The sequence below is a fragment of the Lithobates pipiens genome, unplaced genomic scaffold, assembly GCF_037356315.1.
Source record: "Lithobates pipiens isolate NorthernLeopardFrog02 unplaced genomic scaffold, aLitPip1_a1.2 Scaffold_16, whole genome shotgun sequence".
Lineage (NCBI taxonomy): Eukaryota > Metazoa > Chordata > Amphibia > Anura > Ranidae > Lithobates > Lithobates pipiens.
The window spans coordinates 437,191,639-437,314,640 of record NW_027507748.1 but is presented as its reverse complement, the minus strand read 5'-3'; the positions used below and the strand labels follow the sequence as shown (position 1 = coordinate 437,314,640).

The following is a 123,002-nucleotide window of genomic DNA, read 5'->3' as shown; positions in this document are numbered from 1 at the left end:
TAAAGCTTTAGGTGCACACTGTGCAAAGGACACTAAAACAAAATACTGCAGCTCCATACCTGTATTTGTATGAGAATGCCAGGAATTGTATTCAGGTAAAGCTTTAGGTGCACACTGTGCAAAGGACATTAAAAGAAAATACTGCAGCTCCCGCCTGTATTTGTATGAGAATAACAGCAATTGTATTCAGGTAAAGCTTTAGGTGCATACTGTGCACAGGACACTTAAAGAAAATACTGCAGTTCCCTGCCTGTATTTGTATGAGAATGCCGGCAATTGTATTCAGGTAAAGCTTTAGGTGCACACTGTGCAAAGGACACTAAAAGAAAATACAGCAGCTCCCTGCCTATATTTGTATGAGAACACTGGCAATTGTATTCAGGTAAAGCTTTAGGTGCACACTGTGCAAAGGACACTAATACAAAATACTGCAGCTCCCTGCCTGTATTGTTAGGAGAACACCGACAATTGTATTCAGGTAAAGCTTTAGGTGCACACTGTGCAAAGGACACTAAAAGAAAATACTGCAGCTCCCTGCCTGTATTTGTATGAGAATGCCAGGAATTGTATTCAGGTAAAGCTTTAGGGGCACACTGTGCAAAGGACACTAAAACAAAATACTGCAGCTCCCTGCCTGTATTTGTACGAGAACGCCGGCAATTGTATTCAGGTAAAGCTTTAGGTGCACACTGTGCAAAGGACACTAAAACAAAATACTTCAGCTCCCTGCCTGTATTTGTACGAGAACGCTGGCAATTGTATTCAGGTAAAGCTTTAGGTGCACACTGTGCAAAGGACACTAAAAGAAAATACTGCAGCTCCCTGCCTGTATTTGTATGAAAATGCCAGGAATTGTATTCAGGTAAAGCTTTAGGTGCACACTGTGCAAAGGACATTAAAAGAAAATACTGCAGTTCCCTGTCTGTATTTGTATGAGAACGCCGGCAATTGTATTCAGGTAAAGCTTTAGGTGCACACTGTGCAAAGGACACTAAAATAAAATACAGCAGCTCCCTGTCTATATTTGTATGAGAACGCTGGCAATTGTATTCAGGTAAAGCTTTAGGTGCACACTGTGCAAAGGACATTAAAACAAAATACTGCAGCTCCCTGCTTGTATTTGTATGAGAATGCCAGGAATTGTATTCAGGTAAAGCTTTAGGTGCACACTGTGCAAAGGACACTAATACAAAATACTGCAGCTCCCTGCCTGCATTGTTAGGAGAACACTGGCAATTGTATTCAGGTAAAGCTTTAGGTGCACACTGTGGAAAGGACACTAAAAGAAAATACTGCAGCTCCCTGCTGTATTTGTATGAGAGCGCCAGCAATTGTATTCAGGTAAAGCTTTAGGTGCACACTGTGGGCAAAGGACACTAAAACAATATACTGCAGCTCCCTGCTTGTATTTGTATGAGAACACCAGCAATTGTATTCAGGTAAAGCTTTAAGTGCACACTGTGAAAAGGACACTAATACAAAATACTGCAGCTCCCTGCCTGTATTTGTATGAGAACGCCAGCAATTGTATTCAGGTAAAGCTTTAGGTGCACACTGTGCAAAGGACACTAATAGAAAATACTGTAGCTCCCTGCCTGTATTTGTATGAAAACGCTGGCAATTGTATTCAGGTAAAGCTTTAGGTGCACACTGTGCAAAGGACACTAAAACAAAATACTGCAGCTCCCTGCCTTTATTTGTATGAGAACGCCGGCAATTGTATTCAGGTAAAGCTTTAGGTGCACACTGTGCAAAGGACACTAAAACAAAATACTGCAGCTCCATACCTGTATTTGTATGAGAGCGCCGGCAATTGTATTCAGGTAAAGCTTTAGGTGCACACTGTGCAAAGGACACTAATAGAAAATACTGTAGCTCCCTGCCTGTATTTGTATGAAAACGCTGGCAATTGTATTCAGGTAAAGCTTTAGGTGCACACTGTGCAAAGGACACTAAAACAAAATACTGCAGCTCCCTGCCTTTATTTGTATGAGAACGCCAGCAATTGTATTCAGGTAAAGCTTTAAGTGCACACTGTGAAAAGGACACTAATACAAAATACTGCAGCTCCCTGCCTGTATTTGTATGAGAACGCCAGCAATTGTATTCAGGTAAAGCTTTAGGTGCACACTGTGCAAAGGACACTAATAGAAAATACTGTAGCTCCCTGCCTGTATTTGTATGAAAACGCTGGCAATTGTATTCAGGTAAAGCTTTAGGTGCACACTGTGCAAAGGACACTAAAACAAAATACTGCAGCTCCCTGCCTTTATTTGTATGAGAACGCCGGCAATTGTATTCAGGTAAAGCTTTAGGTGCACACTGTGCAAAGGACACTAAAACAAAATACTGCAGCTCCATACCTGTATTTGTATGAGAGCGCCGGCAATTGTATTCAGGTAAAGCTTTAGGTGCACACTGTGCAAAGGACACTAATAGAAAATACTGTAGCTCCCTGCCTGTATTTGTATGAAAACGCTGGCAATTGTATTCAGGTAAAGCTTTAGGTGCACACTGTGCAAAGGACACTAAAACTAAATACTGCAGCTCCCTGCCTTTATTTGTATGAGAACGCCGGCAATTGTATTCAGGTAAAGCTTTAGGTGCACACTGTGCAAAGGACACTAAAACAAAATACTGCAGCTCCATACCTGTATTTGTATGAGAGCGCCGGCAATTGTATTCAGGTAAAGCTTTAGGTGCACACTGTGCAAAGGACACTAATAGAAAATACTGTAGCTCCCTGCCTGTATTTGTATGAAAACGCTGGCAATTGTATTCAGGTAAAGCTTTAGGTGCACACTGTGCAAAGGACACTAAAACAAAATACTGCAGCTCCCTGCCTTTATTTGTATGAGAACGCCGGCAATTGTATTCAGGTAAAGCTTTAAGTGCACACTGTGAAAAGGACACTAATACAAAATACTGCAGCTCCCTGCCTGTATTTGTATGAGAACGCCAGCAATTGTATTCAGGTAAAGCTTTAGGTGCACACTGTGCAAAGGACACTAATAGAAAATACTGTAGCTCCCTGCCTGTATTTGTATGAAAACGCTGGCAATTGTATTCAGGTAAAGCTTTAGGTGCACACTGTGCAAAGGACACTAAAACAAAATACTGCAGCTCCCTGCCTTTATTTGTATGAGAACGCCGGCAATTGTATTCAGGTAAAGCTTTAGGTGCACACTGTGCAAAGGACACTAAAACAAAATACTGCAGCTCCATACCTGTATTTGTATGAGAGCGCCGGCAATTGTATTCAGGTAAAGCTTTAGGTGCACACTGTGCAAAGGACACTAATAGAAAATACTGTAGCTCCCTGCCTGTATTTGTATGAAAACGCTGGCAATTGTATTCAGGTAAAGCTTTAGGTGCACACTGTGCAAAGGACACAGTACACTAAGTGAAAATACTGCATTTCCCTGCCTGTCAGTATCTTATGAAGAGAATAACAGGAACGGATCTAGCTAAACTGAATACAGTGTATAAATATATATACAACACACCTGGGATGCATATATATCATTTACACACTGTAACTGAAGCTGACTGACTCGCCTGCCTACTCTATCTAACTCAAATTAAATGACACTGTCTCTCTCTCTCTATGTCTTTAACCAACGCTGCAACACACTACACAAGGCTGCCACGCAGGCGGCCTTATATAGTGTGGGGCGTGTACAAAACCCCCTGAGACATAATTGGCCAAAGCCACCCTGACTCTTTATTTTTTCTGCACTGTGACTGGCCAAAACATGCCGGTCATAGTGCATGCTTGGCCAATCAGAAGCCAGAAATGCACTGCGATGCCACAGTGAATTACGTGACACGCCACTCGAATTTGGCACGAACGGCCCATAACATTCGGAATACGGTGAACGGCCGAACAGACGATGTTCGAGTCGAACATGGGTTCGACTCAAACTCGAAATTCATCCCTACCAGCGCTCTGTGTATTATGCAGTTCTGAACCCAGCGCTGTGTATTATGCAGTCCTGTGCCCAGGGCTCTTTGCATTATGTAGTCCTGTGCCCAATGCTCTGTGTATTATGCAGTCCTGTGCCCAGCGTTTTGTGTATTATCCAGTGCTGTGCCATTTGCCAATAAAAAAAATATGTCCCTGGATTTAATTTTAAAAATCGGGTCACCTTATCTTAACAATCAGTTTTACTTTCACTAACTGCTATACTGGATGTTGTGTTGCACCAGAGGCGTCACTAGGGGGTGGCTATTGGGGCTACAACCCCGAGTCTGGGGCCCATAGCCCCGAGTCTCTTGTCCTGGTCCAGAATTCAGGGGACAGAGGCAGACTGAGCTGTGGTAGCGCTGGCTACTACTCTTGGTCACTGGTTGCTAGAGCTGCCTAGTGGCTAGCAATCAGTGACGTCACGGCAGCAACTTCCTTCCTGCCCACTGTGCCCACACTGCCCAGCATTCAAAGTGGAGGAGGATTACACTTCCTCCTCCTCTCTGCTAGTGGTCGTGGGGCCTGGCCTGCGACTCATGGACTACACTTCTGCTGCTGGTCTGGTGGCGGCGTGGAGTGCAGAGCAGCCGGATCAATCAGGGAGAGGGAGGCCTGGGCAGCCGGGAAGAGCCCAGGAAGGAGAGAGAGAAAACACCACCACCCTGAGCAGCAACCCCGGCACCTCCCAGAGCCTGCACTCCTCCAACCTCAGTCCTTTCCCAGCTTGTTGTGATGGGAACAGGAATAAGGCTCCAGAAGAAGGCTCCAGAACGTGGGAATTACAATGCGGTCGCCATGCCACATCAATCCCCGCTTGGCGCTCGGGCAGGCGGCTCTCCTCTGGCTGCCTCGCACACTACCACCACGGATGAGCTGCTGCTGCAGGACCTGGACATGTTAAGCCTGTTCAGGTAGGTCAGTCAGTGTGTGTATGTCAGGTAGGTAGGTCAGTGTATGTATGTCAGGTAGGTAAGTGTGTGTCAGGTAGGTCAGTGTATGTATGTCAGGTAGGTTAATGTATGTCAGGTAGGTCAGTATATTTCAGGTAGGTAGGTCAGTGTGTGTATGTCAGGTAGGTAGGTCAGTTTAGTGTTCAGCATTGATGGGCACTGGTAAGCCAGGCAGCAACCAGCAAGTGAGCTTACCCGCCCCACACAACCCCACCGCCCAGCCAAAAAACCCAATGCCACTAGAATAACCCGCCCAACCTGCCCAGGCCAGCCTTGGACTTCAGGCTGAAGCCCCCCATCTTTTTACCACCAAGCAATGCCCCTGTGTTGCACTATCCCCTCCTGTCTGCAGGGGAAGAGCTACAGCATAGCCAGGAAAGCCCATGGACATCTATACAGAATGCTGAGGATCATGGGGAATGAAGGCTGGGACAGCAGCCATAGAATGGGACTCATGGACCTATTACACTACAATTCTCATAGCATATTGAGGTAGAGGTAGCGTGGTGGAATAGTTTTTTAACAGATTGCACTAAGAACTTCTTTCTCTTGGTGCTGAGGGAACCACTGGGAGCACATCTGCTGAATACTGACCAGACTGCTGAGAGGCCAAACCAGCAGTGACACCTGAGGCAGTGCAGCACAGACCTCAGCGATTGTATCTGCAATATTGCCAGAAGAAGACCAGAGAATCCACTCACCTTTTACTTACCACCACTGAATCTCCAGAGGCATTCTAATGAGAGACTGAGGAAGACACCCCTTTCTACAGCAAGAGTTTACAGCCACACCTCACACCACTGGTGGTTCACACTGTACTGGAGGCAAGACATTTAGTATACCACACCTATATTGCACTTATACTGCATCTTTACTGCACCTATGCTGCACATATACTGCAACTTTAATGCACCTACACTGCATTCTGGGTTTTTAAAACTGTCATTAAGTGCACCAATGCTTCTTAAAGGGCCCTGACGATAGCCGGCAGAAGAAAAATATAAAGGACTGCGCCCTTAAAACCATCCTGCAAGTTCCCTTTATACTCACTCTCCCCTTTGCTTAATTTCTATGAACAGTGCATATTCAGTCAGTCTAGGCCTAGCACAGTCATCATTAATGCACTTCGGCAGTATAGTTCCCTTGTTCAATAAATTAAGCTTTACTACTGCTCACTGCTGCCCTTTGGGTGACCTTGCTACTGCTTACGCAGACACCAAAGTTATGATTTACTAAAACTGGAGAGTTTATATATAATATATGGTGCAGCTGTGTATGGCAGCCAATCAGCTTCTAACTTCAACTTGTTCAATTAAGCTGTGACAAAAAAACTGGAAACTACGTCTTTATCAAACAGATATAACAACATTATTTTGTTTCTTTTTAATAAACTAAATGGAAGCAAAGAGAAATTACATTTATTGTTAGAGTTTACATATACTTTTAATAAAGTAGGCTGAAACTTTTTTACCGGTGAAATAAATTACCCAAGCATACACAATACATTCACACATAAATATAAACTCATAAACTACACACTCCCAAAACCATGGTAATGCCAACAAAAAGTGTACAAAGGTGTTTTATGTGATAATGGTTAATTTATAAAATTGGTTTAAGCAAAAAAAATATACAGTATCTCACAAAAGTGAGTACACCCCCTCACATTTTTGTAAATATTTTACTATATATTTTCAAGCGACAACACTGAAGAAATTACACTATGCTACAATGTAAAGTTGTGAGGGTACAGCTTGTATGACAGTGTAAATCTTCTGTCCCCTCAAAATAACTCAACACACAGCCATTAAAGTCTAAACCACTGGCAACAAAAGTGAGTACACCCCTAAGTGAAAATGGGCCCAATTAGGCATTTTCCCTCCCAGTGTGATGTGACTTGTTAGTGTTACAAGTTCTCAGGTGTGAATGGGGAGCAGGTGTGTTAAATTTGGTGTTACCGCTCTCACTCCTTCATTCTGGTCACTGGAAGTTCAACATGGCACCTCATGACAAAGAACTCTCTGAGGATCTAAGAAAAAGAATTGTTGCTCTACATAAAGATGGCCTAGGCTATAAGAAGATTGCCAAGATCCTGAAACTGAGCTGCAGCTTGGTGGCCAAAATCTTACAGCAGTTTAACAGGACAGGTTTCACTCAAAACAGGCCTCGCCATGGTCACCCAAAGAGGTTGAGTGCATGTGCTCAGCATCATATCCAGAGGTTGTCTTTGGGAAATGGATGTATGAGTGCTGCCAGCATTGCTGCAGAGGTTGAAGGGGTGGGGGGTCAGCCTGTCAGTGCTCAGATCATACGCCGCACACTGCATCAAATTGGTCTGCATGACTGTCATATCAAAAGGAAGCCTCTTATAAAGATGATGCACAAGAAAGTCTGCAAACAGTTTGCTGAAGACAAGCAGACTAAGGACATGGATTACATGATTTAACCCTTTCATGACTAAGCCTCTTTTTGGAATTTGGTGTTTACAAGTTAAAATCCATATTTTTTGCTAGAAAATTACTTGGAACCCCCAAACATTATATATATATTTTTAGCAGAGACTCTAGAGAATAAAACAGCGATTGTTGCAATATTTTATGTCACACGGTATTTGCGCAGTGGGGTTTTAAACGCAACTTTTTGGGAAAAGGGACACTTTCATGAATAAAAAAAAATAAAAACAGTAAAATTAGCCCAATTTTTTTACGTAATGTGAAAGATAATGTTACGCCGAGTAAATAGATACCAAACATGTCACACTTTATAGTTGCGCGCACTTGTAGATTGACGACAAAGTACGGTACCTAAAAATCTCAATAGGCGACGCTTTAAAAATTTTTTATGGTTACCAGGTTAGCGTTACAGAGGAGGTCTAGTGCTAGAATTATTGCTCTCGCTCTGACGATCGCGGCGATACCTCACATGTGTGATTTGAACACCGTTTACATACGCAGGCGCGACTTCCGTATGCGTTTTCTTTGCTTCGCGAGCTCGCGGGGACGGCGGGCGCTTTAAAAATTTTTTAATTTTTTTTAAAATTATTTTATTTATTTTAAAATGACTAAATTGTTTAAAAAAATAAATAAAAAATTGATCACTTTTATTGCTGTCACAAGGAATGTAAACATCCCTTGTGACAGTAATAGGTGGTGACAGGTCCTCTTTATGGAGGGATCGGGGGTCTAAAAGACCCCCCACCCCTCCTTTACACTTCAATGTATTCAGATCGCCGAAAACGGCGATTCTGAATACCGGATATTTTTTTTAAATCGGCGCCATTGGCAGCCGAGTAAACGGGAAGTGACGTCATGACGTCGCTTCCGTGTTTACGATGAGGAGACTGGAACGAAGCCGATTACGGCTTCGTTTCAGTTCCTCCGCAGCAACCGGAGGCGTCTGATCACTGATCGGTGCTCCCGATCGAGCGGGAGCACCGGTAACAGCGGCGAGAGGCGGCGGGAGGGGGGACGTCCCCTCCCGCTCCTCCGGCATAACAGCCGAGCGGCTTTTCGCCGCATCGGTTGTTATGCCTGGATAGGCAATCGCCCGCTGCAAAAAACGGTACCGGGATGATGCCTGCAGGTGCGGGCATCATCCCGGTATAACCCCCGGAAGCCGAGTACGCATATCTGCGTACGCTCGGCGGGAAGGGGTTAAACAGCGCCAACAGTTTATGCAGTGCTTTACAATATATAAGGGATAAAATTCAGTTATAATACAATAAAATACAGAGGGATTAAGAGGGCCCTGCTCAGAAGAGCTTAGAATCTATTAAGGTGGGGCCGGTGGTAAGAAAGATTGTAACTGTGGAAAATGAGCTTATGGAAGTGGTAAAAGATTAGTTGGAGTTGTGATAGACTTCCCTGAAGAGAGGAGTTTTCAGGGATCGCCTGAAGGTAGCAAGAGTAGAGGATAGATGGACAGGATAGGGTAGTGAATTCCAGAGGATGGGAGAGGCTCTGGAGAAATCCTGAAGACGAGTATGGTAGGAGGAGATGAGGGAGCTTGACAGTAGGAGGTCTTGAGAAGAGCAGAGACGACGGTTTGGGTGATATTTGGAGACAAGATTGGTGATGTAGCTCGGGGCAGAGTTGTAAATGGCTTTGTGTGCTGCGGTTAGTATTTCGAATTTAATTCTCTGGGCAATTGGGAGCCAGTGTAGGGATTGGAGGAGAGGGTTGGCAGACACTGAGTGGTTAGTAAGGTTCATAAGTCTGGCAGTAGCATTCATGATAGACTGAAGAGGGGATAGCCTATGGAGAGGCAGGCCAATGAAAAGGGAGTTGCAATAGTCAAGGCGAGAGATAACAAGGAAGTGAATGAGGAGCTTGGTGGTTTAATTTGTTAAAAAGAGGGGGGGGGGGGATTTTGGAGATGTTATGGAGGTGAATTCTACAATCTTTTGACAACGATTGGATTTGAGGCTGAAAGGACAAGTCAGAGTCTAGGATTACACCTAGTACCCTGATGTGAGGGGAGGGACTGATGGTTGCATTGTTGATTTTGATGGCAAAGTCATGGAGGGGGGCATGGGCGTGGGGGGGGGGGGAATATTAATAGCTCAGTTTTAGAGAGATTTTGTTTAAGGAAGTAGTGCGACATCCATGCTGATATGTCAGTAAGTTAGGAGACGGAAGGAATGAGGTGAGGAGTAAACATATAGATTTGGGTGTCATCGGCATATAAGTGGTATTGGAAGCCATGGACAGTTATCAAGTGACCAAGGGAGGAGGTTTAGATAGAGAAGAGAAGGCTTCCAAGAACAGAGCCTTGGGGGACCCCCACACAAAGGGGCAATGGAGAGCAGGAGACAGATTTGTAGGTAACACTGAAGGAGCACTGTTATAGGTAGGCAGAGAACCAGGACACAGCAGAATCTTGGAGGCCAAGGGAATGGAGTTTATTGGGAAGGAGCTGGTGGTCAACAGTATCAGGATTAAGCCCAAGATTAATTTATTTGGTTAAGATGGTGTCAAGTGTGTGTGGCGGCAACCAGATGAGGAGTACAAAGACAAGTTTGTCTTGCCTACAGTCAAGCATGGTGGTGGGAGTGTCATGGTCTGGGGCTGCATGAGTGCTGCCGACACTGGGGAGCTACAGTTCATTGAAGGAACCATGAATGCCAACATGTACTGTGACATACTGAAGCAGAGCATGATCCCCTCCTTTGGAGATGGGGCCACAGGGCAGTATTTCAACATGGTAACGACCCCAAACACACCTCCAAGATGACCACTGCCTTTCTAAAGAAGTTGAGGGTAAAGGTGATGGACTGGTCAAGCATGTCTCCAGACCTAAACCCTATTAAGCATCTGTGGGGTACCCTCAAAAGAAAGGCGAAGGAGCACAAGGTCTCTAGCATCCACCAACTCCGTGATGTCATTGTGAAGGAGTGGAAGAGGACTCTAGTGGCAACCTGCGATCTGGTGCACTCCATGCCCAAGAGGGTTAAGGCAGTGCTGGAAAATAATGATGGCCACACAAAATATTGACACTTAGGTTTAGGCATTAAAGGCTGTGTGTTATTTTGAGGGGACAGCAAATTTAAACTGTTATACAAGCTGTACACCCACCTTTTGCAGCTATAACAGCTTCAACTCTTCTGGGAAGGCTACCCACAAAGTTTAGGAGTGTGTCTATGGGAATGTTTGACCATTCTTCCAGAAGCGCATTTTTAAGGCCAGGCAATGATGTGGATGAGAAGGCCTGGCTTGCAGTTTCCACTCTAATTCATCTCAAAGGTGTTCTATCAGGTTGAGGTCAGGACCAAACTTGCTCATCCATGTCTTTATAGACCTTACTTTGTGCACTGGTCCAAATCATTTGGTGGAGGCAGGATTAAGGTGTGGGGTTCTTTTTCAGGGGTTGGGCTTGGCCCCTTAGTTCCAGTGAAGGGAACTCTTAAGACGCCAGCATACCAAGACATTTTGGACAATTTCATGCTCCCAACTTTGTGGGAACACTTTGGGGATGGCCCCTTCATATTCAAACATGACTGCACACCAGTGCACAAAGCAGGATCCATATATATACACAGTGTCTTGAAAAAGTATTCATACCCCTTGAAATTTTCCACATTTTGTCATGTTACAACCAAAAAAGTAAATGTATTTTATTGATATTTTATGTGATAGACCAACACAAAGTGATACATAATTGTCAAGTGGAAGGAAAATGATAAATGGTTTTCAAAATGTTTTACAAATAAATATAGGAAAAGTGTGGCGTGCATTTGTATTCAGCCCCCTGTACTCTGATACCCTTAACTAAAATCTAGTGGAACCAATTGCCTTCAAAAGTCACCTAAATAGTAAACAGAGTCAACCAGGGTGTAATTTAATCTCAGTATAAATACAGCTGTTCTGTGAGGTTTGTTAGAAGACCTTAGTGAGCAAACAGCATCATGAAAGCCAAGGAACAAAACAGACAGATCAGGAATAACGTTGTGGAGAAGTTTAAAGCAGGGCTAGGTTATAAATTAATATCCCAAGCTTTGAACATCTCACAGAGCACTGTTCAATCCATCATCCGAAAATGGAAAGAGTATGGCACAACTGCAAACCTACCAAGACATGTCCTTCCACCTAAACTGACAGGCCGGGCAAGGAAAGCATTAATCAGAGTAGCAGCTAAAAAGTCCATGGTAACTCTGGAGGAGCTGCAGAGATCCACAGCTCAAGTGGGAGAATCTGTCTACAGGACACCTATTAGCCGTGCCCTCCACAAATCTGGCCTTTAGAGAAGAGTGGCAAGAAGAAAGTAACTGTTGAAAGAAAGCCATCAGAAGTCCAGTTTACTGTTTGGAAGAAGTCATGTAGGGGACACAGCAAACACGTGGAAGAAGGTGCTCTGGTCACATGAGACCAATATTTAACTTTTTGGCCAAAAAGCAAAATGCTATGTGTGGCGGAAAGCTGATATCACAAATCACCCTGAACACATCATCCCCACCGTGAAACATGGTGGTGGCAGCATCATGTTGTGGGGATGCGTTTCTTCAGCAAGGACAGGGAAGCTGGTCAGAGTTAATGGGAAGATGGATGGAGCCAAATAGAGAAAAATCTATGAAGAAAACCTGTTAGAATCTGCAAAGGACTTGAAAAAGGGGTGGATGTTCACCTTCCATTGGGACAACAACCCTAAATATACAGCCAGAGCTACAATGGAATGGTTTAGATCAAAGAACATTTATGTGTTAGAATGACCCAGTCAAAGTCCAAACCTAAATCCAATTGAGAATCTGATGCAAGACTTGAAAATTGCTGTTCACAGATGCTTGAGCTATTTTGCAAAGAAGAATTGGCAAAAATGTCACTCTCCAGATGGGCAAAGCTGGTAGAGACCTCCCCAAAATGACTTGCAAGTTTAATTTCAGCGAAAGGTGTTTCTTCAAAGTATTGACTAAGGGGGGTTGAATACAAATGCACGCCACACTTTTCACATATTTATTTGTAAAAAAGTTGGACGAGCACTTTATGTTGGTTTATCACATAAAATCCTAATAAAACACATTTACGTTTTTGGTTGTAACATGACAAAATGTGGAAAACTTCAAGGGGTATGAATACTTTTTCAAGTCACTGTATGTATATATATATATATATATATATATATATATATATATATTTTTTTTTAATATATATATATATATATATATATATATATATATATATATATATATATATATATATATATATATATATATATATATATATATATATATATATATATATATATATATATATATATATATATATATATATACAAACCAGTGTTTCTCAACCAAGGCTCAGTCTTGTTTCCCCTGGGGTGCTGGATCAGCATCAAGATTTTCCATTGTGCAGGTAGGTCAGATGCCAGCACAAAATGAACTATGGCTAGGATGTACAGTGCCAGTACACAAAGCTCCATAAAAGTTCCCTAATGGTTCCACCCCAAAGAAAAGTATATTACAATGTATATAATATATATAGTTTGTACAATCAAATATCAATATTTTTTTTTTGTTTGGTTATTTATGTTTGAAAAACATTTGCCACTGAAAGTGATCGTTTTTCACTTATCTGGACCTTTTTAACTGGCATGTAATACCTGATCCTATTCCAAAATTTTAAGTTCTGAGAAGATTTACTATCAAAATCCCCTTTCCAAGTCACCATTGGCAACGTGTTGAGGGCCTTCCTCACTACATTTGGTAAGAACTCTGGCTCTTTAAATGGCTTGAATTTAATAAGAATCAGTTTAAGAGCCTCCTGCTCCTCCAGCGAGCAAGTAATGGCTGCTTGTAACTCAAACACTTTGGGACTTCTAATATATTTCTCTGAGAGGATAAAAATAGCTCTTCTGCTTCTTTTAATGATCTTGGCAATGTCTTCCACGTAAGCTAAAATATAAAAGAAATAATATGAAGTGAGATATGGAATAATACAATTATATTTATTTGCTAATCCATCACTGAACATTATAAAAATAAAACAAAATTTAAACTATTTATAATAAATAAAATAAAACAAACTAGTACTATTGATGACAACTGAACAAAAGTGACTATAATTATGACAAATAAAGTATTACAGTATGGAAGGAATTTATTACCAAAACATGGCAGAACCTGGCACATATCTAACGCAAATCTGCCATTTTTCACTTAACAAAGTAACTTAAATAGGTATTATAATTATCTGTTGCCTCTGTTCCTGCAGTCTTTGCAGGGTTGCCAACCTCCTGCCACTTTTTTTTACTGATAAAACATGAAATATGTACTGACAGAGTGAATTTTTTTGTGACAAACTGTAATATAACATAAACTCATATTTGAAATAAGGAGAACTGATAGTTAAACAATATAAACAATAAGTAAGCATTAAGATGACATCAAAAGACACCAATACAAAGTCTTGTAGATGCATTTCACACACGTTCCTCCCCATTCGTGGTGGATGGAGGTGGTGGTTTGGGTTGATGCTTCCTACCTCATCGGCGCCACGTCACCGATCTGTGTGTGCGACACCTTTTGATGACGTACCACAAGAGCAGGTTTTTCTTTCCAGCTAGGCTGACACTGGGGAGGTACCTGCGCCTGTATGGATGGATTTTTTCGCTCTGGCATGGATGCCTCCCTTTTCTCTCCATGCTGACGTGACGCAGGTCGGAACACGTTGTATCAGCTGGGAGCATTTCAATTCGCCTCACTTGCATTAACCTGTTCTTGGGTGCCCATTTCCTTGTGAACCAACAAGGTAAATCACCATAGGTTTCACCTATACCTTCAGCACTTTGTTCTTCTTTCTCTTTGGTTCCTTCACTATATTACCCAGGATATAATTTTCTTCTCCTTTTCTACATCTTTTTTTTTCTCCTTCCCATTTGGTGGTTTTTAAATCAGTTTTTTCATCTATGCTAAGTTTTTCCCTTCATCTGACCTGGTGTATGGGCTTTTCACACTCCATCAATAAAATGCTATACATTCAATATATGTTACTGATCTCAATTCACAGAAGTTTTGGCTCACCATCACCCACAATAGCACATTTACCCTGGTGAATCGACAGTGCTCCCTGCTTGTCCGCGTGTCTCTACCTCAGCTCCCATGCCAGACCTGTTTAATAGCTCTGATCCCCTGTTCACATCTATGCAGCTGACGTGAGTATCTATAAGGATGTACATCCTGTCCCTTACACATTATTTATTCCTATTACTCAGTTACAATATTATACCATATGGTTATGTTTCTTTATAGATCACCATTGCATTAGCCCCTGAAGAGTTGATATACCCCAACGAAAGGTGTGGGGCTTACATAGATGCATGATTTCCATACAGATGATTTTATGGCTCTTATTTTGTTTTACTCTAGACTTTCTAACGTCATTCAGTCCTTCCAGTGGCCCATGTTGTGCAGGACTTGTTTTTACTTTATGATATGCCTATTTCCATGGTGTCAATATTTATATGCAGTTTTCAGCATGCCCTGCGTGTATGCGATTCTGTAAATGCATTTTTGTGTTATTCAGTATGTTATACATGATTTCACATAGTATAATAAAATGTTCTTTGCCAAGACTGCTTTTTGATATACATCTCTCATTCAAATTCCCCCTTTTTTTGTTGGAACCCATAAAAGCAACATTGTGTTTAATATCCCACATGTTTACTTTATACAGCGATTGGCCTCATTTAAAGTCCCAATGACCACTTTCCCCTTTCTTTGTCCAAAAATTTGGGATAGAGGCCAATTGCTTTTGGTGCCTTGGACCACATCGTTCTTTATCATGTATCTAAGAGGCAGACATTATTCACTGCTCAAGGAATCACCTAGCAACCTCTGGAGGAGCCCTGGTTGAGAAAGGTTTCTCTAGCAGCTCCAGAAAATACCTGCAACAGCCCCCCCAAAAGTTCCGTCATAACTCCATCTACTCCTTGTCTCACCTCCTCCTGGCAAAATGTCTCTTTCCAGGATACAGAGTTTGTAATTATATTTGTCTTCCAGTACATCTGGTAGCAATTGGATGGCAAATCTCTCTTCATCATATTTATCGGAATAACTTTCCAGAGTCTCCATGTCCAGCTCATAGCCTTGTGATGCATATGATATAAAAGCATCAAAGTCTTTATCATCTATAGAAAAATATGATACAAAACTATTTTGTTTAACTGTTTGTTATACTTTTGTAATTTGTATGAATCATTTGTGTGAATTTTTATACATCATGACCTACAATGTCTATCTACACCATAATTGTTACAACATTAGAGTAAGGTTGTTGTTTTTTTCTCTAGTTGTATCTCACTACTACTCCTTATTCTATAGCAGGGGTGTCCAAGCTTTTGACCTTCCTGGGCCACATTACAAAAAGAGGCATTTTCTTGGGCCACACATACAGTAAAATACACTAATGCCCCACACACACAATCATACTTTCTAACAACAAAACCGTGGATTTTTGTTCGAAGGGTGTTGGCTCCAACGGTCACACAAATGTTGGCCAACAATTACGAATGTAGTGCTGTACAAGAAGTACGTGATATCTCCATTACGAATGCTAGATCTTATTGTTTATTGCTGCCAATATCGTGGTGCACTAGACTCACTTCATAAATGTGAGCACCCAGTGTTAGGGTTTGTTTACTTGTGTTCATTAAATTGTTTTAACCTTACTACACTATCAAACACTTTCTTTGTTCTTTGTGTTTTTTAGTTATTATTAAGAACTTGCCAACTATTTGGTGCAGCACCGTTCATTTTGCATGCCATCTGAAGACACATATACCAAACATCGCAATGCAAAAGTGGATGTCCATCAAAAGATCAGTTACTGTATTTTAGGACCCTATTCAAAATTAACGGGCTGCCTACCACAACGCACGTTAAACTATTTGCAGCAGTGCACCATAAAGGTCTGCATCTGGCCATAAAAGTAAAAGTCCTGCCCAAAGGTAAATAGCACAAGATATCTGCTATTACCTTTCATGTCCAAAAAGCCTCTTCAGTGGGCCTCTCTGATTTAATTTTACATTGTTACTGGAGCTTACTTACCTGAAAAGCCAATCTAACCCTATCCTTGTCCAATGAGAGTGGACAAGGATAGGCCATTTGAATTCTCAAAAAAGGCAAGCTTCCATGTAAATTGCTTGACATATAAAACAAACAAATACATAATAAAAACTTTCTATTATTCACATTGCCTTAGTATTAAATCCTGTCCTCAGATTTAAAGCATAATTGTTCTTCTTGCCATTTAGGGCAGACTAGCATAAGGGGCTTTGCCCCAATTTTATTGATGTCCTCGGTCTTGATAAAGTAGTGTAGTACAATCTATTTATTAACATACAGTTATCTGTGCAGCGTGCTTTAGTATACAATTCAATAGGTTATATTGAATCTTACCTCCAATGGTCTCATCTTTTGATATGTAATTTCGGTAAAGCAAAACAATTTCTATCCAGTAAAAGTAAATCATTCCACTCCCTAATAGTAAGATTGCAAGAAGCAGTACCGCTCCACATAATATATATGTCAAGAATACAATGTCTGTTAAAATGAGATAAAAAACATATATAAGAATACAGCATGATCAGCTCACCAACTGACACAGTTAGCAGACATGATATAACCACTGGAAAAATCTCTCGAAAAACTGTTAATGATAATAATCATGCAATAATAGTGGTGTATGATAAAAATGAGGTTCAATAAACCCCAAACTGTGTAAAAAAAATAGGGAGTTGTTTTAAAGAAGGTGTTACTTTTTTTTCCCAAAATTTTATAATTCAGTGACCAAAACATAGGATTGAACATTTTAGAAAGTGGGCTATAATAAATCCCATGTAACATTCTTAGAAGTAGATTGTAAAATCCTAACAGTATCATGAGTTCCTTTGAGGCCGCTTAATCAGGGAAGGGGGTTATATAAATGTGGTTTAGCAAGTCTGCACGGCCTGGTTATAATCTGTTGTAAATTGCTAATGGCTATCATTAACAGTACTTAGCTAAACATGGCAAACAGAACATGGATAACCAGAGACTATTTATTTAACCTAATATAAAATTAGTCATTAAAACATTTCAATTGAGCAGGTGTGTGCAGGACTTTTAGTAGAATTATGACCATGGTTCTGGGCTCAACCACAGCAGCAGAGGAGGTCTCTGCCCAGGAGTCAGGAGGGCTCATCCTAGGAGTCAAGTGCCAGTTAGTACAGCAGGGAACTGCTGGGTACATGCACAGAGCTTGTAAAAGAACTGTCTGGAGGAGGCAGACAAGGACCAAAAAATGTAAGGTCAGAGCATCTGCACTGCTTGTGTAAGACAGGAGGCTGCTGAATGTGTATTTGTTGGGATGGAAGAGAAATACAGAAAACCCCTGTAAAAGAAAAGAATGCATTGTTTTGATCTTTCAAAAAAAAAGTTCTATAATTTGAAGCTAGTTCTCACAATATGTATTTGTGTAAATTGTCAGTGCTGTATAAATAACTGTAATAAACAAATAACCAATTAAAATTTTGCTACCTGACTCCAGATGACCACTATATTTTTACCCAGAAAGGATTTGGTATGTTTGTAACTCTACCAATTTTGCCATTGTAGTATATATTTTAGAAAGAGTATAGGCTTGAATATCTGACAACATAGTTGCCAATGGATTGATTCACCAACTGGCTTCTAATATTTCTTAGGGACTCTAGTCTCAAAATGTCCGCACTAGCGGAATGACCTTGCTTCCCACTATTCCTATAACTAAACCAAAATTGTAGGTTCTACAATATTTTTTTTGTTTTATCTCTTTGATAAGATGAAAAAAGTTAGAATTTTGATGGACCTGTAATTTCTATATCTTGGAGTACAGGACACAGAAATTGATTCTTAGACCATGGATTATATGCGTTACCTTCAGCCGATTGGACACTGGGAAAAGCTTTGCTGGGACTGCTCCTAGCATATCTAATGCAAACCCTGCATATTCAATGGGGTTCCAGTTTTGTAGCATGCAACAAGGAGACCATAGAAAAAAGAGGGGAGGCACGTCTCACCTGTACTGTACTCCAAGATATAGAATGTACAGGTACATCAAAATTCCTATTGTCTTAATCATACAGCAGAGGACACAGGAATTGTTTCTTAAACTCCAAGCAATAATTCAAGGGGTGGGCAACAAATTACCCAAAACAGCAGCTACAGGCTCACTGGAAAAATAAGAAGGGTCAACAGGCCCATGGCATGCATTTGCAGAGGCAGTGGCGTACCGGGGGGGGGGGGGGTCCATTCCAGGTGACATACATTGGAGGGGTTGTGAGGCACTGTCCAGGGACCACAGGAGCATATGGGGACCCTGCACTTTCCCTGTCATCCCAGCTTTGTAAATAGTTGATCAGATCAGCAGAGAGCCCAGCGGTGTGGGGGGGGGGGGGGGGCTGTCTGTAACTCCCCCCTGTCATCTCATCAAGTGAGGCTGTCCCTTGGGGATGTTCACTCCTGCTACAGACTCCTCCCCTCTGGGTGACCCTCTCCCGCAGCTAAAGAAGAAAGAGGAGGAGAGACCACAGCAGCCCAGGAATCTTAATCAGCTGACATGCTGTAAGTGACTGAGCAATGCACACTGTCACTACATGCAGACTTAGCCTGTCTCTATAAATCACCCTAAGCTGGTACTATATATAACCCTAACCTGGTACTATATACCACCCTGGCCTGGCACTATGTACTACCCTAATCTGGCTCTATATACCACCAAAACCTGACACGTATACCACCCTAACGTGGTACTATATACCCACCTAACCTGGCTCTATATATCACCTTAACCTTGCCCTATATACCACCCTGACCTGGCACTATATACCACACTAAACTGGCACTATATACCACCCTAACCTGGAACTATATACCACCCAAGCCTGGCTCTATATACCACCCTAACCTGGCACTATATACCACCCAAACTTGACACCATATACCACCCTGACATGGCTCTATATACTACCCTGAACTGGCTCTATATATGACCCTAACCTGGCACTATATACCACCCTAACCTGGCTCCATATATTACCCTAACCTGACACTATATACCACCCTGACCTGGCACTATATACCCACCTAAACTGGCTCTATATAGCACCCTAACCTGGCACTATATACCACCCTGACCTGACACTATATACCACCCTGATCTGGCACTATATACCACCCTGACCTGGCACTATATACAACTCTGACCTGGCACTAACCTGCCAGTATAATACCCTAATGTAACGTGACGTCGATGTGTGGTAAGTGTGTGTGAGAAAAACAGATGCTAGATGCTGCAAAAAGCCCAAGTACCTGGGAGAATGGACTCATTCACATGAGGGCAGAAACTCTGGAAAAGGAGGCAGGAAACTCATAGAGGGACTACCCTGTGAGGAAACGGAAGAGGGGACAATTGCCAAGAGAAGACAGGGAGCCAAAGATGATAGTTCCGACCCCACCCATAAAGTGAATCATAAATTGTTAGACATGGCTTCAAGCATTTGCAAGCTTTTTTAAACTCTATCCATGCATCCTCCTGTGCTGCTGCTTGGTTTGCCTTTTATCTTTCAAGCTCGATTGTAAATTAGGCTCCATTGAGGACACTAGTACAATCAGTATTGTACTCCCCTTATTTTTAGGGAGTGCTCTAATAAATATTCTTTGAATTTGTTTTCTAGTTTATATATCTCATATGGATGATATGTATTCCTGATGATGTGAAGCAACATCCACGAAACGCATCAAGTTTTAGAATGCATTTTTGGTTATGTTTTACTAATCTGTTTACTAATCTGGTTATGTGTAACATGTATATGAAATAAACTATATCAGTTTGCTGTACACTGTATATCAATGCATACTAGTTGGAACGTTCCAGCTTGGTATTTTTATAGCTATCAAATGTATACGATTTTCATTCATTGTTCAATAAATGGATATTTTTTTACCAATTCACTGTTCAACTAATGTATTTTTTTTCCATTATGTTATGCATTTAAAGTCCCATAGGCAATTTAATTGTTCTGTGTGTGAGTTGTTTCAGGATGGAGGCATAGCATCATGGGCAGATCACAATTTTAATCTTTATATTAAACAGTGTATATTTAATCACTTTTACGAAGATAGTCACTTCTGAACACGTTGCTATAACACTTCATTCTTTCTCATCACCCAATTATGAAACCATAAAGACAGAACACTTAGGAAAACCACTAACACTCTATCTATATTTATTCGATACCGAAAGTGACAAAACATGTGAAAAATCACAGTGATGAGATTTGTATATTTCTTGTATATTTCCTGTATACTAATAATACTATTATACTGATTATTATACTGATAAGTGTGATTTTGGATATGAAATAGACATGTGCAGAGTGAAATATTTTGTTTCAGAATTTCGTTTTCGTACGAAAAAATTATTTATTTAGTTACTCCCGAAATTAGTTTTTAATTATTTAATTTTTCTTTCAAAAATTGCATTCGTCCGAAAAGCCACATGAATTACGGTCAAAGCTGTCTTTGAAGGCTTATGGTGTCTGTCAAATGTATAAAGAAGATCCAGTACATAGCATACTTTGTGTGAACTTTAGAACCCTATTAAAGTCTATGGGACTCCAACGTTCAAAATCTAAAGTGCTAATTTTAAAGGCTAATATTCAAGTTACAGTCCTAAGAAGTGTTTGGGGACTTGGGTCCTGTTCCAGGGGACATGTATTAATGCAAAAAAACGTTTTAAAAACAGCCGTTTTTTCGGGAGCAGTGATTTTAATAATGATTAAAGTGAAACAATAAAAGTGTAATATTCCTTTAAATTTCGTACCTGGGGGTGTCTATAGTATGCCTGTGAAGGGGCGCATGTTTCCCATGCTTAGAACTGTCCCTGTTCAAAAATGTCATTTCTGCAGGGAAAAAAGTCCTTTAAAATCACTCGCGGCTATAATGAATTGTCGGCTCACGTAATGGGGAGAACTCACGCCAAATTCTTTTTGTTAATTGAATTGTAGACGTTTACTTAGTACTTCTTAGTATTTGCTGTAAATAATAATAAACCTGTAGTGAACTAACATTTTTCATATCGCATGAGATATTTGGGTTAAAGTGGTTCTAAAAAAAATTTTTGCAAGGCAATGTCATAATGTGCTAATATGCATCACATTCTAGCACATTATGAGAAACTTACCTTAGAACAAAGCCCACCACTGAGATCTTCTCCTGGTCTTGCTTTCAGGTTGGCAGCTTCCGGACCTTCAGAGCGCATGCACAAATGATGCCATTGGCTGCATGCACACTGAGTATCTCCTAAACTGGGCAAACTTTAGAAGATATTCACAGTACCTACAGGTAAGTCTTATTATATGCTTACCTGTAGGTACAAGTGGTTTACTACCACTTTGAATGTGTCACATGACTCTCATATGATATCCATTTGTGAATTGACACCAAAGTGTAGATTACCCATAACATGTGCCATTAAAATTGCTTGTGTGCTTAGCACAGCAGTGTATTTTGTAGGATAAGAGGATATAATGTATTGTGTACTAGAAATACAGTATGTAAAGGTACAAGGAAACACAATCTTCCCTTGAAAAAAAATGTCTTTGTTAGGTTTAAATACACTTTAAGTAGTTTAAACTTTGCTAGTTGCTACTTTATATCAGCCACTTAAAAAATACATTGTACTTCATATTATAGCCTATCATTTACCTATTGGCTTTAATGATAATGTGACCACTGTTGTTACATTGCCCACCGCGTTCTCAGCATAGCAGCAAAATGTTGCAATAATGTCATTCTCAGTTACTTTATCCAGAGTGATTGTTAAGAAGCACTCCTTTTCACCAATAACAGTGACATTTGAGCTAAAAGACAATAAAACAAAAAAATATTAGTATAACCAGTCAAGAAAAAAAGAGAGTATGTTTTTATGTTTAACCACAATGTAATAGACAGTGGGGTTGATTTACAATAGTACGGGCTGATACTTTGCAAACTCAACATTAGAAAATATTATGAAGTGAACCTGTGTTTGCTTAAAGGAGAAGTATGGCCTAAGCTTTTTTTGGGGAGGATCACAGGAGTGCAGTTCCTTCTTTAGCCCTGCGACCCATTTTCAGTGGGCTAAAGCCTTCTCTGTGATCCGAAGAGAGCATGAGTCAGCCCCACCTGCCCTCTTCACAGCCTGGTGCTCCAGTGAGTACTGGAGGGAAGAGCTCTCTAATAATCACTGACTGACAGTCACTGCTCTCTGCTCAGAGTGGAGAAGGGAGTGGGACTCTATTCATGTAGTAAATCAAATCCATTATGCACAATGTGCATACCTCCCAACTTTTTGAGGGGGGGCATTTTGGGGGTACACCCCTTCCCCAGAGCCTAGCTCTGAGGAAGGGGTGTGCCCCCGAAACACGTTAGCTGTACCCCATGTTCTGTGCATGTCCATGCACTGTGTTTATGACCTTTTGTCAGTTGCATTTTGTGAGTACCCACTTTTATACAAAAATGTCTTATTAATAAATTATCTCTGGTAATGCACTAGGTGTGCGCGCCTTCCATTTCTGTTTTTCTTGTAGTTCCTTTCGGATTACCCCATCTGAGGAAGGCAGCAGTTTTGGGATACCATATATACCTTTGACACCACCATTTTATCTGACATCTGTTACTACACACCTTGGAAGACCTATTAGCGCTGGAAGTGACTGTTTAAAAAAAAAATGTTTTACCTGAATGCATTCTAATTATTCAGGTAAAAAAAAACTTCTGTGCTAAAAGATCCCCCCCACCCCCCTTTATGAATACCTGAGCCTGATCTCGATCCAGTAATGTGCACGAGAGCAGCGGCTCTCACCTCTCTCTCCCTTCTGGTTGGGCAGATTGATAGCAGCAGGAGCCATTGGTTCTTACTGTTGTCAATCACATTTTGTGACAAGGGAGCTGTGGGAGGAGCCAAGCCTCCCTATCTGTGTCAATAGATGCAGTCAGGAAGGATCGGGAGAAAGCCCACATGAGTGTCCCTTAGAAAGTAGTTTTTTGTGTGGGCACTTGTTGAAGCGGAGGAGCAAGAATCGCTGGCAGTGGATCGGAGAGGAAGAGAATCGGGGCTGTGCTGTGCAATACCATTGCACAGAGCAGATAAGTATGACATGCTTATTATTTTAAAATAGATGGAGTCAGTGAGGACTGGGAGTAAGCCCACATGCGTAACCCCATAGGAAGTAGCTTTCTTTGGGGGCACTTGCCGAAGAGGAGGAGCCAGAAGCACCAGCAGCGAACCTAAGAAGAAGAGAATTGGGGCTGTGCGGTGCAATACCATTGCACAGAGCAGGTACGTATGAAATATTTATTATTTTAAAGCAAAAAAAGAAGGTTTAATATCACTTTAAATATCAGAGTAAGATTAAAAGCAAAGTATAATACTTTACTGTATATAATTATAATACCTATTGTAAGCGAACACTGTGTATGCTCTAATGGTACTCATAGGCCAGTCTTCAGCAAGCAGGGTTGAAGGAACAGCACCAAAATTTACACATTTTGATACATGTTTTTATTATTTTGTTTCCCTCATTTGTCAACCTGTCTGGATATCTGTGGATAAATTCACTCAATTGAGCTATAGGGGAAAGAGATGCAAAGGATGTTGAGACTAGTCTACAATAATCATCATACAAAAGTCAGAGACCATCAGGGCCGGCGCTATCACTAGGCAGACTAGGCAGCCGCCTAGGGCGCAGCCATGGCCTGTCACCTCCTCATCCCCGCTGGATGTAACCTATGGAGCCGCTGTCCCTATGTGGCGGGTCTGCAAGAGTGTGTACTGGAGGTCCGGAGGAGGTGAAGGAATGTCTGTTGCCAGGGATCGTGCAGGGGCGTGGAGAGGGAACTATCACATGCATTACACTGACAGATCCCTGCCCCGCTCCCCCAGCTGCAGAGCTGTTCGGTTGCTCAGGGCTCTGATTGATACCAAGGATCTGGCCCACCTCCTTCATTGTCACTGGTCGGGACTCGTGGGGGGGTGTAGCCAGCCAAGGGGTGATCCCACCTATCACTGAGGGACAGGGGGCGAAGTGGCTGGCCTCAGGGATGATCGCAGGATCATCTGGGCAGAGCAACATGGAGGTAAAAAAAAAGGCTCTAAAAAATAGGATTTTTATATACAGCTTACCTGTAAAATCCTTTTCTTGAGAGTACATCACGGGACACAGGAGCTTCATTACATAGTGGGTTATATAGGCACCTCTGGTGATTGGACACTGGTTAACCCCCAATTAAGGAGAATTCATCCCCTATATAACCCCTCCCATATGGGAGGCACCTCAGTTTTGTAGCAAAGCAATAGGAAACCAGGTAAAACCCAAAGAGGGGCGGGATCCCTGTGTCCCGTGATGTACGCTCAAGAAAAAGATTTTACAGGTAAGCTGTATATAAAAATCCTATTTTCTTGATCATACATCACGGGACACAGGAGCTTCATTACATAGTGGGATGTCCCAAAGCAATGCTCAGATTGAGGGGAGGGAGACACAGATCATAATTATAGACCGCCATGGACCGGAGGACCTAAACTGCAGCCTGCAGTACACTGCGCCCAAAGGCGATATCCTCTTGCCCACTGATATCCACCTGATAGAATCTGGTGAATGTGTGGACTGATGACCAAGTTGCAGCCTTACAGATCTGAGCCAGGGAGGCCTGGTGATGCACTGCCCAAGAAGCACTTACAGCCCTAGTTGAGTGCGCTTTCACTTGAAAAGGAGGGATCTTCCCTTTAACACTATAGGCCTGAGAAATAATCTGTCTAATCCACCTTGAGAGAGTGGATTTTGATGCCGCCTGGCCCTTCCTAGGGCCTTCCGGCAAAATAAATAAGCAATCAGTTTTCCTTATCTGAGCAGTTGCCTGAAGATAGATACTGATTGCCCTTACCACATCCAAAGTGTGCAAAGATTCCTCTTCTGCGGACTGTGGGTCCGGAAAAAAGGATGGTAGGATTACATCTTGATTCAAATGGAATCCTGAAACCACCTTAGGCAGAAAACCTGTTGGGACGCATTACCACCCGGTCCTTATGAATAATTAGATACGGCTCCTTGCTGGAGAGAGCTGCTAGTTCTGACACTCTTCTAGCCGTGGATATGGCTACCAAGAAAACCAATTTTTTAGTCAAAAGAACTAACGAAGCCAGATGCAAAGGTTCAACAGGTTGCCCCTGCAAAGCCGAGAGAACCAAATTCAGATCACATGGGCATACCGGAGGTTTGACTGGCGGCCTTATCCGCATAGCCCCCTGGAAGAAAGCCCACACCAGGGAATGCGATGCAAGTGGTTTCTGAAAAAACACTGACAAGGCCGAAATCTGCACCTTGACAGTGCTTACGGCCAAATTCATTTCTAGGCCCGACTGGAGGAAGGCCAAGATCCTGCTAATGACATATTTTCTAGGATGCCATTCCCTGAGTTCACACCAGGAAACATGCCCTCCAGATTTTGTAGTAAATAAGCCTGGAGGCCGACTTTCTGGCGTTGACCAGAGTAGAAAGGACTGGCCCCGAAAGCCCACGGTCTCTCAGAATGTGGGTCTCAGCAGCCAAACCGTCAAATTCAGACTGTGTAAAGCAGGATGGTAAATTGGACCCTGTGAGAGCAGATCTGGCCGGAGAGGGAGGATCCACGGCCTGCCTACTGCCAACTTCATGATCTCTGCATACCACGGTCGCCTGGGCCAAGCCGGGGCTACCAAAAGAACCGACTTTGTCTCCTTCTTGACTCTTCCCAGGAACCGCAACACAAAAGGGCACGAGGGGAAGGCATAAATCAAATTGTACTGATCCCAGGGAACTGTCAGAGCATCCCCTGAGCGAGTGTATCTCTTGTCCTTAACACGAATTTGTCCAGTTTTCTGTTGAACCTGGATGCAAACAGATCTACGTCTGGAGTACCCCACCTGCGACATATGTTCCAAAACACGTCGGGGTGCAGAGCCGATTCTCCTGGGCACAACTGTTGGTGGCTCAGAAAATCCACCTGCCAATTTTCCACTCCTGGAATGAAGACTGCAGAAAGGCATGGCACATGCCTTTCTGCCCAGACAAGTATGCGATTCACCTCTTTTTGCGCAACCAGACTCCTGGTACCACCCTGGTGATTGATATAGGCCACTGCTGTGGCATTGTCAGACTGAACCCGAACAGGGAGACCCCGTAGTCTGAAAGACCAGTTTATGAGAGCCATATAAACTGCCCGGATCTCCAAGACATTTATGGGCAATAGCTTCTCGATCGCAGACCATTTCCCCTGCGAGCACGTCTCCTCCAACATTGCTCCCCAGCCTGTCAGGCTGGCATCTGTCGTAATAATCTTCCATGGAAGAGGAAGAAAAGTTTTGCCTTTCAGCAAATTCTCAGTTTGTAACCACCAGACGAGACTCTTGCGTGTCCCTGGGGATAGACGCATAGGAAGATCCAAAGACTGGGGCTTCCTGTTCCAAGCCGCAAGGACGCATCTTTGCAGAGGCCTTGAGTGGAACTGGGCGAATGGAGCCACCATTTTCCCTAACAGTCTCATGCACAACCGAATGGGGGAAGATCTTCTGCCCAGAATTAGGCGCACCAGATCCCCAATGGCCAAGGCTTTTGGCCTTGGTAGAAACACCTTGCCCTGAGCGGTGTCGATAACCATACCCAGGTATTCCAACCTGGTAGCAGGCTGTAGGGACGACTTTTCTAGGTTTATAATCCAACCTAGGCGTTCCAGGTGTTCTAGCGTTCTGGTAACACTGTGGTTCAGGAGCGCTACTGTTTTCTCTATGAGAAGCCAATTGTCTAGATAAGCCATGACGGCAATACCCTGAGCTCTTAGGTTTGCCAAGAGAGGGTCCAGAATCTTTGTGAAGACTCGAGGGGCCGTAGCGAGCCCGAACGGCAAGGCCACAAATTGAAAATGGCGCCGCTCTACTGCGAAACCTTAGATACTTTTGGTGTGCGGGAAAAATTGGTACATGGAGATATATATCCTTGATGTCTATTGATGCCATAAACTCTCCCCCTTGTAGGGAGGAGACCACAGTGCGAATTGATAGCATTCGGAAGGACCGGATGCGTAAAAACCGGTTCAGATCCTTCAGATCCAGGATAGGTCTGACACTTCCATTTGGCTTTGGAACGGTGAAGAGATTCGAGTAAAACCCTGAACCCTGTTCCTTTGGTTCCACTTCTACTATCTCCCCCTAGGATAGTAAGTGATCTAAGGCCAGAAATAGCGGTCTTTGCTTTACTGGGTCCCTGGGGATCCTTGACCTTAGAAAGCGAGAAGGTGGAATCTCCTGAAACTCTAGCTTGTAGCCCAGAGATACCGAAGAGACCACCCACTTGTCCCGGATCTCTTCCCGCTAGGCTTCCGCAAACTGCAGGAGCCTTCCCCCCACTCGGCCAAGCGGGGGCGCCCCTTCACAAGGAAGCTTTTGGGCTCTGCTTGGCAGGCTTTCGCCCCCAGGATTTCTTCTGCCCCTGGGCCCGGCCTTGAGCCTTTCCTGTAGAGGAGGGTTGAGAAGGCCATCGCCACTGCTTAGAGCTTTATGCTCTGGGAGAGAGGGAACGCCTAAATGATGGGCGTTTGCTCCTTTTGACTGGCAGGAGAGTAGATTTACCCCCTGAAATTTTTTGGACGAATTTGTCTAATTCTTCTCCAAACAAACGTTCCCCTTTAAACGGAAACCCACTCAAATGCTTCTTGCATGATAGCTCAGCTGCCCAATTCTTTAGCCATAGGGCCCTTCGCATGTGTACCAACAGGAGAGACAAACGAGATGCTTGTTGGACAGAATCCAAAATCGCATCAATAATGAAACACAGAATTTGAGGTATTTCTGCATAATTCTCCACTTCCTCACTGGGAAGGAGGCCAAGCATCTGCTTAACCTGTTCCTTGAGGAACTGACACAACCCCACAGCTGCGACTGTAGGTTGCACTACAGCGCCAGTCAGGGAAAAGGAGGTTTTTAATAACGTTTCCAGATTCTTATCAGTTGGATCTTTAAATACCTGAGCATTATCCAAAGGACAGGTCAGGATTCTATTCACGCAAGAAACAGCCGCATCGACAGATGGGACCCCCCATTTCTTGGTGAAACTTTCCTCCAGAGAATAAAGCATAGAAAACCTTTTAGGAGGAGCAAACAGTTTATCGGGATGTCCCCAATCCTCATACAACAATTTATCCATTAAGGGATGAATTGGAAAGGAAAAGGCAGTCTGTGGGACTTTCCTGACTCCCAGGGAAGAAACAGAGGATGTGGCGACCTCAGCAGCAGGCATTCTGAATGTGGTACGCACCAATTCAGTATAATACTGCACCTGTTTTCTGAGCGCCTGGGAGGAGGGGACTCTCTCCTCTTCCTCTGATTCATCCGACTGCTCAAGATCCCTATCCCATGATAGGGATCTCTCCTCATTGTCAGAAGTGTCATCTGAAAGAGGAATCTCAGCAGAGGGAGGGGATCTACCCCTTTTCTTGCTATCTTTCAGGGAAGCTGAAATAAAATTCATGATTCTCCCTTCAAAACCCTCCAATGTATCCCTAAGGGAGTCCTCAGTGACGTATACCGGGGCTGAAACATTAGGAGAGGCTGCAAAACCTGACAGGGGCACTGACTCGTCCTGTGAGGCTGGCTCCAGTCTTGCAGGGGGGGATGGTAACTTACAGGCATTTTTAGAACCCCTGGACCTAGGCGGTGATTTACCAGTGCCCTTGTTACCTGTTACCTCCCCCTGAGACCCTCTTACGAGGAGACATAGTCCTAAGCTACAAAGCAGAGGTACTAGTACAAAGTGCAATCACTGTTGTGCTTAAAGTCTCACAATAAATATATATGCTTAAACTGCACAACCTGATGCTGAGTAGGTGTCTAAGGTTTGCCTGGATCCAATCCCTTGGGATGCTTACTGCCCACAGCTCCTGTGTCTCCACTTACAGCCCCCTAATGCTCTGGGCTTTTTAAAACTGCCGACTGGCGCCTGCGCAGTACAGCGCCGTGCACACCAACGTGCACAGCTCGCAACCACACTCTCCCCTCCTCCATTAGCCGGGAGCACGCCCGGCGCGCGTGCACAAGGACCGCCGTATCCGGGGGGGAGGGAATCGCCATCGGAGCTACGTGGGACCCCTGTATTACCTTTATTGTGGCAGGGATTGCAGTGGAGACGTGAGACATCTGGAGAACCAGGCTTCACTGAGCGTGTGTACTGAAAGGCATGTAAGTATGCATCAGGCTGCTCTTACTCCCTGGAAACCAGGTAAGACATACTACTACTCAATGAAGAAATCCATAATATAATTTATATAGGATTAACTTCCCTTACCTGTCCTCGCCGCAGGAATTGCTGAAAACAGACAGATTCCAGCCTTCACCCATCACGGCGGGCAGAGTTGTGCCAACCTTCAGGTATTTTTGGGGTTCTTTCTCAGAAGAACCTCCTACCTGGACCTTGTAAAAGACTCTGCCAGAAACTTTCGTGCCACTATGTAAATAGTATACCAAGTCTGGTTTTCCCAGAGCCCAGTCTTCCAATAGGAGAGGACTTACAGGCAAAACCTTGTTTCTTCGGATGACGAGGCCTGGGTACCATATCATCTTGGGAGTCAAAATATCGGCCCGAGATATGGATCCGGTTAGTTGTAGCCCTTAGGCCCCCGCAGGGACCTGCACAGAGATTTCTTCATAGCACATGTTTTACGTGACCAACCATCATAGACACTGGCAAAAAACTGAGGTGCTTCCCATATGGGAGGGGTTATATAGGGGAGGAATTCTCCTTAATTGGGGGTTAACCAGTGTCCAATCACCAGAGGTGCCTATATAACCCACTATGTAATGAAGCTCCTGTGTCCCGTTATGTATGATCAAGAAATGCTGTTTTGTTTTTTATGCAGCCACTGGACTGGGTGAAATTGGGTTGAAAACTGCTCTGCCCAATATCACACAGTCAGGACACTGCCCAGCTGTCACCCAGCCCTCTGCTGTCACCCAGTCCCCTGTTGTTGCCCAGTCCTCTGCAGATGCTCAGTCCCCTGTTGTCGCCCAGTCCTCTGCCTACTGTCACCCAGCCCTGCTATCACCCAGTCCTCCGCCCTGCCATCACCCAGTTCTCTGCCTAAGTTCACCCAGTCCTCTGTCCTGCTTTCACCCAACCCTCTGCAGACGCCCAGTCCTCTGCCCTGCGTTCACCCAGTCCTCTGCCTGCTGTCACCTAGTCCTCTGCCCTGCTGTCACCCAGCCCTCTGCTGTCACCCAGCCCTCTGCTGTCACCCAGTCCTCTGCCCAGCTGTCACTCAGCCCTCTGCTGTCACCCAGTCCCCTGTTGTCACCCAGTCCTCTGCAGATGCCCAGTCCCCTGTTGTCGCCCAGTCCTCTGCCTGCTGTCACCCAGCCCTCTGCAGACACCCAGTCCCTTGTTGTCACCCAGTCTTCTGCCCTGTGTTCACCCAGTCCTCTGCCCTGATTTCACCCATTCCTCTGCCCTCCTTTCACCCAGTCCTCTGCCCTGCGTTCAACCAGTCCTCTGCCCAATGTCACCCAGCCCTCTGCAGACACCCAGTCCTCTGCCTACTGTCACCCAGTCCTCTACCCTGCTATCACCCAGTGCTCTGCCCCGCTATCACCCAGTCCTCTGCCTTGCCATCACCCAGTTCTCTGCATGAGTTCACCTAGTCCTCTGTCCTGTGTTTACCCAGCCCTCTGCAAACACCCAGTCCTCTGTTGTCACCCAGTCCTCTGCCCTGCGTTCACCCAGTCCTCTGCCTGTTGTCAACCATTCCTCGGCCCAGCTATCACCCAGCCCTCTGCTGTCACCCAGTCCCTTGTTGTCACCCAGTCCTCTGCCTGCTATCACCCAGCCCTCTGCCCTGCTGTCACCCAGCCCTCTGCTTTCACCCAGTCCTCTTCCCTGCAGTCACCCAGCCCTCTGCTGCCACCCAGTCCTCTGCCCAGCTGTCACCCAGCCCTCTGCTATCACCCAGTCCTCTGCCCAGCTGTCACCCAGCCCTCTGCTGTCACCCAGTCCCCTGTTGTCGTCCAGTCCTCTGCAGATGCCCAGTCCCCTGTTGTTGCCCAGTCCTCTACCTGCTGTCACCCAGCCCTCTGCTTTCACCCAGTCCTCTTCCCTGCAGTCACCCAGCCCTCTGCTGTCACCCAGTCCTCTGCCCTGCTGTCACCCATCCCTCTGCAGACACCCAGTCCTCTGCCCTGCGTTCACCCAGTCCTCTGCCTGCTGTCACCCAGTCCTCTGCCCTGCTGTCACCCAGTCCTCTGCCCTGCTGTCACCCAGATCTCTGCTGTCACCCAGTCCCCTGTTGTCACCCAGCCCTCTGCAGGCACCAAGTCCCCTGTTGTCACCCAGTCCTCTGCCCTGCGTTCACCCAGTCCTCTGCCCTGCATTCACCCAGTCCTCTGCCCTGCGTTCAGCCAGTCCTCTGCCCTGCTGTCACCCAGTCCCCTGTTTTCGAGCAGTCCTCTGCCTACTGTCACCCAGTCCTCTGCTGTGTGTTCACCCAGTCCTCTGATCTGCGCCACCCAGTCCTCTGTCCTGCTGTCACTGAGCCCTCTGCTGTCATTTAGTCCCCTGTTGTTGCACAGTCCTCTGCCCTGCTGTCATCCAGCCCTCTGCTGTCACCCAGTCCCCTGTTGTCGCTCAGTCCTCTGCCTGTTGTCACCCAGTCCCCTGTTGTTGCCCAGTCCTCTGCCCTGCTGTCATCCAGCCCTCTGCTGTTACCCAGTCCTCTGCTGTCACCAAGCCCTCTGCTGTTACCCATTTCTCTAAAAAAAAAGAATTGTAAATGTTGTCAACTATGCTCGCTGTGTATGGCAGTTCAATGAGGGGGCAACAAACATCACAGGGGGTATAGACAGGGCCAGTGATAGACTTTTTTGTGCCTATTCTATATCGTTTAGAGGTATATAAATTATATTTTAGCTGGTCTCACCTAGGGCACAAAATAATCTAGCACCGGCCCTGAAGACCACCTTATTCATAGCTAGGTGTTTTAAGCATACGTTTAGTGCGACCAAACGTATATTGTAGTACCTGTGAGAAGAAAGCTTAGAATGTGGTAAAAGATAGGCCATTATATTGTTTGTCTTACCAAAGTACTTTTCCTCCACAAAGTTCTTTTTCATAGTTAGGATACATACTTTTCCATTTAATTACTGGATTAAAATAAATTTCAGGTCCAAATCGAATTCTACAAGTTAGGTTTAAGGGTTTGCCTGCACAGAAAAGGTGGGTTAAGAAAAACTCCTAAAATCCTCATAGAATCTGACAATATAGGCATAGGTTAATGATAAGCACGGGATTATAGTTAGTAATGAGTGGATAGGTTTACCAGGTATGGACTTTGCAGAATAACAAACCAATCAGCAACAAGCTTCTAGGTAAAATATTACATTTTACAAACCGGTAAGGAATAACTTTGTGAAATAGTAAGGATTCCAATTTATTCGTTCATTCACTTGGTCCTTTTACATTAGTCATATTTTTAATATCTGCTTGTCTGACTGAATATCACACTCCACTTGCCATTAATACTGATGATGCCATAAGCAGCATTCCTTTCATCAGAATTAACTATATTAAATGTGGGTACATATTCTATGTATAAAATACCTACAGTCCCGATACTAAAAGACTAAATTCTCTTTCTAACAGGAAACAACCAAATGGAAAAAGCACACTGGGGCAATTTATGACAAGTATTTTAAAAGAAAATGGGAAATGAAGATGCAGTGGGGAAAATTAAAAAAGTAATCATCGCAATTAACAACTTCCGTTTCCAGCACCATATGTGAGGGAGTGAGGAATGGCGGCTCCGGGACCTAACCGTATACAAATCCGGAAATACAGGCCCACAGACAGTGTGCAGCCCTCAGTCTCCCTCACATTGGTTCAGTGATAGCAGCGGATGGACAAATTCATAGTCCATGGCTCCCCCCCCCTTTGCAGTCCCGCGATCAGAGCTATTCCTGCCAGGTCCACACGCAGGGAAACGAATGCCTCAGGCACATCTAATGCAGCTGCTGACACTGTGCAACATACAGCCAAGGCGCCCCCCCACCTGGCGGTGACAGTGGATAGGTCTATAGTTGTGGGAATAACACAGCTTAGGAAAGAGCTGGTAGATCACACACTAAAGGGATCTGTGAGTTAGAACACTGCATGTCTGATATAGAAGGTGAAGTACAAAACTCTTTTACATCAGAACAAAAATAAAAACAGGCCCAGCAATACATACTTCATAAACTGGATGACCTGGAAAATCGCTCTAGGTGCAATAACCTGAGGGTTGTTGGTCTCTCAGAGTTCATCAATGCGGATTCATTACACGACATCTGCGCCACACGCATCCCAGGTGCCCTAGGTATGACTGCACACTGCACTGTCGAGAGGGCTCATCGGATGGGGGCACCGTCAAATGACAGGCGCACACTAAGACCCGTCATTGTGCGCTACCTGAATTACACAGATAGATTCAATATTCTGAGATCATTCCGGAACTCCAAATCTTTGCAGCTGGATGGCCACAAACTTCTACTGTGTGCAAACTACTCCAGACTACACAGACGCAAAGCTTTTCAACCCATTTGTGCTGCTCTTTATGAAAAGAAGATCAAATTCACCTTGGCCTACCCAGCAGTACTATACATTACAGACCCATCAGGTGATTCAAAGTCTTTTTTTCACCCAGAAGAAGCTATGCACTTTGTACAAGCATACCTCCATAATCCAATGGATACTTCAGCCCCTACTGCCCCTTTATGCTTGCCTGAACCGAGGAACCAACGCAGCCTGAGAAAGGAACCAGCCAAGAAACTCCGTCTTACTGACTCTTATGGCCACAATGGTAAGCGCAGAAAAAAATCCATAGAAACACCCCTTGATTCTCCCCTCTTACATGAAGTCATGTGGGTAATGCCATCCTAAGGGATACTGCTTAGAATGTTGTGCACCAAATTTGTTGTTATAGCTAACTATGGTTAACTTTTACCTGTTCAATGTTTACTTGATGGTTTGGGACAGGTGTTTGGGTCACCAGTGGTAAAGGGCAAAGCAGGAGTCCTTCTTTTATTACACAAAAATCTCCCCTGGGATGTGACCTAATTCCAAGCGGTTAGTGAGGGCTGAATACTCACGGCGACACTTAAAATGTCTGCCCAGGAATTGATAATAACCGATGTATATGTCCCAAACTCCCCATCCAAACCATTTTTCCAAAATCTCACATCCAACCTAGCTTCGCATCTACACCTCCCTTTATTGGTAGCCAGGGACTTCAACTCAGTCTTAGATACATGAGATGATAAAGCAGCCAGTAATCGCTATAGCCTGTCTACAGGCTCTCCAAACTCCCCCACACATTTAATGCAATTTGCCGATAGTCTTCATCTGACAGACCTCTGGAGATTAACGCATCCGAAGGGATAGATTATACCCTTCTGAACACCCTCCTTCTTACACACACTTCTGACCCCTGCATACATGACATAACCATTTCAGATCACGCACCGATCTCGGTCAATTTGTCAAACCTAGTCACCCAGAGCTCTGTAAGGATCTGGCGCTTCCCCATATGCATAGCACACAATAAGGAATTACAACAGATTATCGATGACACTTGGAATGAATATACATCTACCAACTCTGAACACTGCGAGAACCCCAATTTATTTGGGAAACTTGGAAGGCGGTATTACAGGGTAGGATTATTTCCTATGCCTCTGGCTATAAGAAAAAAATCTCTAGAGAATACTGTGCTGCAAGCAAAGGTCTACGCATAACACGAGCTAACCTGGCACAAAACAATTCACAGAAACATAGGGACACATGGCACGAAGCAAAAGAACATTTTGATCTCTGGGCAGAGGCACAGGAAAGTTTACATCAATCTATGCTCAACCTTCGCTTCCACAAATACAACAACAAACCAGGCAAACTCCTGGACAGTCTGTGTAAAGGCCCCCATGCTCCTACACACATAGCTACCCTGAAAGACAACCCCAGTCATCTTGCCACCATACCCAAGGACGTAAATCTCATCTTAGAAAAATTCTATGAATCTCTATACGACCCCAACCCCATCAATGAATCTACAGCCTTATCCTTTCTGGACAAAGTCCCACTTCCCATTATAGATGATAAACTCCTGACACATCTCAGTGCCCCAATATCTCTTGAGGAGATCACCCATGCAATTAAATCATTATCCCTGGGCAAAGTACCTGGCCCAGGTGGGTATACACCTGAATTTCATAAGTTTTCTATGGAAACCATAGCCCCTAGTTTGATGTTAGTCAACCAAAATATATTAGATGGGAATCAATATTTACCCTCAGGACTCCAAGCCCACATAAAACTCATCCCAAAAAGAAGTAAAGATCTCACTGAACCAGGCTCTTACTGCCCAATTTCCCTGCTCAAGCTTTTACCCAAAAGCTTAGCAAACAGGCTTGCACACATTATGCCATCTCTTATCCACCCTTCCCAAGCGGGTTTTACCCAGGGGTGGTCCGCCACGTCCAATATGTGAAAAGTCCTGACAGTGCTAGAAATGGCTAGAGCCAATCCATCTGATGAGAGTGCTGTAGTCACACTTGATGCTGAAAAGGCAATTGACGATGTCAGTTTACACTGGTTGAGCTTGGTCCTGTCGAAGTTTAGCTTCACGGGCCCATTCCTACATCTCATTAAATGCTATGTACTCTGCTCCAGCTGCCAATGTGATTGCTGCAGATCACTTCTCCAATAGCATACACTTGCACAAAGGCACTAGGCAAGGGTGCCCCCTAGCCCCCCTTCTGTTTAATTTAGCACTTGAACCCCTCTTAGGTTTCTTACGCTTCCACTCCAATCTTCATTACGTTAAAATTGGATTTTCACATCAAGACCCAAGGTAGACATAATACACATCCAAGAGATATTTACAACATTCAGGGCCATTTCAGGCCTGAGAATAATTTTTTCTAAAAGTGGGAGCCTACCCCTCTTCCAAAAGCCCCCCCCCCCCAGGCGGCTAACGGCTCGGTCTTCCCAATTGCCAAAAACCATATCATCTATTCAGGGATAAAAATAGGAAGATCACCTTTGCCGCTTTAACAACTCAATTTTCTTCCTGTTATACACAAAATTATCGCGGAACTAAAAAACTGGTCAGGCCTCCCTCTCTCGTTATTCGGCAGCCCACTCTGTCACTTCTACCTCTTGGAGCAAAGATCTACAATCCCCAGAGGTGCATATCATTATCCTAGCAGGCTACAAAACCACGTGCACTCATGTAAAAAATTTATTCTGGCGTGAACAACAGTTTAAAATCCTTCCCTGGGCTTACGTCCCTCACCTGAAATCCACAGCACTCCCTGACCGCTCTCACAGCCCACTGTGCAAAAGTCACAAACCTCCTCTATTATACAGGTTTTGGTCATGCTCCTCCATTGTGCGCTATTGAAACCAAATTGAATTCTTAGTGGCAACAATCACAGGAATCCACCCTCACAAGAACATTTTCCTCCTACTATGGGGATCATTCAATGCTCCCAACTAAGACTTACACAGGACTCAGGCTACTCTTTTACAATATCACAAGGCCTGTCTCTTTACCTGCTACATGGCAGCCAGAAAAACAATTCTCAATCAGTGGACTTCCTCCCATCCTCCTACCATCAAAGAATTCAAATTTGATCTATTAAACCTCTTCAAGTTAGAGAAACTGGACCTGATATCTTCTAACTATCAGAAGTCCCTACAATTTCACCATAGATGGGCTGCTTTTATGGGTAACAACAGTTGACCGACAGGCCATTATGGACTTAAAAATAAGAAATAGTATCAGTGGGCAATATTTCTTTGTTCTACGGTTTATTTTCTCCATGTTTCTGTGTTTGTGGGGGTTGGTATTGGTGAGCTCACTTATTTTACAGATATTACGTGGAAATATTTAATCAAATTATCACCAAAATTAGACATATAAATTTAAATATATAAATATGTGTATTTACCAATTTCTGCAGTTAATATTGTTCCATTGGATGGGCCCAAAATTTCTGGAGGCTTTTGTGTGTCTGGTGCTAAAATATAAAGAATATGAAATCAACAGAGTGTTTCATAATTAGTGCACATTTCAGTGAATCTTACATATCACCCTTCTATATTATTGTGGACCTTGCACTAAAAATAAAAAAACGTTTGTTGATTACATCAGGCCCTCATGCCCCCATGTCAAAATACTGGATCATACCAGTAAAAAAAAAGATAAATAAGATAATATTCTTACCTTAACACTGGATTGCATACTAGAAAAAGGTGACGTCGTGGTGAGATCACGGGAATGCTGAGAATTCCAAATGCTTCAACAATGTAGGCTCATATTGTAAGATGTGGGATTCTCATCATTCCCAGAATCTTTCCAGAAAGATAAGTACACACCCTCTCCTAAGTTCTGTGGGTGGAGACTGAGTGGAAGGTAAGTACTTTTTTTTTAAATAGTGCTAGGTTTGTTTTAAATACTATACATTATGTACAGTAAAAAGTCTTAGGCAGGTGTAAAACAATGCTGTAAATTAAGAACCCTTTCAGAATAGAAGTGTCACTATTTTTTTCTTATCGATTAATAAAATGGAAAGTAAATGAACAAAAGAGAAATCCAAATCAATCAATATTTGACATGACCACCCTTTACTTTCAATAGAGCATCAATTCTTCTAGATACACTTGCACACAGTTTTTGAAGGAACTTCGCAAGTAAGGTGTTCCAAACATCTTGGAGAACTAACAACAGATCTTCTGTGGATGTAGGCTGCCTCAAATCCTTCTGCCTCTTCATGTAATCCCATAAAGATTCAATGATTTTGAATCAGGTTTCTGTGAGGGCCAAACCATCACTTCTAGGACTCCTTCTTCTTCTTTACACTGAAAATAGCTCTTCATGACAATGGCTGTATGTTTGGGGTCGTTGTCCTGCTGCAGAATAGATTTGGAGCCAATCACACTCCTCCCTAATGGTATGGCATGATGGATAATTATATCCCTATATTTTTCAGCATTAAGGACACCATTGATCCTGACCAAATCTCCAACCCCATTTGCAGAAATGCAGGCCCAAACTTGTAAGGAAACTCCACCATGCTTCACTGTTTCCTGCAGACACTATTATTGTACCGCTCTCCAGCAAACAAACTACTACAGCCAAATATTTAAAATTTTGACTCATCAGTCCAGAACACCCACTGCCATTTTTCTTCACCCTGGTTCCTATGTTTTAATACATAGTCGCTTAGCCTTGCTTTCACATATGGTATGCCTTTTTGGCTGCAATTCTTCCAGGATGATCACTGGCCAGACTTCTCCAGATAGAAGATGGGAGTAACTGGGCCCCAACGGTTTCCACCAGTTCTGTGCTGATTGTACTGCTGGACATCTTCAGATATCAAAGGTAAGTAAGCATGATGTGTCTTTCAACTGCTGCATTAAGTGTCCTTGGCCGACCTCTGCATCTACGTTCCTCAATGATGCCTGTTTCTTTATGCTTCTTCAAAAGTGTTTGGACAGCACATACTTGAATCTCAGTCTGTTTTGACATTTTTTTGCCTTGGAGAGCCCTTACTTACTGCAGTATAACTGTGTCTTATTGCTGTTCTCAGATGGTGTATAACGTGTGACATGAAACTGTCTTCCACAACCTCATCTTAGTAGCAGAGTTTGACTGTTTCTCACCCAGTTTTAGGCCTCCTACACAGCTGTTTCCTTTTCAGTTAGAGACTATGTTCAACCTACATATGAAATTGATGTTCATTAGCATCTGCTTGGTATAATTGGTTAATCATACACCTGATGCTAATCCTACCAAATATCGACTTGATTTAGATATTTCTCACGTGCATATCTTGCTGACTTTGCATTTTGTGAATTGATAAAAAATAATTCAACTATATATTTTTGTACATCTTTTATAACAGTGTCAATTTTATGTCCCCTCAAAATAACTCAACACACAACCATTCATTTCTAAACCGCTGGCAACCTAAGTGAGTACCCCTCTAACTGAAAATGTTTAAATTGGGCCCAATTAGCCATTTTCCCTTCCTGGTGTCATGTGACTCGCTAGAGTTACAAAGTCACAGGTGTGAATGGGGAGCAGGTGTGTTACATTTGGTGTTATAGCTCTCACTCTTTCATAAAGGTCACTGGACTTTTAACATGGCACCTCATGGCAAAGAACTCTGTGAATTGTTGCTCCTCATAAAAATGGCCTAGGCTATAAGAAGATTGCCAAGACCCTGAAACTGAGCTGCAGCACAGTGGCCAAGACCACACAGCGGTTTAACAGGACAGGTTCCACTCAGAATAGGCCTCGCCATGGTCGACCAAAGAAGTGAACATGCTCAGCATTATATCCAGAGGTTGTTTTTGGGAAATAGACTCATGAGTGCTCAGAGCTTCAAGGTGTGGGAGGTCAGCCTGTCAGTGCTCAGACCATATGCCGCACACTGCATCAAATTGATCTGCATGTCGTCCCAGAAGGAAGCTTCTTCTAAAGATGATGCACAGGAAAGCCAGCCGACAGTTTGCTAAAGACAAGCAGACTAAGGACATGGATTGCTGGAACCATGTCCTGTGGTCTGATGAGACCAAGATAAATGTATTTGGTTCAGATGATGCCAAGCATGTGTGGCGGCAACAAGGTGAGGAGTACAAAGACAAGTGTGTCTTGCCTACAGTCAAGCATGGTGGTGGGAGTGTCATGGTCTGGGGCTGTATGAGTGTTGCCGGCACTGGGGAGCTATGGTTCATTGAGGGAACCATGAATGTCAACATGTACTATGACATACTGAAGTAGAGCATGATCCCCTCCCTTCGGAGACCGGTGGCAGGGCAGTATTCCAACATGATAACAGCCCCAAACACAACTCCAAGAGGACCACTGCCTTGCTAAAGAAGCTGAGGGTAAAAGTGATGGACTGGTCAAGCATGTCTCCAGACCTAAGCCCTATTGAGCATCTATGGGGCATCCTCAAACAGAAGGTGGAGGAGGGCAAGGTCTCTAACATCCACCAGCTCCGTGATGTCATCATGGAGGAGTGAAAGACGACTCCAGTGGCAACCTGTGAATCTCTGGTAAACTCCATGCCCAAGAGGGTTAAGGTAGTGCTGGAAAATAATTGTGGCCACAGAAAATATTGACACTTTGGGCCCAGTTTGGACATTTTCAATTAGGGGTGTACTCACTTTTATTGCCAGTGGTTTAGACAGTATTGGCTGTGTGTTGAATTATTTTCAGGTGAAAGCAAATTTATACTGTTATACAATCTGTACACTCACTACTTTACATTGTAGCAAAGTGTAATTTCTTCAGTGTTGTCACTTGAAAAGATATAATAAAAAAATTTCAAAAATGTGAGGGGTGGTCTTTTATTGTGGCCAGCCTAAGGCACACCTGTGCAGTAATCATGCTGTCCAATCAGCATCTTGATATGCCACACCTGTGAGGTGGATGATAGGGGCAAACACAAAAGGGTTGTGTTTATAATTTTGCTCAGTGTATATATATATATATATATATATATATATATATATATATATATACAGCTGTGCTCATAAGTTTACATACTCTGACAGAATTTGTATTTCTTGGCCATTTTTTCAGAGACTATAACACAGAAACTTTTCTTTCACTCATGGTTAGTGTTTGGCTGAAGCGATTCACTATCAATTAACTGTGTTTACTCTTTTTAAATCATAATGGCAACAGAAACCCAAATGACCCTAATCAAACGTTTATATACCCTGGTGATTTTGGCCTGATAACATGCGTACAAGTTGACACAAATCGGTTTGAATGGCTATTAAAGGTAACCATCCTCATCTGTGATATGTTTGCTTGTAATTAGTGTGTGTGTATAAAAGTTAAATGCGTTTCTGGACTCCTGACAGACCCTTGCATTTTCATCCAGTGCTATACTGACGTTTCTGGATACTGAGTTATGGGGAAAGCAAGAATTGTCAAAGGATCTGTGGAAAAAGGTAGCTGAACTGTATAAAACAGGAAAGTGATATAAAAAGATATACAAGGAATTGAGAATGACAATCAGCAGTGTTCAAACTCTAATCAAGAAGTGGAAATGAGGTGTTCTGTTGAAACCAAATGATGGTCAGATAGACCAACTAAAATTTCAGCCACAACTGCCAGGAAAATTGTTTGGGGTGCAAAGAAAAACCCACAAATAACTTCAAGTGAAATGCAGGACTCTCTGAAAACATGTGGTGTGGCTGTTTCAAGATGCACAATAAGGCGGCACTTAAAGAAAGATGGGCTGCATGGTCGAGTCGCCAGAAGAAAGCCATTACTATGCAATTACCACAAAGTATCCCACTTACAATATACAAGCCTTAAACCTTCTGGTACAAAGTAATTTGGAGTGATGAGGCCAAAATTTAGCTTTTTGGCCACAACCATAAACGCTACATTTGGAGAGGAGTCAACAAGGCCTATAATGAAAGGTACACCATTCCTACTGTGAAACTGAGACATGGAGGTGGATTGCTGATGTTTTAGGGGTGTGTGGGCTACAGGAAATTTGGTCAAAATTGATGGCAAGATGAATGCAGTATGTTATCAAAAAATACTGGAGGAACTTTTGCATTCATCAGCCAGGAAGCTGCGCATGGGACGTACTTGGACATTCCAACATGACAATGATCCAAAACACAAGGTAAAGTCAACCTGTCATTGGCTACAGCAGAATAAAGTGAAGGTCCTGGAGTGGCCACCTCAGCCTCCTGACCTCAATATCATTGAGCCACTCTGGGGAGATCTCAAATGTGCAGTTCATGCAAGACAGCCCAAGAATTTACAGGAACTGGCCTCATCCACAAATACCACAAAAGACTTCAAGCTGTCATTAATATTAAAGTGGGCAATACACGGTATTAAGAACTGGCACATGTAAACTTTTGATCAGGGCCATTTGGGTAGTTTCTGTTGTGATTATGATTTAAAAAGAGTAAACACAGTTGATTGATAATAAATGGCTTCAGCCAGACACTAACTATGAGTGAAAGAAAAGTTTTTGTGTTATCATTCATATTCTCTGAAAAATGCCCAAGAAATCATAAATTCTAAACTTATGAGCACAACTGTATATGCAATATATATATATATATATATATATATATATATTCCAAAGATAGCAATGTAGAAATGTTCAGTGATGATATTGTGAAAAGTGATATTATGCTAAGTAAAAACCCAATAGTGGTAATAAGGGATATGATATTACAGTAAATAAAATATTGCTATTCTTACAAACACTGGCAGATAGTCTCATAGAAGGCAAGAGCATGCACAGAAAATATATAATGACCACACAGCCAGAATGTGCATTCTGGCCATTTCAGACATAACATTATTAAACTAATGATATGAATATTTATGTTGAAAGATAAAAGGTTCTGCATTAGACAAAATTATTTCTTTACAGTGGTGTGAAAAAGTGTTTGCCCCCTTCCTCATTTCCTGTTCTTTTGCATGTTTGTCACACTTAAGTGTTTCGGAACATCAAACCAATTTAAACAATAGTCAAGGACAACACAAGTAAACACAAAATGCAATTTGTAAATGAAGGTGTTTATTATTAAAGGTGAAAAAAAATCCAAACCATCATGGCCCTGTGTGAAAAAGTGATTGCCCCCCTTGTTAAAACATACTATAACTGTGGTTGTCCACACCTGAGTTCAATTTCTCTAGCCACACCCAGGCCTGATTATTGCCACACCTGTTCACAATCAAGGCATCACTTAAATAGGAGCTGCTTGACACAGTAAGGTCCACCAGAAGATCCTTAAAAGCTACACATCATGCCGAGACCCAAAGAAATTCAGGAACAATTGAGAAAGAAAGTAATTGAGATCTATCAGTCTGGAAAGGGTTATAAAGCCATTTCCAAAGCTTTGGGAATCCAGCGAACCACAGTGAGAGCCATTATCCACAAATGGCGAAGACATGGAACAGTGGTGAACCTTCCCAGGAGTGGCCGGCTGGCCAAAATTACCCCAAGAGCGCAGCGACGACTCATCCAAGAGGTCACAAAAGACCCCACAACAACGTCCAAGGAACTGCAGGCCTCACTTGCCTCAGTTAAGGTCAGCGTTCATGCCTCCACCATCAGGAAAAGACTGGGCAAAAATGGCCTGCATGGCAGAGTTCCAAGGAGAAAACCACTGCTGAGCAAAAAGAACATCAAAGCTCGTCTCAATTTCTCCACAACACATCTTGATGATCCCCAAGACTTTTGGGACAACATTCTGTGGACCGATGAGACAAAAGTGGAACTCTTTGGAAGGTGTGTGTCCAAGTATATCTGGCGTAGAAGGAACACTGCATTTCATAAAAAGAACATTATACCAACCGTAAAATATGGTGGTGGTAGTGTGATGGTCTGGGGCTGTTTTGCTGCTTCAGGACCTGGAAGACTTGCCGTGCTAAAAGGAACTATGAATTCTGCTGTCTACCAAGAGATCCTGAAGGAGAATGTCCGACCATCTGTTCGTGTACTCAAGCTGAAATGAACTTGGGTTCTGCTGCAGGACAATGATCCTAAACACACCAGCAAGTCCACCACCGAATGGCTGAAGAAAAACAAAATGAAGACTTTGGAGTGGCCTAGCCAAAGTCCTGACCTGAATCCTATTGAGATGTTGTGGTATGACCTTAAAAAGGCCGTTCATGCTCGAAAACCCTCTAATGTAACTGAATTAGGACAATTCTGCAAAGATGAGTGGGCCAAAATTCCTCCAGGACGCTGTAAAAGCCTCATTGCAAGTTATCGCAAACGCTTGGTTGCAGTTGTTGCTGCTAAGGGTGGCCCAACCAGTTATTAGGTTTAGGGGGCAATCACTTTTTCACACAGGGCCATGATGGTTTGGATTTTTTTTCACCTTTAATAATAAACACCTTCATTTACAAATTGCATTTTGTGTTTACTTGTGTTGTCCTTGACTATTGTTTAAATTGGTTTGATGTTCCGAAACACTTAAGTGTGACAAACATGCAAAGGAACAGGAAATGAGGAAGGGGGCAAACACTTTTTCACACCACTGTATATTTGCAATCCCAGTCTTTGAAATAACTGTAATAAATAATATTTTATTAAAATAGAAAAAGTTCTGCATGTGCGACAATACTTACAACCAACTTCAATTTTAATGGTTGCTCTTACGATCCATTTGCTGCTATTAACATAAACATCAAAATCACAAGTGTAGACTCCGACATCATCCTTGTAGATCTTGTCTAGTTGGATAACATTATTAATAATTTTTAAAGAATATCTTTCTGGGGAGGTTACAGATGCAAATTTTTCACTCTGAGAATACAAAAAATATATTCTCAAACTCATGGCAAAAAGAATTCTAGAAATTCAACTATATTTACATTAGGAAGGTCTTGTTTTGTAGAACGAAATGTCCTTTCACAGAATGTTACCATGATTCATAGAGCATATACTGTATATAATTGTTTAAACATTATTTTAGAAATTTGATTAATACTTTAAAGGACAACATTTGTCTGAATAATACTCAATTATTATTATCTATGTGTCTGTGTATGCATATACTGTATTAAGGAAAATTGTTATCCATGCTTACCGTATTTTCCTTTCCTGGATCCTCCCCATGTCAGCCTACTATGTGTCAGCTCCGCCCTCCCTGACCCCTCCAGGACCACCTCTTTCTTAGCCCCGAAAAGGGTAGCTGTCTGCCCACACCAGTGTTCAAAATTACCCGCCTTGCGACAGATAAATGGGATGGGAATCCCTGGCTGACATGAAGAGGATCCAGGAAAGGAAAATTACGGTAAATATGGATAACAATTTTCCTTATTCCTGGACCTCTCCATGTCAGCCTACTATGGGATGTACCAAGCAATATTAAGAAGGGAGGGAAGATAAAAAATAAAAAATCAGCCAAACCCTCAATGCAATGCTACTCAAATTTTTTCATGGGCAACAGCCGCCGTAATAACCATAGAGCCAAATGTTTCCTCAGGCAGACAAGCCCCATTAAGCCTGTAATGCCTAAAGCCCCGTACACACTATCAGATTGTCTGCTGAGTTTTTCCTTCAGATTTACCAAAACCATATAATATGAGGTCAAACCTTAGGAGTTTCAATGTGTATGCAATCCATCAGGCCCTTCTACTACATGGTTTTGGTAAATCTGAAGGAAAAACCCAGCAGACAATCTGATAGTGTGTACGGGGCTTAATAAAAAGTGTTGGACGCACTCTAGCTTACTGCTCTGCAAATTACCTCAGGAGCGACCTTCGTGTATGCTGCCCAACATGCTGCCATACCCCTCAACAAATGTGCTTTGATCTCTGACAGAGGAGGAAGGCCCAGAGTCCTGTATGCAATATGCCTGGACTTGACAATCCAGGAAGACACAACTCTAGATGTTGGTGGCATACCCTTTTTAGGCCCCATTGGAAAAACCTACAGCTGATCTAGTTTTCAAGCCAGGCATCCCATAATTTGTCCACCCAAATCTCCCTGAATTGGGCTAGTCTTGCTCCTACTTAAGAGGGTTGAGCGGAAACACCTTCAGAAGGACTTATTTGAAGCCTAATGCCCCGTACACACGAGCGGACTTTTCAACATCCAAAGTCCGAAGGACCGAGTCCATCAGACTATCCGATCGTGTGTGGGCTGCAACGGACTTTTGATTCGCCAAAGTCTGACGGACTTTAGAAATGAAGCATGCTTCAAATTTTCCCGACGGAACTCCGCCGGACCCGGTCCCCTTCGAAAACTCCGCTCGTGTGTATGCTACTCCGACGGACTAAAACCGACGCTAGGGCAGCTATTGGCTACTGGCTATGAACTTCCTTATTCGAGTCCAGTCGTACGTCATCACGTTCGAATCCGTCGGAGTTTAGTGTGATCGTGTGTGGCCAAGTCCGTTCGGCCGAAAAGTCTGTCAGAACTCCGTCGGAACTCCGGCGGAACTCCTTTGGAAGTCTGTCGGACATAAGTCCTCTCGTGTGTACGGGGCATTAGGAATCTTGTTGGTCCTGGGTCCTTCTGGAACCAGCTCCCTTCCACTGACTGAAAAAAATTCCAGGTCTGTAAGCACTAGCCTCTCTGAATCCTTCTTTGGATCTTTTGTTAAACTGAAAAGGGCTGTCGTTGTCTTTTTCTCTTCTGCGGGATTTGGCCAGAGCTGCCACCGGAAACCCAATGAATTGCTGATTCTAAAGTCTTCCCGAAGAGTAGCTTCCGTCGCATGGAACCAAACACAGACTGTGCTTAGAAGCCTTACCGGCCGACCAATGCTTCAACCATAAGGCTCTGCAGGCTGTGACGGAATGAGCCATTATCTTTGCTGTCATCTTGATCTGGTCAACAGCCACTTCAGCCGTAAACTGTACAGCAGTCTTAACAAACTGCAAAGGAGAAGTGCCACTTCCCAGACTTTCATTCGAACATCCATCCACCAGCTCGGCTACCCACACTCCAAGGGCTGATGCCACAGAAGTGAATACTACCACCGGTCTGCAGGCTGCTCCGGCCAAACTATACAACCTTTTTAGGTCTGCGTTTATTCTGCGATCCAAAGGATCCCTAAAAGAGACCAAATCCTCCAGCGGAAGCTTAATGTGGTGGGCAAATCTCTGTAATGAAGCATACACCTTAGGTGTTGTGTCCCAAGGGGTACAGCTTTGATACTCTATTATGCACTTTGAGCTTCTTCTCAGGCCTCGCCCACTCATCGTCAATTACTTCTTTAAAATTCAGAAATGAATGGGAAAGAAGATAACGATTTCTTTAAATACGGGTAGTATCTCTGCTGTTTCTTTGGAGGCAATGATTCTTCTTGCCACTCCATTGCATCCTTAACAGTTTCCACCAAGAACCATAGTAAGGATCAAACGTATGCGATTCTGAGATCAATTCAATCAATACAAGTGGAAAACTGTGTTTAACCACTTCCCACCCGGCCAATGCATATATACGGCCGGGTGGGAGCCGTCTACTCCTGATAGGACGTTCCTGAACGTCATTCAGAAGTAGCGGGATCGCGCGCGCGCGTGCCCGCGCAGCGGCGCGATCCCGATGTGCTCGTGTCACCCGGACACGGCACATCTGAGATCGGCAGGAGGGCTCTGTGATTGGCCCTCCTGATCACATGACGGCCGTGTCCAATCACGGCCGTCATGTGATGTAAACAAACAGCCGGTTGCTAGGCAATCGGCTCTCCTCTCCTCACACGGAAGTCATCGCTGAGGAGAGGAGAGCAGAACGCTGCAGCCGGCTGATGATCAGTGAGTATGGGCTGCTTTTTACAGCTTTTTACTCACTGATCATCAGTCTAGTGTCAACACACCACATAGTACAAACACAGTCCCCACATATGTCCCCAAACCACACATGTCCCCAAAACATACATGTCCCCAAATAATAAAAACACATGTCCCTAATAATAAAAACATGTCCCCCACATATGTCCCACTAAAATCACATGTCCCAATGATTATCTGCACACATATGTACGTGATCACCTGCACACATATGTACATGATCATTTGCGTACATATGTCCGTGATCACACAAACCAATTATTATACAGTTAACGGAATTTTTTTTACCAAAAACATGTAGCAGAATACATTTTGGCTTAAATTTATGACAAAATTTGATTTTATTGGATTTCTTTTCAAATAGAAAAAAGAAAATATTGTTTTTTTTTCCAAATTTCTGCTTTTTTTGCGCTTATATCGCAAAAAATAAAAAACGGAGTCGTGAATAAATAACAGCAAAATAAAGCTCTATTTGTGCGAACAAAATGATAACAATTTCATTTGGGTACAGTGTAGCATGACCGCGCAATTGTCACTGAAAGCGCGAGAGCGATGAAAGCTGAAAATTGGGCTGGGAAGGAAGGGGGTGAAAGTGCCCTGTATTGTAGTGGTTAATACCAGAACGGGCCATTATGAATACCTATTAATGCCTTTTGGCCTTTGTAATGCCCCGGCAGTTTTCCAGGAATTTATTTCCAAGTCCCTGGGGAGCCACCACACATATGTCAGTTGTGTGCTTCAGAAACTAAGAGAGAACAATCTCTATTGTAAACTGGAGAAGTGTGAGTTCCATCGTGAACAGGTTACATTCCTGGGCTATATCATTTCCACTGCTGGTTATTCGATGGACCCAGAGAAACTTTCGGAAATCCTACAGTGGCCTCGACCCATGGGTTTACATCCTCTGCAGCGTTTCCTGGGTTTTGCCAACTACTATCAGAAGTTAATTCGTAACTTATTGTCTCTGGTCAAGCCCCTGACTGATATGACCAGAAAGTACGGTAACCCACAGAGTTGGTCTCCGGAGTCCATTAAGGACTTTGAGACTCTCAAGGCTGCCTTTATTTCTGCTCCTGTGTTGGCACATCCTGATCCTACGTTGCCTTTTATCCTAGAAGTTGATGCTTCTGAGACTGGAGTTGGCACCCTTCTGTCTCAATGTCCTAACTCTGAGAGTGTTATGCATCCGTGTGGCTACTTTTCCAAGAAATTGTCACCTGCTGAGTGCAATTATGAGATTGGTGACAGACAGCTGTTGGCGATCATTTTAGCCCCGAAAAAATGGAGACAGCTCCTGGAAGATACCACTGTGCCTGTTCTTATTCTTGCTGACCATAAGAATCTTACATTCTTGATGTAGACTGTAAGTTGATACGTGAATGTCTGTCATTGTTACCCGATGTCTGCTTTTTCTGTACACCATGCAAGCCTTTCAATAAAAAATATAAAAAATAAAAAAAAGAATCTTACATTCTTGTCTGAGGCTAAGCGACTCTCTCCAAGAAGGGCGCGATAGGCTCTTTTCTTGTCGAGCTTTAATTACATTGTCTCATTCTTACCCGGTACTAAGAATGTAAGGGCTGATGCCTTGTCACGACAATTTTCCTCGACTTCCAAGTCAGAATCGGTTTCCGGTTCCTATGATTCCTCCTGATCGTATCTTGGCTATGGTTCGCACCAGCCTTACTTCTCCTTTGGGTGACAAAATTCTTGCTGCTCAGGTCCATGCGCCTCCAGAGAAACCTTGTGACCACTGCTTTGGCCCAGAGAGTCTCCGTACTGCTGTGCTCCAGACTTACCATTCTCCCAAGGCAGCTGGCCATCCTGGGAAGAATCAACTAATTTGGGCCATTTCCCAACAATTCTGATGGCCTAGTCTACGGTCTGATGTTTCAGCCTTCGTGGCTGCCTGTCCCTTGTGTGCTCAGAGTAAGACTCCACGACACCTTCCAGTGGGCCTCCTACAACCCATACCCAATGGATAGAGGTCCTGGACTCACCTGTCAATGGATTTCATTGTGGAGTAGCCCAACTCCCAATGCAACACTGTTATCCTTATGGTGGTTGACCGGTTCTCAAAGATGTGTCATTGTATTCCACTTAAGATGTTGCCTACCTCTAAGGAACTGGGTTCCATTTTTGCTCAGGAGATCTTTTGCTTACATGGGCTACCCAAGGTGATTGTCTCGGATAGGGGCAGTCAGTTTGTCTCCTGGTTCTGGTGAGCCTTTTGTGCACAGTTGGGAATCTACCTTGCGTTCTCTTCTGCGTATCACCCGCAGTCTAATGGGGCCACAGAGCGAGCCAATCATTCCTTAGAGCAATTCCTGCGTTGCTATATTTCTGACCACCATAACAACTGGTCAGACCTATTACCATGGGCAGAGTTTGCTCACAACCGTGCCTTGAATTCTGCCTCCCGATTGTCTCCATTTATGGTGAATTATGGTTTCCAACCTTCCATGTTGCCTGACTCATTTGTTCCGCAGAGTATTCCTGCGTTAGAAGAGCATCTCCGTGGTCTTCGTTCCACTTGGGTACAAGTCCAGGAGGCTTTGCTTCATGCTAATGATAGGTACAGACTCCATGCTGACCGCAGACGCCTGCCTGCGCCTTCCTACCAGGTTGGAGAAAGGGTCTGGCTGTAATCTCGCAACCTCCAGCTTCATGTTCCCTCACTGAAGTTTGCACCTCGGTTTATTGGGCCTTTCCATATCATTCGCAAGATTAACCCAGTGGCTTACGCATTGGACCTTCCTCCTATTATGCGCATCCCAAATGTGTTTCATGCCTCCTTATTGAAACCGTTGGTCTGTAACCGATTACCACCTCGGTGACATGCCCTCACCCTATTCAGGTTGAGAACCATGAAAAGTATGATGTACAATCCATTGTTGACTCCCGTAGGTTCCGTGGGCGCATACAGTACCTGGTGCATTAGAAGGGGTATCATCCTCGGACGTACATGTCCCTGTCCTCCTCTGCGAGTTGCATAGATGGTTTCCCCTCAAGCCCGGCGGCCCTCCGAGGGAGAGGGGTCATTGAGGAGGGGGTATTGTCAGGGCTGGCTTAGCCCTTCCTTCTCTGGGCTGGCTGTCCAGCTGTCGGCTAATTGCCAGCTCTCATTTCTCTCCACAGTTACCAGCTGTTCCTGATCATGCTCATCTGACCTGCCTACTTAAAGCTGTCCAGCTCACTTCACCTCTGCCTTCGCCCTGGTCACATCACAAGTAACCATCTCCTGCGGTTCTGTTTAAAGACTGGCTTACTGACATCCCTTCTGGCTCCTTATCCTGCTTGCTGTTGCTCTACTTGGATCCCTGACTTCTGGCCTGGCTGATTACCCGATCTGGTTATTGAACTCTGGCCTGGCTGACTACTCGATCTGGTTACTGGACTCTGGCTATGCTTTGACTACGCTTTTTCTATTTACCTTTTTATTTTTATTTAATAAACAAGTGTGATTTAATTGTACTTCTGTCTCAGTCTGATTCATGGTTTCTGACACAGACATACTAATGGCCTGCAGGGAGATGTATCTGCACAAAGCTGGGACGTATATATACTGATTATACTGCAGCTAGCAGAATCAACTGCCTGCCTGTAGTATTATTACTATGATAACACCAGCAATTGGGATAGCTTTAGGTGCACACTGAGAAGATGACACAGTACACCGACTGTAATTACTGAAGCTGCCTGTGGTATAGGATCAGCAGAACACCAGCAATTGGGGTCGCTTTAGGTGCACACTAAGCAGATGACACAGTACACCGACTGTAATTACTGCAGCTGCCTGCCTGCGGTATAGGATCAGCAGAACACCAGCAATTGGGGTAGCTTTAGGTGCACACTGTGCAGATGACACAATACACCAACTGTAATTATTGCAGCTGTCTGCCTGTGGTAAAGGATCAGCAGAACACCAGCAATTGGGGTAGATTTAGGTGCACACTGTGCAGATGACACAATACACCAACTGTAATTACTGGAGCTGCCTGTGGTATAGGATCAGCAGAACACCAGCAATTGGGGTAGCTTTAGGTGTGCAAGCTGTGAAGATGACACAGTACACCGACTGTAATTGCTACAGCTGCCTGCAGATAGAATCAGCAGGACACCAGCAATTGGGGTAGCTTTAGGCGTACACTGTGCAGGTGGCACAATACACCGACTGTAATTGCTACAGCTGCCTGTGGTATAGGACCAGAAGAACACCAGCAATTGGGGTAGCTTCAGGCATACACTGTGCAGGTGGCACAATGCACTGACTATAACTGCTACAGCTGCCTGTGGTATAAGACCAGAAGAACACCATCAATTGGGGTAGCTTCAGGCATACACTGTGCAGGTGGCACAATACAATGACTATAACTGCTACAGCTGCCTGTGGTATAGGACCAGAAGAACACCAGCAATTGGGGTAGCTTCAGGTGTGCACTGTGCAGGTGGCACAATACACTGACTATAACTGCTACAGCTGCCTGTGGTATAGGACCAGAAGAACTACAGCAATTGGGGTAGCTTCAGGTGTACACTGTGAAGGTGTCACAATACACCGACTGTAATGGCTACAGCTGCCTGTGGTATAGGACCAGAAGAACACTAGCAATTGGGGTAGCTTCAGGTGTACACTGTGCAGGTGGCACAATACACTGACTGTAACTGCTACAGCTGTCTGTGGTATAGGACCAGAAGAACACCAGCAATTGGGGAAGCTTCAGGTGTACACTGTGCAGGTGGCACAATACACTGACTGTAAATGCTACAGCTGCCTGTGGTGTAGGACCAGAAGAACACCAGCAATTGGGGTAGCTTCAGGTTTACACTGTGCAGGTGGCATAATACACTGACTGTGATTGCTGCAGCAGCTGCCTGTGGTATAGGATCAGAAGGACACCAGCAATTGGGGTAGCTTTGGGTGTACACTGTGCAGGTGGCACAATACACAGACTGTAATTACAATAGCTTAAAGGGAAATTTAGACACTGTCTCTCCGTCTATCTCACTCTCTCTCTTAGCGACGCAACACACTACGCAAGGCCATCGCGCAGGCAGCCTTATATAGTGTGGGCCGTGTACTAACCCCCCTGAGCCCTAATTGGCACAGGCATCTTGCCTGTGGCCAATTATGGCTCCCTTAGAATTTGGCGCAAACGGCCCATAATGTTCGGATTTCACCGAACGGGTGAACAGCCGGTGTTCGAGTCGAACATGAGTTTGACTTGAACACTCAGCTCATAAATATACTCATAATAGGGGCGCTAGACCAAATACCAAACAATAAAAAATGTGAGACTAGTGATCATACAATATCTAAAATGATACATAACATATCACAAAAATCTGAACTCAGCTCATCCCTACCCAGCACCATGGGAACCCATCTCCTCAGGAGATTTTCAGCCTATTTGGGAGGTCTTCTGAAACGGGAGAGGCTGGACCCGAACAGGATGGATGGTGGATGGATAGAAAAAAAACAAAATAAAAATAAATAAATAAAAATAATAATCTTTAAAAGGTGTCCAGAGCAAGGACGGAAAAAGAACACTGGTGTGGGCAGACAGCCACCCTTTATGGGCTAAGAAAGAGGTGGTCCTGGAGGGGTCAGAGAGGGTGGAGCTGACCCATAGTAGGCTGATATGGAGAGGTCCAGGAAATATATATATATTATATATACACATAGGTACTCAATTATTATTATTATTCAGAGAAATATTGTCCTATAAAATATTATGCACATTTCTAAAATATATATAAATAATATTTATACATGAATCGCTTCAGCCAAACACTAACCATGAGTGAAAGAAAAGTTTCTGTGTTATAGTCACTGAAAAATGGCCAAGAAATTACAGATTCTGTCAGAGTATGTAAACTTATGAGCACAGCTGTATATATATATATATATATATATATATATATATATATATATATATATATATATATATATATACATACATACACACTGAGCAAAATTATAAACACAACACTTTTGTGTTTGCCCCTATCATCCACCTCACAGGTGTGGCATATCAAGATGCTGATTGGACAGCATGATTACTGCACAGGTGTGCCTTAGGCCGCGTACACACGCGCGGACTATTCGCCCAACCTTGTTCGTCAAACAGTTTGACAAACAGTCCGCTCAAAATTAGCATGAGCGGACTTGACCACACACGACGAACGAACAGTCCGCTGAAAACTTGCGCGATGACGTGAACGGCACGTACGACGGGACGAGAAATTCGGCGTCCGATACACTGCAATGCAACCTTCGCCGTGTAAATTCTTTCTGAGCATGCGCGAGACTTAGTTTGCCGAACAAGCCTACACACGAGCGGACTGTCCGCTCAAACCAAGTTTCAGCGGACAGTCTTACCGAAATTCCGAAAAACTTTGTTCGTCAGACTGTCCGCTGAAACTGTCCGCTGAAGCCCACACACGAGCGGACTGTCCGCTGAAACACTGTTCAGCGGACAAAGTTGGACGAACAGTCCGCCCGTGTGTACGCGGCCTTAGGCTGGCCCCAATAAAAGGCCACCCCTCACATTTTTGTAAATATTTTATTATATCTTTTCATCTGACAACACTGAAGACATTACACTTTGCTACAATGTAAAGTAGTGAGTGTACAGCTTGTATAACAGTGTAAATTTTCTGTCCCCTTAAAATAACTCAACACACAGCCATTAATGTCTAAACCACTGGCAACAAAAGTGAGTACACCCCTAAGTGAAAATGTTCAAATCGGACCCAAAGTGTCAATATTTTGTGTGGCCACAATTATTTTCTAGCACTGCCTTAACACTCTTGGGCATGGAGTTCACCAGAGCTTCACAGGTTGCCACTGAAGTCCTTTTCCACTCCTCCATGACGAAATCACGGAGCTGGTGAATGTTAGAGACCTTGCGCTCCTCCACCCTGTTTGAAGATGCCCCACAGATGCTCAATAGGGCTTGGGTTTAGGCTGCAGCTGCCTCTTTCCACTGCCCTTCCCACAGGACACTTTTCTGGTTCTGCTCCCATCTCAGACTGCAAACTTCCAGTTCTCTTAGGCGTGCCTCCCCAGTTCTTATGACTGTGCTTCACTCACCAGCCCTCCTGGCTGCAACCTTGCTTGCCTTGTTTTGAATCAAGTGTAAACTAGCCTCAAGGGCTCATTTACACTTGTTACGGCTTCAACACACATTAATGGCTAGTTTACACTTGCTTCAAAACAAGACTAGACAAAGCCCCTGTCACTAAATAAAATGGTTAGCTTACAGTCTTGTTCACACCTGCTTTTGCTTTGCTTTGGCTTTGCTTCAAAAAATATACCCCAAGTAGCTTTAATGGTGCTTCAGGTGCTTAAGCACCTGAAAACTGCTTCCCATTCCACCCCAGTGTGAAAGCCTGAGTGCTTTCACACTGGGGTGGTGCGCTTGCGGGACTAGGAAAAAAGGCCTGCAAGCAGCATCTTTGGAGTGGTTTGGGAGCGCTGTATACAGCGCTCCTAATCCGCCCCTGCCCATTGGAATGAATGGGCAGCGCATACAAAGCACTGCAACACGGGCCCTTTTAACCTTTTCTTCAGCTGCTAGTGGGTTTTAGGATAAAAACTATAAAAGTTACTGAGAGTGAGGTAACAGAGGTACGCAGACTGGAGGAGTGGACATAGGCTCCGCATATCTCTCCTAATGCTACACATATACCTGTACAAGTGTGTAGGACAAGATAAAACATCTTCTGGAGGAACTCCGCATACAACACTACACACAAGTAGCTCATCTCTGAGTTGGGGGACTGCCTTAATGTTTGGCTTGCACATGACCGTGGCCCATGCCTGGTCATGAGCATTGATGAGCACACCACCAGGCAAGGTGTTGCCCCTGTGCTAGCATGAGTGACTCTGTTCGCCTGGCATAGCCCAAAAGAACCTACCCCCGGGTAGGCCTCCTATATATCCAACACATGAGTTAATGGGGAACATGGAGGAACTGTCACCCACCTGCCCTACAGGCCAGTTGAAAAGCACTTTAAAGTGTAACCTTTCATTATGTCCAAGGTTTCATTTTTCATCTTATGTAATATAGGACATTTTATTGTTGCACAATAAAGGAAAACCTACCTTATACCATTTCAGATTTGATATGTTCTTCATGTGCTGACAGCCTTGTGAAGGACAAGAAATCAACTCATTTGTTTTGTCAGTTGTGAAATATAAACTGCTAGAACCATATGGCAATATGCAGTTGTCCTTGGACTGCACAAATACAGCTAATTTTATGCAGTCATTATCCACACTGTATCAAGACATCAAGAAAGCAATGTTAATTGAATTTTTTATTAGTAACTGTTTGTTCAGATCTCTGAAGAAATGTAACTGGTACATTACATACATACAATTATATAAAATGTGTCACTGCACAGTGAATAAAAACTATACCCAGTGGCGTCACTAGGGTTGGAGTCACCTGGTGCGGTAAAACATGATGTCACCCCCCCCCCCCCCAATAATTTTGATTTGATTTTGGAACTTACCTGCTGACATGGTGTCTTGCTAGCTAGATGGGATCTGATGGCTGTAGGGGAGATTGTAAGTTGCTGTGACCTGCTGACAACAAGGAGTGTTGCTACAAGGCCCTGTAGTCAGCAAGCAGAAGACAGTAGCTGAAAAGGGAGGGAAACCACTCTGCAGGAGGTGGGCACACATGACGTAATTGGTTGCTAGGATGCTATTGGTCCTAGTAATCAATGGCAGCTCTCAGCAGAGATATGGCTTGCCTGACCAAGGAAAATCGGGCACTGCAGATTGGAAGATTGGAAAGCTGACGGACCAATGGACTATACAAATTAGATTGTATATGTGTATATATATATATATATATATATATATATATATATATATATATATTATATATATATATATATATATATATATATATATATATATATATATATATATCGTGGTTTAAGATTGTAGATCGGAAGGTGCATGATAGTTAGGTCAGTGCAGTGGGAGTATATAGTACATGGGACACTTGGCATGTATGCTGCTGCTGGGATTATTCCTCCTGCTGTTCCCTTTTAGCCACCCCACATCAGTCTCAGCACCTGCCTATGCCTGCTGCGCTGATGTTATTGATAGCTACTGTGCTCAGCCGGAGTCTGTCCTGTCCTCAGCACTTACTTGCTGAAGGAGGCAGGCAGCAAGATAGCCGAGTATATCACTCCGCCAGCAGCATGAACTGTGAGCCAGGACTTTATGCAAGTGCAGCACTGGTTGTTGTGTAAGTCTGTCTGTCCTGAAAAGGGGAGGGGAAAAAAAGTCCCTCTATCCTGCAGTCTTCCGGGCCCCCTCTGGATGAACTGAATTCCCAACCCCACCCAGTGAATAGGATTTACTACCAGTGGGCCACAGGGGGAACATTATTTGTTTATAGTAGTATGCCCATATGTACCATAGTTTGAAGCTACTGTACCAGCCCCCTGTTAAAGTGACTGGAGCGGGCCCCCTACAAGAAGCCCAATAGTACCCCCCCATCAGCAGCCCTGGCTGCAGACACTCCACTGGTCCTATGGTCCATATTTTGCTGCTGGATACAGCTATATTATCAGACCATCTCAGTGTGGGCAGCTCAGCCACTATACCTGTATATAATATAGTTGATAACCGGTGGGGGGGAGTGCTGCTGGACACAGCTATGTGTATATATATAATGATATAGCTGTGTCCAGCAGTAAAAACAACAGTGCCCCTCTTAACACTCCTCCTTCTCAGCAACTGTGGTCGGCTCAGGTGTGACTGGGTGGCGGACATCATGACACCCCCCCTGCAACCCTCAGATCGGGGACAGGGCGGGTGGCTCAGGTACACAATATACCCGGGGGCAGCTGGAGAGGACTCACACAGTGTGCAGCTGCGCCGCCCGGGTGGAGAAAAGAAGTGACAGGCTCAGCAGAGCAGTAGTGAGAGGGGAGGACTTGGAGGAGGAAAACAGAGACCAGGAGCAGCCCCGGCGTGTGCCGGATGTGTTCAGGCTAAAAAAACATCAAAGGGAGCCAGGGCTTTCTCCAACCTTGGGATGGTGTCACCCCTCTGGCGGGTGTCACCTGGGTGCGGACTGCACCCCCCGCACCCCCATAGTGACGCCGCTGACTATACCACCTATCAAGTTATAGTATTTATAGAGCCAGCATGCACTAAAATGCACCTTTCACACATTGAAAGATAAATATTCTGTGTGCACCAGTTTTAGTAAATCCCCTCTACAGAATGTGATTCACTGCCATTATTTATTTCTAATGGACACTAATTTTGTTTCATATTTATATTCACAAGAGTGTGTTGAGTTAAGAGATTTTTGGTGAACATGTTTATACAAATGTTTTTATGTTTTTGTAAGGGGATACAGTTTGTATTTATTTATTGCAGGTATTGTATTTTGTTTGACACATAAGTATTTGACCAGCCACTTATTGTTTTATATATATATATATATATATATATATATATATATATACACACACAGGCATACCTCACTTTTGAGTACACAATGGGGTTTATTTACTAAAGCTGGAAAATGCAAAATCAGGCTCGCTTCTGCATAGAAAACAATCCACTTCAAGCTTAATTGAACAAGCTGGGGTTAGAAGCTCATTGGTTTCTATGCAAAAGTGAGCCTGATTTTGCACTTTACAGCTTGCTAGTAAATAAACCCCATTGTTTACTTAAAAGTGGAGTATGCCTGTATATGTAGCAGGTGCCCTGCATATCCCATGGCCTGGCCAAGCTGGCCAAGGTTCTTCTCTGAGGGAGAAAGTGTCTTTAAGGAACTGAAGTTACTGGTGCCATATGAGCAAACAGGTATGTTCAGTGCTCTGTTTAGGAAATGGATGTGTGGGATTATTTGCCTTGAGGGTTAATTCAATGAACATTGATCTGGGTACAGTGTTTGTAAATGAGCCGGTGATGTCAGGGTGCAGAACAGAGAGGTCAGATATAAAGAGGATCAGTCTTCTGCTCTTCTCCTGCCTGGACTCATAGAGCTAAATTTGAGTAGAAGTAACCAATCCGATATAAAGTGTCATATTGTGATTTATTTGCCATTTAAGTGTGCGTCTGCTATTAGGGACATTCTCAGGTTTGGAATCCCCTGAAAGCAGCCTGAATATAGCATTAAGCTATATTGCTCTTAATCTCAGTAATTTCTATATATATATACTGTTACTGTCTGTTACTTTTCCACAGAAATATTGCAATAAAGACAATTTCTGTGTTTTATCATAACGTATTTGTTTCTTATTGGTTATTGCACTTACACTATTGCAAGGTATGTCAAGAGGGGCAGAGACTGTTATTAGGGTTAGGAGGTAGAGTACGCATGATATACACTTCACAATCCACATTGTGTAGTGACTGGTATACGCAAAGATTGTACCTGAGAAACTTCATGTAACTCTTCCTCTGGAGTACACAAAGAAATAATACATGTCTAGTACATTGAACTATATGAGGACATTTACAACTATTAAGAAGCCATTGAGGTATGCTGAAATGTTCTGTAAAGTTATTTCTAGCATATGAACATCCTCTCCTACAGAAAATAGGTTGTTCATTCTCTATGTATATTTATGATTCTTATAACATGTCTGATTGCCATTGCCATTGCCATTGGAGGTCATCCAGACATCCATGGTGTCAAATGCGGTCAGTTATCCCACAAATGTGCGCTCTTTGCTGATGATGTTCTCTTGTTCATCACCTCCCCACTCATTACCACCCTTAACATTTTTCTAAACAAATTTGGACAGGTTTCCAGCCTAACAGCCAACATGTCCAAATCTGTCGCCCTCAACATATCGACCCCCCAGATATTATTAGGAAGACTGAAAAAACACTTCCCATTCACTTGAAGAGACAATTCCATACCGCATCTTGGCATAAATCTAACAAACAATATAAATCTGCAGGAACTATAAATAACAGGAACTACCCTCCCATGTACAAAAAGCTTTTTCGCTCCCTTCTCATACCTGTTACTAAACTTTATATAGACAATCATCAGTTGCCCATAATCTGCTTTATCTGGGGGAAACCTAACCACCGCCTAGCAAAAACAGCCCTCTTCAGACCTAGAAAGAAAGGAGGATTAGGGCTAGCTAACCTCTGGTGGTATTACCAGGCGGCCAAATTTAGCCAATTTTCAAGTGTCTACTCCAAGATTTCTAAACCAGACTGGGTGGGGATGGAACGAAAAGCAGTCCCGATCTTTACCTTAGACTTCCTACTGTGACAACCCCCTAGAAGTAGGCCCCCATAGACTGCATGAAGGTAAAAAACATTGAGCCCTTAGAACCACTTTATGGAATCCTCTATATCAGGGATATGCAATTAGCGGACCTCCAGCTGTTGCAGAACTACAAGTCCCACGAGGCATAGCAAGCCACAAGCATGACACCCAAAGGCAGAGGCATGAAGGGACTTGTAATTTTGCAATGGCTGGAGGTCCGCTAATTGCATATCCCTGCTCTATATCCTACTCCACATGCACACATTTTGTTCACAGCAAAACAATGCTGCAGGCTTAAAGCAGAGGTTCACACAAAAATTTAACTTCCACTTTTCGTAAACCCTCCCCCACTCTGGTGTCATATTTTGGCACCTTTCAGGGGGGAGGGGGGTGCAAATACCTGTCTTAGGTCACCACTTCTGGACATAGACTTCCGTGGGAGTCTATGCCTCTTCCCATCCCGCCGCGCTGTCCCAGAGACAGCACAAACCATTTAGATTCGGCTGCGCAACTCGCGCATGCGCAGTAGGGAACCTGGAAGTGAAGCCGGAAGGCTTCATTTCCTGACTCCCATAGCCAAGATGGCGGCGGCAGCATCCAGGGACCGAGGGACGGTCCGGTCTCGGGTGCCTACATCTCTGGACCCTGTGACAGGTAAGTGTCCTTATTTTAAAAGTCAGCAGCTGCAGTATTTGTAGCTGCTGACTTTTAAAAAAAAAAATCCGCGGGTGTCCCTCTTTAACTCCTAAGAGCCTTTGTGTAGGAAAAGTGCTCTTGAGAGATTAAAGCTGGCCATACACTAGTAGATTTGTCAAGTTGACATTTGTATGAAAATCCTCAGTACTTTCAATGACTTGACAAATGCTGTACTCCAAATTTAATTTACTTTTAAAATCTAAGTTCAACTTTTAGAACACCTGTATTTAACCACTTCAATACCAGCCACTTATACACCTTCCTGCCCAAGCCAATATTCAGCTTTCAGCACTGTCGCCAATTGAATGACAATTGTGCGGTCATGCTACACTGTACCCAAACAATTTAGAGCATTCTTTTGCTGTTATTTGATCACCTCTGCGATTTTTATTTTTCGTGCAACAAATAAAAAAAGACAGAAAATTTTGAAAAAGAAAAAGTTTTTCTTTGTTTCTGTTAATTTTTTTGTAAATAAGTATGTTTTCTTCTTCAATGATGGGCACTGATATGGCTGCAATAGAAAAAGGGGGGTGGTTAAGGTGCGCTATGAACGTTTAAAATTTTTTTTTGAAATCCAAAAACCAAAATGTGAGAACTTATAAACAAAAAGCGATTAATGATGAAAGGCGGGGCTGCCATTACCTTAAATATTCAACCCAAAGTGTTGGAAAACGTAGACAAATATTAAAAGAGGTAGTTGTGGCGCTCACCTGCTATTCATTTTACCTAGTATCTGCAGGGAACTCACCTGCTAATAATTATACCTTATTATTACTTGCTGGTAATTCTACACATGAATGAAATTAAAACATAAAATATAAAAATGGAAAATAAAAAGTAAAAAATAAAAATTCCATATGTGCAATATACAGATAACAGTATGAATCGTGAATGAAAGTGTTACAGAAATGCTGTTTACAACTATATATTAGTGCAAAAATTAAATATATTTTCTATAAAAAAAAGTGCATATGTGCGTTTTTAAAAAACACATGATGAAAAGTGCTAAGTGCTTATAAAAGTGCCACAGTTTCAATATATACTGAAAAAAAAGTATTATGTGCTTCTGTAAGTGACGCAATATGTAAATACGGTACTTTACATTTAGTAAAAACGCTAAGTAAAAATCGCTAAATAGAAGAATGCAAATATAAGTTAATACACAAGTCCAGCAGCAGAGAGTTAATATCAAAAAAGTCCTTTCTGGAACAAAAGTGACAGTGTGCTTCAGTGCTTAGTGGCTTCCTGGATTGCAACCGGTGCGATTCCCATGCACAAAGACAATATTCCGCACTCACCAGCTCCCCTACCCCTTAAGGGGTTAATGCGCCTCCACAGTGTAAGCCCCTGTGTCGCTATATGGAGCAGCTCTGGTTACAATCCGGTGGTTTTCCTCATTAAAGACAAAATGATGCATACATAGTGTAATCCAGTTTAAAACAACATTTTATTAGGTGCATGAAATGCTACTCACAAAACGAAGGATGAGAAAAGAGCCTCAATGTATAAGCTGGTCACAGCATTTGAATTCACCGCCGCCGCCGCCGTAATGAGAGTGTACACCTTAGGCCACCTTGGGCGTGTTTTAAACTGGATTACACTATGTATGCTTCATTCTGTCTTTAATGAGGAAAACCACCGGATTGTAACCAGAGCAGCTCCATATAGCGACACAGGGGCTTACACTGTGGAGGCGCATTAACCCCTTAAGGGGTAGGGGAGCTGGTGAGTGCGGAATATTGTCTTTGTGCATGGGAATCGCACCGGTTGCAATCCAGGAAGCCACTAAGCACTGAAGCACACTGTCACTCTTGTTCCAGAAAGGACTTTTTTGATATTAACTCTCTGCTGCTGGACTTGTGTATTAACTTATATTTGCATCCTTCCATTTAGCGATTTTTACTTAGCGATTTTACTAAATGTAAAGTACCGTATTTACATATTGCGGCACTTACAGAAGCACATAACACTTTTTTTTCAGTATATATTGAAACTGTGGCACTTTTATAAGCACTTAGCACTTTTCATCATGTGATTTGTAAAAACGCACATATGCACTTTTTTCTATAGAAAGTATATTGAATTTTTTGTACTAATATATAGTTGTAAACAGCATTTCTGTAACACTTTCATGCACGATTTATACTGTTATCTGTATATTGCACATATGGAATTTTTATTTTCCATTTTTATATTTTATGTTTTAATTTCATTCATGTGTAGAAATACCAGCAAGTAATAATAAGGTATAATTATTAGCAGGTGAGTTCCCTGCAGATACTAGGTAAAATTAATAGCAGGTGAGCGCCACAACTACCTCTTTTAATATTTGTCTACTGATATGGCTGCACTGACTGGCACTGATAAGGTGGCAATGATGGGCCCCGGTGAGGTGGCACTGATCAGGTGGCACTGATGGGCACTGATAGGTGACACTGATGGACACTGATAGGTGGCACTGGTATGTGTCACTGATGGGCACTCACAGGCAGCACTGATGGGCACTCATAGGTGGCACTGATGGGCACTTGTAGGCAGCACTGATGGGTACTTATGGGTGGCACTGATAGGTGGCACAAATTGGCACTGATGTGCACTGATATGTGGGCACTGATGGGCATTGATTGGTGGCACTGATGGGTGGCACTGATGACACTGATGGGTGGCATTGATGGGCATCACAGATTTTTTATTAATTCCATAGAGGTGCCAGTCAGTGGGCACTGATTGGCATATGTTGGGCATTCATTTTCACATGTGGATGGCCATGGGGGATGTACCTGGCCATCCACATGTTAGGAGCTTCCCTGGTGGTCCTGGCGGCTTCCCTGGTGGTCCAATGTGGGCATTCGGGGGGGGGCATTTCACTGATAAACAATCAGCGCAGACCCTCCTGTCAGGAGAGCTGCTGATCGGCTCTCCTCTACTCATGTCTGTCAGACACGAGTGAGGAAAAGATGATCAACGGCTCTTCCTGTTTACATCGTGATCAGCCATGATTAGACACGGCTGATCCCCTGTGATTGGACATGACTGATCATGTGGCAAAATGCCTCCGCTGGAGGCTCTTTACCGAGATTGGTGTAGCGGTGTGTCACACTGATACACCGCACCAACGATTGCCACGGTGCGTGCCCCGTGGGCGCACAGTCGCTGTTATCCTGCTAGATGTCATGTAAGGCCCATTCAGGATAACTGAACCACCGCCTGGCCGTCATTCTGCTATAGGCTGGGCAGGAAGTGGTTAAGGTGTAACATATTCTTGTTCCTGCCCCGCTCACTCCCCAATCCCCCCTCTGTGACAGTGGGCAGAGGTTCTTCTCCCCCACAGCCACTGTTAAATTTTTTCATAGAAATCTTTGAATTAGGAAACTACAAGTCTTGTCTGCTACCTTGGCAGATAGCTTGTAGTTCTCAACAGACTGTCAGGGCGCTGATGAGCACCCTAGTAGTCCAATGACAAATTCTACAGCTCTGAAACTGACAGCCCATACAGAGGCATAGGCACAGAGCTGTAGTCAGTGTCGGCAGGAGCCTGATATTACACCCATGATTCAATGGGTGCAATGCTCTGCAGGTTCTTGTGAAAAAATTGCCCTACAAAAATATGTGCATTTATTTTTATTTTTGTTTCCAAAAGACGAACTTATACTTTAACATTCAATTTTGGAATGAATGGACTTTCCCAAATGAAAAACACATACACTGTTAGAAATTCATCCATCTTTCAATCTTCCACTTCTTTGCTCCTTCAAATTTTCTCATCACTGCGGTCAAAAATAAATACTGACTTGACCCTACTAATAATTAAAAATGGAATGAACATTTTTAATACTAAAATATCATACAAAATTCTACTAGTATATGACCAGCTTTAATTCTGGGAGTACGTGCTTTCTTCACTTGAAGCTGAGCTCCCAGCAGCTGCCTCTGCAATAATTTTAGAATTTTGTAAGCCTGGTGATGATGTGAAAGGAAGTATTAAACAAGATTTATTTGGCACACAAACAAAGTAGAAGGAGAAAAGTTAAAGCCAGCCACAGATGGTGCAATTTTCTTTCCTGCAACCACAACAGTCAGTGTGGATGGGGGAATTCCTCTCACAGAGCTAATGTGTTCTCCCAGCGGGGGACAGAGGGACTGTCCCGGCCAGGGGAACACACAGTAATTATTGCTAGCGGCTATAGCTGCTGGCAATAATCATATGAAAAATCTGACAGGCTGCTTGTACCTAAGTTGATCAATTGATCAACTTGGATACAATCAGCCTTCCAATACATGGTTCAATTCAAACTGTCTATGGCCGGCTTAATAATACTGGGAAATGCTTGATAGGGAGAGAGCAAGGTTTGGGAGTAAATTAGAGTAATGCCCAGATATACAAAACCAAAACTACATACATTTAATAAGTGACATATACATGACCGTGGTCTGCTCTATCGCACCGTTATCTCATCCAGCAAGTGACAGGTTCATTTTCAAATCTCTTGTACATGTGTACAGTGCAGTGCTGTAAGCGGGACCACCTCAAATACTACAAATATTCTACATCCCCTATTCTCAATGTGACTCAAAAAGGAAAAAAGTCAAATGAAATCACCAACTTGATGACGTCATGCGCCTTCCCACTTTACACGTTGCACACAGGGTGGGGTTTCATCAGAGGAAGCCCTGTGGGCATAACACGTAAGGTTGGAAGGCACATGATGTCATCATATTGATCAGAAATCTTTGCCAAGGATTTCTGAGATGATGCTGAGCTACTGTTTACCTATGTTTTAAAGAAATACCACACTATTTTAGCCCTGGTTCACACTGATCCAATGCGGGAAATGCAGCAAATCCTGTGTTTCCCATACTGCATTGCAATCTCACAGCATCCATGCGATCTGCTGCGGGTGTCAATGTTAGATTAACGACACCCTGAAACAGCTTGCAAAACACAGTGCGATTGTCAGAATCGGATCGCATGGGTGTGAACAAGGTCCTGCACCATGGTCCTGCACCATTTTGGTGCAGATGCAATGCAATTTGAGCCATACCAAATGTATGGCTAAAATGGCACCACACAGACATCGCATGTTATGTGCACAGGAATGTGGTGCGATTCCTGTGCGAATCACATGCAGTGTCTGCAACGCACAAGTGTGAACTCAGGGTTACTGTGAGTACAATCCTGTTATTTTTCAATAAATACCGATACAAAGAGCACTAGAAAAGGTGGAGAGGAGGAGGATTGTTATTATTACAACACCTTGCTGCCCTGTTTGTCTATGGTGGGAACCCTGGGTGAGACGATGAACCATTTTACAGCAGACGCATATAGATCTCTTATAATATAGAGGTCTCCAGAAAGGGAGAGAGAGAGCATACTGTATCTATAAGTGCGAAGACACGTGGAGGAACACAGAAGTATTTTGGTGGTGTTCATAGGTACTGTTGGTTGTATGGTGGAAGAAATTTGTAAAAATACTAACTGTGGGACTGTTTTTTCAATGTTGATTAACTTACACTATATTACAAAAAGTATTGGGGCACCTTCATTTACACGCACATGAACTTTAATGGCATCCCATCTTAGTCCATAGGGTTCAATATTGAGTTGGCCCACCCTTTGCAGCTATAACAGCTTCAACTCTTCTGGGAAGGCTGTCCACAAAGGTTAGGAGTGGGTCTATAGGAATGTTTGACCATTCTTCCAGAAGCACATTTGTGAGGTCATGCACTCTTGTTGGTAGAGAAGGCCTGGCTCCACCCATTCATCACAAAAGTGTTCTATTGGGTTGAAGAGTTGAAGCTGTTATAGCTGCAAAGAGTGGGCCAACTAAACATTGAACCCTACCAACCAAGATTGGGATGCCATTAAAGTGCATGTACATGTAAAGGCAGGCATCCAAATACTTTTGAATATATATATATATATATATATATATATATATATATATATATATATATACGCACACACAAAATTTTTATTTTACTCTTTGGTGAATGAATTTAGGTGCTTAGTTGCTATTTTTTTTTGGGGGGGGGGGGGCTGTTCAGTTTGTCTCACTGCTTGATCCTTGATTTTTGTGCACTTAAACATATTTTTGATGAATTACTTACTTGCACAAGTAGTTTCCAGAGTGTCTCATTTCTGCTGGTGAAAACCATAGCAAAATTGCAGATTTTGTAGCCTTTAAGTCTCTGCCATAAATCATTTTTTGAATGTTTCCATCAGATTTTTGTGAAAACCATTGGGTTCTCTCTTTATTAGATGGTTTTCCATTTCCATTGTAAGACGATATAACAGGGCATTGAAAGAAAACATTTTCCTTAGCAAAAACTTGATATCTGTAATCTGGTTCTCTGTCTGAGCAGTTTGGGTGGAATTCTAAAGGTATTTCAAGTGAACAAAACACCAATTAGGAACATATCTACACAATTATGCCTTCAAGGCTCCATACAAACTAGCATTTTTAATAAGCTCAAAAAATGCTCGAAAAAATGCTGGATGAATGCTGGATGAAAAAAGCTGATAATAGCATTTTTGTGCCGGCTTTTAGTAGCGTTTTAGTAGCTTTTAGGAGTATTTAGGAGCATTAACATTTTATTAGCATTTTTACGGTACATGAAAAAAAAAAAAAGTTAAAAAAAAGCTGTTAGGAGCGTTTAGGAGCATTCATCTTTGCTGAAAAAATGCTCCAAAAATCTCTATAAAAACATTTTTTTTTCTTCTTCTAGACGCTGAAAATCAGAAAACGCGAGTAGCCTAATGTAGTGTGCATGGACACAAAGAATAACACTATTTAGCATCTGGAAGCAGAAAAAATGCTAATAACAGCTTTTAGGAGCTAGTGTGTATGGAGCCTAAATGTAAAAACACATTCACATCATAACACCAATAATTTGTTGTGCAAAGACTTTTAAAAACTATTTATTTTATCTTGTGGTAGGAAGTTATTGTAAAATGCCTAGAACAGTAGCCAAGAACAGGAAATGATAGTATACAGATATGTCTCCCTGTCTCAATCAAGCATTGTTTGTTGCCATAATATCTGAATTCCTACATACACTGTCAGAGCAGGCAACATGGTTTCTACAGATGGCCATACATGGATAGAAAATTGTTTAAAAAAGTTTCATTACGCTCGATCGTTCGGCTTTTGAAACGTTAGTGGGCTAATTTTTGATTACCAGAATGCAAAGTTTTATGGCAAAAAATAAAACCGTCATTTTCGATTTTTTGAGCCTAAACAATTGATTTTCGAAACATTAGTAGTGGAATCGATCAAAAACAGTTCAAAAAAATCTATAGCGATGCATGTGTTAAAATGTGTAGTCGATTGATGAAAAATTAACCTTTTATGATGTTAGCGATCGAAAATATGTTGATAATTACTGAAACAATGATGGCGTTATTGCATGAACCTTTCAAAAAATGTTGTATTCATAAAATAAATACAAAAATAATACTGCGCATGTGAAAAGATTATTCAGTGTGCAAAAATTAGCACTACAAATGTGAGATATTACCACAAAAAACAAGAAAAAAAAATAAAGGTGTGTTGCGCTACAGTGAGTGATATTGAAAAATAATGAAACACAATTATAAATAAATAAACAGTGCAGAAAAATCAGTCTCTCAAATGGCAAACTCCATGATTCAACTATGGTTAAGGTCATCCAATCCCTTCACCAAGTGAACACGCTCCCACAACAATAGGTTGGACTCTTACCATAAAGCCTGGACCCTTTATTATGAAGGGTCAAACAGGCTTGATGAATATGTCCCAGTAGGGGTCATCAGTAGGGTATGTACAAAGGAACCACGTCAGGAACAGCTCCAGAGCATCCAGGGGACTCCACCCAAAGGATGAGTCCCCTAGATGCCCGGAAAAAGTCCTTTTGTCAACTAAACTGGTCGTGCTGAGCTGTATGTTCCTGCTATTGCGAATTTTACATGTTTGGATGTTCTGTGTTCTTCCTTTTGTACCATGCAATGATTTTTTTATTATGGATACGTGTAAGTGCAATACTTTATATTAAATAAATAAATAAATACAAAAAAGTTCTTAAGTGCACTGTGTTCGGACGCCGGACACAGTGCAACGCCAGACATTGTTCACTTATGGGAAGTGCCACGTCTATGCAATCACAAGATTGCAGACATGGCGCTTCATTTGCGGGCATTTAGCCCGCCTTGCAGCGCTTTCTGAAGCGCCGAGTAGCTTCCTCTTGGCGCCTGTAGTATCTATTACTACGACCAGGCGGTTTGATTGACATCTGAGTTTGATGTCACTTCCTGTTTTCTTTCTCCCATTGCACACGAGAGAGAGGTAACAGGAAGTATGAGAGGAGCAGATGGAAGAGTGGGGTCTGGCTCCCCCCGTCCTAAAACTTCACCACAGCCACTGTTTAAGAGGTTTTACACTATCCAGCGTTTTATGTTTTATTTGGATCTGACTACATGATCGTCATTTTGGTGGAGTCCCCTGGATGCTCTGGAGCTGTTTCTGACGTGGTCTCTTTGTACATCCCATCCTGATGACCCCTACTGGGACATACTCATCAAGCCTGTTTGACCCTTCATAATAAAGGGTCCAGGCTCTCTGGTAGGAATCCAACCTATTGTGTTGGTGGTATGTTCACTTGGTGAAGGTATTGGATAACCTTATCCATAGTTGAATCCTGGAGTTTTCCATTTGAGCATTATGGCCCATTTAAGAGACAGATTTTTCTGGACTGTTTATTTATTTATAATGGTTATTCATTATTTTTTAATATCAATCACTGTAGTGCAACACACCTTTATCTTGTTCATTTTCTACCCATGTATGGCCAGCTTAAGTCATGGGCTTTCAATATCCGGTGAGTTTATGGGACTTCTTGTCCTGAAATGCCAGACAGATTGCCTATTGCCTAATTTGACTATGGCAGCTAAAGTATTTCTCTTGTGACGAGGTCTGTAAATGCATAAAGGGCTGTCATAGTCAAAACACATTTTTTTCATTTTGAATAGCATAGGAAAGGCTGGCCAGAGAGGTTCAAACACATCAATTTGTTCTAGTGACCATTATCACTGACACAGAAAGTCATTTGAAATTCAAATGTTTAGAGTTGTCACCAAAACAAGAGGTGTAGGTAAATCTCCCAAAGGAAATACCTGCACTAGTAACTGTCTAAGAAGGGAATCACCTTCACTTCCGGTTGTGTCTCTAGAACAAAAAGTGAAGGGAAGTCTCTCCAACGAGACACAGACAGAAAAAAAGGGGTATTAACTCTTGTCTACTTTATTCAGAACTAAAAAAAAATAAAAAATTTATGCATAAACATCATGAAGGAAATAATATGTAAAAGCAAGCACATTTTAGACCAATACAAATAAAATACCATCAATAAGGTTTAAAAGTACATTATATTTTGCAATAAACCCACCAGTAATTTATCAAATTTATGGAAAGCTGAAAAGTTTGAATTTCAATTAGATGCTTTAGATTGTTAACATCAAGGCATTTCACGTAGTTGCACAACGTCTTTAGTAAAATAAAAATCTTACCTGTAACCTCTGTCATAATATTGCAGCTTATCAAGGACAAAATAAAAGCCATCATGGAGCACATAGTTTTGTCCATCTTCTTTCATCCAGCACGTTCTTGCTGTATTTAAACAGCACACAGAAAAAAGAGAAATGTTTAGCCTTTTGCTTTCAGTAAGAATTGGCTTACCCTGCCGAAGAACTGATACTTCACCACAAACTAGAAATACTTCCTTCCACTTTGCAAAATGTACCTATGAGTAAGAAAACTTCAGAATCCAATTAAAGGGTCAGTAGACTCAAAAGTAATAAAAGTAATATTTCACTTGCAGGCCATTTATTAAAGTGTCACTAAACTCACATCATGAAAAGAAAAATATCAATAAATGCTGTTCATATTTAGTTAATAATTATAGGAATTGTTTTCTGCATTCTGCAAAAAAAAAAAAAAAAAAGGTTGATCCTGCTGTTCTCTTTCTCCCCCTTTCTGCCCAAGTCCCCAAAGCAGCTGGGGAATTTGCACAGCAGTGTTGGAAGCTCCTGCACATGCTCAGTTTCCAGTGAGTTCCAGTGAGTATCACATCTGAGCAGCCCAGCAGTTGATTTGCTAAATCTAGAGAGTGCAAAACCTGGTGAAGCTCTGCATAGCAGTCAATCAGCTTCTAGTTTTTTTTGCCAAAGCTTTAAGTGTCACTAAACTCACATCATAAAAAAACTATCAAAAAATGGTGTATTACATGGTATTCATACTCACTCAATCACTATGAGATTTGTTTTTTGTATTCTGACAAAAACCTGGTTGATCCTACTGCTCTCTATCTCCACCTTCTGTTCATGTCCCCAATTCAGCTAGGAATTTTGCAGCTGGGGTGGCAGTTCTGCACATGCTTAGTTTTCAGTGAGTTTCTATGCTGAGCATTTCCTCCCTATCACATATGAGCAGCCCATGTGACTATAGAGTCAGATATGTGGGCGAATACACAATGGTAAATGACAGCCCACACCCTCCCTCCTCCTCCATGCCCACTAAAAAGCTAAACACAATAGTGGTGGGATATTACATCTCGATTGATGGAGGCTTCACCCCCCTGTCCTTCTAAGACACAGGCTGGAGGGGCACGACACAGCTTGGATTTCAAATATATATTTTAATGACAATTTAAAACAGTTTATTGATATTAATTTTTTATTTTTACTCTGTATCCCAAAGGCTGTTTTTTTGTTGTTTGTTTTTTAACTTGTGACCAGCAGTAGAGGTCTAAAAGCACCCCCTGCTTATGTTTGTCTGCAGACAAGCTGGGAAAGAGCTGGGTCATGTGACAGCGGTATATTGATTAGGATATTGATTAGGAAAAAGGTACTTCAATTTTTTTTTTTTATTAAAATAATTCCAATGCCACCATCTACAGTATATACAGAAAGAGAAGGGACAATGTAAATGAAACAGTGCTGGGGATTTACTAAATCTGAAGTGTGCAAAATTTCTTACAGATCTACAAAGAAACCAAACAGCTTCCATGTTTTATTGTCAAATCTTAATTGAACAAGCTGAAGTTAGAAGCTGATTGGCTACCATGCACAGCTGCACTGGATTGTGTGCATACATTTTAGTAAATCTCCTCCAATGTGTGTTTAGTATCACTTTAAGGAATGCAGCAGCTAGATCTCCATAAAATAGTTCCCATCTTCTTTTCTTGCTGATAGCTTTCTTCTTCTTATGAATACTAATATATAATCTTTATATTGTTGGTGATACCTGCTATCCTCTTTCTGACCTTTCAGTCAGCACTGTACTCAGCACACTACAGGATGGTAGTCTACTCCTAATTTCCTTGGCAGCTATGCTTCATATGACATATCATTACTTGTGACACCAGGATAGTCATTATATATGACAACCCTGCAGCATCTCTTGATGATTGAGTCATGATCTTGATAGAAAGGTATGATGGAGGAAACTGTTACCATCCCGATTAAAAGGTCTAGTAGAAAAGTGGGTTCTTGTGCTGCAAGATACTTTTAATGGTGAACTAGGTCACACTTATTTTGGTTGAAGTCCTGGCACTGCCCAGGAGGCTCTGCAGTGTAAGCTCAAGACCTTTGGGGACCAGCCTTTTATCTGCATGGATCTACATAGTTGCATTATAGAGATCTGGGTACATAGTTACATTTTTCACAAATCCTACAATCATAGTCAAGAGAAATGCAAAGCAAAACCCCCTAGGTAAACTGTTGCCAGTAACCCAATTTATTTCAGTTACTTATATAGCGCCATCAATTTTTACACAGCGCTTTACATATACATTGTACACTCACATCAGTCCCTACCCTGAAGGAGCTTACAATCTAAGGTCCCTAACTCACATTCATACATACTAGGGACAATTTAGACAGGATCCAATTAACCTACCAGCATGTCTTTGGAGTGTGGGAGGAAACTGGAGCACCCAGAGGAAACCCACGCAGGCACAGGGAGAACATGCAAACTCCAGGCAGGTAGTGTCATGGTTGGGATTTGAATCAGCGACCCTTCTTACTGCTAGGACGAAAGTACTACCCACTATACCACTGTGCCGCCCGATTATGGCACTTCCTTCTAAGCAGTCACCACAATTCCGTGGATTATACTATTGCTATGTTAGCTTTTAGTATGTAAAACATTGGATATTATTAGTTGCCAGAAAATCATCCAATTCATTCTTGAATTGGATTATGACTTTTTCCGTTATTTTCTAATGTGGCAAAGCATTCTACGCCATTTTGAGTATAAGAAAAAAACCCTGGTATAATTTTCAGAATAAATTCATTGTGTCACATCTAATATGAAATTACATTTAATTATGTAAACGTATATGAAACATGTACAGTGGTGTGAAAAAGTGTTTGCCCCCTTCCTCATTTCCTGTTCCTTTGCATGTTTGTCACACTTAAGTGTTTCGGAACATCAAACCAATTTAAACAATAGTCAAGGACAACACAAGTAAACACAAAATGCAATTTGTAAATGAAGGTGTTTATTATTAAAGGTGAAAAAAAATCCAAACCATCATGGCCCTGTGTGAAAAAGTGATTGCCCCCTAAACCTAATAACTGGTTGGGCCACCCTTAGCAGCAACAACTGCAACCAAGCATTTGCGATAACGTGCAATGAGGCTTTTACAGCGTCCTGGAGGAATTTTGGCCCACTCATCTTTGCAGAATTGTCCTAATTCAGTTACATTAGAGGGTTTTCGAGCATGAACGGCCTTTTTAAGGTCATACCACAACATCTCAATAGGATTCAGGTCAGGACTTTGGCTAGGCCACTCCAAAGTCTTCATTTTGTTTTTCTTCAGCCATTCGGTGGTGGACTTGCTGGTGTGTTTAGGATCATTGTCCTGCTGCAGAACCCAAGTTCGTTTCAGCTTTAGTACACGAACAGATGGTCGGACATTCTCCTTCAGGATCTCTTGGTAGACAGCAGAATTCATAGTTCCTTTTATCACGGCAAGTCTTCCAGGTCCTGAAGCAGCAAAACAGCCCAAGACCATCACACTACCACCATCATATTTTACTGTTGGTATAATGTTCTTTTTATGAAATGCAGTGTTCCTTCTACGCCAGATATACTTGGACACACACACCTTCCAAAGAGTTCCACTTTTGTCTCATCGGTCCACAGAATGTTGTCCCAAAAGTCTTGGGGATCATCAAGATGTGTTGTGGAGAAATTGAGACGAGCTTTGATGTTCTTTTTGCTCAGCAGTGGTTTTCTCCTTGGAACTCTGCCATGCAGGCCATTTTTGCCCAGTCTTTTCCTGATGGTGGAGGCATGAACGTTGACCTTAACTGAGGCAAGTGAGGCCTGCAGTTCCTTGGACCTTGTTGTGGGGTCTTTTGTGACCTCTTGGATGAGTCGTCGCTGCGCTCTTGGGGTAATTTTGGGTGGCCGGCCACTCCTGGGAAGGTTCACCACTGTTCCATGTCTTCGCCATTTGTGGATAATGGCTCTCACTGTGGTTCGCTGGATTCCCTTTGGAAATGGCTTTATAACCCTTTCCAGACTGATAGATCTCAATTACTTTCTTTCTCAATTGTTCCTGAATTTCTTTGGGTCTCGGCATGATGTGTAGCTTTTAAGGATCTTCTGGTGGACCTTACTGTGTCAAGCAGCTCCTATTTAAGTGATGCCTTGATTGTGAACAGGTGTGGCAATAATCAGGCCTGGGTGTGGCTAGAGAAATTGAACTCAGGTGTGGACAACCACAGTTATAGTATGTTTTAACAAGGGGGCAATCACTTTTTCACACAGGGCCGTGATGGTTTGGATTTTTTTTCACCTTTAATAATAAACACCTTCATTTACAAATTGCATTTTGTGTTTTCTTGTGTTGTCCTTGACTATTGTTTAAATTGGTTTGATGTTCCGAAACACTTAAGTGTGACAAACATGCAAAGGAACAGGAAATGAGGAAGGGGGCAAACACTTTTTCACACCACTGTATGTCACTGGGGGTCAGGGGTACGACAAACAACAGAATGTATTTCACCAAAGGTCAGGGGAATGACAAATGAGGAAAAACCCTTTCAAAGTAGTGAATATGCTACTCTCTCTCTGTGGACTGGAATTCATTACTGTATGCCTAAAACTCACTAGCACCCCTCCAATACACTTATCATTCTCTCTAGACTTCCTAAGGGTACTTAAAATGTTCCTCTGTGAAGGCTAACAGACTACATTGAATCCTGCTTCCTCTATCATCCTGACCATCTCTGCAAACTTGACCTCTCATCACTAATCTCTTTGCCCACCTATATTATATTATCTTTAGACACATTCACTTTAATGGTGCATAAGGAGTAAGTAAACTTCACACATCTGCAGTTTTTATACTTGAATGTTCTTCAACTACGCACAACTGTCACTCCTTCATTACAGTATACCTGATATGTTGCCATTATTCTCTGGGCTTCCAACAGGATCACCTTTCATCTGAAGCTACAATAGAGTGAACCTCCTTCCTTGCATAACTCTCTTGCTAAAGTCCCCTAATGCCATGTACATACGATCAGAATTTTGGTCGAAAAAAGCAATGATGTTTTTTCCGACAGGGTTACGCTTAAGCTTGCCTTGCATAAACATGGTCACACCAAATTCTGACTGTCAAGAATGTGGTGAAGTACAACACGTACGACGGGACTATAAAGAGGAAGTTCAATAACCAGTGAGCCACCCTTTGTGCTCTTCACAGGCCTTGCTGTTCTTCAGTGCGTTCTGTTAGTTCGTTCTGACCAGCCGACCACTTTGAAGCCATGTTGCGGGTACGTGCTCGTCGTAGCGTTCATGCTGTGCAGGGGCTTTTTTATGTTGGGGTTCTTGCCTTGACCCAAGCCCAATCCATGAACAGGGCGAGGAGGAGTTCATGGACCAAGAATTGGTTGCTCCAGCGTGACCAATTCCCTCATATGCCTTTGCTGCGTGAGATCTAGGAGAATAACCCTGATGATTTTAGGAATTATCTGCGGATGACGGACCCCGTTTTTAACCATCTGTTGGCTTTGCTGTCCCCTTATATTACGAAGCAGGACACCTGCATGCGGCAAGCCATCACTCCGGAGTAGAGGCTAGTTGCCACGTTGTGGTACTGGGTGACAGAGAGAAGTCTACAGGACCTCAAGTTCTCTAGAGACATCTTCCCCCAGGCTCTGGGGATCATTATTCCAGAGACCTGTTCTGCCATCATTCAGGTCCTGCAGAAGGACTATATTAGTGTAAGTTTTCTCCTTTAACATCACATTCTATGTATTTAATGTTTGCTAATGTATTGTATTTCTTTCATCATTCCCTAATTACCATAATTGTAATATGCTGTGAATGTTACCTTTGTCCTCATACATGCTGGAAGCTTTTAATGCTCCTTTTTTGTCCTTCATTCATATTTGCCTTCAATAACCTCCCCAGCATTCTATCCTGGGCCCATATAAACCTAGCCTAGTCACTTAACAATGTATTTTGTCATCTCCATTGTAGTGCCTTACCCTAAACACCCCCTAAAATGTGTACAAATATTATTGTTGTCCTTAAATTCAGGCAGAGTGCCAGAGGCACCCTAAAATGTTTCCAATGGGCCATCAAAGGGGGTGAGGAATCTGATGAGTGGACCTTATATTTTTGTCTTTAAATACTCCTTAAAATAAATATTATACTGATGTTGGCCAAGAATGTGTCTAATCTGCTTGCAATGTTATGTGCAAAAATACTAATAATTTTATGTTTCCTTCAACGCCACAGGAATGCCAGACTGTGGCTTCCCAATTTGCTCATTATTGGCACTTTCCCAACTGCAGAGGGGCAATCAATAGGAAGCACATCCATATCATCCCACCACCCCCACTCGGGGTCATACTATTTTAACTATAAGGGGTTTCATAGTATTGTGTTGATGACGGTGGTGTCGGCGACATACGAGTTTCTCTATGTGGACATGGGGAAGAATGGGCAGATGTTAGATGGTGGAGTCTTTGCCCAGACCGAGTTTTACCAACATCTCCAGAGTGGTGCACAACCACTTCCTCTCACCTACTTGAGTTAGGAGAAAGGGGTTGCACCCACAAAACGTGTACATTGCTATCCCCTGATGGCAGATAGCACATGTTGACACACTGTGTGCATCTTCAAAATTTGGCTTTCCCGACATCCCTCACGCAGATATACTGCGGCAGAAGGGCATGTACAGGCAGATTAATGTACCTGTACATTGCCCTTAAAGAGGTGACTCGCCAGAAGCTCTGTGACCGTGATCGCAGGCCCATTAGACCCGATGTCCGTGGGATACCCACGATCGTCTCACGCTGAGGAAGAATGGGGAGATGCTAATGTAAACAAGCATCTCCCCATTCTACCTAGTGACACTGTCACTGATTAGCTCTCCCTGTGATTGGGAGCGCTGATCAGTGATGTGTCATACACAGCCCCTCCCCCCCACAGTTAGAATCACTCCCTAGGACACACTTAACCCCTACAGCGTCATCTAGTGGTTAATCCCTTCACTGGTAGTGACATTTTTATAGTAAGCCAATGTCAAAAGCTGGATCAGTAAACAGGAGCCAAGGAGAAGACAGGAGGATGGTCACAAGACAATCTGGGGTCAGTGCTGGTGAAGATCAAGGGATGGTCAAGAAAAGCTGGGTAGGTAACAGGAATCAAGATACAGGTTCTCGGGAAACAGGATGCACAGAAGCTGAAGACAAAGCAGCACTGGGGCTAGGTACTGGCTGTGCCTAAATAGACTCACTTGGTGCCAGCGTCAGTCATGAGTGCACACAAGTGTCAACACGCACGGGGATGTACGACGGCTTCTGTTTGCTCGTCAGTTCGTGCATGCGCACTTCTATGCGCCAAAGCCCGTTTCCTATGGGCAACTGGAAGGCGTGTATTTCTGCGCCTCAAAGTTCTTGTAGGGTGGCGAATCACTCTGCTGGTATGTGCATCCTGACACTCACCTGTTGTGGTGACAATCTCACCCACCTCTCCTTCCTCCACATCCTCAGGTTGTGGTGTCCTCTGTTCCCCTTCTTCAGGAGGTGGGGGTTTCCTGGTGTTCTCAGACGTCTGGAGTCGTTTCTCCCCTATGAGAATAAAAAAAAGGTATACTTAGCACACCGATATTTGAAGCCAGAAATAGGAATATGAAACATTGTTTGGAAGTGGTCTGTTTTGGCAGAGTTCCAAGCTGAAGATGTGATTTTTTCACTTACCAAAGCTGAAATACTTACCTTTTTTGGAGAAGTTTCACACATGGAGACACCCTAAGTATCCACTGGAGTACCTGTGTGGGACACCCTAAAAAGTTTGTTCTCGTGTCCCACATTAGTGCTCCTGAGTCCAGATGTATAAACATTACATCTCCTTACATTACACTGAATCAAGTTTGCAATTCTTTCAAGTTTCAAACACATCTCGACAACAATGTCCTAAACTTCTTTTAATACAAATTAGCATGACCAAATGTAGTTAACTCTGTATCTGCCCAAAACATCGTATTTAGTTGGAAACGAATGATGTTTCCTAAGTCAAATTACTGTGCCCATGAACATGAAAGTAGCCATTTTAAACTGTACAACAGTAAAGAAAAGCACATGGAGCATCATGCAAGTAATAATAATAATAATCTAAACACACGACAACTACTTACTTTTTAGAAGCACTTTCTTGATCCTTCTGTACTGATCCTGCTCCCTCAATTTCTGGTCTAACCAGCATTTCCTCAATTGCTTCTTGGATCGTCTTACCCAAAAATTGCTGTGCAGACTTCTCACAACTTTAGTCATGGTCTTGGCCTTTCTCACATTTGGGTTTGGGTACAGCCCATACTTCCTGTCATAGTCGGCCCTCTTCAATATGTCGACCATCTCCACCATCTCTATTAAGGCCATATTGGGACGTTTCGGGCTCTGGGCTTTCCTCCTCCTCATTACTACTATTATCACGCACCTGCTGTGTCTTTGCCATGTTACTCTCCCACTGCGACGAAAGAGAAGGGGCGGGGAATATTTGAGAATGAATGCCAGGGACAGGGGCAATGCGGGCAGAGTTTAACGCATGCACAGTGTACATACGATCTGTGAGTGGAGGAAATGCCAAACGTTATAACGAAGTTAACATTTTAACTTGGGACATCAGTGGCCTATACTGATTTAATATTGAGGCCTATACTGGGATACGATTAGGAGAGTTTATCCTGATATTAGTGTTTTTGTCTTGTGTTTTGCCTTGCAGCAAATATGAAACAATTCAAAGACCTTGAATTCATGAGCCATGAGGCATCGCTGGAGAAACTGCTGGAATATGTGAAGATGCAGGTCCCCGACACAGACATCGAGTTTGTGAATAAGAAAATTGGTAGCTTGAGAAGCACATATAGGAAGGAGCTTAATAAAGTCCAGGCTTCCATGAGATCAGGAGCAGCGGCAAAGGAAGTGTATGTACCCAGTCTGTGGTACTACAACAGGATGTAGTTTCTGGAAGACCAGATTGAAGGCAGGGAATCACTTTCCACACTTTCATCCACCCTTCCCTCAACCCCAGCTGAGGCTTCTGAGGACCAACCTGGGCCTTCCATCCTGGAAGAAGTTGAGGAGCCCAGCTGGAACCAGGTATAGTATTTTTGAACATATTTATTGTCCGAAAATTATTAACCCCCCTGGCGGTATTCCTGAGTCTGGCTCGGGGTGGAATTTTTATACCAAAAGAGGTAACTACGAGCCAAACTCTGGACCGCATCACTGAATCTAGGAGGACGCTTACTTACCTTCTCCCTTGGATCCAGCGATGTCCCCGCGCTGTACGAGCGGCTCGTCCTCTGCTCGATTAATCACGGAGCCGATCTCCGTTCCCTGCGAGTGTTGCGGCGCACGGTGACGGAGATCAGCGCCAAATTCAAAAAGTGAAACACACAGTATACATACAATATAATGTAATCGTACAGATTACATTGCTGTATGTAATTATTTCACATCTCCTTTGTCCCTAGTGGTCTGCCCAGTGTCCTGCATGCACTTTTATATTATGAAAACTGTTCTTTATGCCTGGAAACTGGAGATTGTCCATAGCAACCAAAACTGTCCCTTTACATCAAAAATTATTTTGGACCAGCTAGAAAACAGCGATAATAAATTGGAATCACTCGCAGGATTGAGTGGTAGCGATTTGTGAGGAGATCCGTCATCAAATACTAAAAAGTAATGACAGTGACAATTCTGCAACTGAGCAAATTTCAGTGTTTTTGATTTGATTACATTATTGAATAATTTTTATTATTGTTATATTATTATTTGGTACAATTATTTATAATTATTTATTATATTATAATTTATGATTTATGATAGAGTTATTCCTAAGAATTACAGGACTACAATATAAAACACCAAATTTTCATGCAAAATAATTGTACCGCTTTTAGCACCTAAAATCCGAAATAATCGTACCGCCAGGGAGGTTAACTAGATGTTATTATTGATAACAAATGAATGATTGAACCAAAAGTGTTTTACAAATGAATATAAAGTAGGGGCCAAAAATGATTGTGACAAGAATGAAAAATGCTGGGCTCAGAATGATAGTGTTTTCTATTTATTAACATTCAATTCAATTTGTAACAGTCATGAGCTGAAAATTGTGTGTGATTGATAAACCAATAACTAAAACTATGTCCCTTTTTCATAAACAGGAAGACCTCAGTCAGGACGAGGCAGGGGTGAGTGTCAACCAGGAGGAGGCGAGGGTAAGTGTCAGCCAGGAGTAGGCGTGGGGAAAGTGTCGGCCAGGAGGAAGCGGGGTGTCAGCCAGAAGTTGGCGGGCCCTGTAGCCTCACCCAATACCAGATGCCTCCCCTCCACCTTACAGCAAAAAGAGCCAGGAAGGGGAGTAATGTGGACGAGTCAGCACTGGGCCTCATTAAGGACGCTAATGCGGTCCTGAACCCCCCCCCCCAACGCTGAAGAAGCCTATGGCTGCTATGTAGCTGAAAAATTGCAGAAAATGGGGGAGTGTCAACGCTTCATGTGTAATAATCTTATTTTTCAGGCCCTTCGGAAGGGGTTGAGGGGCCAAATTAGTAAGAACTTATTGCACTTATGTGTGCTCGTCCATCTTCCTCCTCCTGCCACAAGTCCACCTCCAGAGCAACAGCTTCCAAGGAAGGCTGCAGGGAAGTGAGGAGGGAAGGCTGCAGGGAAGACAAGAAAGTGATGGCCTGGGTTCAGTCTGGTCTGACAGAAGATGCAGGCTGTTGTAGTAACCACAGCCTGGAGACATATATGTCATCTGCTGCTGTTCATGATCTCTGGGAGTCCTGGACCAGATCATGCTCCCTTATTCTATGGACTTCTCAGGCTACCAATTTTTAGTTACAAAGAGTTGATGTGTGCCCTGGGGTACAAAGGCTTTGCAAATGCTAACAGTTTCTCCAGCATTGCCTTCCTCTTTATTTTGTTATGAGCCAGAATAAATGTAGATTTTTGTTATATGAAAATACTTGCCTATGTATTTTCCTTCAAAAAGGACAGTTTGTGAATAGGCAGGTACATTTAAAAAATACAATGTCAAATTAACAAGGGACAACAACCAACCTCCTTGAGCTTTAAAAGTACAAGATAATAATGTTGGTGTGGAAACTTGACACACACAAAAGGAAATTATGGAGATGACTAAAAAATTATTCTAAACATTATTATGGAGATCTGGCTTTAAAAAACGAAAAAGATTATTCAGGAGATCACGAGAAATAATAAAGAGATACTTTGTGTGAATATCAGCAGCAAAACAACCTCATTCTTCTAGCATTATAAAGAACAAAAGAATGTGCTGCATTAAAAGATCCAAAAATTTACCTTGTGACGAATGTGCAATCTCCATTACGAACGCTGATTTTACCAGAATGAGCGCTTCCATCTCGCACTTGATTATGAGCATGCGTGATTTTTTGACGCGTCAGAATTGCATATAGACGACCGAAAAATAGAGAACATGCTCTCAATCTTTTGCTGGCTGGAATTCTGCCAGCAAAAGACCGATGGAGCATACACACGGTCGCATTTTCCGATAAAAAGCTATCATCTGAGTTTTGCTGGCAGAATTTCTGATCGTGTGTACGTGTAGTGAATGTGATGCTTAACCGTTAACTGCTTTATTGTTAACCATTTTTTTGTGATTGAAATACATTTACCATTTAAGTTTTGATGTTGACATTGCTTCTGTAATATTATATTCATGCTTTTTATTAATTCTACATATTTTTTTTGAAAAACCACTGCCAATCTTAGCCTATTTTAAATATATACCATTAATAACTATATTTTGTCTTCCATTATTTAACCGGTTCTTCAACTGTGTCCAAACATTCTCCTCTAATCCATGCATTTTCAACCATGCTATTATGAGTAACAGTATAGAGTTATTTAACAAATTAAAGTAACATTATTAAATTACTCTCCCAGTTTATAACTGTAGGCTATTGCATTTTACCAGTCCTTAGTTGTGGTGACTGTATTTGTTTACTTTTTCAGGTTTGTTTTACAGAATGTATATATCCTGTATCCATTCCTCAGGACCAGAAGTTTATTAGTACTACAGACCACTTCACTCTTTCCGTCATTCCATAACATGAGTGGAGGGGATGTTCTGGATGTTCATAGTTTCAGGGCTCATTAAACTAAACCAAACTAAAGCAAAAGATGGCTACAGCGCAGACCTCAAATGCCGGAAGGGCGTCCATATACGTCCTCTCATTTTCGCACCATCCCCGGTACACTCTGTGATCACAGACTTTTTGGGACTTGGCTGATCATAGAGCAGGGTAAAGGGCCAATCAAAGCGGGCCCTTTTACATGTGATCAGCTGTCAGCCAATGAACAGAAGCCGGTACCCGATTTTTTCTTTTCTTCATGCTGTCAACGTGAAGAATATAATAAAGCTGGTAACTGGCTTATGTTAGAGGGACATCGTCACTCTAAGTGCCCACCAATGCTACAAATCTGTGCCCTCCAGTGCTGCAAATTTGTGCCCACCAGTGCCATCTATCAGTGCCCATTAGTACTGCTAATCAGTGCCCACCAGTACCACCTATCAGTGCCCATCAGTGCTACCAATCAGGGCCGTCTATCTGTGCTCACCATTGCCACCTATCAGTGCGCACAAGTACCATCTATCAGTGACGCCCATCAATGCCCACCAGTGCCACCTATCAGTGCTCATCAGTGCCACCTATCAGTGCAACGTCTCCGTGCCACCTATCAGTGCCCATCAGTGTCACCTATGAATGCCCATCAGTACAGCCTCGTCAGTGTCTCCTGATCAGTGCCCATCGGTGCCACTTATCCGTGACCCTCAGTGCCGCCTGTCAGTGCTGCCTATCAGTGTATCAGTGCCTCAGCATCAGTTCCCATCAGTGACACCTCATCAGTGCCCATTGGTGAAGGGGAAAAAATACCTGTTTGCAAAATTTTATATCAGACTATTAAACATTTTTTTTTCCAAAATATTCAGTCTTTTTTTGGTTTGTTTAGCCAGGGGTGATTAAATACCACCAAAAGAAAGCTCTATTTGTGTGAAGAAAATGATAAAAATTTAATTTAGGTACAGTGTTGCATGACCATGCAATTGTCATTCAAAGTGTGAGAGCGCCGAAAGCTGGAAATTGGCCTGGGCTGGAAGGTGGTATAAGTGCCCAGTAAGCAAGTGGTTAACAGACCAAAAAGGAAGCAAATAAAAAAGTCAAATCCCCCCATGTGAATTGGTAATGGGGTACCCAATCGTACCCCGACCATTTCACAAAAAAGGGGGTTATTTACTAAAGGAAAATCCACTTTGCACTGCAAGTGCACTTGGAAGTAAAGTTGCTGTAGATCTGAGGGGGACATGCAAGGAAAATAAAGAACAGCATTTTAGCTTGCACATGATTGGATTATAAAATCAGCAGAGCTTCCCCTGATTTCAGATCTACCCCTGATATTTAGAGCGACTGCACTTCCAAGTGCACTTGCAGTGCAAAGTGAATTTGCCTTTCGTAAATAACCCCCAAAGTGTCAAAATGGTAAAAAAGACAAGAGGCAGCTTGGGACAAGTCCTTTATTTAACCTCCCTGGCGGTATGATTATTTCTGATTTTAGGTGCTGAAAGCGGTACAATTATTATTCATGGAAATTTGCCGTTTTATATTGTAGGCCTGCAATTCTTAGGAATAACTCTCTTAAATCTGTTCAAACAATAAGTCTAGTAGACATCCTGGGTTTGATAAAGTTTAAAATATAATAAATAATGATAATAAATAATAATACTAATTATTCAATAATGTAATCAAATCCAAAAACACTGAAATTTGCTCATTTGCAGAATTGTCGCTGTCATTAGATTTAGTATTTGATGAAGGATCTCCCCAGAAATCGCTATCGCTCAATTCTGCAAGTGATTATAATTTATTATTGCTGTTTTCTTCCCTTTTGACATAAAGGAGCACTTTTTGGTTGCTATGGACAATCTCAAATTCCAGGCAGAAAAAAACTGTATTTATAAATAAAACTACATGCAGGTCACTGGACAGACCACTAGGGACAAAGGGGATGTGTATTTTTTTTATACAGTACTGTAATCTGTAAGATTACAGTACTGTATGTGTTTTGTGTATTTTTACTTTCTTTGAATTTGGCGCCAATCTCCACTCCCGTGCCTCATAATGTCGCAGGGAACGGAGCTCGGAGGCACTCGGCACTGTGTGAATCGAGCGGAGGACGGTCCGCACACACAGCGCGGGGACATAGCTGAATCCAGGGGACAAGGTAAGTAACTTCTCCCTGTATCCTCCCTGTATCCAGTCTGGCTCAGGGTTACCGCTCGTGGTACTGAAATTGTAGCCCGAGCCAGACTCGGGATTACCGCTAGGGAGGTTAAAAAAAAAAGAAGTCCCACGAAGTAAGTTCACGCCATGGAAAAAAGAAAGAAAAAAAAGCTGCAACCGATCTGCCTACATGGGAGGCTCCTGCCAAGTGACGTGTTTTTGCTGTGACAGTACTTATATAACTGAGGCCGGGGTCACCCGGCGAGGCAACCAGGTTACCCTGCCCCCCTCTGAAGCCATAGGGGCTTCCCCATGGCTTCCCGCTGTGTAAGAGGGGGCGGGGCCACATGGTGATGTAAAAATGTGACCCCGCCCCCCTCTGATGCCATGGGGAAGCCTTTGTGGCATCAGAGGGGGAAGAGGGAATAAACAGGTGACCCGACCCCCTCTGACGCCTCGTGACGTCAGAGAAAGGAAGGGTTAACCGTTTATGTCACAAGGCGGCCCCGCCCTCAGTTATATAACCCTCAGTTATATAACAGCTGTCGCCAAGAAAAATCGTCAGCCGGTGGGAGCCTCCCATAAGGAGCCTCCTATGGTTTTTTCCAGTTCGTCGGGCGGCGTGATAGAAGATGAACGGACATCGTGGGACTTTTTTTTAATCTTTTGATAAAGTACTTGTCCCTAAGTGTCTCATGTCTTTTTTACTATTTGACACTTTTTTTGTGAAATGGTAGGAGTACAATGTACCCCTTACCAATTCACATAGGGGGGAGGTCGGGATCTGGGGGGTCCCCTTGTTAAAAGGGGCTTCCAGATTCCGAAAAACCCCCTGCCCGCATGTTCCCACAACCACCAGGCAAGGGTTGTGGGGATGAGGCCCCTGTTCCCATCAACATGGGGACAAGGTGCTTTGGGGGGCTACTTCAAAGCACCCTCCCCATGTTGAGGGCATGTGGCCTGCCAGGTTGTGTGCTCAGATAAGGATCTGGTATGGACTTTGGGCGGGCCCTATGCCATTTTTATCAAATTTGGCACAGGGTTCCCCCTAATTTCCATACCAGACCTGAAGGGCCTGGTATGGATTTTGGGGGGACCCCCACGCAATTTTTTTTTTACATTTTTGGTTCTGAGTTCCCCTTAATATTAATACCAGACCCAAAGGGCCTGGTAATGGACTGGGGGGGGGCGATGCTGTTTTTTTCAATGATTTTTATCTATATTGCCAAGACTCGGCAATTCATTAATAGCCATGATCAGTTTTAAATAATTTTTTTCCTTTAGAAATGTTATTTTGCTGTAGTATTCTTCTAAACGTGGGAAAACTGCGACACTTTACAGGCATACTATAGACAAACTCCAGGCACGATATTTAATGGAATATTTAATTTTTATTGTTTCACTTTAAAATCACTGCTCCTGAAAAAACGTCTGTTTTTGAAACTTTTTTTGCATTGATATGTGTCCCCTGGGGCAGGATCCAGGTCCCCAAACACTTTTTATGACAAAAACTTGCATATAAGCCTTTAAAATTAGCACTTTTGATTTTTCATGTTAGTGTCCATAGACTTTAACGTTGTTCTGTGGCTTTCGAATTTGCCACGAACACCACATATTGTTCGGTGTTCACAGAATGTCCGAACAACCAAAGTTCGGCCCGAATTTATGCTTGGGCCAAACCGTTTGCCCATCCCTATTTGCCAGTAGAAATAGGCCTCAGTTACTATACACTGGTGAGCAATAAAGGTGCTTTCACTGGACAGTGGACAACAGGTACATGGAGGTACATGACTTTAGCCCTAAAGGTAGGGGGGATTTGACATATATGGAAACATAATATTACTTTAATTCAGATGTCCAATACATTCAGACTAGGTCACTAGAGTGTTATGTATTTCCTGTCATCATTCTTGATGTGTCTTCATTTTGGTAGAACCTCCTTCAGATATGATGACAAAACACATACCGAAATCTTCGAAAAAACCCAGTTACTATAGGACAGTATTTATTACAGGCTGTATGCAATGTAAATTTGTGTTTCATCCATTTTAGACACAAAGTTATTAAGCTTGCTGTGACAACTGTAAAACATAACACAGCACTAAAAACTGTTATTGCTAAACAATTTTACGCACAGCAACACTGTTCATTGTGCAATTGGGGCTTTATTATAGTTTCCCTACTACGGGGCTTGCATGCAAATTGGTTAAATAAGACCACGTACAATAACTATTAGCTAGTGGGTTGAGCAATATGTTACAATGCAATGCTGTGTCATGCGTAACTGGGGTTTCAGGATAGCTTACAGGCATTACAAATTACTTACAGGCTGTTAAATTTGCAAAACACAATAGGCTTGTTGCACAAAAAAGGCAGATTTTTTTGTGCAATGCAGACACTTGGAAACACACTGCATGCAGACAAGTCAAGTAACATTTGGCCAGTTTTCAAAAGTTAACATTCTGCTGTCAACTGGGAATCCCTGACTGTGGAATCAGGGAGTCATTGGTTGTTAGGATGCCAGTGTGTGAAATAATCAAAGGGACATACTACTTTAAACTGTGCTGACTGATATCAGTATAGCTGCAGGGTTTGAAGGGATGGGGGGGTCAACCTGTCAGGGCTTAGACCATATGCTAATTTGTCTGCACAGCTGTCATCCCAGAAGGAAGCCTCTTCTAAAGATGATGCACAAGAAAGCCCACAAGCATTTGCTGAAGACAAGCAGACTAAGTATATGGATTACTGGAACCATGTCCTGTGGTCTGATGAGACCCACGTAAACGTATTTGGTTCAGGTGGTGTCAAGCATGTGTGTTGGCAACCAGGAGTACAGAGACTAGTGTGTCTTGCCTACAGTCAAGCATGGTGGTGGGAGTGTCATGATCTGGGGCTGCATGAGTTCTGCCGGCACTGGGGAGCTACAGTTCACTGAGGGAACCATTAATGTCAACCTGTACTGTGACATACTGAAACAGAGCATGATCCCCTCTATTCAGAGACTGGGCTGCAGGGCAGTATTCCAACATGATAACAATCCCAAACACACCTCCAAGACGACCACTAGGGCATCCTCATACAGAAGGCAGAGGAGCGCAAGGTCTCTCACGTCCACCAGCTCCGTGATGTCGTCATGGAGGAGTGGCAGAGGACTTCAGTGGCAACCTGTGAAGCTCTGGTGAACTCCATGCCCAAGAGAGTTTAGGCAGTGCTGGAAAATAATGGTGAGCGCACAAAATATTGACACTTTGGGCCCAATTTGGACATTTTCACTTATAGGTGTACTCACTTTTGTTGCCAGTGGTTTAGCCATTAATGGCTGTGTGTTGAGTTATTTTAAGGGAACAGCCAATATAAAATAAAATATTCACAAAATGTGAGGGGTGTACTCACTTTTGTGAGAAACTGTGTGTATATAAAAATATATATATAGGGTAATTATGTGTATATATAAATATATATATATATATATATATATATATATGGTTAATTTTTTGAGTGGCAACAGTCGGGTGAACAATGATATTAAATTTCCTGACACTTGCTTTGCTTTTCAACTTTCCCCCATAAATGAATCATGCCTACAGATAGTGAGTATAAAAATGACTGAGCGATTACACAGCTGACTCACAATAATATGAAAATTTCCCCTCTGTTACAAACAAACTTTTTTTTATTTCTTTAAAAGTACAATGGTAGCTTGAATAACCTTTTTCTTTTCACTAAACCACCCACATATTTTCTGTGCTCTTCTACATCCTGTCTGTGTTATCAATTTACAGCGCTACTAGTCTCAGTTGGATACTCTGCCACTAAACCCTGTCATGAGAATTGTAATTTCATAGAACAAAATGCAGTGTAGCAGTCAAGAGTAAAGCCCCGTACACATGATCAGACATGATTTCCTTCAACAAATGTTGGCTAGCATGGTTTCAAATTTCCCACCAACAAATGTGTGTTGTCGGATTTTACGATCATGTGTACACAAGTCCGTCGAACAAAAGTCCAAAGTACAAACACGCATGCTCGGAAGCAGAAGCAGTCGGTCTTGTAAACTAGCGTTTGTAATGGATAATTAACATATGTGACATGGCAAATTATAAAATCTCCAAATACCGCACATTCTCTTCTTTAATGGGATAATAATGAAGCTGCTTTACTGATGATACTGATGGATTTATTGCAAATTCATTTTCAAAGGCTTTTTTTTCTAGTGATATCAAGAATAATATTATTTTTTTTTGTTTTATTTTTAATTTGAGTAAGTTACCACAACACCATTATCATGTAGTTTATAAGATCAAAGATACAGCTATGTCAGTGTCCCTTGTCAATTTTACATTGCATTTTTTCAAATGTAAGTGCCTACTCCCAAACTGTCTTTTGAAGTAAAACAAATTGTTAAGTATTATTCTCCACTATTTTTTTATTGTGCATTAAAAAAAAAAAAGTAGACATGCTATCTGCCAATAGAACGTAACCAAAAAGTGTATTCTATGCATCCAAAAATATAGAAAATATACCAAATCAAATCATTATTCAACCAAAAAAATAATGTCAAAGCAATAACTCCAAGGCCAATAATAAATAACACTTTATCTCCTCCGATTCCGCAACATGTCTGGTTGACGAACGGCCGTTCAGAAACGAACTGAAAAGCATGAAATGAAAAGCGCCAAATGAAAAACGCAAAAAGAAAAGCGTGAATCAACACTCACCAAACTTAATATAGCCCATAGCCCCGAGTCTCTGCAGGCACCCCCAAAGGGAGGGGAGGTGTCATGCTTGTGGCTGTCAGAATCTTGCTAAGCCCCATGGGACTTGTAGTTCTGCAACAGCTGGAGGTCCACTAATTGCATATCCCTGGTCTAGTACGTCGCTATGTTCGTAATTGTTGGCCAACATTTGTATGACAGTGTGTATACAAGACAAGTTTGAGTCAACACCCTTTGGACAAAATTCAACGGTTTTGTTGGCCAACAATCCGATTGTGTGTACAAAGCATAAGGGCCCCCTTGTGGTGTTGGTTGGTGGTTAAACGTTGGGGATCAGTGGTGTGTGTCCTAAAACATTGGTGTTCAGTGGTGAATGTAGTGCCACTCTATTTTGATGGTTAGTATCCTCCCATACATTGGCGATTTGTGTACTCTCGCCTAAATTAGTGGTCAGTGTGCTCCTTTTTAACATGGTGATGAGTGTAATTTGTTCCCCTTTTCAGGATTTCCTTTAAATACTATGCATTGCACCTCAGCAAATGCTAACTTAGAAGTTTCATAAGGCTAAAAATGACAAAAAAACTGCCTAAAAACTCATGTACAAAGGACAATATAATTGCTTTCAGTTGTCGAGTTCCAGACAAACGTCTCTTCCCCCTACAGAGATCCATTTTTTCAGTTTTTGTCTGGTAAGGGCTGGGTTATCTTTGTTAATGCTGAGAAGATACACAGATATCACAAAAGTGAGTACACCCCTCACATTTTTGTAAATATATTATTATATCTTTTCATGTGACAACACTGAAGAAATCACACTTTGGTACATAGTGAGTGTACAGCTTGAATAATGGTGTAAATTTGCTGTCCGCTCAAAATAACTCAACACACAGCCAGTGGCGTCGCTAGGGGGTGGCTTTTGGGGCTGTTAATCAGGAAGAACACAGTGCTACAAAGAGCTCGGAGGGTGCTGCTCACCCCTATCAAATCGAAAAAATGGAACAAGTTCCCCCACCAGCGGGGTTTTTAGGCAGCAAAAAACAAAGATAGATGCATGTCAAATTAATATGAAAAATGTTTAATATTGGATAAAAACATGAGCTCCACCTGAACACTAAAAAACAAGCTCTTATATACAGAATACAATATTATCAATGGGCATACACTGAACAGACTTAGCTATAAATACACTGTATGAAGTAATAACAGTAAAAATATAGTTCTAACGCGTTTCAACCACTTAGGGTCTTCTTCAGAGATGGTCTGTTAATAAAAACAAAATTACACTCATGAATCTATCAAGTGTTGTTTGTATTGGGATTATCTAATATTTGGTAATATGATTTACCCAATGGTGTGCTTCCAAAGGAAATAGAGTAAGTTGTAAGTTATAATACTTAGTGGTGGAGTTCCCCCATAGGGTAATGTTTCAGTTTCCTTCACATATCTGGAATGTTACCCGGTCCGTATGTTCCGCCAAGATGAGGGAGTGGAGTCGGAGAACCAGAGGCGTGGCTCGCGGGAAGTCACACGGGTACCATACCCCCTATAAATATAGGAAGTAGGTGCAGGTATAGGCGGCCGGCCAGTGTGGTAAGCTACATCTGTGATAAAAATCCCAACATGAATAGAATCAAAGACATATATTTGATATATAAACACAGGGTGTATATATGGTATGAAAGTATTGTCATACACATAAACTATATATATAGAAAAAGCATCCCCAAATATCTAAATACACATCTGGGGTGCTTTGGGAAGGGGAAGAGAGATAAAGGAAAAAGACACCCTACCCAGTTACGGTTACAGGGAAGAGAAAAAAAAAAAAAAAGGAGAGAAAGACTGTGTTTGTTTGGTATGAAAAAGGATAAATTGAGTGCATGAGTGAGGACAATGAATCAGTATGTGAACAAAAAAGGGCAGAAAAGATGGTGAACAAAAAAACTTCAAGTAGTGAAACAAACTGTGAAAATTAAAAACTTACCATCCAGTAAATGAAGGTTAACAGAGTCCTTATTCATAGAGTAAGTATGACCTTCCCACAGGAAATGCTGTTTATATAGCACCCATGGGTTCCATCACAGGTGTAAGCCGCTTACCCACTGGTCGGTGTCCGCCCATTGCCGCGTGGTCGCCTAATTAGGTCGACCGCGTGTGGCCGCCCCGGCGTCCCGGAAGGCCGCAAAGCGGCCCCGAAATGACGTCACTTCCGTCGCAACTGGGTGACATCAGTACGTCGCGTGCGTCCGCAAAGAGCGTACGTCCGGAAGTGTCCAGGGATGCCGCCGGCAAGGGAATACGTGTCCCTTATAGCTGGGCGGGACCAGCCCGCCCAATAGCACAAAGGGAGGCATGTGGAGAGGGCCATGTATGAAAACAAACACGGGCCTCTCCTACCCTTGCCGGGGAGTCACGCCTAAGCACCAACCCATCCCCCCCCTCCACAAAGAGGCAAATGGCAGAAAGACCATATTAGTAAGGAATAAAGGAATAAACATTAGTCAGGGGGAAGAGAAGAAAGGAACGAAACCCTGTAATACAAATACCGAGGCATGCCGCAACTGTCCAAAAAATTCCCCCAACCCCCGGGACTTGAATAGGGTAGGGGTGTGTGAGTGAGGGGAGGGGGGGAGGCAAAAAAAAAAAAAAAGGAAGGAGGGGGGGGGGAAAAGGAGAAGGACCGGGGGGGGGGGGAAGGACAGGCGGCAGATCCCAGCACAACATCACAGTAACATACATTTGTTTCACCGATCATATTGTGTAGTTTCATATTATTTTACGTATATATATGACATGCATTTCCCGACATACATACGCATGTCTTTACTTAAAAGGCGATCATAGTAGATCTACATCTACAATAAATATATAACAACAGAAATACAATAACATTTCTAAATGATTGGTCACATGGAGATATATTCTATTACAAAATAACCATATATGGTACCCTGTTTAGAACCCATGTGATCACAGTAGCTGGGAGTTTCCAACAGTTTACAAGAAGGCATGGCCAAGAAATATTGCTAGAGAATTACTTGAGAGATACTAGAGAAGAACTAAGGAGGAAGGTTACTCGAAAAGTGATGGGGAAAATAAGGTCAAAAAACAGGGGGGGGAGAGGTTCGATGGATGGTCTCTACTGTGTCCTTCCTGAGGAAAACCCCTTTAGGAAAGGAGCAAAGGAGACTGATTCATTTAGACCTGGAAAAGAGGTGGCATCCAATTTGTGTATCCACCTCTGTTCACGTTGTAATAAGGTCTTATTCCAATCACCCCCCCCGAGCTGGTATATGTATTCGATCTAGGGCAGTGAATGTGAATTTGGGCATTCTGTAGTCGTGTGCTAATACAACATGTCGTCCAATTGGCAAATAATAGTTACCAATTTCCATGCTATACACATGTTTGGACATACGACGGTGGAATTCTTGTTTGGTTTTACCCACATAGTATGCCCCACATTCACATTCCAAAAGATATACTACACCTCGTGTTTGACAATTTACAAAGTGGGTGGGTCGAAAAGTAACACCTTGCCGGCGGCATCCCTGGACACTTCCGGACGTACACCTCGCGTGCGTCCGCACTCTTTGCGGACGCACGCGACGTACTGACATCACGCAGTTGCGACGGAAGTGACGTCATTTCGGGGCCGCTTTGCGGCCTTCCGGGACGCCGGGGCGGCCACACGCGGTCGACCTAATTAGGCGACCACGCGGCAATGGGCGGACACCGACCAGTGGGTAAGCGGCTTACACCTGTGATGGAACCCATGGGTGCTATATAAACAGCATTTCCTGTGGGAAGGTCATACTTACTCTATGAATAAGGACTCTGTTAACCTTCATTTGCTGGATGGTAAGTTTGGCTATTTCCTATTCGATCTGTAATTATTGACCTATTGCACTCAAGCAATATCTTGAAATCCGTAAAGGAACATCCTGATTGTCCTACTTAATTTCAGATTGGGCGACTTCATAGAATATGAGTTTGTGACTGTGCCTGGTACTTCTTCTGGGATAGGTTTCCAGTAGCAGTCCTTCTCTTCCCCACTTGGGGTACTGTCTATCAAGCCCATTAACTCAGGTAATAGCCTTTATTCTTACCATAAATACTGCTCACGAAATTAGGTTAGCATACCCGTTCAGTTTTATTTGTTTTTCTGTTTGTTTTTCTGTTTTTCTCACTTGTCACTCTGACAGGCACCTCATACGTCACATTATTTCTGTAACTACTCATGTACACTTTATCATTTTTTTTTTACACGTATTCCCCACTCTTACACGCACTTACCTTACCCTATCCAATTCATCTATCAACACTTTGATGTTGACCTACATACACCGCTTACCCTCTCACTGCTTTTCCCTTTTTTCCTTTTTAGCATGCAGTTTTTAATTTTCACAGTTTGTTTCACTACTTGAAGTTTTTTTGTTCACCATCTTTTCTGCCCTTTTTTGTTCACATACTGATTCATTGTCCTCACTCATGCACTCAATTTATCCTTTTTCATACCAAACAAACACAGTCTTTCTCTCCTTTTTTTTTCTCTTCCCTGTAACCGTATCTGGGTAGGGTGTATTTTTCCTTTATCTCTCTTCCCCTTCCCAAAGCACCCCAGATGTGTATTTAGATATTTGGGGATGCTTTTTCTATATATATAGATTATGTGTATGACAATACTTTCATACCATATATACACCCTGTGTTTATATATCAAATATATGTCTTTGATTCTATTCATGTTGGGATTTTTATCACAGATGTAGCTTACCACACTGGCCGGCCGCCTATACCTGCACCTACTTCCTATATTTATGGGGGGTATGGTACCCGTGTGACTTCCCGCGAGCCACGCCTCTGGTTCTCCGACTCCACTCCCTCTCCTTGGCATCTTGGCGGAACATACGGACCGGGTAACATTCCAGATATGTGAAGGAAACTGAAACATTACCCTATGGGGGAACTCCACCACTAAGTATTATAACTTACAACTTACTCTATTTCCTTTGGAAGCACACCATTGGGTAAATCATATTACCAAATATTAGATAATCCCAATACAAACAACACTTGATAGATTCATGAGTGTAATTTTGTTTTTATTAACAGACCATCTCTGAAGAAGACCCTAAGTGGTTGAAACGCGTTAGAACTATATTTCTACTGTTATTACTTCATACAGTGTATTTATAGCTAAGTCTGTTCAGTGTATGTCCATTGATAATATTGTATTCTGTATATAAGAGCTTGTTTTTTAGTGTTCAGGTGGAGCTCATGTTTTTATCCAATATTAAACATTTTTCATATTAATTTGACATGCATCTATCTTTGTTTTTTGCTGCCTAAAAACCCCGCTGGTGGGGGAACTTGTTCCATTTTTTCGCTTTTGGGGCTGTAGCCCCGAATCTGGGGCCCATACCCCCGAGTCTCTGCAGGCACCCCCAAGGGGAGGGGAGGCTCTCTGGGGAACCTGATGTAAGTGAGGGGCTCTCTGGGGACCCTCATTTTAAGGGGGGGCTTTCTGGGGACCCTGATTTAACAGGGAGGATCTTTGGGGACCCTAATGTAAGGGTGGCTCTCTGGGAACCCTGATGTAAGTGGGGGGGGCTCTCTAGGGACCCTGATGCAAGGGGAAGGCTCTCTGGGGACTCTGATTTAAGAAGGAGGCTCTCTGGGGATTCTGATGTAAGGGAGGACTCTCTGGGGATATATACACACACACACACACACACACGTATATTACTTTATATACATGTGTATGCCCGCCCGAGTGTATGACTTTCTTTACTTTGCTGCTATGGGCTCTTATGAAAGACAAGCTTCTGCATTATTGAAACATTGAAATAAAATCTTCATTGTGCGTTCACCTCTCAAGACCTGCGAACATCACAGTATATGTCACTGCAGGTGTCATAATCACTTTTCTAATATCTCTCTGGTAAGATTGGAATGTCAGGCCTCCTGGTGGATTCTGGGTGGAGTGGCAGGGTTACCAATACCTGGCATCATCAAGGAGGGTCATGAGTCAGTTGAGGATATTCAATTTGTTTTTACCACCACCTACAGAGTAAGGCCAATGAGTGGATGATTGTTAGTGATAGGTGTGATTGTTATGTAGATCTATGGCATGGTGTGTAGGGAGATTTGGGACATTTCTTTTTTTTTTTTTTTTCCAAAGGTTTTTATTGGTTTTCAAAATACATCATACAGAAGAATAATAACACATATATATATATATATATATATATATATATATATAGAACAGGCAATCCATGTTGAGCAGGAATAATACAAACAAGTTGGATATGGTTATACAGTAGATGTAGAATGGAACCTTAGGTCTAAGTAAACAGTTAACAACATGTAGAAATCTATGGGAGAGATTCCAAATGCAGATAAAATCAGAGCGTTTGATTGCGTAGGTGTAGAGTTGTACTATGATCAACAGGTCTAAAGTTGGATTGCCCGACCGCGACAACAAAGAACGTGTCGAGGTAAGGAAAGATCGAGAATGAGGTAAGGGGGGATGCTATAGGTTTACACCTTCTATTCTGGAGATGCGTATCCTTTTAGGGAGAAGGGTGGGGAGAGGGAACTATGTAAAAGAGAGACGGGATAAAGAACGAGTGGGAAAGGGCAGAGAGAGGGGAGGTTGTGTCTTTAGGTAAAAGAATCAGACAGGGGTTCAGGAGATCTGCCACTCGCCGTCCACGAACTAACACCCTTTTAGGGTGGACGGTTGTGGTGTCGTATGGTAGGAAACCCAGGGGGTACTCGGTGTTAATTACGGGTACCTAAATATGCGATGGTTAGTCAGGAGGAATTTTGAATCAGGTCGTGAAAGTCAGCAGTAGTCCGAAAGTGGATCCAAGGCGCCCATTTGGAGCTAAACTTCGTCGGAGTGTCAGCATGAATGTGGATCAGTTCTTCTATGTTTGCTATCTTGTCTACTCTACGAAGCCATTCCGCAATGGAAGGGACGGTAGGAGACTTCCAATAGATCGGGATGCATTGCTTCGCTGCGCTGATTAAGTGGAGTGTGAGAGATTTTCGGTAAGACGTGCTAGAGTGGGCATCGTGATGTAGCAAGAAAAGCGTTGGAGAGAAGGGTATTGTCGAGCTCGTAATTTGTTCAATTTTCCTATGTATTATCTGCCAGAAAGGACGTATGGCTGAGCAAAGCCACCACAAGTGTAGGAGGGTGCCACCCGGATTGTGGCATCTCCAGCATGTATCCGGAATCTTTGCATCCCAGGAGTGGATCAGAGCAGGAGTACGGTACCAGCGGCATTGTAGTTTATATCCATTTTCCTGCGTTGAGACGTTCAGCGAACCTTTATGAATATGTAGAAAGATACGTTCCCAATCTTGCAGTGAAAAGGAAGATTCCAGGTCTTTCTCCCAAGCCTTGCAAGCCAACGAAGTGCCAGGATTGTAATTCTGAAATAGAAGGGAATGAGTCGAAGAAACGAGGTGAGTCAGGGGGGTCTGTGAGGAGCAGAGTTTCTCGAAGGGAGTCAGGGATTTAGTGCAGTCACTTTGTTTATTCGTGAATTGCAGGTAATGTCTAATTTGTTGGTAGGTCCACGTGGGGATTGGGGGCATTTGTAAGTTCTCTGCGATTTGTTGTGCCGTGAGCAGTCTTCCTTTGTTGTAAAAGGAGTTAATGAGAATCGGATCGTTTGTCCAATGTTTAACAAGGAAGGATTCGTGCATGCCTGGCGGGAAGAGTGGGTTCTGTTTCAGTGGAGTCATTGGTCCAGGGTTAGATGAAATTTCCTTTTGAGCGCATATAGTAGAGAAGCATTGTAAAGTTGGGGCTATTAATGGATGGGATTTAGTCGAAGCGAACATGTGTGAACGCTGTACCCATGGAAGATGTCGAAGAGGGGAGTCTACGAACGAAGCTTCTAGAGCAATCCAATCTTTGTAAGGTGAGTGGATGTTCCAGTCAATTATCCTCGTCATATGAGTGGCTTTGTAGTAGTTAGGGAGACCTATGCCACCTTTGGCTTTGGGTAGGGAGAGTTGGTGATAGCTAATTCTGGGTCTGTGCGTATTCCACAAGTAATTCGTACACGCTCGTTTGTACGATTTAAAAAAAGCTATGGGGAGTTTAATCGGGACGGCTTGTAAAAGATACAGGATGCGAGGGAGGATGTTCATTTTGAGAATAGAAGCCCTACCGAACCACGAAAAGATTGGTTTGTTCCATAGTTTTAAGTCCATCAATATCTTATGTAGGATGGGTAGGTAGTTTTTAGCGTATAGGTCGTCTACATTTTTTGGGAGTTGTATGCCCAGATAGGTAATAGTCTCATTTGTCCATTGAAATGGGAAGTTAAGTTTACATTGTTCGGCCAATTCGTGGGGTAGAGAGATATTGAGGGCATAGGATTTACTAAAGTTAATTTTTAGGTTGGACAAGGTATTAAATGAGCCAAATGCTTTTAAGAGGGATGGAATCGTTATAAGGGGATTGGTGAGGAATAGTAAAATGTCGTCAGCGTACGCTGCGATTTTGTATTCTTTTATTTTAGATTTAATTCCATTGATATCTGGGTTACATCTTAAGCTATTTAAGAAAGGTTCCAAGGTGAGAATATATAGAATAGTGGACAGGGGACATCCCTGTCTGGTCCTGTTTCGTATGGAGAAGGCATTCGATAAGGTATTATTCACTCTGATTTTCGCTTTCGGGTTAATGTATAGGGCATCAATAAAGCGGAGAAAGCGAGGTCCTAATCCGATGGTTTTCAAAACACAGTGCATGTAATCCCATGCTACCCTATCGAATGCCTTCTCCGCGTCAAGGGAAAGGAAAAAACCTTTTTGTCCAGAGGTTTTGATTAAGTGATGCAAGTTAATGGCTTTAATCGTATTGTCCCGGGCCTCACGGCCAGGGACGAATCCGACTTGGTCACAAGAGATCAATTTAGGGACAAGAGGAAGAATTCTGTTAGCAAGAATTTTAGAGAAAAGTTTCAAATCAACGTTAAGTAGTGAGATAGGTCTATAATTTTCAGCTTTGGTTGGATCTTTGTCACCCTTCGGAATTACCACTATATGGGCTTCTAGCATATCCTGATGAAGGGGGGTAGTGTCTGAAATGGAGTTGAAGGCTCTACAGAAGAGATCTAAGAGAACGTCCGAAAAGGTTTTGTAATAAACCGCGGGCAGTCCATCTGGGCCTGGGCTCTTTCCAGTTTTGGTCTGCTTAAGGGCGGTCTTCCATTCTACAGGGGTAATCGGGTCCTCTAGAGAGGATATGATGTCTGGGTTTTGAATTTTGGGACAGAATTGGTGTAAAAATCCCTCCATCGTTCGTTGTCTGTGAAGTTTAGCTAAGGGGGGTACATCAGAGTTCTTAAGATTGTATAAATTAGAGTAGAAGCATTCGAATTCTTTAGCTATCTCTTCGTTCGATGTGAGTTTTTTACCTGTGGGAGTATGTAAGGAATGTACAATCGTCTTCGACCGTTTGGCTTTCAAGTCTTGGGCTAGAAGATGACCACTTTTATTTCCGAACTGGTAAAAGAGTTTCTGAGAGAGCATATATTTTTTCCAGATAGATTTCCCCAATTCCTCACGAATGGAGGAACGAATTGCTTGTAAATCGTGGAGGGTCTGCTCAGCCAGCGTACATTTGTGTGCTGTCTCTAACTTTCTAAGACGCTTGAAAAGATCGGATAGGCAACGTTTTCGTTCTCTATTGATCTCAGCAGAAATGGATATGAGTTTCCCTCTGATAACACTTTTGTGAGCTGCCCATTGAGTGACAGAAGAGGTATCTGGGGTAGTGTTTTCAGTGAAATAATCTGTGAGACATTGTCGGAGTTGAGTAGTGTGAATAGTGTCAGTCAGGATACTTGGATCCAATTTCCAGATATAGGTGCGGTCATGAGTCTCAGGGAATGTCAGAGTGATCGAAATAGGGTGATGATCCGACAGGACCATAGGTTCTATAGTCGCATGTTTGAGATAGGATAGATCAGACTGGGTTAAGAAAAGGTAGTCAAGTCTAGAGTATTTGTCGTGAGGGTTAGAATAGAAGGTGAAGTCTTTTTCGGTCGGATGAAGGGTTCTCCAAGTATCGTGGAGAAGGAGATCTTGTAGCGTCAGTTTAATTTGTTTTAGGGCCCTGTAAGGGAGAGTAGAGGAACCGGTCGAGGTGTCAATCAGAGGATCTAGGGGGACATTAAAGTCGCCCCCTAGAATCAACATACCTGATTGAAAAGTAGCCAGTTGATTCGAGATTAACCTAAAAAAGGGGACTTGTGCCAAATTAGGGCTATATATATTTGTTAATGTAATCGGTTTGTCGTGTACAGAGCCCTTAAGAAAAATGTACCTGCCATGATCATCGACCTTGGTATCAGTAATTTGTAAGGGAGTCTGCTTGGATATGAGAATGGATACACCCTTCGTTTTAGAGTTCGGAGTGGTGGAGTGATAACCCTGAGGGTAGTGTAAGTTGGAGAATTTAGGCGTGGCCTGAGAGCTAAAATGGGTTTCCTGAATAAAAATGATATCAGCTTTCATAGATTTCATATGGGCCAGAAGTTGAGTAGGTAGGAAGACTGATCAAAGGTAAGTGTATTGTAGATAGTATGTGACAGAAAAGGTGGGTTTTTTGGGGTGTAAATACAACTGGGGTCCGGAAGTATTATTAGAAACTTCCCGACAGTAAATAATACCAGTAAAGGTCAGGTGGATCTCATAGAGATTCCTGTGATGGAGAGTGTTCGGTAACCCGACAAAGATGGGATATGCTCCATGTCCCTTGAGGTCGAGAAGGGAGAATGAGGGATATCGGTTTGTTTGTGGCGACAAAGATATCATGAGAGGGAATACACAAACATGGAAGAAAATGGAGATATTGTTATGTAAAGGTAAGGGGAGTGGGTAGATTCTACAAAGAGATCATGAAGAGAGTCACTTCTGATCAGGAAGATGCACGATACAACTATGAGGGAACGGATGGGAGTTCTTAATACCGTACTCTATATATCCAAACTAGAAGATAAGCATTAAACCAAAGGCAATCTTTATAACAACTATTGGAGCGAGTAATCAGGGTCTAAGAGCATACATACTGAGGTGCAAGTTAACTGTATATTCAATGAATGAAGTGGGATCGATTCTCCTCGCGAGGGCTGCCTCAGAGAGAACAAGTGTTCGTAGCCAGATATTCAGTGAATATACAGTGTTATGCGGTATTCATGCAGAAATCGAACGAGAAGGTTACTAAGCAAACAACAGTAAACTAAAATCTATAAAGCATGTCAAACTGAACAGATACACTCATCATGCGGCTGGTTTATCAGGTATACAGAGATCCAAGAAAACTTGGGAAAAAACTGAAAAATAATATACCAATAATTAGAAAAGGAAAAGCAAGATAGCACTGCACCACAAAAAAGAAAAAAGAAAAAGGGAAAAAATTAAGCATGAGATGATGTCAAAGTCCAAGTGTAAGTTCACCAACTATTAGGGATCGCATCGTGGGTATAGATATAGTCCAGCCAGACAGCTTACCTACAGGTTTGACGTACGAAATCCAATGCAGTGCAATAGAGTCTGTAGGTGGTGCGTTGAGGATTCAGGAGAACATACGTGGTAAAAGACTCCAATCGAGTGTATCCGGGGTACATTCTAGGTCAGTAACCTGCAAAATTTCTCATACATCTATAGTGGTTGTCGAATGAAAAAAGAAGTAGAAATCCTCAGAGCAGCATTGGTTCTAGGTTTCATGTGGGACTGCACTTAACTCAGGTAACCGGGAAAACATAGAACAAGGTTCGTTGGGTTGTGTGTCAACGAGACGGATTTCCAGGAAGAAGAGACTTTACGATCTCCTGGCCTTTCGGTGGTCCGGTGAGGCTGTAGGGCTGAGATTGCGCACGTTGCCTCGTGCTCTCGGTGATGAGGCAGGGGGATGGCTCCTCCTGCGTCTGCCGATGTTAAAGTTGCCTGCCTCTGCAATGCCTTCCATAGAGTCAGCTCTCCGTAACACAGGGAGACGAAAATCACTGTACCAGTCAGGCACTTCAACGTGGGGCAAATTGAGAGTACTACAAAAATGATCGATATCTTCAGGAACTCTGAGATTGACCGAGTGACCATTATAGTTGACTGAGAGGCAAAGAGGGAATTTCCATCTGTATGGTATAGCGCGGGCTCTCAAGAGATCTAGGACCGGTTTTAGCTCTCTTCTTCTCTGTAGAGTAATGGCCGACAGGTCCTGGAAAAGTTTAATTTCAGCGCCTTGATGAAGCATCCGCCCTCCATTCCTCGCCCTCCGCATAATTTCTTCCTTAAGGATATAATCGGCTATGCAGCATATGACATCCCTAGGGGGATCAGCATCCCTTCCCCTGGGTCGTAGGGCTCGATGAATGCGCTCTAGGACAATAGGCGTATCGGGAGGCCTCTCTAAGAGGCCATTGAAAATGGCCGTAACAGAGCGGGCAAGCTGTGTAGGTTCCACAGACTCTGGAAGACCTCGTACTCGAACGTTGTGTCTTCTTCCACGGTTGTCAAGGTCTTCCAGGTGTCGATTAATGTCCCTGAAGTGGACCGCGTGGGATTCCGAGACTTGTTGCAATCGGCAAAGAGTGGTGTCATGGTGGGCTTGTGTGTCTTCTATGTCTTCCACTCTCAGGATCATCGACTGAAAGTCCGCGCGTAGTTCGGAGACCGCAGCCGCGAGTGCCCCTTTGATATCCGCCGTCATAGCTTTCAAATCTGCAAGACTGAGCGATTGAGACGACGGTGGATCCGTGGGTTGAGATTGTGGGCTCCGGCTTCTGGATCTGTTAGGCCCTCTGCCATGAGGTGAATCGTCGCGCGGTGCTGCGTGCGAGTCAGACGCCGCTCCTCTAGGCCGCGCACGGAATATCTCCGGTATGTGTTGGTTTATAAGGGCGTCTTGGCTCCTGGACGAACGGGAGGGTAAACCAGAAGGGTTTTGCGGTGTGCTCCCCATGATTTTCGGTGAAATAGATATCCGATGAATAGATAGCTGGACCTCTGGGAGAGAGAGCTTAGAAGCGAGCGTCCATCTTCCTCAGGCACCAAGCCACGCCCCTCCATTTCTTTTTCTACCTATACCCAGCCTTTAAGCTAGAAGTGCTTGCCTCAGCCATTCTTTTGATTCACTCTGTCTTGATGACAGCCTGGTGACAACAGGTAGGGCCAGGAATGCCACCACCTTCCCTGTTCTTATACAAGAATAAAACAGTAATTTTTATTCTAGGGGGCTTGTAAATCCATAAGAATTAAATAAATGTACTTTATTACCGATTGTAGATACAAGGATGGTATATGGATTAAGAGGGTTTGAAGGAAATACAGTAAATATTTATTTTAAGATACTGTTCCTCTCACATCAAGTATACATGTGTTTATGTAATTTTTTGAGATCCCATTGTATTGTAGTTAAAAGAGAGGGTAATCTCTCTCCAGCCGTGCCTCCTAAGGAAGGGGTGATGTTGGGATTTGATTGGTTGGGATTTTAAATATTTAATTGCTAGTTCCAGCAGAAGGTTGGGAATGGAGAGATTGGGTTTAGATATGAAAAAAAGTAGGTCATCTGCATAGATACTTTATGGTAAGTCCCCATACCCAAACAATCACCCACCCCCAGAGATTCATGGCTATGTAAGTGAAAGGGCTGAGTGACACCAGTGGTTGGTGAAGACACAATGGGCACAGGCACCTGCTGCTTCCTTAGCAACTAATGACAGCAGAAATCTGTGACCTCCGTCCATGTCGAACGTTCTAAATGTTACGAACATATATTTGGACTGAACACTCAGCTCATCCCTGTTTATGTTCTTAAGATGAGGACAGTCTTGTGACAAATTAACATATCTGGGCATCTTTCTGGCATCTTGCCAGGAGTTTTCTGGATTTTTTTTCCATAAACACAGTTTGTGGAGCATTCTCCTTTTTCTGCATGCGGTAGCTTTAGTTCTGCTGCCTGGGAAGTGTTTCTTGTTAGCAATTTCCATTTTATTTGCATTTATTTTATCAGGGAGAGTAGTTTAGCTGTTCTTTTTTCTTTTTTTTCTTTTTTTTTGCAGTTTGTCCTAGTTTATCATTAATAAGAGTACCCCAATGACACAGGTTTCCCAAATTAACATGGGGATTATGTCTGGAATATTGCTGGTGTTGAAGAAATGTTTAAGTTCTTTCATTATTTAGGTCCTCCTGTATGAGGTTTTCATTTAGTCACTACTTCCATGGCTTGTCAAATGGCAGCCCATGGTTTCAACTGTTGGCTGTGCAACCTGAGCTAATGATGATTGCGAGATGAAAAAGTAGTCAATTTGGAAGCATCAGTTTTTCACATCTATGCCCATTGAGTTTGTGCTTGCTGACAAAGGCAGATCTGTGACAGCTCTATGGGTGATCAGTGTAAGCAGACTCTGTTGTTTGTCTACATTGGGCTACCTCCTATCTGTCACATTTAGTTCTGCAAAAATGGAAAAGGATGCAGACTTTTTCTGTTTTTTGTTTTTTTTTCAGACCTGGAAAGACTCAGAGATAGCCATTTGTAAATGGACACTAGTCCATTTACACCTTAATGTACCTAGGGCTGCATGGAAGTTTTGACTGAGTCCTCCTGAAAAACTGACAGGTGGACCTGAACAGAAGGCTTGTATGAAAGGCCCCTTGGTGTCATTGGGTTGGATATGTCAAACATCAACCAGTCTCTCTTAGAATAATAGTTTTTTTTAAATCCTTTCGGGTAGGAGGATGCCAGGTAGATTGGTCTAAAGTTTTGATGAAGTAGCCTCCCCCCGAATAGTCCTTCTGCAAAGCTTGAGAGATCCTCCAGACAGGATTCCAGACAGCCAAGCTGTAAACTGTTTGCCTGTTTATGATCCTCTCCAGGAAGAGATACCCCCTGGAATTCATAAATACTGATTTTGCAAGTGTCTCTCATGCATTCTTAAAGTTGTGCAGAATGCACAAAATTAATGTACCTGTCTAGAACCTGTACTTGAATTTGGTGCATGTTGTACCACTTTTGGAATGCACACAAGGCACTTGGTCTTAATTAATTCCACAAACTGTCTTTATTTTTTGTGAATTTGATGCATTAATTTTGCCACAATGTTAACTGTGGCGCCATTTTTTGTTAGTTTTCTGTGGATTACAATGGATACCTGTTTCAGCTTTCAGTTTGCAGGATAACTATGAAATGAGTGTAGCACTACCCCCGAAGGAGCTGTTGGTTAGATTTGGGCTTACCTTTACCTTCTGTTCTCCTCGTTTCACGTCTAGCGGTGTCCCGTGGTAAATGGCCCAGTAACTCGAGAGACCGACAACAGATCCACTTGAATGGATTTTATTTGCAAAACGTAGACAATAAACAGACTCTTAAATTGGGATCAGAGGGTTGGAAAGGAAGTTCAGGTACTCTTAGTGTCAATGTCAAAATGTTGAAGAACTTGCTTACTTTGACTGCATCCAGAGAATAGCCATTCGCAACTGGATGTTCACTCAAGTTGGACAGTCCTTCTCTCACAAGGCCTAGCAGCCAAAAAGGTGCTTACTCAGGAACAAGTCTCTGGCACAGACGTTGCTGTAGAACATACAAGATAATGTCTCTGCCACAGATGTTGTTGTAGAACACGTAGGGAAACTAAACTTGAAGAATACTCGTAGGATACCTGGATTTCTCAGCCAGCTTGGCGATATCCATGAGACCAGATTCTCTTGGGTACTTCAGCCCTTCCAGGCTCTTACTAAGAAACCAACCCGTACGTGGTCTTCTTCTGAAGAGTCCTCCCCTGGAATGCTTGAAGACACTGGGTCTCTCCCAAACCGGAGATGGCACCCAACCACCTCAGAATCCTCCTTTAGTTTTCTTGCCTCGGACTAGCCAGCCCAGAGACATCAGGATTGGGTGGATCCGCACCCCAGGCCATAGCCTTCCTGGGGGCTGGTCAGGAGGACCAGGACCATGAAGTCAGTACATAATTCTGGACCGGAACCCCGAACCACATGACGTCCGCATCTTAAATACTCGAGAGAGCGCCACTCCCACTGGATGGGCTCCAAGAGAGTAGCTTAAGCACCTAACCAGACCATAGTTCCACACCTGTCAGAAGAGACAGTGCCCCCTGTGGCCAGGCTGAACATCTCACAGTCCAGTCAGATTGATGCCGAAGTCTAAATTTAGACAATTGTACCCAAACCAAACTGCAGTTCAGGCATAACTTTAACTTTGAAAAACGCATAGTGCGTGCTCTTCAAGAGCCGCCGCTACATGAGTTGTAGAATCAAATTTTTTTATTTCGGTGGACTGTTTAATAAAATAAGTTCCTTATAGGTGTGCAATTTGAGTTCTCATTCTTCATAATTCCCTGGGGACCTTTATATTCAGTATCGTGTTCAATCTAGAGAAGTTTTTAAGCTGCGATCCAGTTCAGAAGAATGAATTGACAGAGCAGCTTGGTAAAACCACCAAGTGTTACACAGAGGGGGGAGGCAAGTGGGGTAGAAAAAAAAGAAGGATAAATAGGGGAAAGGTGAAAAAGAGTGTGGGGGATAAGAGAAGAGAAAAGAGGAGAGGAGATGAGAGTGTGTCAAAAAGGGGTTGGGAAAATGGGACTTATTTTTAGTTTTGGATAGAGTGGAGATAGATTAGAACACCTGTCAGTTTTCATTGCTGCCGGTGCCCCTATTAGGGAAATTCAACCTCTCAATTTGTCCTATTTACCGTTATCTTCAAAAGTGAGAGTAAAAGAAAATCCCACATTTTGAGTTGACACTGGAATAGAATAGTGGAAATCTTCCAATAAGAACACTAGTTCTGGTAACCCTGGTGACACCCCAGGATTCCCTCACTTTGGAGGGATTTTTTTCTCACTTCCTTGTAGCAGTATAGTTGTCACTAGTAACAGACAATCCACCAATTCACCCCGCTGCCAGATTTCATACATCACTTGCAGAGACAATGAACAGTCTTTTGCTGGCTTTGTTTTTGTTTTATTGGGGGGGGGGGGGGTAAAACTTGGTTGGGGAAAAGGGTATATGGGATGCCCATAGGATACTTTAATTGCCATCATATTTTAGAGAATATACACACTAGCACATATTTAGAGCCAGGAAGTATGATGTGCATCTGTAAAAGTTATGGTTCTCCTCCTGCATCTCCATGCAGACTGTTGCTCCTCCTCTGCTGTACTCCCACAGACTATTTTCTTCCAAGGATTCCTCTTTCAATACTGTGTAGAGAATGAGGACACCACTTCTGACCGTGTAGAAATTATGTTCTTACAAACTTCTGTTCTCCTGCACAAAGCTTCTCCTCAAGTTCCCCTCCTGCACAAACTTATTCTGAGCCGAAGCAATGTCACATCTTCTATTAAGGCAAGAAGGACCCACTCTGAATAAGTCCTTTAGCAGGCTCTGGTTGCTCGCTGCTACTCGACCTGGTTCCTGCAGTACCTCTCCCCAAAGGCCTAGTAGTTTAAAAGCTTTCTAATGGACGGTGGACTGCTGTTCCCAGCCAGCCCAACTTGCAAATCCTGTGCCCTCGGGCCACATCGATTTGACACAGATCCCCACAGTCTCTCCTCTGATCCAGGACTCCTCATCATTCACCGTGTAAATGATGAAGACTTTGCTAATGGCCGTGTAGAAGCAAAGTTCCCTTACTGACCTCTGGGCACATCCAGCCCTCCACTGTAGTAAGACTCACTGACCTTTCACTGCCCTGAGTCCTTGATGAAGAACTTGACCTGAAACTAAATTAACCTGTCTAGCCATCTGATAAAAGCAAGGGTTTACTTAGCAGACATTTGAAAATGCATGCGAGAGTTGCAAGGTCTCGTCACGGCACCCTGTGTTGCCTGCAGTCCTAACAGCAACACAGGGTGCTGTGATGAGGCCTTGCAGCTTTCACATGCATTTGGAAATGTGTGCTAAATAAACCCCTGCTTTTAACAGATGGTAAGACAGGTTAATTTGGTTGGGCAGCAGGCTGGTTGGTGAGTTGAGCTATGGAATTTTTTTGTCTTACATGTATATGCCGTCCATGTGCTCCTTACTGTGAAGGCCAGTTATGGGTGTGGGCAGTGGCTAGTTTTTTGTTACTGTTCGTATACCTGTATATGGTCCGGGGACACACTGGGCACCTTCGCTGCCATTGTGCTCTTGCTGGGTGTCCAGTGTGCTTCTGTTCCTTTAAGGGGGCTTGGGCAGCCTCCAGGCTCACCTATCCATTCCATACATGTGCTTCCACTGTGGAGACACAGTGGGGAAGAAGGAGGGGCTGGAAATGTTGAAGATCGCCATGCGGAGATCTTACCCAGAAGTATGAGCGGGTACCTGTCAAAACCAGGTACCCGCTCCCCCTTCTCTCCAAAAAGTGCCAAATGTGGCCGTGGAGGGTGTGAACAAGCGGAGCTTCCACTTTCGTGTGTAGCTCTGCTTTAAGTTTCACTTTAATAAGCTGATACAAAGATTATGTGTCCTTGTACACACGGTCGGAGAATCTGTCGGAATGAGTCTTATCGGACCACGTCGTCAGATAATCCGACTGTGTGTGGTATGCATCCGACTGATTCCGTCCGAATCTCCATCCAATCCAAATTTCCAACATGTTGGAAAGATTTCCCGACCAACTGGGCCGGACGGACCTAATCCGATCATGTGTAGAGAATTTTCATCGGACCAAGTGCCACGCATGCTCAGATCAAATTCCTACATCAAAGCTATTGGCTACTAGCCTGAATGTAGTCCCATCGTAACGAAATTACGTCATCACGTTCTGAAAGATCGGATTTTTCGCCAACTTGGCCCGACCGTGTGTATGCAACAGTTTCAGACACAATCCGTCGGACTAAATCCGATGGGCAAAATCAGACGGATTTGGTTGGCAAAATCTCCGACCGTGTGTACGTGGGCTAAGAGATAGCAGTATTTATTGTAGTCTATCATGAGATCAGATTAAGGGTCTTAACCCCCCTGATGGTATTCCCGAGTCTGGCTCGGGGTGGAATTTTTATACCAAGAGCGGTAACCCCGAGCCAGACTCGGGACTGCATCGCTGGATCCAGGAGGAGGTTTACTTACCTTCTCCCTCGGATCCAGCGATGTCCCCGCGCTGTACGAGCGAGCCGTGTCTCGCTCGATCTATCACGGAGCCGATCTCCGTGCCCTGCGAGCGTTGCGACGCACGGGGATGGAGATCGGCGCCAAATTCAAAAAGTGAAACAGACAGTATACATACAGTATAATGTAATCTTACAGATTACATTGCTGTATGTAAATATTTCACATCCCCTTTGTCCCTAGTGGTCTGTCCAGTGCTCTGCATGCAGTTTTATATAATAAAAACTGTTCTTTATGCCTGGAAACTGGAGATTGTCCATAGCAACCAAACTGTCATTTTACATCAAAAATGGTTTTAGACCAGCTAGAAAACAGCGATAATAAATTGGAATCACTTGCAGAATTGAGCGATAGCGATTTGTGGGGAGATCCGTCATCAAATACTGAAAAGTAATGACAGTGACAATTCTGCAACTGAGCAAATTTCAGTGTTTTTGATTTGATTTCATTATTGAATAATTTTTATTATTGTTATATTATTATTTGGTACAATTATTTATAGTTATTTATTATATTATAATTTATGATTTCATTTTTCAAACTTTATCATACCCGGGATGTCTGCTAGATGTCTCTGGTTTGGACAGATTTAAGGGAGTTATTCCTAAGAATTACAGGACTACAATATAAAACGCCAAATTTTCATGCAAAATAATGGTACCGCTTTTAGCACCTAAAATCTGAAATAATCGTACCGCCGGGGAGGTTAAATGGAGATGATTTGACTAAGGCTCCATTCACACTGGTGTGACTTTAGGTGTCACGTGTAATTTCCAAATCGCACCTGAAGTCGTGTAATGTATTTCTATGGCTCTGTCTTAATAGCTGCAACTTGAAGGGGTGCATTTTGAAAAGAAGTTTGTGTATTACATTTGTCCAACTTCGGTGAGATTTATCTCTCCTAGACTGTAATGTAAATTACACTGAAATCACACTTGTGTCCATATCAGCGTGACTTTGAGACATTTTTCCTCTTTATTTTTAATCCTTTCCTACTAACAATTTTGTCCACCAAACAAATACATCAGGTTCCCAGCTAACAGTTGGATGTAAACAGAATTGCCAGCAAATAAAAAAATGAAAAACAAAACTGCGCGGGGTCCCCCCCCAACCCCATACCATGCCCTTTGGATCTGGTATAGATTTTAATGGGAACCCCACATCAAAATGAGAAAAATAAATGCTGGGGGGTTCCCCCCAAAACCAGACCCTTATCCGAGCATGCTACCCAGGAGGCCAGGAAAGGGGAGGAATGAGCGAGCACCCCCCCTGAACCATACCATGCCACATGCCCTCAACATGGGGGATGGTGAACACTGGGCACCGACCCAAACAGAAATAAAAAGCTCTGCCCCCGACAAAGGCTGATAGTTGCTAAATAACCAAGTGGTACTCTGCTTCAAGGGACACATGTACACTGCTGCTTACGCATATGGTTAACCCTTCTTAAGTCAGAGTTCTGCTGTGCATCCTGACTGCTCTCTGCTGTCTTCTGGGACCTGTGTGTCTCCCAGAAGACAGCTAGGGGGATGGAGGAGGGGCCGGACATGGCATAGATCACCTAGGATACTGCGGTGATCTTTCACCGGAAGTGGGAGCAAATACCTGTATTAGACAGGTATCTGCCCCACGCTGAAAGGTGCCAAATGTGACACTGGAGGGGGGGAGGAATCCGCACAGTGGAAGTTCCATTTTTGGGTCGAACTCCACTTTAAAGCAGAGGTCCACCCTAAAGTGGACCTCCGCTCATCGGAACCCTCCCCCCCTCCGGTGCCACAATTGGCACCTTTCAGGGGGGAGGGGGGTGCAGATACCTGTACAGTACAGATATTCTGCACCCACTTCCGGGATAGCTCTCTGCGGAAAGGGGCGTAGATTACGCCCCTTTCCGCAAGTGCCCGCCCCTTTCCGTAAGTGCCCCGCTGCCTGCTGGGAAACACACAGATCCCAGAGGCAGCGGGGACCGTCCTTATTGCGCAGCGCGATTCGCGCATGCGCAGTAGGGAACCGGGAAATGAAGCCGAAAGGCTCCATTTCCTGATTCCCATACCCAAGATGGCGGCGGCAGCACCTTACAGACGATCTAGAGATCAGCTTCGGGTGCCGACATCGCGGGCGCGCTGGACAGGTAAGTGTTACTATTTTAAAAGTCAGCAGCTGCAGTATTTGTAGCTGCTGGCTTTTAAAAAAAAAAAAAAAACGCGGAGTCCCGGTGGACTCCCACTTTAACATCTACATGCTGGTGCTTCTGGAATAAATGCCATTTAACACCTTAGTGTTTGCTTATTCATAACTACCTGTATGGCTAAAGCTGCCTTCTGACATATGAAGAAAATTGTAATTTCTCATTATAGATCAGTCTGGATTTTATTGTCCATCCTGCTAACTACATTTAGGGTACTTTCACACAGGGATGGCATGATCATCAGTGGTAAAGTGCTGCTAGTTTTAAGCAGCGCTTTTTGGCCACTAGTAGGGTGCTTTTAACCCCTGGTAGTGGCCAAAGACAGGGTTAAAACAGCCCATGTTGCGGTGCTGTCGAAGCACTTTGCAGGCGCACTGCCTATTCATTTCAATGGGCAGGGACGGTGTAGGAGCTCTGTATACAGCGCTTCCAAACTGCGCCAAAGAAGCTGCTTGCAGGATTTTTTTTCCCATCCCGCAAGTGCACCGCCCCAGTGTGAAAGCACTCAGGCTTTCACACTGGAGTGGCATGAGATGCACTATTTTAAGCACTAAAACGCCTGTAAAGCACCTCAGTGTGAAAGTGGCCTTAAGACTGATGGATATTTCTTTTTCTTTTTTTTGTCTCTTTAACTACACATGTCTCTATTTGGAGTGAATGCAGTTTTGCTGAAAAGGCTAATGATTTTTCCCAACCTCCTTATGATCTATCCAATCTATGTTGTGCCTGCCCCATCAGTTGTGTCCATACTCCACCCCCTAATGCACACACTTTCTGTGTGTATGTTAAGGTGCGGAGGACAGGTGTGATTAGAATGCAATTGGAGACCCTTAGTGAGCACTGGTGAGGCTGCATTTGTGAGGCTGCATTGATGGGCACTGATGAGGCTGCATTGATGGGCACTGATCAGGCTGCATTGCTGGGCACTGGTGAGGCTGCTTTGATGGGCATTGGTGAGGCTGCTTTGATGGGCACTGCTGAGGCTGCATTGATGGGCACTGATTAGGCTGCATAGCTGGGTACTGATAAGGCTGCTTTGATGGACACTGATGAGGCTACACTGATGGGCACTGGTGAGGCTGTACTGATGGGCACTGGTGACGCTGAATTAATGGGCACTGGTGATGCTGCATTGATAGGCACTGATCAGGTTGCATTGATGGGCACTAGTGATACTGCATTGATGGGCACTGATGAGGTGTTACTGATTGATTGACTGATAAGGCTGCATTGATGGGCACTGATTAGGCTGCATTGATGGGCTCTGATGAGGCAGCACTGATCGGCACTTGTGAGGCTGCATTGATGGGCACTGATGAGGCTTCAATAATGGGCACTGATGAGGCTGCATTGATGGTTACTGATATTCTGCATTGATGGGCACTGGTGAGGCTGCATTGATGGGCACTAATGAGGCTGCGCTGATGGGCACTGGTGAGGCTGCATTGATGGGCGCTGATGAGGCTGCATTGATGGGTATTGATGAGGCTGCATTTGGTACCTACTTTTAATGTACAGAATAAGAGGTGGAGCTCTAAGAGGAAAATATGGCGCCTAAAAAGGAAGGGTGTGGTTTAGAGATAACACGTTGGGTCTTAAACAGGAAGGGGTGGGTCATATTTAACCACTTCCAAAACAGGGAATTTTCACCCCCTTCCTGCCCAGGCCAAATTTCAGTTTTCAGCGCTGTATAAATGTTGGCTCGGGGTGCAGTGAATGAATATTCACTATTCTCACACTGATCCTCTTCCCAGCCAATCTATCAACCCACCCAACCCATCATCCAATTGGCTGAAAGGACAAGTGACCCTACTGGATGCCTAGGAGGAGGAGGAAGGAGAAGCACAGCAGAAGCCACTGTGATGCAGAGGAGAAGGAGATGTCCATCCATCGCCCGTAGGAACGCTGCCCATCTGCAACCTAGATGGGGTAAGTGCGGGTCCAATTGATCGACTGCTGGGGGAGGTGACACCTGCCGACCGGGAGGGGGTTGTTTGCATAATGGGACAGGCTGTTGTCATATGACCAGAAGCAGTGGGGCTAGCAGGTTTCTTCACTGCCTGCACTGTTTCCATGCTGATCTGAAGTCTGGACAGTGGAACAACAGCAGGATTTAGCAAGTAACAGGACACCGGGAGGTGGCTAAAAGTGCTGGGTAAAATGTCAAGTATTGTGAAATTTTAGAGTATTTACTGAGGCTCCTGGGAGAACACCACTGGGTGCGTTCTGAGTTTTCCAAGTTACTTGACAGGTCTGCTCATAAGGGTGACCTTTCTGAGAAAGATGTTAAAAATGGCTGTAGAGAGGCCAAAGTGGTAAAGTTTGTCGAGATCTGGGAATTAGCAGCACGGTAAATTAAACATGTTGTATTTGGTGACTTCCTTTGGTGGGAATTGTTTGTTTTTCTATGAGGCCTGTATAGAGAGACAGGTAGTTGTTTGCTGTTTGTGGCCCATGAGGTCATAGGGATTTGGGCAAATATAATGAGCTTAGAATAGCAAGAGAAAAGGGGACATGGACTTTTTAGGCACAACCAAACAATTTTACAAAAATATATTTATTATAAACATATAAACATTTGTTTATGTGATATCTTAAAAAAAACACATTGATATACCAACACATAGTATGCAATGCCGCTACTGTACAAAACCATAATAACTAGGAGACTAGGAGATAGATCAAGGTCATTCCATAATATACACAAATCCAGGAGTGTGGTTTGATTACAGGGAAGCGGTAGAAAGATGTTAAAAAAGAGAATTCGCTCTTGAGAATGCGGACAGAGAGAAGCTAAAAACGGAATCCCCTATAGGATGGACTTTAAAGGCAAACTGAGAATGAGGACAGAGAGAGACAAACTTTATTGCTAATATCATATAAACTATTCTGCCCTCAGGAGGCTTGTGCCTCCTTTCGTTTTATAAATATCTTACTATGTTATGCACGTTCCCATAGTATTTTGGTTTGCCTTTCTCTCTGTCTGCATTATAGATGCTTGGGTTTGGCCACTATGGATTCAGACTGGGGAGCTCTCTATGTATATAGTATGTTAGTTTATTTCTTAGTTTGTTGTATCATATTTATGTATGTCTTTCTTTTTCTATTTTTGATAGTCAATGTCAACTCTCCTGAAGAAGCGCAATGAGCAATAACATCTTTCTACCGCTTCCCTGTAATCAAACCACACTCCTAAATTTATATATACTATAGAACGACCTTGATCTATCTCCAATCTCCTGGTTGATATGTTATGGTTTTGTACAGTAGCGGCAATGCATAATATGCGATGATATATCAATGTGGGTTTTTTAGATATCATGTAAACAAATTTTTATGTGTTTATAATAAATATTATATTTTTGTAAAATTGTTTGGTTGTGCCTAAAAAGTCCAAGTCTCGTTTTCTCTTGCGATTCCAAATTGATACGAGGTGGTACTGGTTACTGTTTTTGTATCCACAGAACCACTCTGTGATACGCTACAACTAATAATTTTATAATGAGCCTGGGTCCCTAGTAGAATCCAATCTATGACAGTGAAGGAAAGCTAATTTTAAGGTTGCACTATATGAGGCATGTTGCCATGGATCAAATACTAACAATGTGCTTGTAGTGCAAAGCATTTGGTGTATTAATTAAGTGCTCAATCTGCCAAGAAAGATTGCTACTAAAAGTAAAACCTCTCCCTCTTTCTTGTGTAGTAGCTACCCTCCAAGCTTCTAAGCCCATACACATGTTTCAAATATACTTCAGTATATATATTGAGAATCTTTGTAAATGCAAAGATTTCTAACCACAAATAATATTCACATTTATATAATTTAAAGTGGTTGTAAAGCCTCAGGGTTTTTCACCTTAATGCATTCTATGCATTAAGATGAAAAACTTTCTGTGCTGCAGCTCCCCCCAGACCTTCCCTTTTCCTTACCTGAGCCTGATCTGATCCAGCGATGTGCACAAGTGCAGCAGCTCCAGCCACTGTCTCTCTCCTCATTGGACAGATTGATATGGCTCCTGCTGCTGTCAATCAAATCCAGTGACACAGGAACAGGGGCAGGACCGAGTCCCACTGTCTGTGTCAGTGGACGCAGCAACGGGACTGGGGTGCAAGCCTGCATGGGTGCCCCCCATGGAAAGCGTCTTTCTGTGGGGGCACCTGATGAAGAGGAGGGACCTTGAGCGCCAGGGCATACCCCAGAAGAAGAGGATCAGGGATTCTCTGTGCAAAACGATTACACAGAGCAGGTAAGTATTGGCTTGTTTATTATTTTATTTATTTTTTTGAATGAGAGTTTACAACCCCTTTAAGTTTGATTTAGAATTCAGACTCCAATAAAAATAGATTAGCTATTTTGAGGCTCTGCTGGAATATTTTCAGGCTTATAAAGGAAGTATTTTGACCTTTATGACTTCTGCGCTTCTCAAAGTGTTAAAGTAGTTTCAGCATACTTTGCGAGTTAATGTTATACATTCAAACAGTGAGTTAGCCCACTAAGCATGATTTGCTGTGGTTAGCAAGTTTCGCTGTGCAATAGTGAGAATCACTAACCATCAGGTCAGGCTCAGAGAACACAATCCAATATTACACAATCCAGTTACTTTTGCTGCATATGCCAGTAGTAAAAAAATGAATAAACAGGAAAAGATTTAACATTTCAGCAACGGTCAATAGAAAACAGTACTATCTGAAACAAGAAGCCAATAGGAAAATGTACGCAATGAACTTTACACCTGGTTCACTGCCTGGAAGATAAGTACACAGCTTCAATATAGAGATTGCTCAAGACAGTGTTAGAAAGGAAACCACATGCCTTAGTTAACGATAAATGCAGGGGAAACTATTTTCTGTTTGCATAAGAATTGTGTTGTTGTTTTTTTCCTTTTTTTATTTTTTATTGTTCAGTGAAGATCATCATATTTCTGGAACAGTAGACCTGAGTATGAATTTAATCATTGCAGGTAATACTGTAGCAATTTAAACCAGCTGCCAAAAATAATCAAGCGGGTAAAGGCAACTTAGTACTGTCAGTTCATGTTCACCTATATACGGTCTGTCTGTCTGTTGTTTGTCTGTCTGTCTATGTCTCTCTCATATACAGTATCTCACCAAGGTGAGTACACCCCTCACATTTTTGGAAATATTTTATTATTGCTTTTTCATGTTACAACACTGAAGAAATTACACTTTGGGGGTTATTTACTAAAGGCAAATCCACTTTGCACTACAAGTGCAAAGGTCACATGAAATTGCACTGAAAGTGCACTTGGATGTGCAGTCGCTGTAGATTCGAGGGGGGCATGCAAGGAAAATAAAAAACAGCATTTTAGCTTGCACATAATTGGATGATAAAATCAGCAGAGCTTCCCCTCATTTCAGATCTGCCCCTCAGATTTACAGCGATTGCACTTCCAAGTGCAATTTCAAGTGCACTTTGCACTTGTAGTGGATTTGCCTTTTTGTAAATAACGCTCTTTATTACAATGTAAATTAGTGAGCGTACAGCTTGTATAACAGTGTAGATTTGCTGTCTGCTTAAAATAACTCAACACACAGCCATTAATGTCTAAACCGTTGGCAACAAAAGAGAGTTCACCCCTAAGTGAAACTGTCCAAATTGGGCCCAATTAGCCATTTTCCCTCCCCGTTGTCATGTGACCCGTTAGTGTTATAAGGTCTCAGGTGTGAATGGGGAGTAGTTGTGTTAAAGTGGAAGTAAACCCATGGATTTAAACAGTTAAAATAAAAGGCATTCCGGGAATGCTAACTGCACATTGGCTGTGCTCTCAGCCAAACTATCAAACCATCCAATGGCTGGTGTCATAACGAATCACATGTGCAGCACCATAGCAGTTGAAGATTAAACAGAGGCAAAGATGGCAGCTTCCTTGGCTGAAAACGATAGGGGAGTTTACTTCCACTTTAAATTTTGTGTTATCACTCTCTCATACTGGTCACTGGAAGTTCAACATTGCACCTCAAGGCAAAGAACTCTCTGAGGATCTGAAAAAAAAGAATTGTTGCTCTACATAAAAAAGGCCTAGGCTATAAGAAGATTGCCAAGACCCTGAAACTGAGCTGCAGCACGGTGGCCAAGACCATACAAGGTTTAACTCAGAGCAGACCTCACTATGGTTGACCAAAGAACTTGAGTGCACATGCTCAGCGTCATATGCAGAGGTTGTCTTTGGGAAATAGACGTATGAGTGCTGCCAGCATTGCTACAGAGGTTGAAGGGGTGGGGAGTCAGCCTGTCAGTACTCAGCCTATATGCCGCACACTGCATCAAACTGTATGGCTGTCATCCCAGAAAGAAGCCTCTTCTAAAGATGATGCACAAGAAAGCCTACAAAAAGTTTACTGAAGACCAGCAGACTAAGGACATGCATTACTGGAACCATGTCCTGTGGTCTGATGAGAGCAAGATAAAATAATTTGGTTCTGATGGTGTCAGGCGTGTGTGGCGGCAACCAGGTGAGGAGTACAGAGACTAGTGTGTCTTGCCTACAGTCAAGCATGGTGGTGGGAGTGTCATGGTCTGGGGCTGCATGAGTGCTGCCAGCACTGGGGAGCTACAGTTTGAGGGAACCATGAATGCCAACATGTACTGTGACATACTGAAGCAGAGCATGATCCCCTCCCTTTGAAAACTGGGCCACAGGGCAGTATTCCAACATGATAACGACCTCAAACACACCTCCAAGACGACCACTGCCTTGTTAAAGCGGGGTTCCACCCTAAAGTGGAACTTCCGCTGATCGGAACCCTCCCCCCTCCGGTGTCACAATTGGCACCTTTCAGGGGGGAGGGGGGTACAGATACCTGTCAAAGACAGGTATTTACACCCACTTCCGGGCATAGACTCCCGTGGGAGTCTATGCCTCTTCCTGTCCTGCCGCGCTGTATGCTGGGACACACACGGGTCCCAGAGACAGCACGGACAATTCCTACTGCGCTGCGCGACTCGCGCATGCGCAGTAGGGAACCGGGAAGTGAAGCCGATTCACTTCACTTCCTGATTCCCTCACCTAGAATGGTGTGCGGCAGCAGCCGAGAGCCGAGCGATCAATCGGCCTCGGCTGCCAGCATCGCTGGACCCCGGGACAGGTGAGTGTCCATTTATTAAAAGTCAGCAGCTGTAGTATTTATAGCTGCTGGCTTTTAATATTTTTTTCCCCAGTACAGTCCCGCTTTAAAGAAGCTGAAGGTAAAGATAATGAACTGGCCAAGCATGTCTTCAGGCCTAAACCCTATTGAGTATCTGTGGGGCACCCTCAAATGGTATGTGGAGGACTGCAAGGTCTCTAACATCCACCAGCTCTGTGATATCATCATGGAGGAGTGGAAGAGGACTCCAGTGGAAACCTGTGAAGTTCTGGTGAACTCCATGCCCTTAAGGCAGTGCTGGAAAATAATGGCGGCCAAACACAATATTGAGACTTTGGGCCCAATTTGGACATTTTTACGGTTTAGACATTAATGTTTGTATGTTGAGTTAGTTTGAGGAGACAGCAAATTTACACTGTTATACAAGCTGTACACTCACTACTTTACATTGTAGCAAAGTGTAATTTCTTCAGTGTTGTCACATGAAAATATATAATAACATATTTACAAAAATGTGAGAGGTGTACTCACTTTTGTTAGATACTATATATTGTTAATGAGAGTATTGTGCAAAAGTTTAGGCAGGTGTAAAATGCTGTAAAGTAAGTACCTGTATTCACCTGGGCTGGTTCGGAGTAGCAGCAATCCATTCCTCTTTACATTTACTATTGCTCTGGGACACAGGGATATGCTTTCACCTCTACTTTGCGTGACACTAAAAACAACATGACAGTGTAGCAGGAGACATATATTCTCTGAAGAGCTGGAGAGCAGTACAATAATGAGTATCTGTGGACAACAGTGAAGGTGGAGGTTCCTTGCAAGTTTGGGACTGCATTCTACAAATGGAGTTGGAGATTTGGTCTGGAAAAATGGTATTCGCAATGCTGAGAAATACAGGCAGATAATTATCCATCATGTCATACCATTAGGGAGACAAGTGACTGGCCCCAAATTTATTCTGCAGCAGGAAAACAACCACAAACATATAGACAATGTCATTAAAAACTATATTCAGTGTAAAAAAGAACAAAGAATCCTGGAAGTGATGGTTTGGCCCCCCCACAGAGCCCTGATCTCAACATCACATAGTCTGTCTGGGATTACATGAAGAGACAGCAGGATTTGAGGCAGCGAAATCCACAGAAGACCTGTGGTTAGTTCTCCAAGATGTTTGGAACAACCTACTTGCCAAGTTCCTTCAAAAACTGTGTACAAGTTAACCTCAGAGAACTGATGCTGTTATGAAGGCAAAGGGTGGTCACACCAAATATTGATTTGATTTGGATTTCTCTTCTGTTCATTTACATCTCATTTTGTTAATTGAGAAAAATAAACTATTAACACTTCTATTTCTGAAAGCATTCTTAATTAACAGCATTCACAGAGCAAACAGCACCAGAAAAATGATAAAGCATGCAGAGAATCAGGAAAGTTGTGGATAGAGATGACCGGCAGACATGCAGCTCTCTCAACATGAAAGGACATTTTTGAAGTTAGCCTTTTACTGCATTATCAGTAATAACTAGTGCATGTACTTTTATTGCTAAGCTGATGTTATAAAAATGAAAGTTTTCATATCCCAGTCACTTACTCTATTCTTTACTATACCTACAGTGTATAGCTCAGCTCAACAATTACCCTATATTGTAGCCAATGTAAGCAAAATACACTACCTGCCTGGATATATATATAGAGACGTTTATGGACAGAATCTAGAGACAGAGTATTGCATCCACATCCCTGATAAGTAGCAAGTAAAAGAAATTTAAAGGGAACAGATGAAAACCTGTCCCCTAATAATGGTTGGGACTTTTAAAGATACACATGTCTGTCGTGAGGCAAGCACAACCATAGAGGATATTTGAAAAAATTAATTTATTACAAAAAATATACAACTTAAAACAATGTTAGTCGTGCAACAAATTACCAAGGTTAATACTCATTTTGAGAATATTGAACAAATGGTTGGGTGTACTGAGCAGCCGACACGTTTCACAGTTATAGTTACTGCTTCTTCAGGGCTGTTTCCCATGCATCTGTATAGTTAAAATTACAAAAACATTTGACATTAGTATCAACAAACAGTTATTTTACAAAAAGTATAACAATGTTTATAGTGCTCACCCAAATAGTCTGACATTGATCATATTACAGCATCGAGGAGAGCGAACACCATTCCGTGACAAAAAGGCAATGTCAGAGTCACCTAGATGATCTTGTCGATATTGAACCATGTGTGCGGGTGAGAAAGATCTAGAATAGTAATACATATGTATGTAAAGATGCACTGGCATCCCAGATTGAAACATATAGATAGTTGAGTGTATATCTCCCGAGTGCAGCAATATATATAGTAAGTTATTTAGGCATCCCACCGATGGATTTACGCAGAGATAAACTTCATATGTATGAAAGAGAGACTGAAAGTGGGCCTGGGATGAAAAAGATAAATATAATAATAAAGAGAGAGATAGAACTCACTCTTATATAAGGTAGTAATGTTATAGCCTATTGACCAGAGCCTACTTATACCTTGATTTTAGAGACTGGTTAGGTCCAAAAAAGTGAAACTTCCCTTTTTAGGTGAAGTTCGGCTTTAAACAAAAATGACAACTAAAGCCATGTCATTTTTTTTTCAGCCAAATTTTGCTTAAACAATCTCCATTGAGGCAGATTTTAACAATATTTTCTAAATCAATAATTTGTATGTGAAATCAGTTTTGGCAAAATCACTCAGTTTTCCCTGGTTAGGAAGAAAAGTAAAGTTTATCAAGGCTACTTCTGTTCACTTTACACAGTCATGCAAAGAAACATTTTTATTCAAATTCCCTTACTCGTGATTGGATATTTGAAGTTATCTGTTGCATTCATTTCACTTCTCTGCACTTCACCTCACTTCACATTTTAGTTAATGAGGTCACAAGCCTTTGTGATGGAAGGTTCCCCAGCATGGTTACCCTGAAGCCGCGTACACACGGGCGGACTGTATGGCCTACTTAGTCCGTCTAAACACATTTCAGCGGACAGTCCGCTCGTGTGTGGGCTTCAGCGGACTTTTTCAGCGTGCAGTCTGGCGTACTATGTATTTCGGATTTTTCAAAATACTGTCCGTCATACTTTGGTTTCAGCGGATAATCCGCTCGTCAGTAGGCTAGTTCGATGGACTAAGAATGGCGCATGCTCAGAAAGGATTTACACGGCGAAAGGTTGCATTGCTGTGTATTGGACTTCCTATTTCTAGTCCCGTCGTATGTGCTGTACACGTCATCGCGCAAGCTTTCGACGGACTGTTTGTGCATCCGTGTGTGGTCAAGTCCGTTCATTCGAAAGTAGGACGGACTGTCCGTCGGATTGTATGACGGACTAAGTAGGCCATACAATCCGCCCGTGTGTACGCGGCCTTAGATCTAAGTATAAACAAATCAAAACCTCAATACAGCCTGTCACTCTTCTAAAACGTAACTCCATTTACTTTTCATTTGTTCTTTCGAAAATATATTTTTTAGTGTGGTTTTATCTTTTATGTTTGTATTTAAGAAGCTGGAAACAGGTTTTAAATAACATGTGTAGTGCCTGCAAATCAGTTGCAAAGTTTGGAGTGTTCTTCAGATAGGTAGGTATAACGGGTAGAATGGTCAGACTCAGAATAGCACAGAATGGGTGTCTATTGTATTTGACATTCCTACTCACCGTTCTTTCATAGTCTTGACCAATTCTGTAATGTATAAGGGTACCACATCAAATCAGTTTAGGAACCAAGGAAGTCGAAGAGACTGTATGTCAAAGTACCCTCTCAGCGTTTTGACTTTGTGGTTAACAAAGGAAAGGGATGAGAAAGAATGACCTACTTTGCAGATTTACTTGAAAGGTGAATACTTGTTTAAACGTGTTTTTATCACTGGCTCACATGTATAGTATATGTTTTGTGAAGTATTTATGTTTTATATTATCAAAAAAAGGCAAGATAAAGAGATCAAACTAAAGATACCACATCCCAAAATGTATAAAATAAATCAGAAAGAGGGGGGCTGAGAGGTAACAAACCTTGGGACTTTAGCAGTAACAAGTGTAAAGGGTCAAAGTACCAGAAGTAAAAGTATAAAAAACATTGGTTTTTATTAAATTACAAAGTGATAAAAACAAAAGGAAAACAATAATACATCCATACAACAGAAAATATAAGTTATTTTGACATAAACATATAAAGCGCTACCACTTTCGACATGTTTCACTCATTAGAGTTTCTTCAGGAGATTGATGGTAGAGCTCTTTTGTATGCTGCAATAACAAAGCAAAAATGAGAAACATCCTTTTGAAATGCCTATAGCATAAATACAACACATATATCTCTTATTTATTCATTAGGCTTAGTGACTATATCAAGGACCAAGCAGAAATCCAATGACAAAATATCAAATTACAAGGGCATAGAAAACAAATGATCAAAAAGTTAGGAAGACAGGCCTCACCACATATCTTTGAATTCCCAAATGAAGGTAAGTGTGTTAAAATATTGACAATTGGAGATAGCCCCAGAGGCCCAGGGAAACCGCGTTGATAATTCTTGCAGAGAGGGACAATCAAATGTCTCCTCCGATTCTGCAACATGTCTGGTTGATGGATGGCCTTTCAGAAACAAACTGAAAAGCACTAAATGAAAAGAGTGAAAAGAAAAGCACAAATCAACACTCACCAAACTTCTACTAACATGAAATTAGCAGAAGGAGCCCAAAGGGTGGCGCTAAAGAGCTGAAAAACCACGTAGTATGTCTAGTACGTTACTACGTTCTTAATTGTTGGCCAACATTTATGTGATCGTGTGTATGCAAGACAAGTTTGAGCTAACACCCTTCTGAAAAAATTCCACCGTTTTGTTGGTGGAAAGTCTGATCGTGTGTACAAGTCTTAAGATTGACCTGTATTTGGCTCCATCCATCTTCCCACCAACTCTGACTAGCTTCCCTGTCCCTGCTGAAGAAAAGCATCCCAACAACTTGATGCTGCCATCACCATGTTTCACGGTGGGGGTGGTGTGTTCAGGGTGATTTGCATTCGTAGCGTTCTGATTTTAGGCCAAAAAGTAAAATTTTGGTCTCACCTGACCAGAGCACCTTCTTCCACAAGTTTGCTGTGTCCCCCACATGATTTCTCACAAACTCCAAACTGGACTTCTTATGGCTTTCTTTTAACAATGGCTTTCTTCTTTATCCCTGACCTGTCTGGTGTGTTCC

The 123,002-nt window shown here is 42.8% G+C and overlaps 1 protein-coding gene and 1 long non-coding RNA gene across 2 annotated transcripts; both read right to left on the bottom strand.

Annotated features, from left to right (window-relative positions):
- Window positions 1-6,319: 6,319 nt before the first annotated feature.
- Window positions 6,320-10,980, bottom strand: LOC143983221 (uncharacterized). The gene is made up of 2 exons (XR_013274584.1): window positions 8,577-10,980; window positions 6,320-7,365 (listed from the first exon to the last, which is right to left on the bottom strand). It is a non-coding gene; the product is annotated as an uncharacterized LOC143983221 (long non-coding RNA).
- Window positions 10,981-12,668: 1,688 nt separating this feature from the next.
- IL18RAP (interleukin 18 receptor accessory protein) lies at window positions 12,669-70,652 on the bottom strand. The gene is made up of 12 exons (XM_077484471.1): window positions 70,331-70,652; window positions 66,898-67,165; window positions 55,929-56,103; window positions 44,648-44,825; window positions 37,464-37,532; window positions 32,580-32,684; window positions 29,453-29,473; window positions 28,272-28,299; window positions 22,133-22,287; window positions 16,805-16,948; window positions 15,346-15,534; window positions 12,669-13,300 (listed from the first exon to the last, which is right to left on the bottom strand). Exons 1-12 carry the CDS (start codon window positions 70,404-70,406, stop codon window positions 12,933-12,935), a joined length of 1,776 nt encoding a protein of 591 aa, XP_077340597.1. The 5' UTR covers window positions 70,407-70,652; the 3' UTR covers window positions 12,669-12,932.
- Between the last annotated feature and the right edge of the window lie 52,350 nt (window positions 70,653-123,002).

Bases quoted from the DNA above. Each gene is read 5' to 3' on its own strand.
- IL18RAP (XM_077484471.1), bottom strand. From the start codon at position 70,406: ATGGACAAAACTATGTGCTCCATGATGGCTTTTATTTTGTCCTTGATA. The intron at 44,826-55,928 runs GTAGGTTTTCCT...TTGTATTCTCAG, and splicing joins CAAATCTGAAATGGTATAAG to AGTGAAAAATTTGCATCTGT. The intron at 13,301-15,345 runs GTGAGACAAGGA...TTTATATTTTAG, and splicing joins AGACATTTTGCCAGGAGGAG to CTTACGTGGAAGACATTGCC.